Source organism: Musca vetustissima, unplaced genomic scaffold (genome assembly GCF_032173495.1).
Source record: "Musca vetustissima isolate MV318-11 ecotype Yass unplaced genomic scaffold, APGP_CSIRO_Mvet_v1 utg2557, whole genome shotgun sequence".
Taxonomy (NCBI): Eukaryota; Metazoa; Arthropoda; class Insecta; order Diptera; family Muscidae; genus Musca; species Musca vetustissima.
Genome location: NW_026889490.1, coordinates 1 through 128779, shown reverse-complemented (window position 1 = coordinate 128779; position 128779 = coordinate 1). Strand labels below are relative to the sequence as shown.

The window sequence follows — 128779 nt, the reverse complement described above, 5'->3', positions numbered from 1 at the left end:
AAAATCCAACCTTGATGGTACTACAAAAAATTATTTTTTTACAAATCCACGCCTTGATGGTAGTTATAAAAAAATTTATTTTTAAGAATCCATCCTTGATGGTACTACAAAAAATTATTTTTTAAAAATCCACGCCTTGATGGTAGTTATAAAAAATTATTTTTTAAAAATACAACCTTGATGGTACTACATTTTTTTAAATCCACGCCCTTTATGGTACAACAGTTTTTTATAAAAAACTGCCCCATGCTGCCCCTAGTTAAAATTATTCCGTAAAAAATTTTCGTTTAAAAAATCCACATTTCACGTTTGCCCTTTCAACCAATTGTTGTTGTTGGCTTTTGCAACACTTTCTTTTTATAAATTTGTTGTATTTATTTTAAAAATAAATTCTATTGTTTTATTATTTATATCAAACAATTAAGTGTGTTTTTTCATGTTGTGATTTCCTTTTTCTTTTATTTGCAAACAGTTGTCATTTTATTTGTTTTACAATTTGTCACATTCATAGGCAGTGACGTAGCTGAAAATTTATTTTTATGGGAAATCTGTTAGAACCAATTCCTAGAAAACCATATCCAGCCATTATCTTTTCCCCACGCCCCTGTCACCACCCATGTTTCTCTATCGATCTATCTCTTTAGTTATATACTCATGGCAAAAATAAAGAATTTCAGAGCAGTTTTTTTGGTTTGGTTTGTCTGCTGATTGTTTGTTTCATTTTTGGTCGTTTCTTCTTAATTGCTCTGGGCCATCATGTGCAACAAGAAGTGACATTATTTGCGCGAATGTTTTTTTTTATATCTATATGTTTGTTCGGTTCGGATGAGGCAATATGTGCAGTGTTGTTTTTTATTTTTTATTTGTAATGTGAAGAGTGGTTTACGAGGTATGGTGGACAAAGTGAAATATCTCTTAAAATAATTTTCCGAACAACTACAAGGCGTAATCATAGACGGTTGATGAGAGAGATATGATCTTCGTCTGCTCATGTTGCAGTTTTAGGGCTGCGAAATCCTTGGCTGGTGATGCCTATTCGTAAGTGTATGACCTTCATCTGCTCATATTGCAGTTCTTAGGACGATTTTCTGTCAGAATGTTCGTCCACGGTATATAACATACATCTACAAAATACACTGGCGACTCAAAGTTTACCACTGACAGTCCTATTGCTTTATTGGGGATCAACAAGATCTTCTTGTTAGTGCCCAAGTACTGCCGGCCAGTGGTTTGAGGACCTTGTTCGTACTTCTCATCTTATCACAAATAGCAGTGGATTACGCAGACAACTATAAGAGGATAACGAACGTTATATCCAATATCTTAGGCTAATTATAGGTCGGAATATGTTCTCCATTTAGCATTATATTCAGTCAGCCGTCCAAGTGTTGAACATTGTGGATGAGTGTTTGTTGGCGGATATTAACATGCTCTTCAAATGGATCTGCTATTAGACGTTTATCCACTCATCTATTTCATAAAATGTGGGGCCCGACCCCATGATCGTACAATTATCCGCATACATTACGATTTCTATGCCGTCCGGTATATTATATGCAAGGTAGAAGTTAAACAGTTCCGCAGAAATAAACCCACCTTGGGGAACTTCGATAGACTTTTCATGTTCATCCAGTTGCTTAAGTATTACCATAGATTCCGTCAGGTGACTTAGGGTTATTAAGGACGTCCTCAGTTGGATAGGCTCTTATACGATTTATAAACTGAAGGTTGGGATAACCCGCGCACCTCACATTTACGTCGTTAAAATTACGTTAACCCAATGTATTGTGGTAATTGGTATTCGGAATCTGTTCTACATCGATTATTGTTTTCAGTGGGAACTTTAGGGATATTTATACCCATATGGAAGAAACTTACAGGATCATCCTTATAGACGTTTATCCTCTCACATATGTCATCAGTAATGAAACACGAAGCCTTGATCATACAATCATCGGTATAGATTGCGATCTCTATACCGTCCTGTGTAATATCTGAAAGGTAGAGGTTGATAGATAGTTTCTGAAAAGTCTCCACATCTTAAAGAACTCCAATGGAACTGACCTCTCTGTTTATACAGTTCATTAAGCATTATCATAGAAGTACAGTACTAGAGTACTTGGTGATCTCTGCAACTTCCTCCTTCCTAAATGTTGATGTTACCTACTCTACTGGGAAGATTCTTATACTATGTGGCAAATTTCTCCTCGCCCGGCTCTATAACTGACGGCTACAATAAGACGCTCATCTCTTTATATTTGTCAAAAAAATGTCGTTAAATGTAACATCCGATCTGACACCCTTCCTTCTAGGGTTCGAGAGTGAAATAATCGCTGTGCACAATTTTTTGTTCCGATCACAATATTGTATTGCTTCATGTGCTTTAGCCAATTTTTGTTTTCATGCTTGCCTGTTGACTGCATGAGTAAGTTCTCTCACCCTTAAGTTCCATTGGAAAATATGTCCCCACGTGTGTTCATCTAGAAGGTATATAGGGGCCAGCAGTGCAGCAGATGATGTTTCGGAATTTCCTCTCAGCTACCCGAAGAGCTATAGGGATGAACAGCTCTCCGAAGTGGTGATTAGAAATTTCTTTGAAAACATCCGAATCTGCCTTCTCGTGGTTCCAGAAAATACGACATTCAGAATTTATGAAACCGGTTGTATTATCAGGTTCTGTTATTGTATTAACAGCATCTGTTAATGTGTTAACAGCATCCGTTAATGTATTATAGGGCAGCATCGGAAGAGCTATAGGGATGAACAGCTCTCTGAAGTGGTGATTAGAAAATTCTTTGAAAACATCCAAATCTGCCTTCTCGTGGTTTCAGAAAATACGACATTCAGAATTTATGAAACCTGTAGTATTATCAGCTTCTGTTAATGTATTAACAGTCTTTGTTAATGTATTAACAGCCTATGTTAATGTATTAACAGAATCTGTTAATGTATTAATACCTTCTGTTAATGCATTAACAGCCTCTGTTAATGTATTAACACCTTCTGTTAATGTATTAAGAGCATCTGTTAATGTATTGACAGCATCCGTTAATGAATGAACGACAACAGTTAACACCCTCTGTTAATGTATTAAATGTCTCGGCTAATGTATTAGCAGCATCTGTTAATGTATTAACAGCCTCTGTTAATGTATTAACAGACTCTGTTTTTGTATTAACATTTTCTGCTATTATATAAAAAGTCTCTGTTAATGCATTAACAGTCTCTGTTAATGCATTAACAGTCTCTGTTAATGCATTAACAGTCTCTGTTAATGTATTAACAGCCTCTGCTAATGGGTAAACAGCCGCTTTTATTATGTTAGTCGCCGCTGTTAACGTATTAATATCCTCTTTTAACGTATCAACAGTCTCTGTTAATGTATTAACAGCTCTTCTTCGCTCTTCAAAAATGAAAGGATGATGAACGACCGACTTTTATCGATTATAGTCTTTTTAAGGTATTCAATAGAAAGTCAAACTTTTCGATCTTATAGGGACGGAAGACCTTCAACAGGTTTTATACGGACAGAAAATCTTAGACTATCTCCTACAGGTGTAGTATACCCAGAAGACCTTCTAAAAGTATAATTTAGATAAGACTTTCTACTGGTCTTCTAGGAAGAAGCAAATAATCTACAATGCTTTGTGTTGGATAACTTTCCCTCCAATGCCTTTCTGGTAGTCCTTCTACAGGTTTTTATAGTATTATACAATTAACAACCTTTCTAAGCATAAGATATTATCTTCATGTCTTCTTCAGGGCTTTCCAGCATTTTAAAGTCTTCTATGGACAGAAACTTTTCGCCATCTTTTTTAATGACAGAAGATCTTCTATACGCCTTCTGTGTACTCGTACATATGCCATAAATTCTCCATCAGTTATTCGGTAGACGAAAGACTTCCTTTAGAAGACCATCCACAAAATGTCTATAATGTCCCTCATTTTTCCTTCCAGACACCTTTATCTTAGAATGGCGGCTAACTTCAACTCCCACCCTCACATCTCATCATCAAATGTGAAGAGGTCACGCAGCTCTCTAGCCAAGGTACGTGTGTGTCTGTCTTTATTCATATTTGGATGTATAATCACGAACACCTCTGAAACGACCAAAGAAAGACAGAAAGTTGCTGCATTAGGCGTCGGGCAAGCAAACCGACTGACTAAATGCAAAAAGTAGCAGCGTAAAGTGAACTTGCCACGAGCGGTTGTATTTTTTTTGTATTTAAAATGCATTGCATTTTATTGTTGCTATGTTTGTTTGCAATTTTCACTTACTATACTTTTCTTGTTCTTATTTTTGTTGCAGTATTGCAGAAAAAATATAATATTCAGACCATGAACGAACAGCTGAACGAACGGTTTTTTTGTCATTATGGCTGACAAAAGTCTATGTCCAATATTTTGCAAATTTCATTTTCAAGTGCAGCTGCACTCGCTGTTTTAGAATTGCACTCAGGGTGCACGATATGAAATATTGGCTTCGAAGCACGTTGTGGTGCCACTAAAATAAGAACGGTATTCACCTTACCTTTTTGTATTAAGGGAGGAGGGATGGTGTTAGTGGTGGTATTATTGTTTGAGGCCATGATGTACTTAAAGACGTTGCACTTATATGTGATCGGTAATGCGTTGCCTTTAGCTGCAGTTAAGTCCTGCGTGCGTATTTTTTTAAATATTTATATATGTACATATATGATGTACTGGGGCATTATAATTTAATTATGAACTAAGTAGAATATGGGTGCGGATGAACTTTTGCAATGGAAATATTAAGGAAACAAATGTTTCCTATAAAAAGAGGGTCATCCACAATAATTATAGAGACAGAATCTTAATATGTTATTCTGTCTGAAAAAAATTAAAGAAGTGATAATCTGTCATTAAAATAAATTGCAAGATATATCGCATTTCCAAACAAAAGAACTAAAAAAAGGCTCTAAGACATTAACAACCTCTATTAAACTTTTATCTGTGCCTGTTATTTTATTAACATCCGCTGTTAATGATTTACCAGCCTCTATTAATGTATTAAAAACTTCTGTTATTCTGTTATAACCTCTGTTGACATAAGGACGTACGCAGAAATGATTTTTTCACAGTAAATTTATGTTTGCAACAGTGAATTTTTTTATTTTGTACTACTGGGCCCCCCTCTTGATGTGTTAACAGGCTCTGTTTATTTATTATCAGGTTAATATATTAACAGGCTTTGTAAATCTATGAACGGCCTCTGTTAACGTGTTAATAGCTTCTTTTAACGTAGTAACAGTCTCTCTTATCGTATTAGCAACCACTTTTAATGTATTAACTGCCAGTCACTGTTAATATATTAATTACAGGTTATTGTTAATGCATTAACAGCCTCTGTAAATGTATTAAAAAGACTCTGTTAATGTATTAAAATACTCTGTTAATGCATTAACAATCTCTGTTAATGACTAACAGCTTCTGTTAATGTACTAACAGCTTATGTTAATGTACTAACAGCTTCTGTTAATGTACTAACAGCTTCTGTTCATTTATTAGCAGCTTCTGTTAATGTTTCAACAGAGCCTCTGTTAATGTACTAACATGCCATGTTAATGTATTAACATACTCTGTTAATTCACTATTAATCTATTAACAGCCTATGTTACTGTATTAAAAGACCTTGCTAATGTGTTAACAGCGTCTGTTAAAGTATTCCCAGCCTCTGTCAATGCGGATAACCTATGATTAACAACCTTTATACCTTAACAGTCTCTGTTAATGTGTTAACATTCACTGTTAATATATTGACAGACACTGTTAATGTATGTACAGCTGCTAATAATGTGTTAATAGCCTCTTTTAACGGTTTAACAGTTAATGTTAGTTGTTTTACAGTTACTGTTAATGTCTGGTAATGTCGTATTAGCAACCACTTTTAATGTATTAACTGCCAGTCACTGTTAATATATTAATTACAGGTTATTGTTAATGCATTAACAGCCTCTGTAAATGTATTAAAAAGACTCTGTTAATGTATTAAAATACTCTGTTAATGCATTAACAATCTCTGTTAATGACTAACAGCTTCTGTTAATGTACTAACAGCTTATGTTAATGTACTAACAGCTTCTGTTAATGTACTAACAGCTTCTGTTCATTTATTAGCAGCTTCTGTTAATGTTTCAACAGAGCCTCTGTTAATGTACTAACATGCCATGTTAATGTATTAACATACTCTGTTAATTCACTATTAATCTATTAACAGCCTATGTTACTGTATTAAAAGACCTTGCTAATGTGTTAACAGCGTCTGTTAAAGTATTCCCAGCCTCTGTTAATGCGGATAACCTATGATTAACAACCTTTATACCTTAACAGTCTCTGTTAATGTGTTAACATTCACTGTTAATATATTGACAGACACTGTTAATGTATGTACAGCTGCTAATAATGTGTTAATAGCCTCTTTTAACGGTTTAACAGTTAATGTTAGTTGTTTTACAGTTACTGTTAATGTCTGGTATATACAGGATATCTTCTTCAGGTCTACTATAAAGAAAAAGACCATAGAAGATCCTATGTGTAGAGAATACCTGTTGAAGAACATACTTCTGTAGAAGCAAATCATGTATCTTTGGAAGTCCTGAAGAAAATGCTCAGTTCATAGAAGACCAGTACAACGTATTCTGTCTATGGAAGACCTTTAAATATCTTCTGTCTTGAACTTTAGAAAGTATTCCGTCTACGATCTTCTGCATTTTGAAGGTCTATAAAAGATCTTATGTTCGTCGGTGTCCTGTGGAAGTGTCTCTGTCCTTAAGAGTCCTGTGAACGTCTTCCGTTCTTAAAAAGACTTTTGTCTATTGAAAATCTGTAGACGATCTCGATCTTTAAAAGGTCTTCTGTCATCGAAGAACTGTAAAATGACTTTTGTTTATTGAAGACCTGTAATAAGGCTTCTTTCCATAAAATAACTTTAAAATGTGTTCTGTCTGTCGAAGATCTGTAATACGCCTTCTTTCTATCGATGACCTACATAGAAAACCTGCAGAAGATATTCTGTATGCCGAAGACCTGTAGGTTTGTAGAATAACTGAAGAAGGTCTATATTGTGAAGTAAAGACCTGTAGAAGTATTTCTGCCCACATAATACCTTTTGCTTGTTGAAGACCTATTTAAGGCATTCCATTGTCTATATAAATGACCTATAGAAGGTCTTTTCCCCCTTTAGAAAATCTGTAGGAGGTCTACTATCCAAAGAAAACCTGAAGGAAGTATTCGGCATATAAAAAACCGTAGAAGTTCTTTCGTCAATAGAAGACTTGTAAAATGCCTTATTTACATAAAGGGCTATTGAAAGTCTTCTGTCTGGATTTATGTATACAGAAAACTTAATTTCTAAAAAAAACGTAATTTTTTCTGGAAAACCCATATAAAACCTGTAGATTGCATTCTGTGGAAGGTCTTCAGTTCATAGAAAAATTGTAAGTCAACTGTACACTGAAGCCCATAGACGACCTGCTGTAAGGACTCTGAAGAAATACTTCTACACAAAAATGACCTGTATAAAGTTTTTTGGAATACCTTCTATCGACAGAACATACTCTGTAAAGAATGACTACGCACAGAAGTCATTCTACAGGATTTCTATTTACAGAAGATGTTCTTTATCTTTGGGTAGAAGGATTTCTACAGATATATTATGCACCGAATACGTCCGACATGCCCTCCTGCAGGACGTTTTGTCGAACATGTTCGGTCCCTGGAATTCCCTTATAACATATTTGGTCCAAAGGACACCTTTGGTTTAGTAAAATTCACAATTACTGTCATTATTTCTGCTTTAAAACGACTCTCTCTTCCCCGGTCCATTTCCCATAATCCAATTTCCATTACAATATTATAATGATTACATAACAGAAATACGGTCTATCTGTTCGTAATTTAATTGTTATGTAACACATTGTGTTACAGTATTATCGACATCATCGTTAGCATCAGCAGCAGCAGTCATTAAATGTTTTTAATTTCAATTAAATATTTAAAATGATTAAATAATTGTTTTATTTTTTTATTGTGGTTGTATGTGTTTATCGTTCATTATATAATCGTGTTTTGCCAATTCAACTGGAAGCCCGATGAATACATTCCGCCACATATTGTTTGGCAGGATGTGTAAGGAATTTTTGTGCAGTCAGCTTAATCAGATTGGGATTTTTTTAAGGAACCACATCAATTTAAATAAAGAAAAAATAATAATGGTTAAAATAATTCAGTTGAGGTTAAATCGAAACAAATTGAGGTTTAATCGAAAATACTGAAGTTGATATTCAAAATACCTACAATGGATTGGGAATTGTTCATTGTAAATTGTTGTCGAGAGAAAACGAAAAACCCAACTGCAGACACTCCGCTATGAAAATTGCATCATCGATATGTGTCAGAAAATAGTAATAAAATTCTTTTAAATTCTTTTTATAAAAACCCTACTTCCTTATTTACATCAAAAAATTAATAAACTTTTTCTTTCCCTATTTTTCAGACTGGCTGGCTGAAAAATTTACCGGGCATTAATGTAAGTATTTGCAATTTCCATTTCCTTTTTTTTAAATATTCACATTCAATTTATTACAAAATACTCGTTATTTTTAGATTTTTTAACTCTCGCCAACAACAACAATTTTCTATTTCTAAACCAGCTGTCCGCAATACATTTTAGTTGACATTTTCAAAAAAAAAAGTAAAGTCGTTGAACAAAATGGTTTGGCGAAAAAACAGAAGAACAAACCGAAAGTGACACTTTAACCTTTAACTAATTTTTGTTGCCAACAAACATGCAATAGTAATTATTTCAACGCAATTAAAGTTTTTTTCTAGTTTGACAATTTTACACACTAGGCGTTGGGTTATTGTTTCAATGTTTTTTCGAGCTTAGGATTACGATGATATGATGAAAACCATTCCAATACTTGTAGAGTGTTTTTTCCATTCATTGAATTTTTATGAAATGACACCATTTATAACAAAGAAAAAAAAACAGTATAACTAGAAATGATTAAATATGGATATATGTAATTATGTATGTACAAGTACATATATACACATGAGTTTAGTAAAAAAAAAACTATATGAATAATGGCAATGTCATATATGAATGAACATTGGGGTGTATATGTTGCATTTTTATAGGCGAACAATTATTATTAAATTTTTGTCTGGACTTAAGGGAAAATCGCCTATTTTTGACCACCAACTAAATCAAAAAATAAGGAAGATCTTCACCGAATGGGCCAGCTATACACTCACAGAGAAACGTCCCAAAATTTTAAATTGGTTGGGTTATTAGTTTTTGAGTTATTGTGCCCGTCATTCACAAAAAAACTGTATGGAGAAAAACTCGTTTAAAGTTTGAGAAGCCCTCTTGCTGTCACTTGATGCTAACACAATAAATCTACTATATCTTCAAAAATGGTTGAGATTTTTACTTGAAAATTTATAGGGACATTCTTGAATTAGTGTAGGTTCGAAATAAATCAAAATACAAAATTATTTTTTTTTAACGTGAATGGGGGGTCATATTAATTGGGGAAAATCAAGCAAACAAATACGTTATAATGTCAGCTGGTCCCAATTTTATAAACAGATTATAATATTTGGTATATATTTCAAAATTATTAATTATCGATAACTAAGCAGAAAGTGGACCATTGGACCACGTTATTCAACCCCACTGAGTCAGACAGCGACGGTTACTTATATATTTTTACTGGTACCCGATGGCTCGTCTTTCAACCCCACTCCACAGCCAAAGGCTCGTTTTGCCACCCCTCTTGGCAGCAATCATCAACAGACTCCCCTGCACTGATTATCGCCAAAACTCATCCTTTTATACCTGTTGAGCACTACAATGCCGGCTGGAAGCCCGTCTAGGGGTCTACATATATTACGACTTGTATAACGTGGGTTGGGTAGTGCAGTGAATAATATGTCAGAATACCAACCGATGGGTCCCGGGTTCGAAAGACAGCGGAGGAGGAAACATTTGTTCAACATGTTTTTTGAATAATTGTAAGAAGAGGCTAACATTTTCACCAGATGAAGTGCATTTGAAGTCATCTGACTAACCTCGACATTAACAGCAAAAAAGAGGATAACACAAAATAAGAATGACAGAATATAGCGCCACCCAGAGGAAAATTGCGGCAACGCTAAATAAGCATGGACCCTAACCATTGCACTCCACTCAAGGAGTCAATGTTTTTAGGCAACGATAGATGAATCCTCATCATGACTAATGGAAGGAGATAGCGCCATACAAAAGAAAATAGCGGCAACACCAAAATTCAAGTACCACAACCACACATAGGACAGATTGCAGCAGACCAACCATATACTTAGCTGGAATAAAAACACCATGATTAACGAAACTTACACAAGGATTAATCGATTAAGATGCAGTTTTGAAACGGATCAACACAAATAGGAGTGACAATGATAGCCCCATCCAGAGGAAAATGGCGGAAACCCTAAATAAACAAGGACGCCAAACATTGCACAAAATTCCAGGAGTCCGTGTTTCTTTAGCAAAGATAGATGACATCGCAATCATATATAAAAATATGAGAAAGAAAAATCGAAGGAATAATGGAAATGGCGCCATTCAGAAGAAAATAGCGGCAAAACTAAATAATCTAGTACCCCAACCACTGTGCAGAATTAAAGGAGGCGTAGTTTCTAGGCAAAGATAGATGACAGCTCCATCACCTAAGACAGCCAATACCATCTACTTAGCTGGAATAAAACAACCATGATTAACGGAACTCACCCAAGAACTAATCTTTAAAGATGTTGTTTTTTCAAGCCCTAATATCCCGAGATGATAGAGTAAGAAACTAAAATATTAGGTTGGGGAAAACGAAATCCATTAGGCCGGTCGTCGAAAATGTCAATGAAATCGGAGAAATGATCGAAGTTGACCGGCATGATAGCAGTCGTAATATCGCCCAGGAGCTAAAAATCGACCATCGAAAGTAGCTCGATGTCTGGGTGCTACACCAATTAACTGAAAAAATAGGATGCATCGAAATTCCATCTAGGAAGCCTTGGCCAAACGAATGAGATAGATCCATTTCTTAACCGGGTGGTGACTGGAGATGATAAATGGATCACATACGATAATCCTGTGCGAAAACGATCGTGGTCAAAGAGCAGTGATGCACCTCAAACGTTTTCCGAACCAGGAAGGTTCTGCTATGTATTTGGTGGGACTGGAAGGGGATTATTTATTTTGAGTTGCTTCTATATGGTCAAAAACCCTAAATTCTGATTTCTACTGTCAAAATTTGGACTGTTTGTAGATAGGAATCAGTGTTGCCAATTTAGCACTTTTAGTGCCAGATTTAGCACTTTTCAAACTCATTTAGCATCAAAAAAGTGATCTAGCACCTATCACCTTTTTAGCATTTTTTTTCTGGAATTAGTTAAAATTTTGGGCATTACTTCGATTTCAAATTGACGCATTAAAATGTCCCTATGTTTCACGCTGTGATTATTCAATGTTAAAAAAGTATCAGTACATCTGTAAACAAGTAAAAAACCTCAAGGTCGGCCGGTCACAAATTTTTATACCATCGGATTCCACCACTTGGCTCGCTTTTATGTGCCTTTTGAGCTGGGTTATCTTCATCCAGTGTACAGAGTACCATTTCTGTTCACATTTGAATCTCGTATGAGCTTTTCAAGCAGGATGTTGAACAGATCACACGATACTGTCATCTTGTCTGAATCCTCGTTCGGTATTGAAAGGCTCCAAGAGGCCCTTTCCTACTTTAACTGCTCACATTGTACCAGATAAAGTTATCCTGCATAGCCGTATTAATTTTGCAGGAATGCCAAACGCAGACATGACTTTAAACACCTCTGAACGGCTTTAAATACCACTTCAGAGTACCGAAAATGGGTCAGGTTCCACTTTGTAATGGGGTTATGTCAAAATATGGACCTACATAGAAAAAGTTCGGCAAACATATTTTTAAATTACAGCCACTTCGGCAGAGAAAGGTTCTAAACCTTAAAAGAACGCAAATAAGATGGAACCTTTATATGGGGGATATGTCTAAGCATATACCTATATATATGTAGAGAATGGGTCTAAAATCTTCAAAGTAAAGAAAATAGATCAGTACTTTAATATCAGGACTATGTACAAACCTTCGCCTTGACAGTTTTCTGCATATATGCCATTCTCGAAAACCCCACAAAACTGGTATAAATACTTTTTAGTAGGGAAATTTTTTTTAACAATGCTTTGGCAACACTGATAGGAATTGACCCGAACCGATCAGAATTGACCAACAGGAGAGGTGTCGTATTCCACTAGGAGAATGCTATGCCACACACATATACAGTGACTCGTCAGAAACTTCGGGAGCATGGTATCTAGGGAGGATTGTGAAAATCGACTACTAGAGATTTTTCCAAATAGAGAGCAGGCTTCTATTATAGAGGCATTATGAAGTTACCTTTAAAATGGCAACAAATCATACAACAAAACGAGCATTCCGAAGCATGTTAAATAAAGTCCTATAGTTCATATACAAATAATGGATTTCGGTTTCCGCAACCTAATTTTTTTACATATAGAAATTCAACTGAAGGATTTATATTTATAGAATTACTTCCGTCTATTCAAATCCTATTATAAGAAGCTTATTTATTGTTTATAGTATACCTGCAGAAGGTATACATCTATAGATGCCAATAAAAGTTCAGTAGAAGACTTTATATATACACACAGCATCTGATTTATTTCAGAGTCAGAGTACTTCAATTATTCCAAATCCACTTTGAAAGAATTTTTCCTACTCTGCATGCATTTGAACCCGATGATTTCATGTATGTCTCAACAAGACCTATATAATGGGGAAGTGGATAAACCGTAGGCTGCTTTCAGTAGGGTTTCCACATTGCCATAAATTGAGCGGGACCTTTGTATATATATGCATTGAAAATGTTAAGCAAATATATTTTTCAGCATCGAAAACCGGCATTGCTTCAAAATATAACCACTTCAAAATACTTTAAAGATTCGGAACTGTTATATGGGGCTATACTATAGCGTTGAACGATATATCCCATTTGCAACATCAAACATTCCAGGAGTAGTAACAATGTATTTGAAAAATATCAAAATAAATATGTTTTATTTAGTGTCTCCTATAAAAATTTGGAGGTGTTTCAAGTGCAGTAGCAAATTTAATATTCCCAACACTTTATAGTAGAGGGGATAAAAATTGCATCCAATTTCCGTCGTTACCACCTAATGTCCATACATTATGTAGAACCTAATACATAAATCATAAAAATTTTAACACACATCAGCTATTTGAGTAAATCTGTCTCTCACGGACTATGTAAATGTTAATCTCTATGTGTTTACACATGCACACTTTTTTATCACTCACACACACACATACACATAAAACAAAAGCTTCCGTTTCCTATGATGACTTAAAACCATGTAATGACGATATAGTAATGCCATACTTGACATCGGCTTTCGATCCTTCTCTCTTTCTATTTGTCTAGGCTTTGTAGGAAATGTTTTTAAAGGTTGTAGGTAACAGCAAGAACATACATATACAAACATAAATGTTTTTAAATACACTTTGTCATTTTGTTTTTTAGGCTTCTTAGTGAATGAATGAATACATTTAATGACGGGAAGAAACGTTTGGAGGATAAGAAATTCTTCCGTAAAGATAAACATTGGGAAAATATTGCAAACGGATAACATTGAGAAAGGACAAAGTGAATGTAACTGGTGGGAAGGAAGGAAGTAAAATTGAAATAAATTCAATCACATAAGGTTACATTTGATATTCAAGGTGGAGATTAATTAAGAATCGTATATGTGGGTAGGAACTCGAAATACTTCTTTTAGATATGGATAACTATTTCGCCGGTCGTTTTCATATAACTTTATATAGGTCGTCAATGTATAGATGAACTTCTGCTACAAATAAAAATATTGAGTAAGTAAGTAGAAAGTATGTTTATTCCAGCAAGATTATAACAGGCAGAAGTTATTCTATTTATTCGTTTTCTTTGGAGCGATTAGTTCTTGTGCTACTTTTTTAATTTATGTTTTTTTTATACCAGCTAAACAGATGATTGGCTTGCTGTAGCCTATGCTAGGTGATGTGACTGCCATCTATCGCGGTTTAGAAACAACGCATGTTTGCATTACTATAGTGGTTGTGGTCTTTGCTTATTTAGTGTTGCTGTAATTTTCCTGCAATTCCTTTTTTGTGTTATATGAAAGGGGGAGGAAAATGTTTTTCTCCTCCGTTGGGATTGACAATAGATTTTACATCAATTTTATTGAGATCTATACATAAATATCCATTTATTATACCGGTAGATATACTAAAACAAACATACAATACATACTTCTAGACGTAGACGATCTATGGCCTTTGTCCTTCTGTTGGGAGAACATCGCCATAATGCTCGGTTAAGCGGTTAACATCGGCAATAATTGTTTTTTTATTCCATCTAAGTAAAAGATTTGTTTCCTGTAGCGTGTTCTAGGCGATGTGGCTGCCATCTATCGTTGCCAAGAAACAACACCCCCTCGAATGTTGGCAGTGTTCAGTGCCCCTTCTTATTTATTGTTGAAATTTCCTTCTCGGTAGTGCTATCCCCTACCATTCTTATTATTAAGGAAGGGATGTATCGTAAATTTTAGTGTTTACCTCCTATTACCCCTCTTTGGAGAGTATGGCAGTAGATGATAGGTCAGCTGTAGTCTGTCATAGGTGATGAGGCTGCCATTTATCGCTGCATAGAAACATCGCTACCTTAAATGTTTTGCAGTGGTTGGGGTCCTTGCTTATCGAGTGTTGCCGCTATTGACCTCTGGGTGGCGCTATATCCTACCTTTGCTGGATTTGGCCATATTTGTTTAACCAATCGATACGAGCCTTTTCTATATATTGTGAAATTGAGTGGCATCCGACGAGAACAAAACTTTTTAACAATGGACTGCTGGTGGAAGAAATGTCTCAGCAAGAAATGTCTCACGATTTCAAAGTTTGTCTTTGAGCGAGAATGGGCCAGGATTGAATCTATTAGACAAATTCTTATAGCATAGGATGGTGCTTCATCGCCATACAAAGATTTGAGTTAATCGATCTCATCTTGTCGTGATAATCTACATTTTTTTCAAATAATTTTTTCAAGTCGCTATATACCGTTTATTGCAAATATTTAATATACAGAAGCATTGTGGGAGTACATTTGCTATTCTAATGTACTGGCAGTAACAACAAAACACATTTTATTTAAATAATGTAGTTATTTTCGTACCTAAAAACGACCTAATTTGGAACTTTCTTTTGTTTGAATTTATTCTATTGTGTTAACGATATTTACTACACCAGATGTAGATAAATCCTGACACTAAGCGCCATAATCTGTGACAAATACCCGTGTCAATAGATAAGAATGCCACAAAAATAAACTACCAAACAAACAAAAATAATTTACTGACACGAAAATCAGGGCGATAACAACATAGCTTCGCTCAAAATAAAAAGTGTGGGTTAAAAACGACAGTTAGTTACACTTTACAAAATAGTGGAATCACTGTAGGGGTCCTGATTGCTTTCAACATTCAATTTGTATTGAATATCGATAAAGATTTTAGATGCCCATTTTTCATTTGCTACTTTTAGGAAAATATGCTATATATGTTTCTTTATATGGTCTGCAGAAATATTTATATGAGGTATTTGTGTACTTGTTCACTTATACAAATAAGTGAACAAATAAAAAACCCACAAATGGAATAAAGAAAATCGTTTACCGATATCACTACGATTTCAATCTTCGGTGTTCATGCCACATCATTTAATTTGTCAAATGCACACAGTTGGCACAGTTGAATTTATGAATCCATGATGCCACAAAACTATTTTGTTAACGGCATGGAATCCATGTTAAGGAATTTGGCGACCACCCATTTGAGTAAATAAATATACAGTAGACTCCGTGTAAATGAAAACGAATTAGGTAAGGGTTTCTATTAGAAGAACAGAATGGAATATGACAGCTCATTTAAATTAAAAATATTTAGACTCGAAATTTGAATTTTGAGTCGAAAATAAAGAACGATAGGCTCAATTTTCAAAATTGGCGTTCTCTTGGTAAAAAATATAAAATTCGAAATAAATTAAGCTTTGGAAAAAGTAATAAGACGTGCCAAGATTATGCAAAGTTGATTATATGGGTATATATAAATCGAGTTTCAATTGTTTGGAATGGATATGGTCCAAAGACTCCCGGGTCCTAAAGCTTTATTATTCTTAAGGTACAAAATCGAAAAATAATGCATAAACTATTCTACAATAAACAGCTTTTCTATGAGACCCTTAAAACATTTCAACATTAAATGGATGCAATATTTAACCATCACGATAGAACGTGCAATATTTAAGACATATATTTACATATTCGGGCATCTCCAAGGATGTTTTGCTATAGAAATCTTTATATTTTGGAACAGATATTTGTTCAAAATATTCGATATTTCTTTTATAACCAAAGTTTTGAAAGGATAAAATACTCTGGGCATTTTTCCTAATTAAGACCTAAATGAAAATAGCCTCCATATACGGGCTCAGTACAATATGGAAAATGGTGAGACCAGTTTGTATTGACACATTTTAGGATGTGAAGCAAAAGTAGTACTTGGCGGCCTTGTAGTATCAAATGAAGGTGGTGACAGTTATTATTCTTCGAAGCGATCGGTTGTTGAAAAAAATATTCGTCAAGTATTTGCCCAGTTTATTAGTGTCCAACTCCTGACATAAATATAGAATCTATACATCCAAAGTCTAGATAGCATATTTAAATATGAATCTCATGTCAGCAAGTGGAAGCTGTGTAGTCTTTCTATATATATATATATATATATATGTATATATATAAATATGTATCCTAACTAATTTATATTATTTCAGTACGTTGTGTCAATCGTCTTAGCTATGTATATTTTTACGAAACGTAGCACACATCATTCTAGACTAAATCCAGTAACCTGTACCAAAAAACATGCAAATCGAAAGATATATAGGGACTTTGATGCACCAATTACATAAAATCGGACGAAAATGTATATGGGAGCTATATCTAAATCTGAACCGATTTTCACGAAACTAAACATATTCTAGACTCAATTCAGTACGCTATGCCAAATTTCCAGCAATTCGGAAGATATATAGGGACTTTGGCGCACCATTTCCATAAAATCGGACGAAACTATATAAGGGAGCTATATCTAAATCTGGACCAATTTTCACGAAAATCAACAAACAACATTCTAGATTGAATTGAGTACGCTATGCCAAATTTCGTGCAAATCGAAACATATATAGGGACTTTGGTGCACAAATTACCTTAAATCGGATGAATATATATATGGGAGCTATATCTAAATCTGAGCCGATTTTCACGAAACATTGCACATATCATTCTAGACTTAATTCAGTACGCTATGCCAAATTTCGTGCAAATCCAAGGATATATAGGGACTTTGGTGCACCATTTACATAAAATCGGTCGAAACTATATATGGGAGCTATATCTAAATCTAAACCGATTTTCACGAAACTTGACACACATCATTCTGCACCTAATTCATGTCTCTATACCGAATTTCAAGCAAATCGAATGATATATAGGGATTTTGGTGCACCATTTACCTTAAATCGGACAAAAATATATATGGGAGCTATATCTAAATCTGAATCGATTTCCAGGAAACTTAACACACATCTTTCTAGACCTAATTCATTACGATGTGCCAAATTTCGTGCAAATCGAAAGATATATAGGGACTTTGGTGCACCATTTACATTAAATCGGATGAAAATATATGGGCAATATTGCCAATTTTTTAATATTCCATTTTCAAAAAATCAGCTTTTTTGTTTTTGTGGCACATCAATGATTTTTGGTACACATATAGAGAAAAATTTTCTGACTCCGAAACCGTTCGCGATCAAATTGTTGGTTGATGCGCGCAAAAGTTATCGAGGTTTTAATTTTGGGCATAAGAAAAAAATCTTAAAATTACGCCGTTTATTATATTGACCAAAAACGTTGATATATATCTTCCTCCGTAAAATAACAATGTGAATATATTATAATAATCGCGAAAAAGTTGCACATCTTCGCGAAATATGAGAAAAATAATAGAAATATAGGAAACTACGTCAATATTTTCATTATATTTATGACATACACATACCTAAAAATTAATTTTAAAATATCTACTTAATCTAAACACCATGATGACTCAAATGATATCAAAATCACACAAGTCCGTGTAGCGGTTTGTAAATCACAGTGACAACAAAACAAGATATTCAGGAAAAATATTTGTTTTTGGTTCGAAAAAATAATGTTATCATATTTATTTTGTAATTTTATACAAGAAATTTCAGAAATAAATGTTGGGGTTATTCTGCTATTTTATCCGAATTTCGCCGAAAAATTGACATATATAATAATAGTCACTTTTTGTGTATAAGTATACGTCTTGCGGATTATATCAATACCCTTCAGATAAATCTTAAGGTTCTAAAAATAGGAATAAATCTTAAAATAAAATAATATTATGAAATATACATTTTAAATTGCGTCTAAATCGCGTAATTCTCAAAATCATTTGATGCGCATGCGGTTTCCAGGAAGTACTGAAGTTTATCTTCCAATCCATATATATTTTGCGAAATTTCATTTGACGGCTAAGATGTGCCGCACGTTACATTGAAGTACCCAAAAAACCGTAAAACGTGAATAATTTCCGAAAACTCCATATGCCATTAACGCGCATCCGATTTCGGTGTTCACCCTAAAAAAATACATCGATCTATACCGATTTCAATGTGGTTCATTAAGAACCATAAATGTGCCAGCACAATCTATTTTTGAGATAAATTGCGTACATCTCTCTTTCGGCTGAAGTTTTTAAAGTTCTCTTTTCGAAAAAGATCAAAATCCGTATAAGGTCATTTATTGAAGCGGAAATGATACACAGAAAACGCAAATAAATCCGCGATATTTTCAAAAACATTTTTTGCCAAATTTCGTGTTTTTGGAAGGTCAGTTCCCGCCGTTCTAGTAGATGGATTTTCACGAAAAAGATTTTATATCATCCGAAACGTAAAAAACCTTATTGATCGCGGGTACCCATATCATTCAGTTGACAGATCTAAAAATTTGGCCCGAAAAATAGATTTTTTAGAAATTTGATCGCACAAAATTCGCACCTTCGGATGAGTATTACTCTGAAGCTGTGCATACTACATACTCAAAAGACATATCAAATTACGCAGATTCGCGACTACTATAATCTTATAATCGATTTTTATAAATTCCTGTTTGCGTATTAAAGCTAGAAGTAAAATTCAAAAAACACTCAAAAGCGAGCTTCAAAATTTCAGCATCATTTAAAGGTATATGTAGTTAAAATTTTGAAAAATGATACATAAGGGGCGTAGTCCCCATTTTGTTGGCTTCTAGTTTTACTTTGACACGAAGACCGTGAAATGAGTGGCTTAGTCACAAATCGATAGAGAACATAAAAAAACTGGTTCGCCTCAACCTGTTTTTACACATTTTTTTACATTAAAGCAGACACAGCTTCCACCAAAATAAAGTTTGGAGGTCAATATCATGAACAGTTTGCAACGACAGATCAACTAACCCAAAACTATTCCCTTTTATTCATATACTTAAGTAACTCCCGAGTTATAAAGGAGTGAACCAGCTATGAATCAGCTATGTTAAAAAATAGGCAATATTGCCCATATATGGGAGCTATATCTGAATCTGAACCGAATTTTTCAATAGGGTTCGTCCTTGGGCCAAATAAGTGACCTACCCCACAATTTCATCCAAATCGGATCATAAATGCGACCTGTACTTTGTTCACAAAAATACACGGGCGGACAGACGGACATGAGTAAATCGACTCAGAAAGTAATTCTATGCATATTCTCAAAAGGAACCATGGGTCTATATCAAAGGCATAATACCCTGTACAACAGTGTGGTGAAGGGTATACAAATCGCATACATGAATATGGACCTGATTCAGCGCGCTCTGCAGAGAAATATTGGGAGTTTGGTGCAGAATTTTCATAAAATCGACGAATATATTTATGAGAGCTGTATCTAAATCTGAACCGATTTTCTCTAATATCAAAAGGAACCCTGTGTCTATATCGATTCCTTTTGCCTGTTACAAGCATATGCACAGGGGCATAATACCCTGTACCATAGAGTGGAGAAGGGTATAACAAGGCCAGCTAATATTTAATGAATCCTTCGGAGAAAGACCACCTGTCGGTTGTAAATAACTCCTGACCTATTCTACATCCAATACCATTTTCAGAATTTCTTAAATAGATCGGGATTTCTATATGGTGAATTGGTTATTGTAAACTTTCTGCTAGTAGGTAGGAAATTGCAGATATGTGCAAGACGCACAAGGAACGTAAAAATACAGAAAATAGTATAACTATTCTGGGACGGGGTTTTTTTATTTTCCAGGAAAACGAATTTCCAAAAGTACAGATTAAAAAATCTTCTTCGGTATCTTTTTATGTGGTCTGTGTTAATAGATAGATGTTTTTCACCCTCCAAGAACCCAAAATGCCAAGTGCTACAGTTTATGGATATATAGAAGACAATCTACAATGGATAAGATATTAGGCCCACCAGGTCCTAATGTAGACTACATTAGTAATACCAACAATGCGATTGATTCACAGACCACCATACTCATACGATTTTTCGACAATCTTATAAAGAAATTCGACGTCTTATGTTTAGACCCTTGACACATGGTCCATCAAGGAGATGCATTTTTATTTCAGAGTAGTTATATACATTTCCAAATTCTGGAATAAAAATCCTGCACAAAGCCTTGCTAACACCTAATGAGATGTTAGGTAATATATCGGCCAGAAATGTATCCATGGAAAATAACATCTATTGACAGCTCGCTTTGTGTGGTTAAGCTCCCTACCTGCTACAAATGTTCTAATAACTTCCACTTCTTAACTGGACACTAAATTTTAATAGTGAAAGATTCGCCACTCTAATTTCGTACTTTGTCATATATCGCTTCAGATATTTATGAGCCCTAATGAGAATGGCCAATGCCTTGTGTGATGCGTTGAAATATATCGGCCTGAAACTGATATCGAATGAACCACGAGCTTTACAATTTATACGCGGGCATTGACATAGTTAGTCGTATTGAGCTGCATCGATTACGGTGGCTAGGTCATGTTGTGCAAATTAATGAGAATGCCCCAGCTCAATAGGCATATAAAAGCGAGCCTATTGATGGTTCCCGTAGAAGGGGAAGGCCACGAATTAGATGGAAAGACCAAGTAGAAAACATCTTGGAACGTGGTCTTCCAAATTGGTGGATTTGGATTTTTTTAAGCTCGGCTTATGGAACAACCGTTCTGTAACAAACCAGCTAAGTAGTAAGTAAGTAACTGATACCTGGTAAGGGCAATTCGTTGAAACCTCGGGTCAGATTCAAATATCATGGTCCTGAAATATTGGTCGATATACATATTCTAAAGGGAAACTTATAACATGATAAATTCAAATATAATTTGAAGATTTCTCTCAATAAAGAAAATTGGGGATGACTGTCAATACTACAGAAGTCCATACCTTTGATTTGACTGGGCCGACCGCGCTTGGATTTTTTTAAGCTCGGCTTATGGAACAACCGTTCTGTAACAAACCAGCTAAGTAGTAAGTAAGTAACTGATACCTGGTAAGGGCAATTCGTTGAAACCTCGGGTCAGATTCAAATATCATGGTCCTGAAATATTGGTCGATATACATATTCTAAAGGGAAACTTATAATATGATAAATTCAAATATAATTTGAAGATTTCTCTCAATAAAAAAAATTGGGGATGACTGTCAATACTACAGAAAAAGAAGCCCAGTCAAATCAAAGGTATGGACATACCTTTGATTTGACTGGGCTTCTTTTCCATACCAATAGATCGACATGTCCAATTTTTCACCACACAATTTTGGTTTCAATTTTGATACTTTTCTTAACGTTTTCTCAATTTATATACTTCTCCCGCATCAATTTCTCTCCTTTCTCAATTGCAATAATCGAGATCACACTGTTCTGCTGTTATCTATTTTCATGTTTAACAAGAGATTATCAATAAATGTATTGTATTCGTATATATGTTTGTCTATCAATATTAACTTATTATGCACATATATATCTTTGTCATTGTTCTTGTAGTTTTATACATAATTCTGTTTTTGGTCCATGTTTGTCAGATAACGACCATGACCTATCCATGCACATAAACACACTCACAGACACACCCAACAATTATTCTTATCTAGTTCAACGACAAATGAACTGAACTGAAATTGCTTCGGGGTACATAAAAGAAGATGCCCAGCATGCAGACCCCTTTTTTCTGATTCCAGTGATGGCATGATGGCCTTCTGTTGTTTCATTGACACAGATATTGTCATTATAAACAATAAAAAAAAAAAAAACTTTATCAAAATGAAATTTATTATTTTAGTTGGTTTTTGTGTTTGGTTCACAATAAGACAACGCCCTGATGCCATTGGCTTTGGTGTTGTAAATCATTAGAAGGATGGTGGATATTTAGGGTATATTTTGTTCTTAAATATCTGTAACATAATAAAGAGGATCGAATTATGAGTGCCTTCCTGGCGTGATTTTTTAGAGAATAAAGGAAATACATGAGAAGGTATTCTATCTGTAGAATGGTGTGTGGATGATGCATATCATTGAGGGATTCTAAGGTGTGCTATAGCTATGTGCTATATAGTCTGCGCCTCAAATCCAAGTCTAAAAGACCTGGCTTGGACGTGAGGGAGATTAATCAATCCTTCTGACTCCGGCTAGAAGCATAAGCATCGAGCACGATTACATCTCAAGAATAAGTTTAGCTCTGGTATAGTCTCAAATACGTGTTGATGTGTTTAATATTCTCTTAACTGTACCACTCTGTGGTACAGGGTATTATGTCTTTGTGCATATGTTTGTAACAGGCAAAAGGAAACGAGTTCCTTTTGGTTCCTTTTGAGAATATGCATAGAATCACATTCTGAGTCGATTTATGCATGTCCGTCCGTCTGTCCGTCCGTCCGTCTGTAGATGTTAAATTATAAACAGGTCGCATTTATGATCCGATTTGAATGAAATTTGGCACAGGTCACTTATTTGGCCCAAGGACGAACCCTATTGAAATTGGGAAAAATCGGTTGAGATTTAGATATAGCTCCCATATATATATTTAACCGATTTAATGTAACCGGTCCCTATATATCTTTCGATTTGCACCAAATATGGTACAGCCTAATCATTTAGGTTTATAATGATATCTGGAAATGATATCTGAAAATCGGTCCAGATTTAGATATAGCTCCCATATATAGTTTCGTCCGGTCTCATGTAGATGGTGCACCAAAGTCACTATATATCTTCCGATTTGCACGAAATTTGGCATAACGTACTGAATTGAGCCTAGAGTGATGTCTGCCTTTTTTCGGTCCAGATTTAGATATAGCTCCCATATATAGTTTCGTCCGATTTCATGTAAATGGTGCACCAAAGTCGCTAAATATCTTTCTATTTGCACGAAATTTGGCATAACGTACTGAATTGAGTCTAGAATGAATGTCTGCCAAGTTTCGAGAAAACCGGTCCAGATTTCTATATAGCTTCCATATATAGTTTCGTCCGATTTCATGTAAATGGTTTACCAAAGTCTCTATATATCTTTCGATTTGCACAAAATTTGGCATAACGTACTGAAAATCGGTCCAGATTTAGATATAGCTCCCTTTTATTATACATTGATTATAAGAAATTGACGCACCAAGGGTCCAATATATGACTGAAAGGAACAAAACGTACTGAAATTAGTATAACCTAATCTGTGACAAGTTTCGTTGAAATCGGTTCATATTTGGATATAACTTCCATATATATTTTCGCCCGATTTTAAGTAAATTCGACATCAAACCCGTCATGTTAGTCAGATTGACATCAGATTTTGAACAACGTACAAAATTGAGCATAGAATTACGTAGTTGCGTATTCTAGAAGTACAGAGATAGCCCAACGGATGACCTATTGATATTTGTTTGAAGTCGATTGATCTAAGTCGATTCACATTTAGATAAATATTTTATTTTTATTTCATCCAATTTCATGTTAATAGTCCTGTTTCATATACCCATAGTCGTGAGGGGTATCATATTTAATATACCCATAGTGGTGAAGGGTATCATATAGTCGGCCCCGTCCCACTTTACTACTTTCCTTACTGGATTTTTTATTATTTCTCTATAAATCTTACGTTGTAATGATATATTAGTAATAACGATTATATCTAAAGCCTCGAGAACATTCCTGCCCTTTATTTAGTATCGGTCCGTTGACCGACGTTATAAGCGAATCAACTATATGAGCAAAGTTAAAAGCCGTCAAAATATTTTATTTTCATATATCAGAATATTTGAATATCATACATCTTCATTGTACTGAAGACATGTAGATGGATTTTCAGTTATAGAAATCCTCATAGAAAACCTACGGAAAATCTCCTATACCTTACATAACATTACTAGGTATTGCAGTGTTAGAGGGCCTATAGAAAATATTTCATTTGCAAAATATCTCCAGAAAGTCTATCTATATAAGCTCTAATATCTCCACAGCTCATTATATTTTTATAAATTATCTATAGTATTTATTTTATTCGTGTTCCGCCTGAAGCCATCTACTATTACATAATTTTATCTTTAATATTCAATTAGTATCTATTTTTTTTTATTTTTGTTAAGCTTTGCTAACTTGTTAACAATCCTCTTTCAAATGAAAACTATCATTAATATTTTTTTTTTGTGTGTAATTACATATAGATGAATAACTAACACGCAAGCAAATTGGGTGACAGTGGAGCAAACAAAACAAAAAATAAATGATGGTGAATAAATAATAATTTACTATATAAATATAAAGACATTTTATATAATTTGAAATTTAAATATTCAAATATATTTCGGAGACATCAAGTGTATTATTTTTTATTCCCAAACACTTTACAGGGGAAGTTCTTCGCCGGTTGGATTTATCCTAGTTCATACGATAGATATATACACCCAGAGAAACGTGTCAAAATTTGTAATTGATTGGATTATCAGTTTTTGAGTTATTGTGCCCGCCATTCTTAAAAACATTGCTTCGAGAAAAATGCGTTTAACGTTTGAGAACCACTCTTGTCGTCGCTTCATGCTGACACAATAAATCGGCTATATCTTCAACAGTTCTTCAGATTTTGTATGGATATTATGGATATTCTTGAATAAGTGTAGATTCGAATTAAAACAAAAAACAAAATTAAATTTTTCTTACCCCGAGAATGGGGGGTTCCCTTAAATGACATTGCACCACTGTTTCCAAACGATTATAATAACAATAAAAAACGTGCTATGTAATTTTCATTTTAGGGCTTGGCATTTTAGTAGCTATAATTTTTTTCCTCTTTTTGTATCAACAACAAAAATATCATTCAACAATCCCTAAAGAAGTTTAAAGGAAGTTTGCCATTACCGACAACCAGAACCACTACTACTCATCTTCAAACGAAAAATATTCGGCATTTGCATACACATTTTTATGTAATATTTCTTTTTATCACTTTTATTTTTTTTTTTTGTTTTTGCACAAAACGAAAGAAATCATGCCAGAAAGGTATTATTAAAACGCCAGGAAATGAGTCAAGATTCGTAAAGGAATTTGTGTTCTACTACAGGCAAAAGGAGGAAGAAGAGCAGTTTCATTATTATTGCTTACCACTTGAACCAAAAAAAAATTGTTACAACGATTTAATTTGGTAGTGGAGAATACCATCAACGGAATTTGTAGCAATTGAATTTTGTTTTGTTAATAACGATAAAGAATTATATGTTGGAAGTACTTTATACGTCTCATGATAGCAATTGGACTTAACAACATTCCGTTGCAATAGGGGTGTGGTAGGTGATGAGGGTCAGTTCAGAAGGAGGCGTATATTGTCTATATTATATATAATATTATCTGCAAATACTATGGAATCGCATATGTTCTATGTAGAATCTATTTTCTTAAGTAGTCTATTCTAATCTTCAGGGTCCCTTATTTACAAATTAGATTATCAATCTTATATAAAGATTTCGATTTATGGCTTAAGGTTTTGATCTCAACATCATGTGCATAAAACCATAATATGCCATCAGTTATTATCCTCTGTAGATGATATGGATCATCCACTGCTGAATACAAAATCTCATGAAAAAACTCAATTCATAAATGGGACCTGAAAATAGAAATTGCAATATGTTTGAGATCTACCAACATTTATTAATTTTTAATACATCCTACCTTTCTGCTGAAGCCATTCATGCATTTTTCCAGGAACTCTTCAAACACAAATTATTTTTTTTATTTTGCATTTATAAAAAAAAAATTACAACAACTTTTCTTATTAGCACGAAAAAAAAAATCAGCTATTGTATATTTTCTTTGGTTTCATTTTCATTTTTTTACGCTTGGAATATTAATATTCATCATTGCAGCATTTTGAGGGAGAGTCGGGATACCAGTAGCAACGGGGTGAATCAAATGGTAGTCAACAATTTTGTGTGAGTTCGCTATATAATAAGGAAAAATAAAAGGAAAGTGGTAAAGTCGGACGGGGCCGACTATATGATACCCTTCACCACTATGGGTATATTAAACGAATGTATCCTAACAGAAGGAATTGTATACTCTAATATATATGACGTTTAACTAAATGTGAACCGACTTAGATCAATCCATAAACATGACATTCGTCTGTTACAATGGGACAAAATTATGTAAATGGATTTAAAGCAAATATCAAAAATATCAAAATGCTCCATTCTGCACTTTGTGCAAAATTTCATGTCAATATTACAAACATGAGGAGTTTGGTGCACCATTTACTTAAAATGGGATGAATATAGATATGGAAGCTATATCCAAATATGATCCGATTTCAACGAAACTTGTCACAGCTTAGATTGTACTAATTTCACCAGGTTTTGTTCCAAATGGCCATATTTTGGGTCCTACTTAAAAAGCTATATCTAAATCGGAACTGAATTTCAATAAATTTTACACACATCATTCTTGACTCAATCCATTACGCTATGCCAAATTTCATGGAAATCTAAAGATATTTAGGGACATTGGTGAACCATTTACATTAAATCGGTCGAAAATATATATGGGATCTATATCCAAATCTGAACCGATTTTCAATAACTTTTGCACAATTCAGTACACTATGCCAAAATTCGTGCAAATCGAATGATTTTCAGGGACTTTGGTGCACCGCTATATCTAAATCTGAACCGATTTTCAAGAAAGTTTATACACATCATTCTAGACTCAATCCAGTACGGTATGTCAAATTTCGTGCAAATCGGAAGATATATAGGGACCATTTACATAAAATCGGGCGAAATTATATATGGGAGCTATATCTAAATCTAAACCGATTTTCACAAAACTTAACACACATCATTCTAAACTCAATTCAGTACGCTATGCCAAAATTCATGCAAATCGAATGATTTTCAGGGACTTTGGTGCACCATTTAACTAAAATCGGGCGAAACTATATATGGGAGCTATATCTAAATCCGAACCGATTTTCAAGAAATTTTACACACATCATTCTAGACTCAATCCAGTACGATATGGAAAATTTCGTGCAAATCGAAGGACATATAGGGACCTTGTTACACCATTTACATTAAATCGGGCGAAACTATATATAGGAGCTATATCTAAATCTGAACCGATTTTCTGCAATTTCAATAGGGTTCGTGTGGTGAAGGGTGTAAAAATGTTAAAATGTACACAGCAAGGATGATTTTTTAAGAATTTCTTAGCACATGTCATTCTAGACTTAATTCAGTACGCTATGGCAAAATTCATGCAAATCGAATGATTTTCAGGGACTTTGGTGCACCATTTAACTAAAATCGTGCGAAACTATATATGGAATCTTTATCTAAATCTGAAACGATTTTCAAGAAATTTTACACACATTATTCTAGACTCAATCCAGTACGATATGCAAAATTTCGTGCAAATTGAAGGACATATAGAGACTTTGGTACACCATTTACATTAAATCGGGCGAAACTATATATGGAGCTATATCAAAATCTGAACCGATTTTCTCCAATTTCAATAGGGTTCGTGTGGTGAAGGGTATAAAAATGTTAAGAGCCTACACAGCAAGGATGATGTTTTTTAAGAATTTCTTTCAAGCTGATAATTTTTAAAGACTATTCAAAAAATATTATATTTTGATGGTCTACAAGAAGTAAAGGGTGTCGTAGGGGATGATAAATGCCATGCAACGGCTCTGATTGGCTTTAACATGACAAAGCCCAGGAGTATCTTGGTCCCTCTTTCTTCGCAATTGTGGATACTGACCTCCCAGCTGTGTCACCTGGGGTAACTATTTTCATCACCCGTTGTGATATGTACCGCGAGTTCACCCATAAGAACTATAAAAATGGATTGAAACGTCGTTATTTGCCCACACTCGGAAAACCCGCGTTCCTGCTACTATGAAAAAGCAACGAAAAATAACACCAAACCCCCTAATGTTGACGAACCCCACAAACGTATAACGGATCACCATCCGTGAATTTGCACTTGAAATGTGTGCACGTTGTAAAGAACAGGCGCAGTTTTCACTTTGGCAGATGTACTCAAGAAGTACAAAGACGATATTATTGTCTTACAGGAAATGCGATGGAAAGGAACAGGCGTAAGTAAATCAGACAATTACGCACTGATTATAGCTGCCATGAAACAAGACATGAATTTGGCTGCGGATTTATGGTTAACAGAAGAATAAAATACCTCGTCTCCAGATTCACTCCAGTAGAGGAACGAATCGCTAATCCGCATAAAAGCGAAGTTTTTGTACATCAGTCTCATTTGCACCCATGCTCAGACCGAAGATAAAGATGAACAGACGAAAGACAGACCGCTGCCCTGGCCGAGACATTAAAATTCTGCTGAGAGATTTTAATGCAAAAATCGCAAGGGAAAATAACTTTGGCCCCACCGTCGGAAAATTCAGTCTTCATGAAGAAACATCCGACAACGGTGTGAGGTTGATTGTCTTCGCGGCAGGAAAAAACATGGAAGCTAGCAGCACCAGATTCAAGCATCTCGATATACATAAGGCCACCAGGATTTCTCCCGATCGAACAACGAGAAATTAAATTGATCATGTTGTGATAGACGGACGGCATTCGTACAGTGTTTTTGGCGTTCGATCGATCCGAGGAGCGAATATCGATTCAGACTACTACCTTGTAGCAGCCAAGGATCGCACTCGTCTTAATGTAGCAGCAAAGGTGCGATGTAATACAACACTGAAACTTGACGTCGAAAAGAGGCAAACACAACAGGTAGCAGAAGCCTACTCCGCTCAACTTACCCACCTGCTTGATGAAAGCACTCCTTGTCCCAATAATAGTATGGAAGCACAATGGCAAAGAATTGCCCACTCCCTACAAACTGCAACAAAAGCAACCAAAAACCACCACCAAGAAACAAGTGGTACGACCAGGGTGTTGTAATGCTACTGATACGAAAAACACGGGTATAGGGCACCCAGCAGACAGTAGCAACACGTAATGCGAGAGATAATTATCGCGAGAAAAGGACAGAGAAGCAACAAAAAAAAAAAAATGAAGAAAGAAGAAAGAACACGAAAAACGTGAGCGGGAGCGAATCGAGAGGCACAGGAGTCAGAATGAAGTCTGGAAATTTTACCAACGAGTAAAAAACCAAACCGAAGAGATGAAGAAGGAAACTTGGTGACAGATACAGACAGCGTGCTGAGGATCTGAAAGGAGCATTTTGAAAAGATTCTGGTATCAAATAATGGCGGTGAAGAAGAAACTCCATTACCTATAAGAGATGACGGTATATAGTGTGTACCACCTAGCCAAGGTGAGATTAGAATAGCAATCAGCAGCAGCAGCAGTTGTTAAATGATGGTCAGGAGCATACAACAGCTGATTAGTACAATTTTGCCAGAGGAATGCATGCTCAATGATTGGAACCTCAGCATCCTGTGTCCCGTGCACAAAAAAGGAGACAAGACGATATGTGCCAACTATAGAGGAATAAGTATCCTTCCCATCGCCTATAAAGTGCTATCCAGCATGCTGTGTGAACGACTGAAGCCAATGGTCAGTGACATTATTGGACCATAACCATGTGGCTTCAGAACTGGTAAATCAACCATTGACCAGACCCACGAAAAATACATTCCACCTATTCGTCGACTATAAAGCGACAGCCCTATTCGTTTAGAGGTATTTAATGCCATGTCTGCTTTCGGCATTCCTGCAAAATTAATACGGCTATGCAGGATAACTTTTATTGGCACAATATCAGCAGTTAAAGTCGAAAAGGACCTCTCGGATCCCTTTAATACCGAACAAGGACTCATACTAGGTGACAATTTGTCGTGTGACCTGTTTAACATCCTCCTGCAATAGGTCATACGAGAAGCAGCTGTGAATAGAAATGACACTCTGTACACCAAACAACGCATGTTATTCGCCTACGCCAACGACATCGATATAATGGGTCGAACATTGAGAATGATAACAGCCACCTTTGAATAAATTGAGAAGCGGTCTGAAAAAATGGGTCTGGCAGTAAACGGCGAGAAGACCAAGCTGATGGTATCAAAGCGAAAGACGTCCAGTAGACTCGAACCAACTGTGGAATTTGAGAATTTCAGCTTCGAGGTACCGCCATAAATAAAACTAATGACATCAGTTTTGAAATTCGGAGAATGGATAGTTTTGGCCAACAGATGTTACTATGGCCTAAGTAAGCAGTTTAGAAACAAGGCCTCCGCCAGACCAAACTCACACTCTATAAGACCTTGATACTACCCGTGCTGTTATATGGATCTGGGTACTTACGCAAGTAGATGAGACAGATCTTAGAGTGTTACAGAGAAAAATTCTCCAAAAGATCTGCGGGCCGATCTGTGTTGACGGTGAATATCGCCGTCGAATGAACCATGAGTTGTACCATCTATTTTCGGACATCGGCATTGTCAGACGTATTGAGCTGCAGCGACTACGTTGGCTAGGTCATGTTGTGAGAATGGATGAAGGTGGCCCAACTCCAAAGGCATATAAAACGAGCCTACCGTAGGCTCACGCAGATGGGGAAGTTCACGAATTAGATGGAAACATCAAGTGGAAGTCAACATTGCAAATCATTGTCTTTCAAATTAGAAAAAAACTGCGCAAAAGACCGACGCGCCTGCGATTCTTCTCGGTTTTTGTGACGAAAGTTCTGTCACACGCCAGTTAAAAATATTTTAACGTATAAGTTTTTGAAGACGACCAGATGCCTGAATTAAAAAAATAAAGAATATTTTTCTAATTCCAACAGAGACGTAGATTTTTAAAGAGCACTTTTCCAGGTCATCAGTGGCGTGTATTTTTTAAAGAATATATATTTTTTGTAAATATTTGTAAAGAATATTTTTAAGGTCTATCTTTTTCAAAGGCCAAAAGAGGCGTGGATTTATTAAAGAATATTTTATCAACGGCCAATAGAGGCGTGATTTATTAAATATATTTTTTAAAGACTGTTAGAAGCGCGGATTTGTTAAAGAATATTTGTCAAGGACTAGTAGAAGCGTTGATTTATTAAACCTTTCAGTGTCAAAAAATTTTTGTCGGAATAAAAATCTAAAATGTTGTATTTAAAATTACATAAAGGCACAGAGTTTAGAAAAAAAGCAATTTTATTTTAACCCTCGGACAGTTTTGTCTGTCGTTCAGCAAAAACAAAAACATTCATTGTAACGGTACATAGGATAACCGAAAAATCGCAAAGAAAGAGAGTAATTCCAAATGTCGAATATATTCGACAAAAACACTGAAAGGGTTAAAGAATATTTTTTCAAGGACTATTAGAAGCGTCGATTTATTAAAGAATATTCCTTCAAGGATTATTGGAAGCGTGGATTTATAAAGAATATTTTTTCAAGTATTAATTCCCACATTTTACATTTTTTAGACACCGAAAAATCCTTTCTCTTGTTTCATGTTATGTATTTTACAATCTATTTGATTAATTGAAAACATCCCTTTTTATAATTTTTAATCCAATATCATCAATATAATTTAATCATGTTACAATATTCCAATAAAAAATGGCTTCCTATTGAGTACAACAAATATCAAATTTAAATCCTTTTGAACAGTTTAACATAAAACTTTGACATCACAAAATGATCCTCTTCTAAACATTTTACATAGCTGTATAAAAGTTTCTTTGAACTTTAACATACAAATCCAATATCATTGCTAACCCACTCATACTCATAGAAATGCATAGAACAATTTTCAAATCTCGAAAACTTTTTTTTACAAAAGTAAAATTGACTATGACATTTGTTTAATATTGAGTGTAGAGTAATCTCAATAAAAGCCTGGTAGAATAGATTCAATGGATTATGATGTAAGGCTGCTGCTACTACTGTTGGGTGGTGGTTATATTTGTTTCACTACAACTTTTAACCTTTTTTGTTGATTGTTTGCAAAAAATAATCTCTTATCTATGATGCCGCAGATATTATGTAATTAAATTTATGGAAAGGAAACCTTTGATACAATTTTAATTTTAATTAAATGTTGGTAACTTGGGATAATTTATTTTCCATAGGAAATTGAATGAGATACTACATAGGAGATTTTTAGAGAATATTTTTTTCAATGGCCTACAGATGCGTCGATTTTTTAAAGAATATTTTTTCAAGGTCCATCAATGGCGTGGATTTTTTAAAGAATATTTTTTCAAAGTCCATCAAAGGCGTGGATTTTTTAATGAATATTTTTTCAAGGTCCATCAAAGGCGTGGATTTTTTAATGAATATTTGTTCAAGGTCCATCAAAGGCGTGGATTTTTTAAGTAATATTTTTGCAAGTTCCATCAAATGCGAGGATTTTTTAAAGAATATTTTTTCAAGGTTCATCAAAGGCGTGGATTTTTTAAAGAATATTTTTTCAAGGTTCATCAAAGGCGTGGATTTTTTAAAGAATATTTTTTCAAGGTTCATCAAAGGCGTGGATTTTTTAAAGAATATTTTTTTCAAGGTTCATCAAAGGCGTGGATTTTTTAAAGAATATTTTTTCAAGGTTCATCAAAGGCTTGGATTTTTTAAAGAATATTTTTTTCAAGGTTCATCAAAGGCGTGGATTTTTTAAAGAATATTTTTTCAAGGTTCATCAAAGGCGTGGATTTTTTAAAGAATATTTTTTCAAGGTTCATCAAAGACGTGGATTTTTTAAAGAATATTTTTTCAAGGTTCATCAAAGGCGTGTAGTTTTAAGATTTTTTGAAGAATATTCTTTGAAGTCCTACACGTCCTACACGAGAAGACCAAGCTGTTGATATCACGGCGCAAGACTTCCAGTAGACTCGGACCAACAGTGGAACTTGAGAACTACAGCTTCGAGGTAGTCAAAGATGTTATATACCTTGGTACCGCCATAAACAAAACGGATGACATCAGTTTTGAATTTCAAAGGCGTGTATTTTTAAGATTTTTTGAAGAATATTCTTTGAAGTCCTACACGTCTCTTTATTTTTTCTGAGTTATTCTGCTATAAACCACCCTCCTATGTTATTTAATTTTCCATTTAAATAAAACAGAACAAAAACCACAACAAAGTAATAAAATTCCATCTATTAAGACATGTGTCTAGCCCAGACATTTTCATTTTCTGTTATTGTTATTGTTGTTTTCAATTGAAGTTTGCAACTTTCTTTAACACATTAAATTGCTTTATGGCTTATCATTATTGAGAATGATGAAGCCTTTCACAGGAATATGTTTGCGTAAATCCATTAGGATTTGGTTTCTTTTTGACGAATGTTGGTGTCATGGACCGGGTTATTTTCTTATTAGAATTATTTTTTTATTTTTGGAAAAATTATTTCTTTGAAAAATATAATCTGCGTTATTTTCTTAGAAGTTTCATGACAGCAGGAGTATAATCTATTGTGGGTTTTTTAATTCATTTATATCGAAGTCATATAAGTTGCTGACAAAATGTATCGGGATTGGTATTGTACAATGAAATTGAATTTATTTTGTTATATAAAAAAGTAATTATTGGTTTCTATTTTAGAAAAACATTAGGTGGGAGAATGAAAGGGTAAAAAATATATTCAGACCAAATATCTTTTCCAATGGAATTGGAATTATTTATGTGGATTAAAGCTCATGGCGAGGATGAAGCTCTTGACAGAACAAATTCTCCATAGCTTAAGATTTATCAGAACATGGACCAATACTTCTCAAACCAATTTATATCCTAGTCTTCTCCATTCACAACCCCTTGTCATTTAGATCTGGTGGTGGAGGTTATAAAAATATGTTCTGGTATGTGTCGAAATATTTGCCTTAAAAATTATGACTGATACTAGTAAGGTGGGAACTCTTTGACCAATTCATTGCCCTCTTAGCTGCGAGTTTGCGTTATGACCTTTCAGTATATTAAGAGATTCATCCACACATAGCATCCTGCTTTGTTTTTGTTTAAAAAATTTCAAAATTTAAATAACAACTTTGCCCTTTTATCAGCCTTCTTATCCTCTACTTGATGGTAAATTAGCCTCTAAATGCGAAAGAACGAATGTTTACTGATTTTTTGCAAAGTGTTTACTTTAGTTCCGCTATTTTGATTCTTAGTACTGCTACTGCTATAATCCTTTCAGTGTTCACACACACATACTATACATGTCAACAAACATCATAAAATAACTTTTCACAGTTGTCTAATGTCCCGCCCAGCCCCACACAACAAATGTCACTCACACATGTCGTGGGGTGATTGTGGTTTTTGTCACAGTGTGATTAAAACTATCATACCCCCGACTACTGCTACAACTACAAGTGGTACAAAATGAAATATGAGTGGGAAATTTACGATGGGTTATGGGTAGTTACGCAAGGTACAGGGTTTATATGATTTAAAAAGATGATTCTCAAACGCAAAAAAGCATCCAGGCCCACTAAAACCTAGAAAATATTCTTAAAATAAGTCTCGAAAAAAATCATCCAGGCCCACCTAAACCTAGAAAATATTCTTAAAATCTGTCTCGAAAAAATATTCCTTAAAAAATTCACCCTAATCTACGCATTATTAGGACTAAGAAAAATAATTCACGTCTTACTGGTCCTAAGAAAAATATTCCTAAAATAATGCAGGGCTTATTATGCCTAGGAAAGATATTCCTTAATTAATCCACGCTTTATTAGGTCTAGGAAAATTTTTCCACGCCTTACTTACTTAGCTGGCTTGTGACAGAACTTTCGTTCCATAAACCGAGCTTTAAAAAGATTTCCTTAATTAATCCACGCTTTATTAGGTCTGGGAAAAATATTCCACGCCTTACTTACTTACTTAGCTGGCTTGTGACAATGCTTTCGTTCCATTAGCCGAGCTTAAAAAAGATTTCCAGGCGCGTCGGTCTTTTGCGCAGTTTTTCCAATTTGAAAGCCCATATTCGACAATGTTGTCTTCCACTTGGTCTTTCCATCTTATTCGTGGCCTTCCCCTTCTGCGTGAACCATCAGCTGGTTCGCTTTTATATGCCTTCTGGGCTGGGGCATCTTTATCCATTCTCACAACATGACCTAGGCAACGTAGTCGCTGCAGCTCAATACGTCTGACAATGTCGATGTCTGAGAATAGCTGGTAGAACTCATGGTTCATTCGACGGCGATATTCACCTTAAACGCGGATCGGCCAAAGATTTTTTGGAGAAATTTTCTCTCAAACATTCCAAGAACTGCCTCATCTGCTTGCGCAAGTATCCGTGCTTTAGATCCATATAACAGTACGGGTAGTATCAGCTCTTGTAGAGTGTGAGTTTGGTCTGGTGGGAGGTGGCCATGCTTTTGAGTTGTTTGCTCAGACCATAGTAGCATCACTATCCTTCTCCAAATTTCAAAACTGATGTCATTCGTTTTGTGTATGGCGGTACCAAGGTATATAACATCTTTGACTACCTCGAAGCTGTAGTTCTCAAGTTCCACTGTTAGTCCGAGTCTACTGGAAGTCTTGCGCGTTGATACCATCAGCTTGGTGTTCTCGCCGTTTACTACCAGACCCACTTTGGCGGACTCCTTCTCAATTTGTTCAAAGGTGGCTGTTACCGCTCCTAGTGTTCGACCCATTATGTCGATGTCATCGGCGAGTAACATGTGTTGTTTGGTGTACAGAGTGCCATTTCTGTTCACTTTTGCCTCTCGTATGACCTTTTCCAGCAGGATGTTAAAAAGGTCACACGAAAAAATGTCACCTTGTCTGAATCCTCGTTTGGTATTAAAGGGCTCCGAGAGGTCCTTTCCGACTTTTTGGTTGATTGTTGATTTTGTGCCAGTTAAAGTTATCCAGCATAGCCGTATTAATTTTGCAGGAATGCCAAACGCAGACATGGCTTTATACACCTCTGAACGGATGCTGTCGAATGCGGCTTTATAGTCGACGAATAGATGGAATGTGTCGATGTGTTTTTCGTGGGTTTTTTCTAGGATTTGGCGCAGAGTGAAAATGTGGACCACGCCTTACTAGGTCTAGGAAAAATATTCCACGCCTTACTAGGTCTACGAAAATATATCTTAAATAATCACGGCTTATTAAGCCTAGGAAAAATATTCCACGTCTTATTAGGCCTAGGAAAAATATTCCTTAAATAATTCATGCCTTATTATGTCGAAGAAAAATATTCTTTAAAATAAGTTACGCCTTATTAGATCTAGGAAAAATATTCTTAAAATAATACATGCCTTATTAGACCTAGGAAGAATATTCTTAAAATAATCCACGCATTATTAGACCCAGGAAAAATATTCTTAAAATGATCCACGTCTTATTAATGCTAGAAAAATATTCATAAAATAATCCACGCCTTATTAGGCCTAGGAAAGTAATTCTTAAAATAATTCACGCCCTATTAATGGTAGGAAATATATTCTTAAAATAACCCAAACCATATTAGACCAAGAAAAATAATATTTTGTTCCTTTAAACTTTGTTTTTGGTACTACATTTAACCAGCTTGCTTTATGGAATCAACCATATTTCTGAATATATATATATATATATATATAAACCACATAATAACCCTTAAATGTGTTTTTGTATTTTGTGGCATGATTTTTTGGTGTTCCCATTCTGTCTTTGGCCACAATGTGTGTGTTTCAGTGTGTGTGTGAGTGTTTTTGTGTGATTATTCTTTATAGTTTGTTTTTCCCTCTCTTGGCTGGTTTTGCTGTGGATGGTGCATTAACGTTTTACTTTTGAGGCCATTTCGTTTCTACTTGCTTACAACGGTTACAATTTTGCCAAATTGCAAAATTACTGTGATTCGGCCGAATACGGGAAATATTCGGCCATATAGTTTTAATATTGATTTTCCAATTTTAGAGAAAATAAGTAAGAAGGAAATTATGTTCGGGTGGACCAAAATGTTTATACCATGAAGTACACATTCAAAACAGATCGGTCATTCATTAGGGATCATAGCCAGGAAATTTTTATTTTCTGAGGAAACGAAAGAGCAGATTACTTACACTAACTTTGGAAAATTCGGCTAAGACCTTCCGCATGCCGAAAATGGAAAGTTATCTATATATCGGGGCCGAATTACGAGGCTGTAAATAACTAATATGGGTCGAAAATTGACCTATATTTGAAATGTCCTAAGAAGGCGATTTTAAGGACAAAGAGCTGTGAGCTTTCAGCGCCTCGGTTGGAAAATTTATCTAGAATCATGAAAATACTTAAAATGGTAGAATACCACGTTTTTTAGTGGCTACACCAAAACCAAGGGCCAATATTGAAAATTGTCTGCGAATAAGTTGTTTACCCCTAAGCACTGGAAATGCCTATAACGTAGACTTCAACATTATTCTAGAACCATTAAAATGACAAAAACGGGTGAAACCTTAATAAGAGGATGCTACACCAAAACCGAGTCCTATATTTAAAATTTACTGTGGAACATCAAATAAATTCAGGAATGCTAAATTACTGCCCCATATATAGACAAATGGAGCTAAAACCTTAAAAATACCAATAATGGAGCTCTATCGTTATATGAAATAATACTATGCTAAAACGGATAAATATATTTTTTTTCGTTGACAAAATTAAATTATACAGATAGAAGCCCCTGTGTATGACTTCTATACGTCGAAAGACTTTAATAAGTCTTCTATAAACTGAAGGCCTCTAATATATCTTTTATGTCTAAATATATATAATACGACTTTAGACGCATTCATGAATGGTCTGCTATACATTTAACACGTCTCTGTAGACCGAAGATTGCTAAACAGACCTTCTATAAATATATTTACCCTAACTTATTGACGACGCATATCTACCAGACATTGACAAAATTTTAACGTGACTCCTTTAGAGAATAGTCATTTACCAAGTATTCCAGGACAAATGTTCGAAGTCTTTCAAGAGGTCATCTGTAGGTATTAATCTTTACCAGGTCTTCAATGGACAAAGTTTTCCAACACGTCTTAAAGTGACTACTATTTAAATTGAAATTACATCGACAGAAGAATTTAAACAGGTGTTCGAAAAGCCGAAGGACTTTAATAGGTACTCGTAGATGGACGACTATTGTCAGATCTTCTATATATAAATTCGACCTTCAATAAGTCTACTATAAATAGAGTAATATTTGATATTTATTATTACACACTCGGCCTTATGGCTCACTGAGTTTTATTATGCCAAAACCTGACGGGATGGACCATATGATACCCTACACAACTACCACTGCGCTCTAAGCGGATCTATTTTCAGAGCCTGGTTAATATTTCAACATATTAGCATTCTCTTGATCGATTAGAGGGCATTCTTTCCGAATCATGTTTCCGGGAGTAAAATTTTACTCCATAAGAATAAAATTTTCGCATTTTACACAAAAAAGTTTTAGTTCATTTGACCTGCTAAATATTGGCTTTCAATATCAAGACAGACATTAGAATTAGTTTGTCAAATCATCTTCCCCATGGAAACATTGTGATCTTCGGCCTACAATTGTGGCGTTTTAAAATCAAGTTTTTGGTCTATTCATGCCCTAAATATTAACCGATCATGTCGAAAAAAAAACAAAAGCGCCTTCTTTGTCCAGAGCCCGTCCAAAATGTAATTTCGTGACGTTTGGTCCATAACTGTAGCCTGTATCTTGTTTACAAATTATAATATTTAGACCGACTCAGCAAGACGAAATATATCCGTATACTATAAAGTGGGTCTAGGACCAATATTACAACATATTTTTGTAGGGTATAAATAAGTTTTCTCGTCTGGTCGTGGTCCGCATGACATCTTTGGATAGGCGTTTTTATTTGTCAGCAACGCCGATTGATGCATTTTTGCTTATTCTCCTTTTTTAATTGGGCGCCATTACCGAACATCTGCTACAAAATATTCCTCCTGTTTGTATTCGGTTGTCTATTCGTTGGGACACTGGAAATTAAACAACTTGGCATGCCAACGAAAAACTATAAATATTTCAACACTAACCTCCGTAGAAGAACTAAACACACATGCATACATACTTGTGTATGTACGGGTATATCCTTATTGTTGCATGTTACATTTACTTTTGACAAATAGTTGATTTAAAACTTAAAGAATAAAAACAGTTATTTCTGGCAGCGTTTTTGTTTTTCGACATTTGTTTTTTCTTAAAAAAGTCAACTTTTACCTAAAAATATAAACGACAGAAAGGATAACACCCCATCAGAAAAAATCTTTAAACAGAACTTTGCTATAAAGTTAGGTTCTAGTTCAACTATGGTGTGGAGGTAAAAAGTACTAAAAACATGAGTCTCAAATGAAGTTCTATCCATCTATTAAAAAAAGTAATTTTATACCCTCAACTATGCACATTCAGAAGACCTATAATCGATCAAGTATTACATAGGGAATCTATGATTAATTACTGCCAGAAAATACTAAACTACAACCATAAGATCCCAGAAAGCCAAATTGCAGACACTGGTGGGAAAATACACCTAGAATCAACAAAATAATTCCAAGCGACTTGACCAGACACGTACAAAGACTTAATACCCTGAACCACAGTGTGGTGAAGGGTATAAATATAATAGAGAAATGTGCCTAAAATCTTCATAATATGGAATATTTGGAGGTTTCGTTTACGAAAACATTGATCGATATATCCCATTTTCACTAACAAATAAAACGATATGAGTAGTAGCAATGTATGTGCAACATTTCAAGATTCTATTTGAGAAAGTCATGATAAAATTGACTTAGAATTTTATTCAGATCAAGAATATGTATACCTGGTGAGATCGGGATCCGGTGAATATTTCGATGTGTTGCAAACGAAATGACCTATGAGGATAATATAAAAACCAGTGAGCGGAGCAGTATAGTCGGTCGGGTCCGACCATATAATTCTTATTCCCATTGGAGCCTATAGATCGACTCGAAAAACACACAAAAAATTAAGTTTTCGGTCCACTTCATCACAATATAATTATCTGATCGTCACCGAAAATTATAGGCGTTATCCTTGACCATAACTGGAACTTCATGGAACATTTTAAAGCGATCAGCGCTATATTTCCGCTCTCTAGTGTGGTAAATAATATCTGAATACATAAGCATCGTAAATGTTTAAGTGTAACTCCCACATCTGAGTACTTACGACCATATAATTGGTATCAATTTAAAGGCCAACCACTGCCCTTGGATATACCAACAACTTTTCGGGTCTATGTCCTTGAGGTGTGAATCTAAACGCTATAGAATACAATTTTTTGTAATTTTTCACACAAAAGTCAGGGTTCATTTGACCCGCTAAATATTGGCCGATCTTTATCAAAATAGGCATGTTTATTCTTTGGCCCAATACCCTTCTCTATTTAAAAATTCGCGATGTTTGGGTAATAATTGCGGCATCTAGAACGACCAGAAAAAACGATAAAAATTAAGTATTTGGTCCATTTCATCCCCTAGATATTAACCGATCTTTACCAAAGACAATAGGGGTCTTCATTGGGCAGAACCCATCCTACACCCAAAATTTCGTGAAGATTATCGTGTTTACAAAATATAATGGACAGACGGACGGACGGACACACATGTCTAGATCGACTCAGCTAGTCGAGATATGACGATCGGTATACTTAAAGGTGGGTCTAGGACCAATATTTCGCGGCGTTACAAACTCTTGGGGCTGCACAAAGCTATAATACCCTGACAACATAGTTGTGTAGGGTATAATCATTTTCAATTTTATTAATTCTCAAACTTTCTCCTAAATAAGTATTCTAATTAATACCTATCCTTAACACTGTATTACTGCTTTCATAAAGTTCCCCTCAAAATAATTACTTTCAAAAATATGGTCTTTCCATGTTCTTAGTTGGTTTCCAACTAAACCATCTGCTACAATTATCAGTCATGATTCAGCAAATATTTAAGTGAAGGGGTTTCCAGTGAACACATATGACTCATATAACTTTGCAGTAAAACTCAAAGGGAAAACTTTATTTTTTCCAATTCTTGAGCTGGGAAAAGTGTGCAAACTTAATATTTTCCCACACAGGATTTCTATTAAAGATGTGGATGTTGAAAAAGGATACAGATAAAACCAGTAAGGAAAGTAGTAAAGTCGGACGGGGCCGACTATATGATACCCTTCACCACTATGGGTACATTAAACAGGACTATTAACATGAAATTGGATGAAATAAAATATGTGATATTTATCTAAATGTGAGTCTACCTAGATCTATCCATTAAGTATGTAAATCGATTTCAAACAAATATAAATAGGTCATCCGTTAGGCATTATATGGGAGCTATATATAAATCAGGACCGATTTTCATAAAACTTGGCAATAACGTACTTCTAGGCTCAATTACGTACGTCATGCCAAATTTCCTGCAAATCGAAGGATATATAGGGACTTTGGGGCAACATTTACATGAAATCGGACGAAACTTTATATTGGAGCTATATCTAAATCGGAACCGATTTTCACGAAACTTGGCAGACATCATTCTAGACCTAAATGATTAGGCTGCACCAAATTTCGTGCAAATCGAAGGATATCTAGGGACTTTGGGGCACCATTTACATGAAATCGGACGAAACTATATATGGGAGTTATATCTAAATCAGGACCGATTTTCATGAAACTTGGCAGGTATCATTCTAGGCTCAATTCAGTACGTTATGCCAAATTTCGTGCAAATCGAAAGATATATAGCGACTTTGGGGCACCATTTACATGAAATCGGACGAAACTATATATGGGAGCTATATCTAAATCTGGACCGATTTTCTCGAAACTTGGCAGACATCATTCTTGACCTAAATGATTAGGCTGTACCAAATTTCGTGCAAATCGAAAGATATATAGGGACCGTTTACATTAAATCGGTTAAATATATATATGCGAGCTATATTTAAATCTGAACCGATTTTTCCCAATTTCAATAGGTTCGTCCTTGGGCCGAATAAGTGACCTATGCCAAATTTCATCCAATTCGGATCATAAATGCGACCTGTACTTTGTTTACAATTTAACATGGACAGACAGATGGACAGACGGACAGACGGACGGACATGCATAAATCGACTTAGAAAGTGATTCTATGCATGTTCTCAAAAGGAACCATGTGTCTATCTCGTTTCCTTTTGCCTGTTACAAACATATGCACAAAGACATAATACCCTGTACCACAGTGTGGTGAAGGGTATAAAAACACCTGCTTAGATAAATGGTTGCTGTTAAGCGTTAAGATTAAAAATATATTTTTATGCATGAACTATAAAGTTGAAGAAGTAAATTTTTACTATTTCGTTTATTTTTAGATTTCTATATTCTTTATGAACGCTGCAGTAAGTTTTTATATTTAAAATTTGCAGTTATTCATGACTAATATTTCATTGACGTACAACGATTGTACTTGAACAGGTGAATGCAAAATAAGCAGAATTTAGGTAAACAGAACACAGAACACACAGTATTATTTTTTGCTTCGAACACTTTGAATATGACATAATAATTACTCCATAAAAAATAAAAAAAATTATTGACACACAAGTATTATGTGATATCATTAAAAATGCTGTTAAGGTTTTATTGGGATAGGTAATGGTGCTGACAACTAATTTCAATGCAATAAAGAAGAATTGCATTAATTTTTAAGCGGATTTGCATTTTGTTGTTTTTACACTACTGTGGTCATTTCAGTATGAGGAAAATATTACTACGAATTGGAAGCATGTTTAAAAACATATATTCGTGGAAATTACTACAAATCTTTCAATAAAATATTTAGGGAAAATAGATCCACTGCAGACAGAACAAATCAATATGTGTTTGACTACATCAAATTTTACCTGAAAATGTTGTTGCCTTTATACAAAAGGGGTTATTTTTGATATGACGTATCTGTTGTCATATCAAATGAGGAATATATTTGTAAAATATCATCAGACGAGATTTTTTTATCTTCAAATTCTCTCCAAAATGTCGCTCATATTATTTTACATAGGGACCTCAAAGGCAAGAAATCGATATTCGTATGTATTTATCGTCCTTTTTCACTTTTATATAATCTGCTGCTGTGTTATATTAGCTGCTGCTATTTAATGCTTTCTTAACTGTATCAAGTGAATAAAAATCAGACCGATGGTTTCTAGTTACGCTATTTTGTACATTTAGACCTCTCTCTCTCTAGAACGCGTAGATCTTAGATTACGTCTGTGTGGTACTATTTCTATTGATTGCATCGACATCTTTATACCCTTCACCACACTGTGGTACAGGGTATTATGTCTTTGTGCATATGTTTGTAACAGGCAAAAGGAAACGAGATAGACACATGGTTCCTTTTGAGAATATGCATAGAATCACTTTTTAAGCCGATTTATGCATGTCCGTCCGTCCGTCTGTCCGTTTGTCTGTCCATGTTAAATTGTAAACAAAGTACAGGTCGCATTTATGATCCGAATTGGATAAAATTTGGCATAGGCCACTTATTCGGCCCAAGGACGAACCCTATTGAAAGTGGGAAAAATCGGTTCAGATTTAGATATAGCTCCCATATATATATTTAACCGATTTAATGTAAACGGCCCAAAGCCCCTATATATCTTTCGATTTGCACGAAATTTGGTACAGCCTAATCATTTAGGCCTAGAATGATGTCTGCCAAGTTTCGTGAAAATCGGTCCAGATTTAGATATAGCTCCCATATATAGTTTTGTCCGATTTCATGTAAATGGTGCCCCAAATTCCCTATATATCTTTTGATTTGCACGAAATTTGGCATAACGTACTGAATAAAGCCAAGAGTGATGTCTGCCAAGTTTCGAGAAAGTCGGCTCAGATTTAGATATAGCTCCCATATATAGCTTCGTCCGATTTCATGTAAATGGTGCACCAAAGTCCCTATATATCCTTCGATTTGCACGAAATTTGGCATAACGTACTGAATTGAGCCTAGATTGATGTCTGCCAAGTTTCGAGAAAATCGGTCCAGATTTAGATATAGCTCCCATATATAATTTCGTCCGATTTAATGTAAATGGTGTATCAATGTCCCTATATATCTTTGGATTTGCACGAAATTTGGCATAACGTACTGAATTGAGCCTAGAATGATGTCTGCCAAGCTTCGAGAAAATCGGTCCAGATTTAGATATAGCTCCCATATATAGTTTCGTCCGATTTCATGTAAATGGTGCACCAAAGTCCCTATATATCTTTCGATTTGCACGAAATTTGGCAGAACGTACTGAATTGAGCCTAGAGTGATGTCTGCCAAGTTTCGAGAAAATCGGTCCAGATTTAGATATAGCTCCCATATATAGTTTCGTCCGATTTCATGTAAATGGTGCCCCAAAGTCCCTATATATCTTTCGATTGGCACGAATTTTGGCATAACGTACTGAATTAAGCCTAGAGTGATGTCTGCCAAGTTTCGAGAAAATCGGTCCAGATTTAGATATAGCTCCCATATATAATTTCGTCCGATTTAATGTAAATGGTGTATCAAAGTCCCTATATATCTTTGGATTTGCACGAAATTTGGCATAACGTACTGAATTGAGCCTAGAATGATGTCTGCCAAGTTTCGATCGGTCCAGATTTAGATATAGCTCCCATATATAGTTTCGTCCGATTTCATGTAAATGGTGCACCAAAGTCCCTATATATCTTTCGATTTGTACGAAATTTGGCAGAACGTACTGAATTGAGCCTAGAGTGATGTTTGCCAAGTTTCGAGAAAATCGGTCCAGATTTAGATATAGCTCCCATATATAATTTCGTCCGATTTCATGTAAATGGTGCATTAAAGTCCCTATATATCTTTCGATTTGCACGAAATTTGGCATAACGTACTAAATTGAGCCTAGAGTGATGTCTGCCTTGTTTCGTGAAAATCGGTCTAGATTTAGATGTAGCTCCCTTTTATTATAGATTGATTTTAAGTAATTGACGCACCAAGGAACCAATAGGAACAAAACATTCTGAGATTAGTATAACCTAACCTGTGACAAGTTTGTTTGAAATCGCTTAATATTTGGATAGAGCTTCCATATATATTTTCGCCCGATTGATGTCAGATTGACATCAAATTTTGCACAACGTACAAAATTGCGTAGTTGCGTTTTCTAGAAGCACAGACATAGCCCAACGGATGACCTATTTATATTTGTTTGAAGTCGAATTACATACTTTATGGATAGATATAGGTAGATGCACACTTATATAAATACCACATATTTTATTTCATCCAATTTCATGTTAATAGCCCTGTTTAATATACCCATAGTGGTGAAGGGTATCATATAGTCGGCCCCGTCCGACTTTACTTCTTTCCTTACTGGTTTTTTATTAACAAACAATAATAATCGTCGTTTCCGCATGTAAGTGGCCTATCGAAGCAATATTTTGCAAGTATTGAATACATATACACTGTTGTCACATATCTCACCACAAACCGGCCCACTATGTCGCGAGTTCATATAAACGGCGGCCAAAAATAGAAAGAGTTATCGTAACTTAATGAAATTTGGTACATGTGCTTATTATTGGCCTAAAGAGCAACTGACTAAAAATTGGATATATTGGACCGTCATTTGGTATACCTGCCATATAATGGGTCTTGAGAATGTCACACTTTTTGGCCTATACAATCTTTAATATTCAACCAAATGAAAATTGACAATTTACATTTACTTAGGCCTACTGCAACTGACCAAAAACTGAAAAAATCGGACCAAGATTTGATATACCTCCCATAAAAAGGGTCTTGAGAATTTTATTATTTTGGGCTATATAATCTTTAATATTCAACCAAGCTCAATGAACATTGGCAATTTATATTAACTTATGCCTATAAAGCATAGGACCAAAAACTGGATAGATCGAACCAAGATTTGATATCATTCCCATACAAAGGGTCTTGAAAAAATCCGATTTTTATTGTTTAAATTAATACAAATTCCATGAAACTGTTCATGTCTTCGTCCAAATTACTTCAAATTTGGACGTTGCAATTTAGTTGTTGGTCCATGTTACAGGAACCTACCAGGACTTTTGTCCCTAAAAAGTACTTGGTTTTGACCATTTTTGGCCGCGGTCGTGATACTGTGCGGCCTATCCATTCAATAAGGTTTTATGTCTGCTCCAACATACTGTTGGCAAATGATTTTATAACCCTGTCTCTGCTCCTGACCAAATCGCAGATAGCTGTGGCATTATTGATAGGAATTATAGACCCATCGACTTGCACATTCCGTAAAGTCGCATCTCCGATATACATGTGGTCAAGAGTATTACCGTTGACTCTGTGACGAATTAAGGTATTCAAGCAAGTTGTATGTTAATATTTATTAAAAAACAAATGCTTATAGGCCATGAAGTGGTTTAAAATATCAATTTAAAAAAATCCAGCCCAGGCAATGGTTGAAAATATTTATAAAAAAATTCACGGCGATGACCCATGAAGGGTGTGGTTAGAAATATTTATTTAAAAATCCACGACTGTGTCTCATCAAATGGTTGAAAACATTTATTAAACCAGTAAGGAAAGTTGAAAAGTCGGACTGGGCCGACTATATGATACCCTTCACCACTTTCATTCGGGCAGATTTAGAATCGTCTACATACCAAGGGACAAATTTATGGAAAACGATTTATAGCAAAATTGATATACGCTATTCGCACTGTTAAAAATTTAATTTCTATCAGACATCCGTTCTAAATACATACGGAAGCTATGGCTGCATCTGCACCAATTTCAACAAAACGCAATAACGTCATTCTAGTCTCAATTTGATACGTTGTGAAAAATTTCGTATTAACCGGACAAACATTAGGAGTTTGGTGCACCATTTATTTAAAATCGGACGAAAATATATATGGGAGCTATATCTTAATCTGAACCGATTTTCACGAAATTAAACACACATCGTTCTAGACTTAATTCAGGACGCTATGCCAAATTTCGTGTAAATCGAAGGATATATAGGGACCTTTGGTGCACCATTTACATGAATTCGGACGAAAATACATATGGGAGCAATATCTGAAACTGAACCGATTTTCACGAAATTGAACACACATCGTTCTAGACTTAATTTAGTACGATGTGCCAAATTCCAAATATATATATATATATGGTCTTTGGTGCCCCCTTTACCTTAAATCGGACAAAAATATGTATAGGAGCTATATCTAAATCTGAACCGATTTTTCCCAATTTCAACCGGGTTCGTCCTTGGGCCAAATAAATGAGCTGTGCCCAATTTTATTCGATTCGAATCAAAAATGTAACCTGTACTTTGTTTACATTTTAACATGGATAGACGGACATGCATAAATCGACTTAAAAAGTGATTCTATGCATATTCTCAAAAGGAACCATGTGTCTATCTCATTTCCTTTTGCCTGTTACAAACATATGCACAAAGACATAATACCCTGTACCACAATGTGGTGAACGGTATAAAAATCAATCAAATCATATTTTCAAAATCCACTGCCTGTGATAGTCTTAAAAAAATTCATGCTAGTCCTTTAAAACTATTTTGAAAAATCCATTTTTCTGTTAGTGCGTATAATTTGTTTAAATCAGCACTTTATATACCTTATAAAAATATTTATTGTCAAGAGAATAGTCAATATCTTTCTAAACTTTAACATTTCACATAACCTAGAAAAATATGTCAAAATTTGAGCATCAACTCTTTGTTAATTCTTCTTTTAACTTTTTATTTTTAGACAGATAAATCTGAAATCTCCACTATAGAATGTAAAACAAATAAGAAAATATTTACACTTAAAATAAACCACAATAATGTATCTTTTGATTATTTATTTCTTTCTTTGTATCTTTGCAGATATCACAAACATTGATTGTTCTTCAGAGTCGTCTAACAAGAGCTGCTCTTAAATAACACAAATAAATAGAACAAAAACGAAGTGGGACAGAAGAAGAAAAAATACTATCAACAAAATAAGAAATAAAAATAATAAAAGTCACAAACACACACACAGAAAGCCATTCAATCACAGATACATAAGTCCGAATCATCATCTTTACGTCTTCATCCGACGATGCCGATGATGATGATAGGAACTCCATGAGAGTCAGAATAGTAGCGGACAAAGAAAAATCCTTATGACCAAACCATCATCACTAGCCGTCACTTAAAATGACAATGAATTAAGAGTATTGTGTGCTTTTCGGTTTTCCATTGTGACAACAATACAAGAAATAGTCGGGAAAATACCAGATTCAAATAAAGCGAAGAAAGCACAAGAGTAAATCCATAATAAGACCCGTGATTAATAGTCCCAGAGTGAAAGAATGCAAAGAATGTTGTTGCTGTTGTCCTGATGACATAAATACCAGGAATAACCATTATCAACATCAGCTAGCATTGACAACCGCAACAATAACAATAAACAGTATATCTTAACAGGAACTTCATTAGTGGAGAATACTTCAGCAAAGAAGAGACGAGAGTGGAAAAAATATCACTGCGCCACATAAAGCTCAATTTTTTGGTCCTTAGAAACTAAGCCATACAAAATACCCACACACACATAAAAAGTACTCCTTGCAAGGAAACCTTAAAAGGAAAAAATAACAAAAATGCATTAAATTATCATTACTACCCCAAAAAATCAAATTATAGCCAACAATTTAGCCACATTGTTGTTGTAGTCATCATTCTAAAAAAAGAAAGAAATCGCCAAACGAAAATATTTTTTTATTATTATTTTTCTAATAAAAACCAGCCTTGGTAACGGTCTTCATCTTAGCACCGTTGCCAACGCGCTTCACGTACACGCCCATTATGGATGACTCTACCATTAGCATGCCCCTTGTGGCAAAGGAAGATTGCATGAAAGCCCTTATCAAGCCAACAAATGATAATACCACAGTGGTCAGTTTTCAAAAGAATCCAATTATAACGACTACCAATTCCACGCCAACCAATGTCAATTCAAATGCGAATATCGCCACCGCCGCCGCCGCTGCTGCTGCCGCCAACGTGCAACAGTATCATCACAACCAACAGCAGCAACAACAACACAACAATCAGTTACCATTACAGCCAACAAATTTTGTGGGGAACAATCTGAAGAATGGTTCTTTGAGTTATGGGTAAGTGTTTGTAAAAAATCTTTTTTTATTTGAAATATTTAATTAGTTATTTTATGGGTTATAATAAAAATAAAATTAAAAATAATCCTTATTATGGGAAATCTTTGGCAGTTATGTTAAATGAATTAATTGAAATCAGACGTTTTTATGAATTATATTCAATTCTTTCTGGAAGAATTTTTTTATTCACCAGGAATCTGGAATGCCAAATTTCAGCCACTTCGTTGTGAAAATTTTACTAAAACCTTCCACTTTGGAGGAGAAATTTAAAATACTGATCTGAAAATACTGAGGAATTCTTCCATACCATACTCCAAGGTCCCAGATTGCCAAATTGCAGCCACTTTGGTGAGCGAAATTCGGAAACAAAAAAATGCATCTCAACCCCCAAGAACCAGGAACACCAAGCCACTAAAACACCCAAAAGACCGAAAATGAGGAGATCCTTTATTTATTTGTTTGCAATGACTCAATAACCCGAATGCAAACGTATAACTTATTTTTGTAATAATGCCTAAACCTACTAAGGCTGCGAAGAATTCGTCGAATATTATATTCTTGACTAGAATAAAATTCTATGTATATTTTGATATGTCCGGCCGTCTGAGAATTTGGGAAACGGAAATGCCTCTAATTTAATGATTTGTGTAATATTAATATCCTACACAACCATGTTGTAACGCCGCGAGATATTGGTCCTAGACCCACCATTTATTATACCGATCGTTATATCTCGACTAGCTGGAATATGCCTAACTGTTTTGGTGAATATCGGTTAATATTTAGCGGGTCGAATGGACCCAGAATTTTGTGTAAAAAATTCTAAAATTTGTATTCGATGATGCATATAAAGAGTGATTTGTTAAGAGCTTGATAACTTTTTTTTAAAAAAACGCATAAAATTTGCAAAATCTCATGTGGTCGAATAACACAAACCCAATTGCTGCGAACGGCGACGAATCGACATTTCACGGTCTTCAGCAACACTCTCAGAAACATACGCAATATTCTCTTCTGTACGCACTGTACGCATTCGTGTGGTTGGTTTAATGTCCAATAAAGTAAACTGAGTGCGAATCTTGGTCACAATCGCATTAATTGTTTGCTCACTTGGTCGATTATGTAGACCATAAATCGGACGTAAAGCGCGAAGCACATTTCGAACCGAACACTGATTTTGGTAATAAAATTCAATGATTTGCAAGCGTTGCTCGTTAGTAAGTCTATTCATGATGAAATGTCAAAGCATACTGAGCATCTTTCTCTTTGACACCATGTCTGAAATCCCACGTGATCTGTCAAATACTAATGCATGAAAATCCTAACCTCAAAAAAATCACCCTTTATTTACTCCAGAAGGACGCCCCAAATAGAATGACCCTTGTGCCAAATGATTTGAGGATGTTAAACACGTTTTTCCAACCGAATTAGCTGTAATTAGATATTTTTGTTTCTCATTGGATAGCAACTCTCCCTACCAAAACTTATTACTATCCACCAACTTTTGGTAAAGCCCCCACATAACCGCAATCTCCAAATGTTGGTATTTTGAATATTTTGGACTCGCTTTTCTACCAATTAGACTGTAATATAATACTATGGATAACCACCAGGTGGGAAATTTTCCTACAAAATGTTTTTTAGGGTAGTCTTCATATAAAGGCACCTCACAAATTTCAGTATTTTGGGAAAATTTTATACGTTATAAACATAAAGTATCAATAGTGGCCCAAGTTATGGGGTATTTTTGGCACCGAACTTTGCTCCAATTTATTTTGAGTTTTCATTAGGTAGCACGTTTTGTTGTGGGCCCCACACAACCGTACCCTCAAATATTCAGTATATTGGGGAGTTCAACTGAATTGACTCTAGTTTACTATTTAGAATTATTATTTACTCCGATAAAATTGTTTCAATATTTGCCAAACTAAAAGGTCGGCTCATTTCAAAATATCTGTTGCAATCCTGACCTTGTAGTTTTCCAACCAACGATGTATAAACTGCAGACAACATTCCATAAGTATCAGGGATAAAAGTAGGGCTAGTCGCACCGCAGTAAGGAATTCTATCATCACGCCTGTGCGTTGCCACTATCAATAGTCTCTTAAGGGGACTTCCACCATTCTCGATTTTAAATGTTCAAGATTTTATTGGTTTGTAACTTTGCACATATATAATTGAAGATTTAAAAGAGAAGAAATATAATTTGCAAAATGTGGTTGTTGTTGTTATTGCCTTCGCTCAAAAGTGAACAAAATTGCGGACATTTGTTTTTTTTTTGGAATGTCGCCTATTTTTGTTCGATGTGCTTTATCCTAGTTCATACGATAGCTGTACACTCCAGGAGAATCGTGTCAAATTCTGGAACCGATTGGATTATTAGTTTTTGAGTTACCGTGCCCGCCATTCGTAAACACACAATTTAGAGAAAAATGCGTTTAAAGTTTGAGAATCACTTCTGCCGTCACTTGATGCTGACACAATAAATCGGCTATATTTTCAAGAGTTCTTGGGATTTTTACTTGAAATTTTGTGAATATCTGGAGTCATCCTAGACAGAAAACATAAATGCAAAGACATACATGTACAACAACTGGTCACAAAGGTCACACATCCTGGTCCTTCTGCAGAAGAGCCGAAGGATCTACATGGTGTTTCAATCCAAAGATGATACACTGGATACGTATGAGACATATGCATCGGTAGTCTGGTGGAGAGTAATGAACAAAAATGTAATGTAAACTCGTTACTGAAAGTCCAGAGAACATGCAAGGTATATGAGAGACAATGAGAACAACATCAACTAGAGCTTTGGAGACTATATTTTATATACATCCAATTAAAATCTAAATAAAGTTTGAAGCGGACATCGCAGGTTTAATACTTCAAGCTATGCTAGCCGGGAGCCATCTGTGTAATTACAGGAAAGTCGGCTAGCAGGAAATTCTGAATATTCTGGTGTAATTTCTTACTTTTCCACCAATTGTACTTATTATGGTACCATTTGAAACTTATCGTACAGTTATACACATATAACGTTGTCATAATTTCTGGCAAGATACTAGCTCCCCAACTCCCCAAATATCTACTGTATTAATTACATAAAATTTCATAAATTTTATAACTAATTTAAACAACCACCTTCAACTCTACACATCAAACGCATTTTAGAGTTTATGTTTCAAAGCTATATGCTATGCGTTAAATTCGGCTGTTGTACATTTATTCAGTTCTTTTGATATAAATAGATCATTCATTTAGTTTATAGTTCATTCGAAATAAACTACCTTAAAGCAACTATTCCGCAAACGGAACGATCGGTTCCAATCTTTAATTTTTTTCTCTCGTTCACCTAGTTCTTTTTGATTCAATCGTTCATCTAGATCTTGCCGTTCATTGACCGAATTAACTGCATATACCAACGAACGATTAAACAAAATGAATGACCTGGAACCTTTTGTGGAACGAACCGAAACTCTGCACTATTTAGTTCATTGATCAATCGGTCGTCATTTACATATGCCGTTTATAGTTCACTAACTAATTCGGTAATCGATCAAAGGCAATGAAACTTTTTCTTTTCGAATTTTTGGTGAGTGAATCATCATTCTATTTCGTTTTCATTCATCTTTCTATTTGTAAAAAATATGACTTCATACTTTTACTAAAACCAAACAAAAACTATGACACATTTTTGTTGACCTCACAAAAACATTCATTCATTCAAATTTATTTACAATGATTCCTTCCTTTTTCAATAAAATTATCTCCAAAAGGATTCATTGCTTTCGAATGAAGGACGACGATTCAGTTGTTTTGTTCCACCACACTATTTTTCTAATTTGTATTACTCTTAATGCTCGTATAACCAACACAAGGCCACAAAAGATTGGCAAAGATTTGACATGTCGTAAAATATGAAGTCAGTCAGTAAGAAAAGTAAAATAAATAAACAAAAAACGTCTCCCCCTTGACGTTTCAAACCCCTAACGAGATTACTTCTAAACCACCAGCATCATCATCTATGGGTCAACGGGAAAGTAAAGATGGCAAAGTGTTAAGTTTCACACAAGGCCACTTAATAATGCTCTTGGGAGGATGATGATGATGGTTTGAAGAGCATACTTTTAGGATGAAAAGGTAAAACAGTTCTAAAGGGGGAATTTGTAGCATATGTTTTGTATTCAAATATTGGAGTATACATTTAGGGGGAATAAAATTATTTTTTATTTAATTTTTTTAATCCTTGTGGCTTTCTTTCTTATCTTTAAAAAATTATAACTGGTTATTTATTTTAATTACTTTTTTCCTCAATTGGTTTCCAGCCACTGTTTACATCTTTTGATCCCTAATGTTATTAATTATCAAAATTAAGCCACGACCTAAGACACAGACTCCGTAATTATTTAGGGGCAGAATGGTTGTTTATCAAATACAAAGATTTAATAGAATTTTGACAAGTAATGTCAGAGGTCGGGGATAAAAATGATAAATGAATGACATTGTACATGCCTTCTTCTGATGACATTTGTGTTAACATTAAGACACAAAAACATGGAGAATATCTCAAAATCTCTGAGGATTAGCACGTTTAACATCAATCTTGGTCGACTTAGGTTTTGATAATTGTGGATTCTTATTTAGAAAGGGTGTGCTATGTAAACAACATCTATTGGCGTGTTATTTTTGTTGTTTGTAAATTATAGGCTAATTTTAGGTGTTTGTATATAATTTCGATGCATTTTCTAACGCCTATTGTAAGGGTCTATTTTTCACACTTTTAACCCGCACGGAGTGAAGAAAAATATATTCATGATAAGATTTTAAGATTCTCAAATTAAAAACTATTGAATTTCGAAGTTCAGAGTATATAAATTCTTCTCTAATTAAAGCCTCCCATGTATCGAATTATGTCCGCTACATGGAATTGTACATATTGTAATTATTACGGGATAGTTATGATTATATTTGCCGTTGCGTTCCTGTTATCGAATACCAGATGGTGGAGGAAAAATTCTTTCCAAGTACTATTCGAATATTTGTAAAAAAGAAACGCTTACATCCCCATTCAAATGAAATGAATCCGAAGCATCCAGACATTCTAAGAACTAATTTCAGCATGAAACACTACACATGCGAGTAACACTGGTGTTGTAATGATCTGAGATGGTGCCACCTAGAGGAAAATGGCAACACTAAATAAGCAAGGACGTCAACAACTGCACAACATTCGAAAAGGCGTTGTTTCTAGGCGACCATAGATGGCAGCCCCACTATCTGGTACAGACTTCAATCGACCATCTACTTAACAGTAATATAATAGGAAATTATTAACCAAAACAAGCGGGAGATGGGAGATGACGCCAATTAGAAGAAGAAAATAAGCAAAGACCCTAACCACTGCACAAAATTCAAGTATGTGTTGTTTCTATACAACGATAGATGGCAGCTCCATCACGTAGGACATTCTATATCAGAGCTATCATTTACTTGGCTGGAATTAAACCAATGAAATTTTCAAAGACACTAACAAAAAAAGGACTAATCGAATGAGATGCCTATACTTTAAAATGAGAAAAAACAAAAATCGCCATTAGAAAACCCTGCATAATTCTAAGAAACGAGTCCACAAGTTGCGATTATTGGGAATTCCAATATAATTGTTGGGTAGCTGCGAATTAAATAATCAGTAACGGATAGTCGGTGGTTGAAAACACAGTGTACCAAAGATTTTTAGACTATCCTTCATTATATTAGAATGTAGCCTGTTGGATACCTTAGTTTTAAGCTAGGTACCAGGTCCTTGCCATGGAAAGGAAGATATGGTCGTCATCATAGATTGCAGTTTTGGTTCACTTTCGGAGGAAATGTTTCAGTCCCAATGACCTTGACTTTCGAGGCGAATATTGGCGCCCCTAGACTATCCAATATTAATGGATGATTGGTTCTGCAGAAGAAATTGTATATAGGACAATATTTTGTAATAGTCTTTATAAATTTAGAAAAATGCCTAGTGGACTTAAATAAAAGTTGCCTGTGAAGTAAATATAATCATAGGTTTAACACAAAATAGGAATGACTGTAGATGGCGCCAAACAGAAAAATATGATGACTGCACTAAATAAGCAAATACCCTAACCACTGCACCAAATTCATGTACGTGGTTTATCTACACAATGATAGATGGCAGCCTCATCACTTAGGATAAGCTACATCAGAGCAAACAGTTACTTAGCTGAAATTAAACAAATGAAGAAACTAACACAAATGACTAATCGAGTGAGATAGCTATACTTTGAAAAGGAGAAACAATTTCAGCTGTGGAAAACATAAAATAATTCTACGGGACGCTTCAACAGATTGCAGTTGTGGGGAACCCAATATTTTTATTGGGCAGCTGCGAATTAAATAAGCCGTGGAAATCACCTGGTCTTAGGCACATTTTATAACTAAAGTCGCTGTTTATATAGGACCATGTTTTGCAATAGACCCCATATTGGTCGCAATAATTATATAGGCCCATGTTTTGTCATTGTCTCCATATAGAGATCCCGACACATTTGAGGTATTTCGTGGTCCTAAAAAACATATAAAGTTCAAGTCCAATTTGTTCATATTTCCATTGTCCTAGGTGCATTTTCTAACCTATAAGTATGGAATTTAGCAATTCGTGATATTGATTTTCAATATGGGTTCAAGTATTAGTATAGCGCCCATATAGAGGTCACGACATTTTAGGTATTTTGGTGATCCGCATTATCCAATCGAAGTGGCAGAAGTTTGTGGCAAAAATTACTTAGCAGAAATAGGTCCACATATTTTTATTTCCATTTAGAGATTCAGAGGTCCATTTTGAGCATTTCGATGATCCAACCGATGTGGCTATAATTCCCGAACTATTGATGGGTAAAAAATTCTTGACTGAAAATCAGTAATATTGGTCCATGTTTGCCCTCATACCGGCTTGATTTTCGGTATGATGAAGAATCAAGACAAGCATAAACGAATCGTAAATGTTTATGGTTCTGATAACCTCAAATATATAGTAGAATTCGAGTTTTTGATATTATTATTGTTAATGTTACTTGTAGCCTAATTTTAGGTGTTTATGTCCGTATTTGTATTCATTTATATTGAGGGCTCTTTTATCTCGATCCACTAACTATTTTTTCCTTATATACAAAAAATTAACTTTTTATTTTCATATACCAGGAAAATTTCAACACATAAATTTCCAAACCCAAATTATTTCCATAAATTCTGTCCATCATTCTGATGTTATTTACATATACCAGTGCATACTTTTTGGGGCATTGTGTGTTATTCCATTAAAATGTTTGAGGAATTAATATAATTTCCTCGATAAAATAAAACAATGGAATTTGTCTGTCAGAATGAAATGTTTTACAGGTAAACTTATAATTAATATTTGAAGTGATTGCAGTTTAGTAGGAAAAACAATTTAACTTGTGTGTGTTTTTTTAGAAGAGGAAAAGTTTCCATTTCTAATTTAAATTGAGTTAGAGCCGAGAATGTGTTGAAATTGTTATAATTATAAACATGTTTTTGGCTTTATAATTTGTTGAAGTAGGAAGAATAAAGATAGTTAATAGAATTATTGTTTTTATATTTTCACAGATATGGGAGAAAGGGATTTTTGGTAATTCACATGAAAACCAAACTTTCATTTTCGATGGAAGTCCAATAGGACTAGCATTTCTATAAAAATTTTAAGAAACAATCACATTTTGTTTCTTTCCTAGACCATGAGGTCGTCTTCATTCTAAGCCTAGATATCTTCTGAAGAAGATCATAAGGTTTTCTTTAAAATACCAAGAGGACTATAAAATATGAATATGTATTTTTCTATAGGCCTTATTCTGTAGAATACCAAGAAGATTTCTTCTGTAGAAGGCTAAGTGATCTTCATGTGGATACTTTCTTTTAAACAAAGGCAAGAAGTTTTCGTCTATAGAAAATTATAGACTTTTTATATTATTTATTGAAAACCTCCGACTATTCTATAAAAGAGGGCCTCCTGCTTGTTTATCGAAGTAGACGAATCTCTTTGTTACTGGAATTTTCGTGGGAGAGATTGTGAAAATGCGGATTAAGTAGAAGTTCAAGAGGCTTTATTTTAAAGGAACCCATGAGGTCGTATTCTTTAGAAGAACTAGTAGCCTTCCGTAGAATGGACAAAGTGTCTTCTTACATAAACACCAAGAGATTCCATTCTGTTGAAAGATTTTTTTGTAGAATATATATTACATTCTTCCAATTCACGTCTTCTTAAATTTTCCCACGAAAATCCCAAAATTAGTTATGTTACCCACACATACCCACCGCCCGCCCTAAACGCCTGATAATCCCAGTGAACAATTAACTAGAATTTGTAATTAGCATTTGATGCTCATTTTACGCAATAATCCGCAGCAATTCCACATAAATATTTTTTATGTCATCCCCCTTGTGACAATCACCAAAAAAAAAAAAATGCTGATGAGACTGAATCAAAAATGTCGCAGGAGAATTAAAAGTAGTATCCCCCCGAAAACATGAATGTAACTAAATGTGTCCAAGGTCGTCGTCTGTATGGGTGGGAGGATATATTTCTGTGTGTGGGATTAATATTCAAGTTGTGTGTGCGTGTGTGGTTTTGGTGGGAGTATATGTGGTGGGTGACAAAACATCTAAGGTCCCTGTGTTAGTTAGTTTCACTCGTTTTTTTTTTTTGTTTTCCTTGTATTATTTTCGTGTTTCTCCCACTTTTTGAAAGGAGGAATTTTCTTTTTTTTCAAGTTCAAGCGGATATCTATTAAAAGCAAACGTAGCAATAACACGCTCATTTTAGCCAAGGGGAGTGGTAGAATTTGTTGTGCGTAACATGGCGACAAGGTCGTGGAAAAAATGACTGTTGATTTCATCCCACTTAAGGACGAAAATTTCTATAGATTAAAAATACGACTACACATATAAAACACCTTGTTTATTGCGAGCTTTAAAATGGGCTTTACAATAGGGAAAGAAATTATATGAACACATAATTATAATTGTTAAAAAATTATTAAATTAAAACCAGTGAGCGGAGCAGTATAGTCGGACGCGGCCGACCATATGATACCCTACACAACTTCCATGAAAATCTAACTTTCTGGGGTTCTATATTCTGATATTGGGAATTTTTCGCGATATTTTCACCCTCTTGACCGACTAGAGGTCAACAAATATTACTAATATTCAGTACAGATTGCCTTCACGGTGGGTTGTGTTCTGATGACCAGCTTTCAATTGTGGTCTATAGATCAACTCGAAAAAGCACACAAAATTAAGTTTTCGGTCTAATTCATCTCAAAATTATTCTCTGATCATCACCGAAAATTATAGCCGTTGTAGTTGACCATACCTGGATCCTCATGGAAAATTTAAAAGCGATCAGCGCTATATTTCTGCTCTCTAGTGTGGTAATGGGTAACTTGATATAGTAATAACAATAAGTAAGCACCTGTAAATATTAAGGAGTATCTCCCATATCCGATTACATACGACAATATAATTGGTATCAATTTAAAGATATGTATCAACTTCTTGGGTCTATGCCCTTCAGGTGTAAACATATACGCCATAGAATACAAATTTTGTAATTTTTCACACAAAAGTCGGGGTCCATTTAACCAGCTAAATATTGACCGATTCTTATGAAAACATGTATGTTTATTCTTTGACCCGATTCCCTTCTCCATGACAATCGGTACACTTAAAGGTGGGACTAGGATCAATATTTCTCGGCGTTACAAAACTTTTGGGGCTATAATACCCTGACAACATAGTTGTGAAGGGTATAATTATTAAATATTTATTAAACAGACTAATAAAGGTTTTAACACCTAACAGTAGGTTATAACTAATAAAAATAATAAAATATATAATATATTTGAAAAATCTTCTTTCATAGGAAGTGATATCGTTCCAGCATTTTCCTCGATATATTGCTTTAATGTTTCTGTCCTTTTGATTTTCGTCTAAATCAAAACGTCATTAAGTTCGGCCCGACCGAACTTTTTATACCCTCACTATTTGGTGTGCATTCAAAATTCTTTAAATATATGTTTTTTATGCACTGAGAAAATAAAATGCCAAATTTCAGACACTCAGGTTGGAAAAATTAAATTCTTATCAACATACCGAATACAAATCGGGATCCTTGCCTTTTTTGGTTACAAGGTTATTAATCGCCAGGAACCCACAATGCCAAACTTGCCAAACACCAATTAAGGGGAACTTTATATAAGAAGCTACGTCAAAACATGAATCTCCATCGCAATTGATCTCCAAAGCATCAAAACATGGATCTCCACCATAATACTCCTAAAAAAGGGGATCTCATTCATAAAACTCGAAATGCTAAATTGCAGCCACTTCTGTGGAAAAGTGTGGCTAAGATTTAATAATACTGAAAATTGGGTAAGCCCATTAGATAGGCATGGACCTATATTAAACAATTTCTTCCGTGACGTTATATGAGACCAAGGTCCAAAACATGGACCAATGTATATAATTTTCAATGACAAACATTCTTGTAATATTAGCAATGTATGTGGAAAGTTTCAAAGCATTATCTTCAATATTTCGAGCTATATTTCGTTTTTCACAGATAGACGACAAAAAAAAACGTCGTTCTGTTCCCTTGGACCGAATAAGCTATGCCATGGTAAATATTATAAAATTGGGCTAGGGTCTTCAATATACCTTAAGGGAACCCCCCCATTCTCGATTTTATTTTTTCAAGATTTTCAATGGGCTGGTAAATCAATACCAATGCTTCTTAAGGTTTGTAACTTTGCACATATATATTTGAAGATTTAAAAAAGAAGTAAAATAATTTACAAAAAATGTTTGTTGTTGTTTTTTGTAATTAAAGAGAAGTCCTTATTTTTGATGGCGGGCATGATAACTCCTCACTGGAACATCGGAATCCGAAAATTCCAACGGTGTTAGAAAGAGTACATGTCTGGCTCTCGTATGAACTAGGATTATTGACTTCGCTCTAAAATTAACAAAATGGCGGACCATTGAAAAAATATTTTTGAAAAATCGCCGATTTTTGACCAAAAACCAAGTTAAAAAATAAGGAAGTTCTTCACGGATTGGCTTTATCATAGTATCGTATGAACTAGCAGTACACTCACTGAGAAACGTGTAAAAATTTGAAATCGATTGGGTTATTAGTTTTTGAGTTATCGTGCCCGCCATTCGCAAAAGAGAAAAACGCGTTTAAAATTTGAGAAGCCCTTTAGCCGTAACTTGATGCTGACACAATAAATCGGCTATATCTTCAAGAGTTCTTGAGATTTTCTCTTGAAATTTTGTAGAGGCATTCTTGAATTAGGTCAGATTCGAATTAAATCAAAAAAATTTTTGACCCCGAGAATGGGGGGTTCCCTTAAATGATGCATGACCTCCGTATGGAGGCTATATGTAATCACAATCCCGGAATTCCAAATTCAAACCACTTCGTACTAAATACTACAAAGATAGAAATACATCAATAGATGTGGAAGTGTATATTAGAAGATGAGTCTACAACCATTAAAATACCTATAAAGAGTTTGGTTGCGATATTTCTACCCAATAAGAATCCCAAAGTATTAGTGAAGCCTATGAGAACCTGAGTACCAAATTATCAATTTTCAACCAAGTTGTTTGAAAAAGAGCCCAAAATATGGGAAGAATCGATATATAGGGGCTCTACCAAAGCGTGGACATTTCATTTCATTATGATTCCCTTCACCAATTTGGGTATACAGATACAACAGACATCGCATTTTTAAAATTGGACGAACTGAAATATGTGATATTTATCTATATGTGAACCGCAGCCTATGCTAAACTTCATTCCCATTTTTACATGTAAATCGGCCCAGATTTATATATAGCTCCCATATATATTTTCGTCCGATATAATCTAAATGGTGTACCAAAGTCCCTATATATATTTCGATTTGCACGAAATTTGGCACACCGCACTGAATTAGGTCTGGAATGATGTGTGTCAAGTTTCCTTAAAATCGGCCCAGATTTAGATATAGCTCCCATATATATTTTCGTCCGATTTAATGTAAATGGTGACCCAAAGTCCTTATATATCATTCGATTTGAACGAAAATTGGTACAGCGTACTGAATTTGTTCTAGAATGATGTGTGTTAACCTTCTTTAAAATCGGTCCAGATTTAGATATAGCTCACATATATATATTTTTGTCCGATTTAATGTAAATGGTGTATCAAAGTCCCTTTATATATTTCGATTTGCACGAAATTTGGCATAGCGGAATGATTTAGATATAGCTTCCATATATATTTTCCTCCGATTTAATGTAAATGGTGCACCAAAGTCAATATATTTCTTTCGATTTGCACGGCATAGCGTAATGAATTAGGTCTAGAATGGTGTGTGTTAAGTGTCGTGAAAATCGGTTCAGATTTAGATATAGCTCCTATATATTTTTTCCGATTTTATGTAAATTGTGCACTAAAGACCCAAATTTTGTGCGATTGTCACACAATTTTGTACAATGAACTGTAGTTAATCTCTGGCAAGTCTCATTGAAATCTATTCGCTTTATATATATATACACCTATGTCTGTTTTTTCACGGTCTTTTTGTACACGGTTTTGATATACCACGGTTTGAAAATTTAATATTTTTAATTTTTTTACACGATTTTATTCCATTTAGCACGATTTGAAATTTTATGTACTTAAATTTGTTTGTCAAATTTAATTTTTGCGAAGTATGTTCATATCACAAAAAAGTATTTATGAAAGAAAAAAGTCTGAAACCATCGAGTGAATTCCTTTTAGCGCATAAAAACAATTTTTACTGGTCAAAGCAAATGTGAATAGCACTAAATTAGGGGAATTCCCTTTTTACACGTTTTTTTTTACACGGCTTCTTCTGGAACCAATCTACCGTGTAAAAACAGACTTAGGTGTATATATATTATATCTATAGAAACTCTATATCTGACCAAATGAAAAATTTGGTATAGGTTGCAGAATGACATGTTTATGGATCCATTTTCGTGTTTATGGTCCTTCAACGTCTGTTAGGATTCATCTGTTGAAAATACCCAAAGTGGTGAAGGGTATCATAAAGTCGGCCCCGTCCGACTTTACTACTTTCCTTACTGGTTAATATATTGTTATGAATACTCGAACAGATATTTGACTATGTCATATCCTCGAAAAAACAAATTTCTCCCCGTTTCTGTGGTGAATATTCTTTACCTCAAATATGACTATCTAGCATGATCAAACAAATTTCTAGAGGTTGATTTCTAAAAGGTTTAAGTAAATTAGCTTGTAGTACAAAGTATAACGCAGGCGGCCCCTTTTTAACAGTATTCTCTATGAATTCTCCCCTAAAGAGCATTTTCATTTATTTTTCTATATATTTAAGGTTCCCTCAATTGTTTTCTGTTTGTGGCAAATATTTAAAGACCAAAAAAATGCAAAAAGAAAATCAATATTGTTTCTTTTTTGTATTTATAAAAGCGTCTTTGTATTTTCTTTTTCTTTTTTGCCTTTTATGTTTGGCGAAATCGCGTGACTGCCAATAATTTTCTTTGCGATGAGAATGCAAAATAAAAATAAATTGGTAGACTATGAGGTACCCTGTAAGAGAACAAACCAAAAAAAAAATACAAATTTATTTAGTTAATGTTATTAACAAATAGGGGGTGGAAATTAATATCTGTCTGAATGATAACTAATGGGACGTAATGTATTTTTTGTTTAGATTGCGTTCATTGTTGACTGATTACAAAAAAGTTAGTTGTAATAACTTTTTTCTGTGAAATCGAGGAATATTGGGGTCTTATTAGAAATAAAGTGAAGGGAGTGGAAAAGAAATAAATTAATAAAAATATTAAATAAAAAATATATATTATAAAAATAAATGCTTTTCCGAGAGCATATGGGATTTTTTAAGAGGAATAACCAATAGTTACTTTACTTTGGTTTAAGTTTCCTGTTAAAGTTTTCAATCCACAATCTTTAAAAAAATCCACTTCACGAAATCCACTTTGATTTTTTGTAACTGACAGACACCCCCCACTAGTCGTTTGTTTTCTTCCGTTCGCTCGCTCCCATTTCTGGGTCATTCAAATTTTGCAATAAATTTTTTATATATATGGGTTCCAGTTAAAAATAAAAACGCCCTGTCACTTCCACATCCATTTGATTCATGATTTCCTTTTTCGTAGAATTCTATCCTTTATCAGAAAAACGACAACAACACAAAAAAGCGCAAATGTCATTCAACCAACACAATACAGACAGCCCACTTGTGAATGACAACTTATTTTCGCCTTAATTTAAATAGTGAAAAAAAGTGAAAAACAAAAATAACAAGTCACAATAGAAGTCATTTTTTGATCGATGGCTTTCCATAATTACAAGTCAATTATATTTCAACAGCTGGAATATTGTGATGGTGGTGGCGTGAAAGCAATAAACACTACCCACGCACAAAAAATGAGACAAGTAATAGCTGCCACAAGTGAGGGAGGATGGACTTTTTAAAAACTACACAAAGAAGAAAATTAAAAATGTTTCATTTATCCTTCCTTTTTTTCTTCCTCCTATATTATAGGTGTTCTTTCTGTAGAAAACCATTATAAAAGACCCCATATGAAAGACCCCAGATATTTATAGAATATAAGATCAATAAAGCTTCTTCCTAATGTAGGTCTTGCTACTTGCTACTTCTTTAGAAATCCTCAACTAGAGTTTTAATAATAATATCCATGCCAAAAGATTCTCCTTCGTTAGTCCATGAAAATTTTTTTTTAATATCCAAGCCTCCGATGGTCATCGAAAAAATATTTTCAAATATCCAAGCCTCCGATAGTCCTTAAAAAAAATATTTTTGAATGCCCAAACCTCCGATAGTCCTTGAAAAAACTTTTTCAGCTGTCCAAGCCTCCGATAGTCACTAAAAACATATTTTTAAAATATCTACGCCTCTGATAGTCCCAAAAAAATAATTTTTAAATATCCAAGCCTCCGATAGTCCTTGAAAAAATATCTTTAAAAATCGTTTGGTATTTGGAGGATCAGCTGGTGCATGTAAAAATATTTTTAAAAATTTACGATATATAGAGACTTTGAGGCACCATTTACATTAAATCGGACGAAAATATATATGGGAGCTATATCTAAATCTGAACCGATTTTCAGGAAACTTAACGCACATCATTCTAGGCCTAATTCATTACGCTGTGCCAAATTTCGTGAAAATCGAAGGATGTATAGGGACTTTGGTGCACCATTTACCTAAAATCGGACGAAAATATATATGGGAGCTATATCTAAATCTGAACCGATTTTCACGAAACTTAGCACACATAATTCTAGGCCTAATTCATTACGCTGTGCCAAATTTCGTGCAAATCGAAGGATGTATAGGGACTTTGGTGCACCATTTACATTAAATCGGACGAAAATATATATGGGAGCTATATCTAAATCTGAACCGATTTTCACGAAACTTAGCACACATCGTTCTACGCTTAATTCAGTACACTATGCCAAATTTCGAGCAAATCTAAGGATATACAGTGACTTTGGTGCACTATTTACCTAAAATCGGACGAAAATATATATGGGAGCTATATCTAAATCTGAACCGATTTTCCCCAATTTCAATAGTGTTCGTCCTTGGGCCAAATAAGTGACCTATGCCATATTTCATCAGAAAAATACATGGACGGACGGAAAGACGGGCATGCGTAAATCGGCTCAGAAAGTGATTCTATGAATATTCTCAAAAGGAACCATGTGTCTATCTCGTTTCCTTTTCCCTGTTACAAACATATGCACAAAGACATAATACCCTGTACCACAGTGTGGTGAAGGGTATAAAAATCCATACCATATTCGTTGCCTTTAAAATGTACTTTTTAAAAAATTCCACGCTTTATTAGAGAACATCAAAAAATGTGTTTTAAAAATCACACTTTATTAGAGACCTCCAGAAAATAATTTTTCAAAACAGACGTCTTTTGTTGATACTTTAAAAAATATTTTTAAATTTTTAAATACCCCATGGCTGCTGACCCCACGACTCAGGTGGTCCTTGACACATTAGTTTTGAAAAATCCGCTTCTTTACTGGCCATGCAAAAATATTTTTAAAAAATACTCTGCTTGACTTTGAAAAAATATTCATTAGAAAACCTATATAAATTACAAACTGTGTGGGTACCTGAAAAATCTTTTAAAACGTCTAAAATCCCACGCAGGGAGATTTGACGGGACTTCGTTCACAATGTTGCATCTCTCCTATTGTGTAGCGTGCACAGAAAAGTTAACCCGATTAAGGAAACGGAAACTAGGACTCCTCTATGTCTAGTTTAGAAAAATAATTTATATTTCTCTTTGATTTCTAGCTAAGATAAGCAACAAAGGCAATAACAATAATAATAACAACAAAACACATATGTACACAAATACACACATGTATAAGCAACATGCAAATGATGACCCTTGCAGTGACGATAGCTGTGGTGATGGTCGTGTGTTGTTGCTGCTACTGATGATGATTGTGGCGATGATATTTTGTCGATGACCTAAAACATTTCATGCAACAACAAAATCACAGTCATGCAACAACAGCACACATTCACAAGACCGGATTTGTTACTTGTTAGCCGTTACGACCAAACGGCCGGCCAAACACGGCTGTTTAACTTATCGCTTCCATAGAATTCCATTCGTCCCCAGATCCATTTTGGGCCATTTATTTTCCCCATCGACCAAAAAGACATACGAAAATGAGGTCGAACAGAAAAACGAAACGAACTGCCACCACCAACACTGCTAACCAAATATCACCCGTTATAATAGCCGAACACGAAGCCAATGGCTTGGTGCTGCTGCAATGATTTTTGAATGAATATGAATTCCCAACAGCATGAATGTATTTTTGTGTTCGTTTCCTTCCGCCGCATGCCACCAGCACCACTACTACACCATCGCCATACAAACAAAAGATATTAGCAAAAAATGAAAAAAAGAAGAAACTTGCACATGTTTGCCACATGGCTTCCATTGCGCAGATACCAGATTCTGGCAACAAAAATAATAACAACTATGGCAAAACTACTTACTGGGTGAAGTGGTTTGAGGATAATGTGTGCAGCACCAGCACCATCGTCATCTACCATATGCCATCAGTAGTAGTTTAACACTATGGCAAAAAATTGCATAGCTAAATACCAATACGTAGGCGCACTCAAATGTGTAGTGGTGGTAGTTGTGTTATTTCACGTACATATATGTAATGTGATGTGCAACAAATAAAAGTTAAGGGTCATATGAGGCTATTGGGATTACCCTACTCTTCGTACACTTTGAAAAAATATTCTCTAAAAATCGATTGCCATCTGAAAGTCTTCGAAAAAAAAAATTCCAATAGAAAATCCAGGCCAATAACACGCCTCTGAAATTCCTCGGACAAATGTCTAATAAAAATTTAGGCCTAGTATAGTCTTTAAAAAAATGTTTGTTAAAAAATGCGCGCCTCTTTTAGTATTTGAAAAAATTTTCTTTGAAAATCTAGACCATTTTTGTCCTTGAAAATTTTTTCTTTGAAAATCTAGACCATTTTAGTCCTTGAAAATGTTTTCTTTCAAAATTCACGCCTCTATTAGTCCTTGAAAAATTATTCTTTAAAAAATCCGCGCCCCTTTTAGTCCTTGAAAAATTATTCATTAATAAATCCACTCCTCTGTCAGTCTTTAAAAAAGTATTCCTATGAATAATTATTCTTACAAATCCACGACTATTTTAGTCCTTGAAAAAAATATTCTTAAAAATTCTAGTCATATCTTAGTCCTTGCAAAAATATTCTTTAAAAATCTAGCCTGATTATAGCCTTAAAAAATATGCTTTAAAAAATCCTCGCCTCTTTTATGACCTGAAAAATATTCTTTAAAAAATCCTCGCCTCTTTTTGGACTTAAAAAAATATTCCTATTTTAGTCCTTAACAAATTATTCTTTAAAATAAAATATTCCTATTAAAATATTCCCTGTAAAATTCCTTAATAAATAAACCTGGAAACATATTGTTAATAAATCCACGGCTCTATTGAACCCGGAAAAAATTATTTATACCCTTCACCACACTGTGGTACAGGGTATTATGTCCTTGTGCATATGTTTGTAACAGGCAAAAGGAAACGACATCGGCACATGGTTCCTTTTGAGAATATGCACAGAAACACTTTCTGAGTCGATTTACGCATGTCCGTCCGTCCATGTATTTTTGTGAACAAAGTACAGGTCGCATTTATGATCCGTTTGATCCGATGAAATTTAGCATAGGTCACTTATTTGGCGCAAGGACGAACCCTATTGAAATTGGAAAAAATGGTTTCATATTTAGATATAGCCCCCATATATATTTTCGTCCGATTTAAGGTAAATGGTGCACCAAAGTCCCTATATATCATTCGATTTGCACGAAATTTGGCACAGCGTAATGAATTAGGTCTAGAATGATGTGTGTTAAGTTTCCTGCAAATCGGTTCAGATTTAGATATAGCTCTCATCGGTTCAGATTTAGATATAGCTCCATATATATTTTCGTCCGATTTAATGTAAATGGTGCACCAAAGTCCCTATATATCTCTCGATTTGCACGAAATTTGGCACAGCGTAATAAATTAGGTCTAGAATGGTGTGTGTTAAGTTTCCTGAAAATCGGTTCAGATTTAGATATAGCTCCCATATATATTTTTGTCCGATTTAATGTAAATGGTGCACCAAAGTCCCTTAAAATCTTTCGATTAGCACGAAATTTGGCACAGCGTAATGAGTTAGGTCTAGAATGATGTGTGTTAAGTTTCGTGAAAATCGGTTCAGATTTAGATATAGCTCCCATATATATTTTTGTCCGATTTAATGTAAATGGTGCACCAAGGTCCCTTAAAATCTTTCGATTAGCACGAAATTTGGCACAGCGTAATTCGATAGGTCTAGAATGGTGTGAGTTAAGTTTCCTGAAAATCGGTTCAGATTTAGATATAGCTCCCGTATATATTTTCGTCCGATTTAATGTAAATTGTCCACCAAAGTCCCTATATACCCTTCGATTAGCACGAAATTTGGCACAACGTAATCAATTAGGCCTAGAATGATGTGTGTTAAGTTTCCTGAAAATCGATTCGGATTTAGATATAGCTCCCATATATATTTTCGTCCGATTTAATGTAAATGGTGCACCAAAGTCCCTATATATCTCTCGATTATCACGAAATTTGGCACAGCGTAATGAGTTAAGTCTAGAATGATGTGTGTTAAGTTTCCTGAAAATCGATTCAGATTTAGATATAGCTCCCATATATATTTTCGTCCGATTTAATGTAAATGGTGCACCAAAGTCCCCATAAATCTTCCGATTAGCACGAAATTTGGCACAGCGTAATTCGATAGGTCTAGAATGATGTGTGTTAAGTTTCGTGAAAATCGGTTCAGATTTAGATATAGCTCCATATATATTTTCGTCCGATTTAATGTAAATAAATCTTCCGATTAGCACGAAATTTGGCACAGCGTAATTCGATAGGTCTAGAATGATGTGTGTTAAGTTTCGTGAAAATCGGTTCAGATTTAGATATAGCTCCATATATATTTTCGTCCGATTTAATGTAAATGGTGCACCAAAGTCCCTATATATCTCTCGATTTGCACGAAATTTGGCACAGCGTAATAAATTAGGTCTAGAATGGTGTGTGTTAAGTTTCCTGAAAATCGGTTTAGATTTAGATATAGCTCCCATATATATTTTCGTCCGATTTAATGTAAATGGTGCACCAAAGTCCCTTAAAATCTTTCGATTAGCACGAAATTTGGCACAGCGTAATTAGTTAGGTCTGGAATGATGTATGTTAAGTTTCGTTAAAATCGGTTCAGATTTAGATATATATATATAGTCGGCTCCGTCAGACTTTACTACTTTTCTTACTGGTTTTAATAAATCCACGCCTCTGTTGAACCTTGAAAAAATATTCGTTAACGCCTCTATTGAACCTGGAAAAATATTTTCAATTAATTTACGCATTTATTGATTTGATAGACCCACTATCAAGTCCTAGAAAAATATTCTACAAATTGTAAGACATGCTGTAGGGTATCTGAACCCCTTTACCAAAAAAATGAACATCCAAATTTTCCTTAAACAATATGACCTGCAGAAATCAAAATGTTCGCCTAGAAACCCCTCATCTTAGCAGCAGAGAAGAAAAACACATGTTTCAAAACCAAATAAATTCTAGGCTCGTGGTGGAAGAAAATTTGAAGAACTTTAATAAGCCATGAAAAGGCTAAACTAAGTCCTGAATAGAGGTAATCAACCTTACTGCAGTATACCAAGACCACCTCTATCCATGGCGAGGTGGTGGGGAATGACAGGAAAATGAATAAAATAAACTAAACAAGGATTGTTTGCAAGCAGGACGAGAAGGAGGAGGTGCAGAGGCTGAAATAAAAATATGTTATAATGCGTTGATGAGTGTGTGTAAGGGGGGCCATAATGTCTGCCCAACAATCAGTGGCACACTTACACATTAAAAACATTCAATTTTACTCAACAACTACATTCAAAAGCTGTCTTAATGAAATATGGAACAACAGTGAAGGGGCGTGTGGTGGAGGGAGGTGCTGAACATAATAATAACGATTATCACATGCACACAAACGCACACTAATACAACTCGAGTCATAGATAAATGTAATCACACACACACACACTCGAACACACACACTTGTACACATATATATTCTGGGCTAAGTATTCTATGGCATGCCTGGAATATAGGCAACAAAACCCTTCCTTCCTGCTCTGCTGGCTGCCCGCCTGCCCTACTGCCTTCATACCGTCGTCATCATCCCAATGCATAGTTGTAGTGGCCAAAACCTGTGCACCAAACCAAACCCCCAATAACTACGTCGAAACACCAACCAACCATCCTATCCATGGTTTGTTGACGTAGCGCACCATGAAAGAGGAAAAAGAAAGGAACAAACAACATTTTCAGAGAACATTTGTCAGTCTTCGTTCATACGGACAACCTTAAACAACATCGAATCGTTGAAGTATAGAATTCATAGAACACAACACAGAAATGCCGAAAAAATAGTAGAAAAAGAAAAATAAAAAACACAAAAAGAACAACAATAATAACACACGCAATGCAGAAATGAAGGAAAATTCAAATCGAAAATCCGAGTGTGAATGAAAGACACAATAGTGAGCCCAAAGAGAAAATAATAAATTACGAAAATTTGGTTTCATTTTAAGCAAAGAAAATACCGGTCGATATTTTTGTGGCCATCATTAAGGAAGACATCAAAACGCAACGAAGCTCAAAGGGAAAAGAAAATTGCCGAAGAAACCCCACCAAAAAAATTGTGCTTTTTCGTTTTCCCCCCAATCAATGTAAAAAATACGAAATACCAGAAATGGCCTTAATTTTTGTGTTCGGTCGTTGAGTGTGTGTGAATAGTGAATAGAAAATGTGTTCAAAAGAAAAGTGAAGAAAATCGAAAAAATTAAATAAAAGTAGAAGAAAAAAATGGGAAATAAAATATAAAAAAATAATATTTTTTCCACGACATAAAGCTGGAGTTTTTCTTATATAATAAAATAGTAACAAATAAAAATTACACCATTAAATTGTGTAAAGTATATAATTATATATGTACCTGTGTGTATAAACAATAATAGCAAACCTACTCTATATGTGTGTGTGTGTGTGAGCGTATTATTTTTAAAAGTGACCTATTTGCTTTGTAATTTCTATTCGTAATTACTTGTAATGAAATAGTAAATAAATTATTTATACACACACACACTCACTAATATATTATTTACATATATGTGTGTGTGTTGTTTATAATTCTATTTTCCGGTTCCTTTGACTTCGTTTAAAAATCAAGTGTTTAGTTATGTGTTTGAGCGTATGTGTATGGGTGTTAGGGTTTATATTTCAATTGGAGATGATTTCAAGCATGGAAACCCGTTTAAGTGGACCTGAAGAAAAGTTTTACAGGGAAATTGTAGATACAGTGAACACTTGATAATGTGAACACTCAAACTGACATTAAAATATCAAAAAAAAAAAACAGGTATTTAGCGGTAAATAAGCTGGTCAAATCGAAAATGTGGACAAATTCGAAAATATGAACTACCCCGACATTAACTAGTTCACATTATCGAGAGTTCACTGTATTGGATGTTCTTATTATCGTGAAAAAAATAAGTTGGGGAAAAAGAAATCCATTTTTATATGAATTATAAGACTTTATTTAACATGCTTTGGAATGTGCGATTTGGGCCAAAATGCACCGTGTTGTTGTATGATTTGTTGCTACTATAAAGGCAACTTCATAATGTCTCTCTTATAGAAGCCCTGCTCTCTATTTGCAAACAACTCTAGTAGTCGATTTTCACAATCCTCCCTAGATACCAATTTTTATCATTAAAGATATTTTGCAATGCAAGAAATAGATGATTATCGTTTGGTGCCAAGTTCGAACTGTATGTCAGATGCATTAAAGCTTCCCAACCAAGATTCCGAAGCTTCATGATGTGTGTGGCCTAGCGTTGTTGAGGCCTCTCCTGGTATCTTAAAACGGTCCAGTTGTTGACAGTAGACATCTGAATTTAGCGTTTGGTCATATGGAAGTAACTCATAATAACTAATCCCCCTCCAGTCCCACCAAATGCATAGCAGAACCATCCTGGTCGTTAGTCCTGGTTTGACCACCATTTGAGATGCTTCGCCGCTCTTGAACTTCGATCATTTCTCCGATTTTATCGATCGACATTTTCGACGAAAAACTAATGGATTTCTTTTTCTCCCAACCTAATATATATCAAATTATACTTAAAATTCGTTTACACTGTTGAAGTGGTGAGCCGATATCCGGTAGCTCACAGTAACGTTCAAAATAAACAGTGGTATTAGTAAAACTATAAAATTGTCCATTTGCTTTTGAGCCTTTAGGTTAGGCGGCCATACTCTTTCATTTTGTCTTTAATCAACAAAGTAATAGATTATCCCGCATTTGTTCGTTGTATAACCTCTCAAGATGTTCAAAATAGGAATACTACACCTGTTATCTGATACAATTTCAAATTACTACAATTAATACTAATAATTCGATAAATCAAATTTTAGTTCATCGCCTGAGCCAGACATGTACTCTTTTGAATACCATTGAAATTTTTGGAATCAGACGTTGCAGTGATCGGAACACATGCACGTCGTCGAAATTACAAAAAAAAACCAACAACAAAATTATGTCAATTAATTATACCCTACACAACTATGTTGTCAGGGTATTATAGCTTTGTGCAGCCCTAAAAGTTTGTAACGCCGCGAAATATTGGTCCTAGACCCACCTTTAAGTATACCGATCGTCATATCTCGGCTAGTTGAGTTGATCAAGCCATGTGTGTCCGTCCGTCCGTCTGTCCATTATAATTTGTAAACACGATCAGGCCGCAGTTATTGACCAATTTTCATGAAATTTTGCATGTAGGATGGGTTCTGGCCAATGAAGACCCCTATTGTTTTTGGTAAAAATCGGTTAATATTTAGGGGATGAAATGGACCAAATACTAAATTTTTGTTGGTTTTTCTGGTCGCTCCAGAGGCCGCAATTATGGCTCAAACATCGTGAAATTTTACACGGAGAAGGGGATCGGACCAAAGAATAAGCATGCATGTTTTGATAAAGATAGGTCAATTTTTAGCGGGTCAAATGGACTGACTTTTGTGTGAAAAATGACAAAATTTGGATTCTATGGCGTATATATTTACTTCTAAAGGACATTGGACCGATACCAATTATATTGTCGCATGTTCTCGGATGTGGGAGTTACACTTAAATATTTACAGGTGCTTACGTATTCCGATATTATTTAGTAACCCATTACCACACTAGAGGGCGGAAATATAGCCCCGATCGATGTGAAATGTTCCATAAGGTTCCAGTTACGGTCAAGAACAACACCTAGAATTTTCGGTGATGATCAGATAATAATTTTGGGATGAAGTTGACCGAAAACTTAGTTTTTTGTATTTTATCTGGTCGATCATAGCCTACAATTATAAGCCGAACATCATAACACAACCCGGGGGGGAATGGAATCTGGACAAGTAATTAGAAGGACTGTAGTGAATATTAGAAATATGCGGAAAATATGTCAGTGTAAGGAAGAGGTGCTGTTTACCTCTAATCGGGCAAGAGTGTGCATCTATCACGGAATATCGCCAGGTTCGGAATAAAAATCCGCGGAATGTTTGATTTCCGTGGTAGTTGTGTAGGGTATCGTATGGTCGGCCCCGTCCGACTATACTGCTCCGCTCACTGGTTTTATTATCCTTTAAGTCTCCAAGTGTTTGTATACAAATGCATGTCCATTTGCCAGCCTCTTGAAAATCATAAAAAATTAAAATCGAGATGTGGGATTCCCTTAAGCTCCCCATATATATATTGAGCTTTGGAATTTACTACCTATCGTTACTACTCCTGCATATTGAACATTGGATATATCGCTCCACGTTTTGGTATAACCTCCATATAACGTTAACCCCATTATTCGGTATTTTGGAGGTTTTTTGCATATCATTCAATTTTGTTCCATTTTTTTTTTTTGGGGTTCTGAGTGGACATGAAATATTTGTAATAAAAATTATCAATATCGGTCCCCCGTTTGGCATTCCGCACAACTTTTGGTATTTGAAGATTTACAAAAAGCCCGGGCTTAGGGAACTTAAAGACATTTTAAAATGTTGTGTTTCCAGACGTAGGCTAATAACGACCCCTTATGTAGGAGTTGCCAAAACACCATCGATCAGTATATTAACAGACATTTTTATTGCCGTTTTATGTGGTGAACCCTGTGGTCGGACTATACCAGAACATCATCGATCAGTATATTAAGAGGCATATTTATTGTCGTTTTATGTGGTGAACCCTGTGGTTGGACTGTACCGTTTGCGACATAATTGTACTTTTGAATGCTACACCCCATATTTTAGGATTTAGTTCGAAATGGTCAGCGGGTCCAAGTCACTGACAAACAGTGTGGTTGTGGAAGCGATGGTGGATATTTTTATAGTAACCAACCCGCATAGATAAAGATTATTATGTTGCCATTAGTGTGAGATATGATCAAGGTAGAGGTTAAACATAAGCTCTCCTACGGACGGTCATAGTTCACTTTACGGATGTGCGACTTCTTGTATCTGACCTCAAGAAATTGCGGGTACCAACATAAAATTCTTTGATAAGTCAATACCTCAAACTTGAAATAACGAGGCCTTCCCTTTGCCCTTAAACAGTGTATATTGATATGCAGTATCGAATAAATCAAGGTCAAGATCAACAAAAATCCGAGTTGTTTATTCTAGTTTGGTTGCATATTACGAAATCTCTGCTAAAGTTGCATAAATGGAAACCTACTCATCATGTATTTGCCTCTTATGCACATGTAAAATTGGCAGAGTTTTATCATCAGGTTGTTGTAAAGTACTCAACTAACCTATCGTAAATTTTGATGCGTGTGTATATATTTATCTCAGGGGGTGAACATTGTCAATTAAGTTTTTTATTCAAAATTGATGCCTACGAAGTTATACTATTAACAGCAATCGACCACTTTTATCGGATTCTATTCAACAATTGTATGACAGTCGTAAGCATGGTAAAATACGTACGAAATTATTCATTCGTTCTGATGGAATATTCAATTTTTCTTTTTTGTGATTATTGTCCATCTACAGACTTATTATCCAGTCCCTGTTGACAGTGACGTACGCAGGGGGTCCAGGCTGTCCCATCAATACAATAAATGTTTATACGGATATAATTAAGGGCGAAGAGCACCTCGCCCTCGCAATATATTTTTTCGTCACCTTGCCTAGCCAATAAAAATATGATATTTCATAAATAGAAAAATATTCAATAATTACCGGAAATCAGTACGGAAATGATTTTTTATTTAATCGAATTGATTTAACACTAACCACCAACTGTTGTGGTAAGTAAATGTAATTCTCGTCTATTTGTGTGATGATTTCAACTACCTAGAAATTGTATTTATTTTCGTAAGCTCGTTACAATTTGTTGCTATTTGACTGCGGAGGAGAACAAGGAACAGAAATACAAGTTAAAAATAACCTTCAACTATGACGTAAAACCATAAAGTTCTGGGTTGTTATTTTTTATATAACAGCCTGATTGTCAGAATGAAAGTCGTTACAGTATTGATAAAACAAAAATTCTGGCCACAAAGTCAGTATGCCGTAAGCCGGAATGTAATTACAGGTGTGGGAAGGCGTGAAGATGGAATTTACTTGATTTCGAAGAAGAAGAAAAAATAAACATTGTGGTTGACATTTTATTTACTTCAAAGATATGTACATATGTGAATATTTGCATATATATATTGCGATAATTTACTTTATACAATTAATAACTTCAGATTTCTACACGAAGTCCTTCTGGTCCGATTTTCTAGATGTTCTTGACCTTCTGGTATTATATCAGAAGACCTTCTGACCTGCTATAAGAATATAATTTTTGGAAGGGTTCCCATCAGAAGATCTTCATGCCTTTATAAGAAGGTTGTTTTGGTCTTATAAAATAAGACCTACAGATATTCTATTGGAAGACCTTCTGGTTTTCTGGTATAAGAATACCTGCTGCTTTTCTATAAGAAGGACTGCTGCTCTAGTATATGAAGGCCTCCTGCTCTTATAAAGGACGTTTTGCTGCTCTTCTGTAAGAAGACATTCTGTTCTTCCATAAGAAATCCTACTGCTCTTCTGGTTCACTATCAAAAGCCTAATGGTCTTTTTTATGGTGGCCATCTATAAGAATACCCTTTTGCCTTCTGTAAGAAAAACCACTTGTCTTTTTTTTTAAAAAAAGACCTACCTATCTTCTATAAGAAGATAGATAGGTCTTCAATAAGAACGCCTTTCGGTCGTTTAAAAAAGACATTTCTAACTTCTAAAAGAAGACATATCGATATACTAAAAGAAGATTTTCCGGTCTGCAAACCCTAGAAAACCAACTGGTCGGCTATCAGAATACCTCCTGATCTTCTATTAGAGGCGACAAAAAACTAAAAGAAGTCGACTGTAAGAATTCTTAGAAGAATATATTCTGCTCACAGACCGATTGGTCTTACATAAGAAGATCTTTTGATAATTTTTGCTAGGACCTGTTGATATCCTATTAGAATAATCGCTGACCTTCCATATGTATATATCTTCTGGTTCTCTGTAAGAATACATGTTGGTCTAAAAGGAGACCTACTGTTCATCTATGAGAGGATTTGCTGGTCTTCTAAAAGAAGGCCTACTAGTTTGAGAATGTCAACGGGTTTCCTATAGGAAACCTTACCGATTTTCTGTGAGAAGACCTATCTGAAGATATTAATTGTAGAAAGTAAATTATCGCAATATATATGCAAATATTCACATATGTACATATTTCGAAGTAAATAAAATGTCAACCGCAATGTTTTTTTTTTCTTTTTTGTGATTTGAAATCAAGTAAATTCCATCTTCACGCCTTCCCACACCTGTAATTACATTCTTCTGGTTCTCTTTAAGAATACATGTTGGTCTAAAAGGAGACCTACTGTTCATCTATGAGAGGATTTGCTAGTCTTCTACAAGAAGGCCTACTAGTCTGAGAATGTCAACGGGTTGCCTATAAGAAACCTTATTGATTTTCTGTGAGAAGACCTATTGGTCTTCTATGAGAAGGGAACTTTGTTGTCGTCATTTTTTATCCTCCACTCACCTTTGTTTATTTGCTAGAAATTGAACTCCTTCTAAAAGCCAATCAATTCCATGTAAACAATAGAAAATTGTTAACTGATTTCCAGCAAAAATAAAATATTGAGCCGCAGTAACTTAAAAGTTCGCAAAGCTAACTTTTTCTTTGCATCAGGCGGAAAATTCCTTACGCCTGAGTAGCTGGCGAACTCGTGTACACGTGGAGTGTACTGTCAATACACAAATAAAGGATATGAAATCATTTTTAAACAAACGGCAATGGAAATAAACAAAAGTTGTGGAAAGACAACAAAACAATAGAAAATTGACTCTACATGACATGGCTAACAAAATAGAGTTACACAGACACACTCACACGTACACGCGAACAATAACAACAAACATAAATTAGGATATACACAAAAGGAAAAACAAAACACAAATCCAAAATAAAAGAAGGAACCTCTCGTAGAAAAAAAAAATAGTAAAACAAAACGTAACGAAGAGAAAAAAAGTTCATGGTCATGCTAATATCAACATTTCCCAAACTGAGAAAGCTAAGCAAGTTTTAATGTCCCAAAAACAAAAATTTTGGCAACACTATGAGTTCAGAGTTTTGTGTACTTTGAGAGGACAGGGTATAACTGTGAAGTGTGGCCCACTAAAAATGTCATGTTTGCTAACACATTTTTTGGTAATATTAATCTGTTGTGCTTCCTTTTTGAATAAATATTTTTCCATCGGACAAGGAAGTCAAATTGGCAGTGGCCAAGAAGAACAGAGCACCTCAACAAAGTTTAACATTTTTTTCTCTCCTCTCCATCCCTCCCTCTTCCTCATTGTTAATATTTATGCCCGGAACATGTTACTTTGGCGTTGTGTAGGTGTCAGTCGGTAATCTGTAATCTAAAGATATTAATAAACATGTCATAAATAACTTTGACCAGACATAAAGGTTATCTGCCGGTAGTTTGAAAAGTTCATTCTTTATAAAAAAATAAACATTTTATGGAAGCTAAACGGATAATGGCGCAGTTGGCAGAAATGTATGTTCTTGGCCATTGTGTTAACTGTTTTATTAAAATGTGTTATAATAGAATAACACTTACCTAGGTTAATGTTTGCTTTAGTACATTTTTCCAATTATGGATGTGCTAGTGTTCCATGGGGGCGTATTATAACACGTATACGCTACTAAGGCTTATGTAAAGCTTGTAAGTAAAGTCGGATGGGGACGACCATGTTATACCATATCTACAAATAACATTGGTCTCAAATTTTCAAAAGATCTTAATCTCGATTTTGTAGGCCCTTTCTATTACGACTTATTTGAATAATATTTTTGAGTTATCGTGCCCGCCATTCGCAAAAACACTGTTTGGAGAAAAACGCTTTTAAAGTTTGAGAAGTACTCTTGCCGTCGCTTACTGACACAATAAATCGGCTATATCTTCAAGAGTTGTTGAAATTTTCACTTGAAATTTTGTAGGAACATTCTTGAGTTATTTTTTTGAAACCTATAAAGGGGGACCCTTAAGGGACAATAGATTTTCTTTTATATGTTGGCAACTAGACCACACCTTCTTGGTTTTGATATGGAATTACATTAGACCGATAATCCTTAACACAGTCATGATTATTCGTTGGCCAGATATCTTTCATCGCGTAGAATTGGTTGTGTTCTTTGGGTCATAAGAGCGAGCCTCTAGAGCGAAAAAAGAATGGTAAAACTAGCCAATCATTACTATACCTTGCAGTATTTTACTACAACCGAGCCTTTATTCAGAATTACGTTATATTTGGTCCATAAATGCGGCCTATAATTTGATTACAAATCATAATAGAGAGGCTTCCGGACGAAAAAAATCAATCATTCTTATTCTTATCAATTAATATTCACTATGGGTCATGTTTTTCAGTTATGGATACAAAAACAAAAAAAAAACGTATTTTTATTTCACGAAAATAGATTTGTTACATTTCCCCATACGAATACAAATTAGTTTATACTAAATGCCTAGAGATGGTATTTACGGGTAAATACCCAAGGTGTGGGTAAATACCGCGTAAATACCCATTTGCGGGTATTTATTTGGGTATTTACTATATTGACTCGGTAATACAACATCTTACACCCTATTTCCGGGTTTCTGTTATCAAATCGATTTAGAATGGATAGTTTTACTATACTTTAAAAGGTGGGTAAATACTTGGTTAAATACCCGAGTTTTTACCCAAAAATTGGGTATAAACTCATTAACTGCCGAACCACTTGACATAGGCGGCCAAAATTTTGCACACATGTTTCTAATGTCAAAGCAAATATAGAAATTCAAAATGGAGTCCCTGGGTCCAAGTTTTGATATAGCCCCCATATAACCGTGGAAGTAAAAAAACAAGGAATATAATTGTGACTAAAATTTCGATTTCACTTATTTTGTCAATATTTATTGAGTTATTAGCTTTTCAATTTTTGCAGCAACAGAATTGCGTCCGTCTGTCCATTATAATTTGTAAAAAATACAGGCCACGGTTATGGACCAATCTTCAAGAAATTTTGCATATAGGATGGATTCTGGCCAATGAAGACACCTATTGTTTTTGGCTATTATTTAGGGGATAAAATGGATCAAACACTTAACTTTTGTCGGACGCTGCAGAGGCCGCAAATATGGCCCGGACAACGTATGCCTGTTTTGATAAAAATCGGTGAAAATGAACCGTGATTAAAGAAAAAATTGTAATTTATGGCGTATATTTTTACTTCTGAAGGACATAGACCCGAGAAGTTGATAGCATATCCAAGAGGTATGATTGGCCTTTAAATTGATACCAATTATACTGCTGTATGTACTTGGATGTGGGAGTTAAATATTTACAGATGCTTACTTATTCAGAAGTTATTTAGTAACCCATTACCACACTTGGGGCGGAAATATAGCTCTGATAGTTTTGAAATTTTCCATGGCGTTCCAATTATGGTCAAGGACAACGGCTATAATTTTCAGTGATGATGAGAAAATAATTTTGGGATGAAGTGGTCCGAAAACTTATTTTTTTTAATTCTAAGCCGAATATCGCAACACAGCTCACTGTGAACGAAATATGGACATTCGAAAAATATGTCAGTGTAAGGAAAAGGTCTGTTGACCTCTAATGGGGCAAGAGGTTACAACTATCACGAAATATTGCCCAGGCTCCGAATATAAATCCGTAGATATTTAGAGTTCCGTGGTAGTTGTGTAGGTAATCTTATGGTAGGCCCCATCCGACTATACCGTTCTACTCACTTGTTAATTCTACTCTCATAAGAAGTTTTGGTAGCATCGCACTAGGAATGTAAAAAAAATGAAAAATCTTTACATTCGACCTGGCTTTGGGTAATGCGGCAGCTTCCATTGATATGATTTGTTGTCAATTATAGCTCTATGAAGTAGACCTAAGTCGTCACGTACTGAATCCCACATATTTTGAACATTGTTTATTTCCATTTTTGGAAATTGGTTATTTTGGGTAAGAAAAAAATATTTAGGTAATTTTGAATTTTATTGAGTCCACAATCCAGAGAGACTACAGTACGTTCGATTATGTCTTTAATAAGGCACTATATGTAGCCTAAATTAAGCTCAGTATGGTCCGTAAAGAGATACTTATCCGACAGACCCAGCTTAACATTTTCTACAAACGCATATCTCCATAACTCTATCCGCAAAAATTGTTCTCTCTGTTATATATGTATACCCTCCTGCATAATAAATTTGATTTTTTGTTTGTAACTTCTGGCGTCCTTTTTGGTAACCCTGGCATCTAAACCTTTTCAGAAAGAATGCCAACATTGTCCATAGAGTGGTCCTTTTTCGTACAAGTTGTACTATATCGGTCCATTTTAGAAATATTGCGAAATGACATCTACGAATTAAATTCAGGAAACCTTTTTCAGAGCCGACTTTTGTTGTAGTGACTGGCTTGTTTATGTTATTGTGCAACCTTTGACATTTTTAATTTTCTATAACCAGTCTACGAAAATGGACATTTTAGAAATCTTAAAGCTCATACATTTAAAGTGAGTCCGCGATTTGGTTCAATTTACATCTATTGTGTTGGAATATCCTAACTCGAAATGGGTCTCCGATTTTATTTAAACGCTTCGCATGATTCTTGTATTTTTAGGATTTTAAACCCATCTCAAGTTGCAGCAAAAAAAAATTATTTGTTGTAACTCCTATATAAAGATCGCTGCTGTTTTGCATTACATCGGAAGTTTTAGTCAAATTTTCGAAAAATATTCACTGCCTGTATACCTACAAAGGGTACAAAAAGTTCGTAGAAATGAGCCAAATAAATATGAATTCATACCAGCATAATTTAGCCACAAAATCGCATCATGCTTTTATTTCTTATATAACAATATGTAAAGTTGCATACGGTTATTTCACAAATACATAGGTTTTCGCAATTTCTAGCAGGACATTTTTACAGACTTTGGTTTTTACCTTCTCTTTAACTGGTGGCACCAACAGGCTACATTGGCCAATAGCTTAATTTCACACTTAGAGTTCTCTAAGAGTAAATGGTGCTGTTCATAAAAATTGTCATTATAGGTCCGTGTTTTGATATAGCACCCATATAGCGGTACTGTTCTATATTCGGCATTTGTAGGTCATAGTCGAATTTGAAATTTCAATTTTTTTCTTAAGTCAGGAGACAAAAATATCATTAAGACCACCTAACCTATTAGGCAATTTTGTTATATTAATCATTTTATATCCACTGTGCAATCTTAGATTATTAAAAAAAAACTCAACAACTTAAACAAAACAAAATAGCCACCAATGACAACTAAAAAAAAATTAAATGCAAAAGAAGAATAGGGACGGGGAATAGACATTAATTTTCTTGATTTAAGGCTGAAAGACACGCATGGGTAGCTGAAAGCCAACAATACTGTAATGTAGCAAGTATTTTATATATTTGTTTTTTATCCCTTTACACCCACACAAATATTTATGGTCAATTAATGGCCCTGTAGAAAAAGAAAAAAGAGTTCAATATTGCACCACACTACCACGTAGTCCTAGCCCTGCTAATAGTATCTTATGTGTATATCAATAATTTTATAACGTATGTGTGCGAGAGTGTACGTACGTAACAATGACGTCGGACCTTATAATAGTGTCTTGTTAAGAATTTCAAAGTTTATTTGCTTTTTTTTATTTCCTTGAAAAAGGCAACTTATTTTGTATAAATAAATCATGGAAAAGACATAGTTCAAAGCTATAACAACAAACTTGCAAGCTATGCAAACAAGAACTAGATATTGGAAAAATAAGAACTGTGATCGGAAGTGGTAATAAGTTATGTGAGAACTCGATGTTATTGTAATATTAGCATTTATTGGTTATTTGAAAATCGTTGTGGGATGACGTCGATGACGGGAGAGAATGACAATATTTTTTAATAGCAGTTTAGAGGGAGATGTGGATTTTTAAGGAATATATTTATCAGATATCAGAGTTATTAAAAGCGTGGATTGTGTGTTGTGTTAAAGAATATTATTTCAAGGTGCCACAGAAACTGAGATTATTCAATAAATACTTTTTCAAGAGGTTATCAGAAGTCTGAACATTTTAAAGAATATTTGTTTAAGGTCCAACAGAAGAGTGGATTTTTAAAGAATATAATATATTTATCAGATATCAGAGTTACTAGAAGCGTGGATTGTGTGTTGTCTTAAAGAATATTATTTCAAGGTGCCACAGAAACTGAGATTATTCATTAAATACTTTTTCAAGAGGTTATCAGAAGCCTGAACATTTTAAAGAAAGAGTGTATTTATTGTAGGTCTATTAGAGGCATGGGTTTAAAAGAAATATTTTTTCATGGTTATCAAAAGCGTAGATTGGATCTTTTAAATATTTTTGAGGAATGCTTAAAACATTTTTGAAGGTCCAAAAAAGTGCATTTTTAAAATATTTTTTTAAGGACCAAAGGCGTTAATTCTTTTTTTTTTTGAATATTTTTTTAAGGACAAAATCGTGGATTTTAAAAAAATTTTTTTTTTGTTTTGATATTTTTGAAGGACAAAAGTCGTAGATTTTTCAAATATTTTTTGAAGGACCAAAGGCGTGGATTTTTTATTTTTTTATTTTTTTGGGAGAGCTAATGTGTGTTTTTTGAAGATATTTCTTTGAACTTTGAACTTTTATTTATTTATTATTTTTTTTTTTTTTTTGAGGGCCAATTGAATTTTTTATATTTTGTTATATTTTTTACAGAAACTAAATAATTTTTTTAATATTTTTAAAAGAAAGTAAGTAGTGATGTTTATACCCTACACAACTATGTTGTCATTGTATTATACGTATTAAGAGTTTGTAACGCCGCGATCGTCATATCTAGACTATACATGTGTGTCCGACCGTCTTTCCTTTATAATTTGTAACCGCGATACAGGCCACAGTTATGGACCATGTAGGAGCTGTTCTGGCTAATGAAGACCCCTTTTTTTGGTAATTTTCCGTTAATACAATTTTAGTCTAATTTTCTACACACTCTAGAGACCACAATTTTGACCCGAACACCATGAAATTTCACACCAGGAAGTGAATCTGACCAAAGAAAAGGCATGGCAGTTTTGATGGAGATCGGTCAATATTTAGCGAGTCAAATGGACCCAGACTTTTGTGTGAAAAATTACACATTCTGGGGGGGATATAAGAAGGACATAGATCCTTGATAGTTTATAACATATCCCAGAGGAGTTGTTGATCTTTAAATTAATACTGATTATATTTTTGTATGTACTCGCATATAGGTGTTATACGTACATATTTAAAGGTGTCTATATGTTATGATATTGTTCAATGTCGGAAAGGTCGCGCTGATAGCTTTGGCTATGGTCAAGGACGAAACGTATATTTCGGTGATGTTCAGATCATATTTAGGGGGTGCAATAAACAGAAAACTTTATTTTTGTCAGATTTTCTAGTCGCTCTAAAGGCTATTATTATATGCAGAACACCACATATTTTACATGGTGAAGGGTATATGACCAAATACTTAAACCGGTTAATGATCGGTCAATACTCCGAGGGTCAAATCAACCAAAACCTAAAGTAACCAAATTTTTATTTTATGGCGTAAATATTCACATCGGGGAAACAAGATTTGGAAAATATGCAGGGTTAGAAAGTGGAGCTGTTGACCTATAATCGGTCCATAGGGTGCACATATCGCGAAATATTGCCCAGGCTCTGATTATAGAACCACAGAACGTTAGATTTTCGTGGTAGTTTCGTAGGGTATCATTCGGTCGGCCCCGTCCGACTATACTGCACCGCTCACTGGTTTAAATATTTTTAAGAACCTGATTAATGTATTTTATAAATTTTTGTTGAGGAACCTAAAGAGTGGATTTGTCAATATTTGTTGGAAGATGTAAAGGAATTTGGAAGTAGGGATTACAAACAGGACTTCTAAATATTTTTTGAACGATTTCATACTGAATTTTATAATAGATTTTATTTAGAAAATAGGGATTTTAATCTAGATTTTTATACCCTACACAACTATGTTGTCAGGGTATTATACCTCTGTGCAGCCCCAAAAGTTTGTAACGCCGCGAAATATTGGTCCCAGACCCACCTTTAAGTATACCGATCGTCATATCTCGACTAGCTGAGTCGATCTAGACATGTGTGTCCGTCCGTCCGTCTGTCCATTATAATTTGTAAACACGATACAGACCACATTTATGGACCAATCTTCACGAAATTTTGCATGTAGGATGGGTTCTGGCCAATGAAGACCCCTTTTGTTTTTGGGAAAGATCGGTTAATATTTAGGGGATGAAATGGACCAAATACTAAATTTTTGTTGGTTTTTCTGGTCTCTCCAGAGGCCGCAATAATGGCCCGAACATCGTGAAATTTTGCATGGAGAAGGGGATCGGGCCAAAGAATAAGCATGCCTTTTTTGATAAAGATTGGTCAATATTTAGCGGGTCAAATGGACCCTGACTTTTGTGTGAAAAATGACAAAATTTGTATTCTATAGTGTATATATTTACCCCTGAATGACATTGACCCGAGAAGTTGATATTATATCCAAGAGGAGTGGTTGACCTTTAAATTATTACCAATTATATTGTTGTATGTGCTCGGATGTGGGAGTTACACCTAAATATTTACAGGTATCTCCGTATCCGTATATGATTTAGTAACCCATTATCACTCTAGAGCGCGGAAATATAGCGCTGATCGCTTTGAAATGTTCCATAAGGTTCCAGTTATGGTAAAGGACAGTTATGGTATCTGGACAATAGCTGTACTGAATACTCGTTATATTCGGAAAATATGTCAGTGTGAGGAAGAGGTGCTGTCTACCTCTAATCGGCCAAGAGGATGCCAACATCACGAAACATTGCCTAGGCTCGGAATAAACATCGTCAGAAAATTTGAGTTCCGTGGTAATTGTGTAGGGTATCGTATGGTCGGCCCCGTCCGACTATACTGTTCCGCTCACTGGTTTAAAATATTTTTGAGGGAATACAGGAGTTTTATTTAAGGACTAAAATTGATGCATGGACATTTTTTATTGTTTTTAAAGGAGATATCTATATCTATGATATTTTTGAAGAAGTCCCTAAGTCATTTAAGTTCCATATGGTAGGATTTTTAATGGATTAAATGTAAGTCCGAGAAAGTCATAAGTTTTCAATTCTATGAAAAATATTCTTTCAAAATTTCACGGTTCAATCTCGGTATTTCAGTTACCTTTTTCCCTCCCAATACCCATTTTTCTTTTTACAAAGAAACCAAAAAAATAACTGTTACCAGAATAACTTCTCAATATGCCTGTATTGCTAGACTACCTAACGCAATTTAAAGTTTTCCAAAAAATATGTTTTGCCGCACAAACCACACTTGAATAATGCAATGCAATGTTCATGTATCCGCATTGCATTATTCTCCACCAACAAAACAAAAGAAACAAATTCCGTTTGAAGCCACTAGTGTGTGTGTTACCAAAAACAGACTAACACAATAATCTGCCAATTGTTGTTGTTGCTGTTCTCCAAGTTTTGTTATTTCATTTGTTTTGTTTGGGTACATCTGCACTTAGCCCCAGTGTCTTAGCCGCAAAACACAGTCAAACAAAACAACCGACAACTAGTTGGTGGGTACACATGCACCGAAAGCCATCACAAACAAAAACAAGAAACAAAAACGAAAGTCATAACAGCGAACTGCACTGAGGCAGTCAGGCAACTGGCAAAGACAGTCGGGCATGAAGTCAAACGACCTCATCCCAATAGCAAATATCAACGACGACAAACACGGCAACACAATAATGGCTAAAATACGACTAACACACACACAAAGCGAGTTGCGATGAATCAAGTGAACGAACTTCATGAAACAACAGAAATAATGTTGCCAAAGACAGCTGTTTTATTCTCTGCGATGTTAGCCGGCGCAGTTTTTGTTCACGTTCGTCATCGCCAACGTCGACATTGCGTGGTCGTCTTTGTTGTCATCTTAGCCATATTGGTACGTCAAATTCAGTCAACTGCAGTCGTAGTCAGCCAACCAACCAGCCAGTCAAACAAGTAACATGCCTGCCTGTGGGGCAATGTACGTTTTAATCAGTTTTGTTATTTTCGTTGTTGTTTTTGGTGGAACGCTCTTTTCTTCTGAATCATTTATTGCTGGCTTCTATTGTTGCTGTAGGCAGAGACCCAGATCAGTATTAATGTATTTTGGAAATTTTCCGGCCAAAATTGTAGGGTCGATTTTATCATGGAAGATATCTACAAAACGCATTGTTAATTCATCGACGATTTCTAAATATAGAGGGCCATTCAAAGGTCTTCTTTTTAAATAAGGCATACAGAAGAGGTTCTGCCATCTCAAAACCCCAAACTATTAATAAGTTATACAAATATTTTTGAAGAAATATGCGATATATAAGCGTGTTTTTTTTTAATAATTGTCGCAACATTTTTAAGAATTTTCGTAGCCATAAGTGGGAATTTTTTAAATCTTGTTCGAGTTCCCATATAAAGGCCCGCCTAATATTCGGTATTTTGAGGCTTTAGCCTCATTTTCCGACATCTTGCAGCTTGAAAAACATTTTTTAACAAAATTTACCATATAGGGCATTACATTGCTAACAAATTAAACTCAAGCCACATGTTTGGTATACAGCACTGCCTCTTTAATTTTGTTTTCCGGGTTTTTGGAGGATGTAAAACATATTTGCAGAAAATTGTCTATGCAAGTCCATGCTTTGACATGGCTTTCATATACAGGCCCCGCTCAGTTTTACGTATTTCGATGCTCCAAAACGCTTTGGCAACGATAATGTTCCACTTTTTAAAATGTCTTTAGAAGATGTTCTATATATATGGAGAATGTATAGGTGTAAGTTGAACGAAAAGGTCCACCATCTACATTTGACCTATAGATGATTTTCTATTTGCAGAAGGCCCCTAGAAAATGTATTCTGTTAACAAAAGACCTTGAGAAGATTTATTTTCTATAGATTAGCTCTGGGGGATATTCTGTCCATAGAAGGGATCTGGATTTTTTTCTGTCAATAAAATAACCCGAGAAGGTAATAGGTATCTAACCCCTCCAGGTCTTATATTTATATAAGTGTTCTTAAAAGCCCTCACTCTGTAAAACCTATAGAAAGTCTTCCTCTGTAGAATAGTTCTAGATGGTCAGCTCTCAACAGAAGGTATCTTGAAGATTTGCTAAGGAGGCGTATAGAAATTTTGAAAAAAAGTCCCGATTCGATGTATTTGTTCAAAATAAGACTTCAGAACACGCTCCATTTCCCTTAGAAAGCGGCCCTGTTTTTAAGACATCTAAAGATTACCTTAGAGATCGTCGTATAGATCTTCTATTTATACAGAGAGTATTTGGGGGTATTCTGTCTAGATTCTGTAGGGTATATCCACCACTATATTGTCAGTGTATTATAGCTTTGTGTGACCCGAAGTGTTTGTAACGCCGTGAAATATTGGTCCAAGACCCACCTTTTAGTATACCGATTATCATATCTCGACGGACTGACTGACTGAGTATTCTGTCTAAATTCTGTAGGGTATACCCACCACTATGTTGTCAGTGTATTATAGATTTGTGTGACCCGAAGTGTTTGTAACGCCGTGAAATATTGGTCCAAGACCCACCTTTTAGTATACCGATTATCATATCTCGACTGACTGACTGAGTCGATCAAGACATGTGTTTCCGTCCGTCCGTCTGTCCATTTTAATTTGTAAACACGATGTAGGCTACAGTTATGGGCCAGTCTCCACGAAATTTTGCATGCAGGTTGGGTTCTAGCCAAAGAAAATCCCTAATATTTTTGATAATGATGCGTTAATATTTAGGGGATCAAATGAAACAAAGCTATATTTTTGTCAGCTTTTCTTTAATTATGACCGGAACATCACAAAATTGTACATGGGGAAGGCATTCTGGCCAAAGAATAGACATGACGCTCTTCATGATAATCAGCCAATATTTAGCGGACCAAATGGGCCATGACTTTATTGTGAAAATTTGCAAATTTTGAATTCTATGGTGTATATTTTTACTCCAGAGGGACATAGATAGAATATGTTGACAGTATATCCAAAATGAGTCGTTCACCTTTATATATCTGTATATAGAAGATTTGTAGAACGACTCCTGTCTATAGAAGGGCTCGATAAGCTATTTCGGTTGTACAACCTGAAGACTAGTTTGATCAAATTATCATATCTATAGCGGACCACTTGCATGTTTCTGTCAACAGGAGACCTCTAGAAGACTTCTAAAGGTATATTTTTCTAAAGGTTATTCTGTCTGAACAACATCTAAACCTTTAATTATCTCTGTAAGGCATTCTATTTATAGTAAATGTTATCAAATCTTTCTCTTTGCAGAAGACCTGTATGGGACATGCACTCTATAGAGTCTCTTGAGGGTTGCCTATGTATAGGAGATATATAGAAGTCTTCAAATAACTCCCTTTTCATATAGATATCGTCAAAAAGTATTCACTCTAATGAAGACTACATGAAGGAACTCTTTCTTCCTATTGAAAAATTGGACAATCTCTACAAAGGTGTCTATCTGTATGAAATCTCTAGATGCTAGTACAGCACTTCTGAATGATATTCTGTTCATATAGCGAGTCGTTTGAGGGTCATGAGCCTAGGGGCTACTTCTATGGAATACAAGTGGAAGGTTTGCTGTCTCTAATGAGCCATTGGGAGGTTAAATGCAAGGTATTTCCTGTACATTAGACATATAGATTACTTTTCAATTGTAATCGTCCCCTATAATGATTTCCGTCTACAGAAAGCCTATAATAGATGTCATGCCTCTCTTTGGACGATCTGTAGAATGTTAGAATTGAATACCTTTAGACTATAAATACCTTTAGAAGGTATTTTATATTGTGGAACGATTTCTTCCTACAGAATCAATCGATAAGGTATTTTGATTCTACAATCTATAGGCCTCATATTTATAGAAGGCTTCAAAAAAATCTGTGAGTTGTGTGAGTCAGAGGTTTTTCAATTGTTTCAATTGAATGTGCGTGTGAGAGTACGGAGATATTTATATTCGCGGAGAGCACACGTGCGGTAAAATGCCGGTGTCTAATGTAGAACCTCATCACCCTCCGCACCCGCGCTCTCTTTGAGAGTAATTAGTGAAAAAGAAAAATGTCTCTCTGCCTGACCCAGCTTTACAAGGTCCTCATTAACACAAGACCATTTACAAAATCTATTGTATGTAGACGGTTTGGAATATATTCCCTCTATCAAAGACTTTTGCTATAGTCCCTAGCTCCATAAGTCGTTTGTGAATATTTTATAGAATTTTTAGTTTGTATACCAGTTGAGATGTTAAACCGGCTATTGCATGTAGTATTGTTTTTATTTTTCGCTATATTGACAGAGAACCTCTAGAAGTTTATCCGTTCATTTAGAAGGATGTTCTGCCTACTGAAGATCAATTGTTATTATCTCTATCGAAGTCTCTGCCTTTAGTTGTCTTCTAAACTTTGAGATTATTTTAAGAGATTTTTTTTTTATATAATTCGAGATGGCAACCCTGTTATTGACTCTATTTTGTTTTTATTTTATCGCTATACCAGTCTGTTTTTGGAATATACTATTGACTTGTTTCGGCATTGCGTGCTTTGCATGACTGCTACCATGAATAGGAAGTTCGCGTACCATGAGTATAACAAACACAAAACGTGATGTAATTTTATTTTGACTCTCATCTCTCTCTCCCCCGGTAAACGGTGTTCCATAGAACTACAATTCAAAGTGCAAATAGTCACAAACACAGAAGTAAAATATTGAAATTATACCGATGTATTACTGAGACTAGAAAATAGAATTATAAATATTTGTATCTAGAAAATAATACCATAGCCGAGTTATAAATACACCCTCCACTGGAGGGCGTATTAAATAAGTCTTTCTGTTTGTGACATCTCGAAATACTCACTGGAGAAAGAAGACTCCGAATATTCTTGACAGGAATAAAATTCTATGTCGATTGGATCATCATTTATTCCATTTTCGGGGTAGAGCTCATATAACAGTACCTCCCCTCTCCCAATTATTCGGTAGTTTGGGGATTGGGTACACATATATTGGATTCACATTTGGTACAAGGCCTAGCAAGGCATATATTTAAAAAAAAAAAATATTTTTTTATAAAAAATATTTTTGCAAGGCCCAGCAAGGCGTAGATTTTTATAAAAAATATTTTTGCAAGGCCCAGCAAGGCGTAGATTTTTATAAAAAATATTTTTGCAAGGACCAGCAAGGCGTAGATTTTTATAAGGGATATTTTTGCAAGGCACAGCAAGGCGTAGATTTTTATAAGGAATATTTTTGCAAGGCCCAGCAAGGCGTAGATTTTTATAAGGAATATTTTTGCAAGGACCAGCAAGGCGTACATTTTTATAAGGAATATTTTTGCAAGGCCCAGCTAGGCGTAGATTTTTATAAGGAATATTTTTGCAAGGCCCAGCAAGGCGTAGATTTTTATAAGGAATATTTTTGCAAGGCCCAGCAAGGCGTAGATTTTTATAAGGAATATTTTTGCAAGGCCCAGCAAGGCGTAGATTTTTATAAGGAATATTTTTGCAAGGACCAGCAAGGCGTACATTTTTATAAGGAATATTTTTGCAAGGACTAGCAAGGCGTAGATTTTTATAAAAAATATTTATGCAAGGCCCAGCAAGGCGTAGATTTTTATAAAAAATATTTTTGCAAGGCCCAGCAAGGCGTAGATTTTTATAAAAAATATTTTTGCAAGGCCCAGCAAGGCGTAGATTTTTATAAAAAATATTTTTGCAAGGCCCAGCAAGGCGTAGATTTTTATAAGGAATATTTTTGCAAGGCCCAGCAAGGCGTAGATTTTTATAAGGAATATTTTTGCAAGGCCCAGCAAGGCGTAGATTTTTATAAGGAATATTTTTGCAAGGACCAGCAAGGCGTACATTTTTATAAGGAATATTTTTGCAAGGACCAGCAAGGCGTAGATTTTTATAAAAAATATTTTTGCAAGGCCCAGTAGATTTTTATAAAAAATATTTTTGCAAGGACCAGCAAGGCGTAGATTTTTATAAGGGATATTTTTGCAAGGCACAGCAAGGCGTAGATTTTTATAAAAAATATTTTTGCAAGGCCCAGCAAGGCGTAGATTTTTATAAAAAATATTTTTGCAAGGCCCAGCAAGGCGTAGATTTTTATAAGGAATATTTTTGCAAGGCCCAGCAAGGCGTAGATTTTTATAAGGAATATTTTTGCAAGGCCCAGCAAGGCGTAGATTTTTATAAGAAATATTTTGCAAGGCGTGGATTTTTATAAGGAATATTTTTGCAAGGCCCAGCAAGGCGTAGATTTTTATAAGGAATATTTTTGCAAGGCCCAGCAAGGCGTAGATTTTTATAAGGAATATTTTTGCAAGGCCCAGCAAGGCCATTTTAAATTGAATACCATCGCCTATCATTCAGATCGAACACAATGTACTAAGATTAATATTCTGAATAAATGAATAAATGTAGTTTGTTGGAATCTAGTTAAAGTGTCTTCTTTGTCTGCAGCAATTTGACCTGTATGTTCTCCTCTCTCCATATTTCCTTTCACGTCGTGAGCATACAATTTTCCATACTGGTCATTGCCTGTTTCTTTTTTCCGAACTTCTTGCAAAACTTCACAAACATCCATTCCAAATATCTGCAATATACATTTCTTTTGTTTTTTTTTTAGTTTCAAATTGAATTTTTATTTTCAAGTGTCTGGGACATAAGGTTTGAGTCATTGTATTTTTTTCTTTCCCCGAAATGCGTCATAGCAGCAATCTTCAGTTACACACTAAAACAAGATTGGCTGGCTAGGCAGACAAATGCTAATGGCCGACACAAGCAAAGCACCAAAGAAAAAATAAAATAACAAAATATTGCACTGCAGGGCAAAGTCCAAATCCCTAGCAAAAAAATATGTTTTTGTATTTTTTGGGAGACATAAAAAACTATAATAGCGATTATAAACTTCTTTTCGAAGTTGTCTTTGTCTTTGCCTCCAGACTTGATGTGTGTGGTTGTTGGGTACTTGAATGATGATGTCTTCGGAATGATTTCTGCCACCAACTTGTTCTCTTTGTTTTCGAAACATATCCAGAGGCGTTGGTTTGTAAATGTTCTTTTTTTCTTTAAATCAAAATAATAAATGGGGGTCAGCACCCCACAGTAGTAACAACATTATTACCATCATCCACTCGTTCCTCTTCTTTTTCTTTCGGGCGTAGAATTGTAAATAACGGGAATGGAATGATTTTATTTAAATGTCGGCATTTTGTAAATGAGTTGATAGTTGTGTGGCTTTTTTCTTTGTAGTTTTGAAAAGTCGTATTTTTTTATTTTATTCTTTATCGTTATTGTGGAAATTTCAAAAATGAAAAATTATAATAATTTTTGCAGACTCCATAAAGAGAATGTCAAACAATATGAGTTGTTTGTATGTTTGTTGGTTTCGGACACATGTCATGTCAAAATTGTTCGAGCATTGGACTTTGTTTCAATTGATTTTAATTAACACATCCATTGATCGCTGGATGTGATGTTATGTCTTGTTAAGTTGATAATATCTTTTACACGTTAATGTGAATTTGTTGTTTTTGTTGCTTCTTCAATACCCTACACACAGCTACATACTAAATTATATTTGATGTGACGTTAATCAATATTTAGCTGAATCGATACAGCTGTGTGTTGATACAGCTGATAATTATAAATTATTTGAACCAATATTATAATTAAAGTTGGTGTTGACACAAACTCGTTTAATCTGGCTCTTGAAAAATATTCTCAAAAACTATTTCTCCTGTTGATATTTTTTTAAATAAGATTTTAAAATCTCTGTAGAAGGACCTATATAAGTCTCTCTTAAGAAAACTTTTTAAAACTCCACTACTATTTCTAACCCTTGAACATTTTCTCAAAGTAATAACAAAATTATTTAATTCGGGCCGGGTCTAACTTTTTATACACACCACTATGAGTTGCGCATTCAAAATAACAAAAATTATTTAGAACTATGTAAAAATCTAACCATTGCAAATTATCTGTCAAGTAGGTGTTATCATTATATAATACCAAATTACAAACGCTTAGGTTGGGCTGGGAACTTCAAGATACCGAAAATGGTGCGGTATGGTACCCATACAGAAATCTATGAAAAATAGCATGTCAATCGGGTAGTCTTCGTTTCTGTGATATACCATTTGTGAGGTCCAGATTTACATATAAGTGAACTATATGTAAATCTGGACCGTCTTGAGCAAACGTGTGCAGCATACCATTTCCGCCCAAAAATTAATCTCGATCAGTGCACAATTTGCATGAGCTCAGACGAAAATATATAATCTGCATCTGACCATATTTCACAAAATCCAATACACAGTATTATGAACCGATTTCAATAAAACTTAAGACAAGTTATTCTAGGCTTAATACATTACAATCTCCAAATTTCGTGTATATGAAAGAAAAATTGTCTCTGTGGGAGCTTTATCTAAATCTCTACCGATTAAAAAAATTAACACACACATTATTTTAGACTCACTTTAATATGTTATGCAAAATTTCGTCACGATCAGATAAATAATGGGAGTGTCATTGCATCATTTACCTAACATCGGATAGGAATATATATGGGAGCTATATGTAAATCTTAGCCGATTTTAACGAAATTTAGCACAAATATTTCTATACTAACTTTGATACTATTGTCTCAATTTCGTGTAAATCGATAGGTGCTTTGGTGTGCAATTTACATAAAATCGAATGAACACATATATAAGAGCTATATCTAAATCTGAACCGATTTTATTGAAACTTAACACACGCCATTCTACTCCTAAGTCAGTAGGCTTGTAAGTTGATGTACCATTTACATAAAATCGGACGAAAATATATATATGTGGGAGCTGTATTTAAATTTGAACCGATTTTCTCACTTTAGACTTGATACAGTACGGTATTCCAAATTTCGGCTGAATCGGACAAAATATGTGCGTTGGGTGATCCATTTACATAAAATCGACCGAAAAAATATATAGGAGCTATATTTAAATCTGAACCAATTTCAACAAAACTTAGCATTCGTCAATGTGTAGTTATTTCAGTACGTTTTGTAAAAGTAAGCTCAATCGGTCATATATTGTGACTGTGGTAAAGTATTGTGGAATCGGACAACCCTGTCTATGGGAGTAGTATCGAAATCTGAATCAAATTTTATAGGGTTCGTATTTGGGCCAAATAAGTGGTCTGTGCGAAATTTCATCCCAATAGGATCATAAATGCGATCTCTACATTGCTCACAAAAATACATGGGCAGACGGACCTGCATAAATCGACTCAGAAAATGATTCTATATATTTTTTTCAAAAGGAACCATGAGTCTATTTCGTTTCCTTTCGCCTGGTGTAAATATATGCACAAAGGCATAATACCCTGTACCACAGATTGGTGAATAGTATAAAAATATGTACCCTGTAGAAATCAATTGACCAAATTACATCCACTTCAGTGGGAAATTGCAGCTAAAATCTTCAAAATAACGAACAGAGACAAAAACCTTCAAAATACCGCAAATAGGTCGGGTTCATCATCTTTTTAGGGGCTTTTTTTAATATGAACCTTCATCATAAAACATCTGTAACGTATTTTTCTGTCTACAAGAAACTTTCAAAAAAGCGAAAATGAGACCGTGACCTTTATATGGCTGTTATGTCAAAACATAGGCCTAAATCGAAATTTCTCAACCTTAAAAAATCCGTTAATCCAAAATACAGTCATACATTTGGAAAAGGCGGTTAAAACCTTTAAAATAGGATAAAATAAGAGTGGATCCTTTATATGGGAGATGTATTAAAAATTGACCCTATACAAAAAATCTTCTGCAAATTTGAGTTCTGAATGCCAGATTTCCCCATTATCTATACCTAGAAGTAATAACAGTGTGTGTGACAAATTCCAAAAATTCCAAAGCTATATGGAATATGGAGGCTATAGTCCTATATGGAAACAGTTTTGTTTAACACTAAGAATCAAAAATTCCAAACTATGTCAACTTCGGTTAGAAAATGGGGTACTGAATTTAAATCCCGAATTTTGTGTGCTAAAGTTAGACTACATAGAAAATATCCCTGTTGGATAGTAAAAAATATATATATTTTTTTTTTATTTTTTTGACAATTAAAAAGGGTCGAAACTTTTTCTTTCCTTCTTCATATGGTGGACTTTCAAAATACCTGAAATGGATCGGGACATTTATATGGGATCGTTACAATTTATATGGGTTACAATACTAAAGTGCAGACATTCAGGTTGGAAATTTGGCCTAGGACCTTGAACATACCGAAACCGTAGACATTCAGGTTGGAAATTTGGGCTTGGACATTAAACATACCGAAACCGTAGTCACTACGTTTGGAAAATTTACCTCAGATCGGCAAAATACCTATACCAATATTTATAATTTTAGGTAAAAAGATTTTTCATCGAATGAGAACAAAAAAAAAATTGAATTGGAGGAAATTAGTTTGCTCCCAGTACCGAATAATGTTTGGTGTTTATAATTTATAGTATGAAGATTTTCTACGCAATGAGAATACAATATATAAAATTACAGCCAATATGTATGAAATCCGCCACCAAAAATACCGAAATTTGGGATTTTTCACAGTATGAAGGTTAATTTAATGTAGACCCATATTTATAAATATTTAAAATTTGCTAACAATAAATACCTTAAATATCACGTACCCTCCAATGAGACTCCAAAATATAAAATTACAGTCATTTTGGTTGTAAAAAATAACCAGTTCCCCAAATATTCCGAAAATGGGGAGGTGCCGGCTAAATAGGTATATAATTTTATTCTGATTCACCTACGAAACTTTTAAAGTATTATAAACGGAATGAAAAATTTAATATATTTTTGGTATTTAAAAAATATTCTATATAGATCAAATCTATTAAAGTTATAGTCATGAAAATGTATTCTAATATAGCTTGATATAGGAAAAGTCCTTATAAAGTTAATAGTGCTTGGAAAAAATACTTCTTCTCTGAGAACACCTTCTAAATACATTTTGATAATCTATAAGAAAATACCCTTGCTATTCTTAAAAATCCTATATAATTCTTTAAAAATTATTTCTCAATAAAAAAATATTCTTAAAAGAACGTTAATAGTCTCGGAGAAAATATTTGTAAATGTCCACAACTATTGTTATGGCAATCCTTAAAAAGTTTTTATAAAACCATGCTTATAGAAATTATAGTACTTGAGAAAATATTCTTTAAGAATCCACACTCATGGAACGAATAGTCCTTAAAAAATATTCTTTACAAAACCACGCTCATGGAACTGATACGCTAATGGAACTTATAGTCTCTCCGAAAATATATATATTTTTTTTAAATCCTTAAAAATCCACACTTATGGAACCGATAGTCTTTGAGAAAATATTATTTAAAAATCCATGCTAATAGAATAAAATCCAATTCTGGGGGATACGCCTTGAAAAGATATTCTTTAAAAATCTACACCTATGGAACTGATGGTCCCTGAACTTATTCTTCAAAAATCCTGTGATAAACTCTGTTAAAATTCCACCCTAATTAAATTTACACTTTTTAACAAATTATTCTTCCAAAAGAAATCACTCTATGAAACCTTTAGTAAAACATCCATTTGTGTAGCATTTCAAATTGCCGACGCTACCCATTAAACCCTAGCATTAATGTTTCGTTTTGTGGTTTTCAATTCCACAGACAATTATATTTTATAATTATATATTTGGATTCTGTTTAGTCATGGCTATTTTGCATTATATCATTTTAGACATTGTTGTCGTCAATTGGAGATGAATGTCGACATTTATGAATACTAAATGGGATATGAATAAATATTGGATTGATTACATCTAACACAAAAAAAAGTAATAATTACTCATATCACATTTATTTTGGAATTAGAGATTAAGGAAGTATTGCGTCAGAAATGTATTTGTTTATAATTGGAGAAAATAAACGGATATGATGATGGCGTTAAGCTCAGATTGAAATTTGTATAAATCATCTGAAAATGTATCTGAAGAACAGTTTTTACAAAGAGGGCTTCCACTGAATCGAATTAGACCCAACTTGTTTGAGATATTAAAAATAAATTTGGCGTTATCATTACTTCTGGTATGGACTTCGAACGGTATTATTATTCCATTATTTTCTCCATTATATGATGTAGATATCTGCCCCTTTGGCAACATGTTGTCAACTGAAATCCATAATCGAATTATCTTCGTACGTGTCTACCCAACATTGTTTAGCAACCTCAGCTGACAGCTACGTTTCGGGTTCACATCATACACTAGGTCAGTAACATTTCGATAATGGTTTGAGTACACCAAGTGTGGTCATTGGCACCCATTGGTGTCAATTTGGGGTTCAGTGTTTTATCAGTATGAGTGTGTGCCTATGTTTGTATGTGTCCAACTAAATCATAAACGGAAACCTAATTTGGTTTTCATTTTACATGATAAATACGATCGCTCTATGCTGTACAAGCTCTGACGGCACCCCATTACCCAGTCACTATAACCCACATTATAATCGCATAAATCTAAAATACGCAGAGTTTTATAATTCAAGCGAATGAAGAAAACAACAACAACGAAGACCCCCATCAAACAAAGAACTCTGGACATTGTAATTAGCTTTGAAATGCGCTTTTTGTTTTTGTTTTGTAATTTAAAATTTTTAAAATGTTCAAAGTCCAGTGATTAGAAAAAAAAAATCATGGACACTCGCTCTGTTATATATGGTGCGGAAAGAAAACATATGTTTTTTTGAGTATGCAAATTATGGGTTTGGTGGCACCCAATTCAAATCAATGTTATACATGTAAAAACATGTCGTGATAACAAGAGAACAGAGAAGTCCAAAGTTCGTTGTAATAGTTTTTAAATTTAGAAATTCAACAAGCGATGAGGCCCATATGATTTTTAAGAATAATTTTCTCACGAACTTTCTCCTAACCACCTACTCATAGGCGTGGATTTTTAAAGAATATTTTTCTCGAACACTATCAGCTTCACAGGCGTGGATTTTTAAAGAATATTTTCTCAAAGACTATCAACTTCATAGTCGTGGATTTTTAAAGAAGATTTTCTCAAAGACTAACAGCTTCATAGACGTGGATTTTTAAAGAATATTTTCTAATTTTTTTCTATATTTTTTAATAAATGCACGCATATATGGATCCTAAAAAAAATAAAAAGTTTGAGACTTCATTGCGTCCCTAAAAATTGTTGTTTAAAAAATTGGAAGCTTCTTTGGGTCCTTGATTTTTTTTCTTTAAAAAATTTGAGGCTTCATTGCGTCCTTACAAATTTTTGTTTAAAAAATTGGAGATTCTTTGGGCCCTTAAATTTTTTCTTTTAAAAAATTGAAGCTTCTTTGGGCCATTAATTTTTTTCCTTTAAACAATTGAAGCTTCTTTGGGTGCTTAATTTTTTTTCTTTAAAAAATTGAAGCTTCTTTGGGTGCTTAATTTTTTTTCTTTAAAAAATTGAAGCTTCTTTGGGTCCTTGAAAAATATTCTTTAACAAATTGGAGGAGGCTTCTTTGTGTCCTTGAAAACGTTTCTTTAAAAAATCGAAGGAGGCTTCTTTGGGTCCTTGAAAACGTTTCTTAAAAAAATCGAAGGAGGCTTCTTTGGGTCCTTGAAAACGTTTCTTTAAAAAATCGAAGGAGGCTTCTTTGGGCCCTTGAAAACGTTTCTTTAAAAAATCGAAGGAGGCTTCCTTGGTTTCTTTAAAAAATATTCTTTATAAAATCTACGCCTTGGTGGACATTGAAAAATATTCCTTGTAAAATCCACGTCTCTAAAGGCCCTTGAAAAATATTCTTTAAAAATCCACGCCTTGGTGAACCTTGGAAAAAAATTTTTATTATAAAAAATAAGGTCCATGTGTCCCTGTTTGCCCTCCCCTGCCTTTAGCATTCACGTCTCATTCTTACTCACTATGTGTGAGTCTTCTTCATTGACTCGCTCGCTTTGTTTTATGTTTTCTTTTCGTAATAATCTTCTTTGTTGTGTTTGCTTTATTGTTTTTATTGTCATGGTGTTGATGAAGGGGGTGGGTGGAGGAGGTCAAATAGACGTGTTGTGTGTGTGTGCTTTTTACATGAATGTACTTATGTACATAGTACACGATGACGACGACGTCGAATGTTACATGTTAAACCACTTAACAATGACCATGAAAATCCAAAGACGACTCAAAACTTATTTCATTGTAAAGCTGTTTGGATATGAGCATTTGACTGTTTTTGTTGTTATTCTCTGTGCGTTTTTGTTGTAAACTGAAAATAAATTGAAATGTATCGGTTTGAAAATGTCGACACAAAGTTTTGATGTCTCTGTTTGGACAGGGTCTTCAGTTGTTAGCTGACAAGCAGAAATGGAAATGGCCATTGAATAAATCGGGGTCATTTGATTCGGTTGTACATTTCTCTCAAATTCATTGAGAGAGATTAAAGGGGTGAAGGCAAGGAAAGTGTAGTAATAGTGGGGACTAAGTACACAAGGGATTATATGATCCCTCTGAGGGCTCAATGTCATCGCCATAGATTTCAAATATTTTAGATTCGTCATATTCCATTGTATATTCCAACGGTTATTTTTGGAAATTGGTATCCTGGGCCCTAAATTATACATATGTTTGCTCCTATGTTTGGAAATGATACACCCCCTTCCCGCACTAATGGTTTCCATTTAATGGTTTCCCTTAATGTCTACAAGGATATTTGGACAGTTCTCTTACTTTACTCTCTTCGTTGTTTCCTTGTTGCTCTTTCCAATTCCTTCTTTGTTTTTTCCTTTTTTTTATTCTACCTCAACACTAAATAACATATCCTATATCATCTGATTGCTGCCACGAAATACTGCGCATGTCCTTGTTCTTTTTCCCACCATGAATGACAACTGCCAGAAAAACTGACACTGTTTGGGTGTATACTCCGCATATACTTGCATACATTTATACATATGGATAATTACATTTGACTTACAAAATAAAAAAAAAACGACAACTACAACAACCGACTCTTGTGTATTTTAATTAATATTAAAAGTATTTTTTAATTGAATAATAATTATTATGAATGACGAACGAAACTAGAAACATGATTGGACTTAACACACCTGTGCCAATTGTAAACAGGGCGACCGAGGGACCCACCACAACCACTAGTGTAAATTATATTTCAGGAAATGTTTTGTCAATTTTCCATGGAAATTGTAAACGGATTGCAATAACGACTCCAAAAACGACTTTTGGCCAGGACGGTCATAAATTAAAGTAGAAGGTCCGTAAAGGAACTTTTCGTCAGATTAATTTTTAAAGAAGAAGGGTTATAAGAAACATAATCATATATTTATTTTTAAAAATATTTGTTAGGGTTATTAGAGCCATAAGCATGGATTTTTATACCCTACACAACTATGTTGTCAGGGTATTATAGCTTTGTGCAGCCCCAAAAGTTTGTAATGCCGCGAAATATTGGTCCTAGACCCACCTTTAAGTATACCGATCTTCATATGTCGACTAGCTGAGTCGATCTAGACATGTGTGTCCGTCCGTCCGCCCGTCTGTCCACAGGCAACAGTTATGGACCAATCTTCACGAAATTTTGCATGTAGGATGGGTTCTGACCAATGAAGACCCCTATTGTTTTTGGAAAAGATCGGTTAATATTTAGGGGATGAAATGGACCAAAAACTTTATTTTTTTTCGGTTTTTCCGGTCGCTCCAGAGGCCGCAATTATAGCCCAAACACTGCGAATTTTTGCATGGAAAAGGGGATCGGGCCAAAGAATAAGCATGCCTGTTTTGATAAAGATCGGTCAATATTTAGCGGGTCAAATGGGCCCTAACTTTTGTGTGAAAAATGGCAAAATTTGTATTGTATAGCGTATATATTTACGATTGAAGGACATAGACCCGAGAAGTTGATAGTATATTCAAGAGGAGTGGTTGACCTTTAAATTGATACCAATTATATTGTCGTAGGTACTCGGATGCGCGAGTTACACTTAAATATTTACAGGTGCTTGCGTATTCATATATTATTTAGTAACCTATTACCATACTGGAGGGCGGACATATAACGCTGATCGCTTTGAAATGTTCCATGAGGTTCCAGTTATGGTCAAGGACAACGCCTAAAATGTTAGATGATGATCAGATAATATTTTTCGGATGAAGTGGACCGAGAACTTAATTATTTGTTTTGGGTTCTATTAAGCTTATAGACCTAAGTTTTGTAAATAAAAATTCCTCTTTATTTCATTTTTCCCGACGTTTCGTCAATGTTTGTTGACATCTTCAGGGGATACGTCTATTTAAATAAACATTACATTAGATCAAGTCTTCATGAATATATAAATAACTTACAATAAAATTGGATTAAGTTTACATGAAGTATTTCGTCAAGTTCAACAACACAAAACCTTAATAACTAATATTACAGATTACTATATTGCAATGCGATAGCTAACACTTATGTTGTTTGTGTCCTCTTTGAGGTTCATCGTCCTTTCTATTTTCTGTTGTATTCGTAAACTTTCTATCGTGTATCTTTTATTGTCTTTGCTTTCTTTGTCTAATATTTTGACATTTTCAAAATTTGCTTTGTGTCCCGTTTTCGAAATATGTTGCGCCAATGCTGTTTTTTGTGTTCCCTTTTCAATGTCAGTTTTATGTTCCCCCATTCTCGTTTGCAGTGTTCGTTTCGTTGTACCAATGTAAACAAGATCACAGCTTTGTTCGTCATTTCCATTGCATTCTATTTCATATACTATGTTATGTTGTTGTTGCTTGTCGATTGGTGTTTTGACGTTGGAAAATATCTGACTTATTGTTTTGTTTGCTTTGTAAGCATAACATATGTTTTGTGTTTTGTTTATTATCATTTTCATGTTTCTATTGTCTGTTAGGCCAGGGATGTATTTTAAGCTGCAATATTTATGGGTTTCTTCACGATTGTTAGGGCTGCCATCCTTAAGTTTTCGTATTGTGTCTTGGATGAGTTGTGTGATTACTTTTTCCGGAAAACTATTGTTGATTAATATCTTTGTGATTTCGTTTATGTTACTTTTGTGGAATTCTTGGTCACTTATGCGTAGTACTCTTATGATACAAAAATTCCTTAATATTTTAACTTTCTGTCTCAAAGACAATAATTATTTCAATTATGAAAATGAAATATATAATCAAATATTTGGGATGCCTATGGGAAACCCACTTTCACCAACAGTAGCAGATATTGTTTTGGACGACCTTCTTGATAATACTATTCAAGAACTAAATAATAAAGGCATCCTAATAAATTTCATAACCAAATATGTAGACGACACACTTTTAATCATCAATAAGAAAGATATCAATGAAATTCAAAACACATTCAATAAATACCACCAAAAAATACAATTCACATTTGAAACTGAAACTAACAATTCTATTTCGTATTTGGATGCAAAATTAATAAGGAATGGGAGTTCTATTAAATTTGACTGGTATCATAAAAGCATGGCATCGGGCAGAATTATGAATTATCATACTACACAGCCAAAATCCCAAATAATCAACACAGCTAAAAGTTTCATCATAAGAGTACTACGCATAAGTGACCAAGAATTCCACAAAAGTAACATAAACGAAATCACAAAAATATTAATCAACAATAGTTTTCCGGAAAAAGTAATCACACAACTCATCCAAGACACAATACGAAAACTTAAGGATGGCAGCCCTAACAATCGTGAAGAAACCCATAAATATTGCAGCTTAAAATACATCCCTGGCCTAACAGACAATAGAAACATGAAAATGATAATAAACAAAACACAAAACATATGTTATGCTTACAAAGCAAACAAAACAATAAGTCAGATATTTTCCAACGTCAAAACACCAATCGACAAGCAACAACAACATAACATAGTATATGAAATAGAATGCAATGGAAATGACGAACAAAGCTGTGATCTTGTTTACATTGGTACAACGAAACGAACACTGCAAACGAGAATGGGGGAACATAAAACTGACATTGAAAAGGGAACACAAAAAACAGCATTGGCGCAACATATTTCGAAAACGGGACACAAAGCAAATTTTGAAAATGTCAAAATATTAGACAAAGAAAGCAAAGACAATAAAAGATACACGATAGAAAGTTTACGAATACAACAGAAAATAGAAAGGACGATGAACCTCAAAGAGGACACAAACAACATAAGTGTTAGCTATCGCATTGCAATATAGTAATCTGTAATATTAGTTATTAAGGTTTTGTGTTGTTGAACTTGACGAAATACTTCATGTAAACTTAATCCAATTTTATTGTAAGTTATTTATATATTCATGAAGACTTGATCTAATGTAATGTTTATTTAAATAGACGTATCCCCTGAAGATGTCAACAAACATTGACGAAACGTCGGGAAAAATGAAATAAAGAGGAATTTTTATTTACAAAACTTAGGTCTATAAGCTTAATAGAACCCAAATCAATAAACCTACCTGGACCAAGAAAATTAATAATCAATTAATTATTTGTACTTTTCGAGTCGAAAGCCGAACATCACAACACAACCCACGGTGAAGGGAATCTGCACAAGTAATTAGAGGTGCTGTACTGATATTAGTAACATTTGCTGACCTCTAGCCATTCAAAAGAGTACAACTATCGCAAAATATTGCCCAATCTCAGAATATAGAACCACAGAAAGTTAGATTTTCATGAAAGTTGTGTAGGGTATCGTATGGTCGGCCCCGTCCGACTATACTGCTCCGCTCACTGGTTTTAAAAATAATTTTGCAAGCGTTATCATAGGCGTGGATTTTTGAAATAAAAATTGCCAAGGCTTATTGGAGCCATAAGCATTGAATTAAAAAAATATATTTTTTAAGTCCTATCAGAGCCATAAGCATGGATTTTCAAAGATATTTTTAAGGCCTATCAGAGCTATAAGATTTTTTCAAGGGCTATCAAGGCCATAATCGTGAATTTTATAAAGAAGCTAATTTCATGGCCCGCCTTAATTATAATCGTGGATTTATAGTCGCCATTGGTGATGGATATCCTCAATACCTAAAATCCATCAGAACTGTAATATGGAGGCCTTTCCATGGCAAATTTCTACCAGCAGAATACGAAACCCCAAACTACTACCGCTCAAATTTGAAAATATGGCTAGTACCTTGAACATATAGAAAATGGCGTGTAATTTTTGAGAACCCAAACCCGTCAGAATACGAAAAAATTGAGGTACAGTTATATGAAGGATACCCCGAAACTCGGGACAATATTTACAATTTTTGGCAGGGAGATTTTTTCATACAATGATAAAAATATAAAAAATAAATATAAAATATAAAATTACAACCAATTTGGTAAAATTTAAAGGTTTGCTACCAAATGAGAACCTTAAATACAAAATTACAGCCAATGCGTTTGAAAATATGCCCAAAATAGCAAATATTGAGGAGTACCTTTAAATGTTGGGGTTCCATCAAAATACCTATAAAGAGGACCCATACATATGGGGGTTATCCCCAGAGATCAGCCGATATTTACATATGTTAATAGAATGAATTACCACTAAATAATAATTGAAAATATATAATTAAGCCAATTCGGTTGAGAAGCGTGTCTAAAATTCTCTTGTAGAAATTGAAAAAACTATTTCTGTAAATCCTTGAAAAATTATTCTTTTAAAAATCGACGCATCTTGTAGAAATTGAAAAAAATATTTCTGTAAATCCTTGAAAAATTATTCTTTTAAAAATCGACGCATCTTGTAGAAATTGAAAAAAATATTTCTGTAAATCCTTGAAAAATTATTCTTTCAAAAATGCGTGACTTGTTAATCATTGCAAAAATTATTCTTTCAAAAATGCTAGCCTTTTTAAGCCCTGAAAAAATTATTCTTTTAAAAATCCACGCCTTATATGGACCTTGAAAAAATATTCTTTTGAAAATCCACGCTTCTGTGAATCCTTGAAAAATATTCCTTTAAAAATCCACGCTTCTGTGCATCCTTGAAAAGTATTCTTTTGAAAATCCACGCTTCTTGAATCCTTGAAAAATATTCCTTTGAAAATCCACGCTTCTGTGAGTCCTTGGAAATTATTCTATTGAAAATCCTGTGAATCCTTGAAAAATATTCTTTTCAAAATCCACGCTTCTGTAAATCCTTGAAAAATATTCCTTTGAAAATCCACGCTTCTGTGAATCCTTGAAAAATATTCCTTTGAAAATCCACGCTTCTTTGAATCCTTGAAAAATATTCTTTTGAAAATCCACGCTTCTGTAAATCCTTGAAAAATATTCCTTTGAATATCCACGCTTCTTGAATCCTTGAAAAATATTCCTTTGAAAATCCACGCTTCAATTAAATCCTTGAAAAATATTCCTTTGAAAATCCACGCTTCATTGAATCCTTGAAAAATATTCTTTTGAAAATCCACGCTTCTGTAAATCCTTGAAAAATATTCCATTGAAAATCCACGCTTTTGTGAGTCCTTGGAAATTATTCTGTTGAAAATCCACGCTTCTGTGAATCCTTGGAAATTATTCTGTTGAAAATCCACGCTTCTGTGAAATATTCTTTTGAAAAATATTCCTTTCCTTGAAAAATCCACGCTTCTGTAAATCCTTGAAAAATATTCTTTTGAAAATCCACGCTTCTGTGAATCCTTGAAAAATATTCCTTTGAAAATCCACACTTCTTTGAATCCTTAAAAAATATTCGTTTGAAAATCCACGCTTCTGTGAATCCTTAAAAAATATTCCTTTGAAAATCCACGCTTCTATGAATCCTTGAAAAATATTCCTTTGAAAATCCACGCTTCTGTGAATCCTTGAAATCCACGCTTCTGTAAATCCTTAAAAAATATTCTTTTGAAAATCCACGCTTCTGTGCATCCTTGAAAAATATTCCTTTGAAAATCCACGCTTCTGTGAATCCTTGAAAAATATTCTTTTGAAAATCCACGCTTCTTGAATCCTTGAAAAATATTCCTTTGAAAATCCACGCCTCAATTGGTCCTTGAAAAATATTCCTTTGAAAATCCACGCCTCAATTGGTCCTTGAAAAATATTCCTTTGAAAATCCACGCTTCTGTGAATCCTTAAAAAATATTCGTTTGAAAATCCACGCTTCTGTGAATCCTTAAAAAATATTCTTTTGAAAATACACGCTTCTGTGAATCCTTGAAAAATAGTCTTTTGAAAATCCACGAATCTGTGAATCCTTGAAAAATATTCTTTTGAAAATCCACGCTTCTGTGAATTCATGCAAAAATATTCGTTAAAAAATTCTTGGAAAAAAATATTCTTTAAAAAATTTACGCTTATATAGGTCCCTGAAAAAATATTCTTTAAAAAATTTACGCTTTTGTGAATCCTTAAAAAAGTATTCTTTGAAACATCCACGCGTTTGTTAATACTTGAAAAAATATTCTTTAAACAATCCACGCTTTTGTGAATCATCGAAAAAAATATTCTTAAAAAACCCAATCATTTGTAATCCATGACAAAATAATAAAATAAAATATTAAAAATCTACACCTATGTTGGCCTATTTAAAAAATTCCCGCTCCTTGAAAATATATTCTTAAATAATGGAATAAATTGGTATCAAATAAAAACACCAAAAAATTAAGGACATTCTACTACTTCTACCACTTATCTTCTTCTCTATAGAAAAACTGTCTACGAAACTTTTTGGGGAAATAAATTGCGTTGTATTTTATCTCTTAAGGGATGAATTGTTTAACTTCTCGTTTGATAATGTGAAACGTAATATATCATTGGCAGCTATTTGACTATCCTTTGAAAATGGGATATTTGGGTGGGTGTATGAATGTGTGTGTCTGTGCCAAATTCATATATCTTTTAACATACATTTTAAATACAATTTATTTCGTTCTATTTATTTGTATTCATGCACACACAGTTAAACACATCTACATATTACATTTGTTAAACGGGTGGTTGAATTCCACCCCCTTTTTGTATTTCTAACGAATTCTTTTATTGCGCATTTAGTTGCACTTAACCATCGATAGCAATCTCCTAGAAATTGGCGATTATTTGGTATGGGTTCCCAGGTTACTATGTGATGCTTCATAATACGAAGACATTTCAATATCTTTTCCTTTTTGTCATTGTCACAACTTAATAAGTAATTATGTGGATATATTGTGGAAAATTCCAAAGAAAAAGTCTTTTAGATGAAAATTTCCATGAAAAAGTGTTAGTTGGAATTTTGTAGTAATTTATTTTACAATTTTCGATTTGTATGTGAGATGATAATTTGTGTGCAAAACTAATTAAGTTTTACACGTGTCTTCGTAGTTTTCCAAAGTAAAATCTGATTAGAAAATTGTGAAACGCACACACATAATTAACTAGTATTTGAAATAAAGTTGGAGAGTAACTAATGCAGTATAAAGAAAGATTTGAGGGAATATCGTAGACGCAGACAGTATGGATTTATTTAAAGATTATTTTTAGAGGCGTGTATTTTTTAACGAATATTTTTTCAAGGGCTATTAGAATCGTGGATATTTTAAAGAATATTTCTCCAAGGACAATTAGATGAGTTTATATTTTAAAGAATGTTTCTCCAAGGACAATTAGAATTACATTAGAAAGAGTATTTGTTCACGGGTTAACCAAAGCGTGGAAATTTCAAAAATTATTTTTTCAAGTGTTAACCGCAACGGAGATATATTAAGAATATTTCTTTAAGGGAACCCTGGATATTTTAAAGAATAAAGGAAAAAGAATCTTCTTAAAGAATATTTTTGTTAAATGACCAGGTAAAGTACTAATTTTTTTAAATATTTTTTTTTTTCGTGGACCCACAGAAGCGTGGATTATTTAAAAAAACATTTTTTTAAGGACCATGGATTTTTTAAATAATATTTTTAGGGGTTAGTAGAAGTGTGGATTTTGTAAAGAATATATTTTCAAGGTGCAATCGAAGCGTGCATTTTTAAAGAATATTTTTTCAAGAAGCATTAGCAATTGAATTTTTTAAATATTTGTTCTCCATTTTTATTTTTTCCTGAACCTTTGGAAGCATGGATTTTCAAAAGAATATTTTTCCTGAACCTTTAGATGAGTGAATTTTTAAAGAATATTTTTCAAGGAACATTACAGGAGTGAATTGTTGAAATATTATTTGTCCATTTGTAATCTATTGACTGTCATACATCTTTCATGCCGATCTCTAACCCCTTTTTGTTGCTGACATATCGATTAACCCTTTCCCCTCCTCTATTGCCATTTCCAAAATGTCAACTACAGTTTATAGTTCGTTGTTACTGCGAGTGATGAATATCCTTTACAAATAGTCAACCTCTTCCTTGTGAACTGTACATTGCAGATATTCAAAGGAGATTCATTATTTATTGAGGATGTGTGTTAAGATTGATGTACAGTTATTATTCGCAGGAGGTCATTGTAATTTACCCTTTGCTTCAGGACACAGTAATGCTGTAAGTCATTGATAAATATTTTCGGAAATGGACATTTTCGAAATGCACTATGTGTGGGAATTGCACTATGTGCCCAAAAGAGAAACAAATGGAGACTAGTATGTATAGAAATGACGATGACGAATAGAAGCTGGTATATGCATCATTCGATAAGTTAGGCTTTGAAAAAATATTAATGAAATCCACGTCCATATATAGACCCTGGAAAAAATTAGTTAACAAAATATTGACCATAGAGAAAATTATTTAAAAGAATTCTGACATATATTGATTCTTGGACAGAAATATTTAAAAATATTCACCCCTATATTGATCCTTGCAAAACTTCTTAAAAAATATCGACGCCTATATTAGACCTTAAAAAATATTTAAAATAAATAAAATACACGACCATAATGACCCTTGAAAAAATCTTTAAAAAATACACGCCCATATTGACCCTTGAAAAAATTATTTGAAACCGGTAAGGAAAGTAGTAAAGTCGAACGGGGCCGACTGTATGATACCCTTCACCACTTTGGGTATATTCAACAGGTGAATCCTAACAGTCATACATTAAATCGGAGGAAAATGTATATGGGAGCTATATTTAAAGCTGAACCGATTTTCAGGAAACTTAACACACATCATTCTATACCTTATTCATTACGCTATGCCAAATTTAATGCAAATCGAGAGATATATAGATACTTTGGTACATTATTTACATTAAATAAAAATGGGAGGTATATCTAAAAATATATATTAATTCAGTAAGGGAAATTTCGCTATATATACTAAATCTTAAATCGGATCCAAATTATGTGCAAATCTAAATATATATAGGGTCTCAACACACATATATGGGATTCTAGATTTTCCTAACACACATTCAGTCAGTACGCTGTGCCAAATTTCGTGCAAATCGAAAGATATATACGGACGGATTAAATCGGATGAAATATATATGGGAGCTATATCTAAATCTGAACAGATTTTTCCCAATTTCAATAGGGTTCGATCTTGGGCCAAATAAGTGACATATGCAAAATTTCATCCAAATCGGATCATAAATGCGACCTGTACTTTGTTAACAAAAATACATGGACGGACGGACATGCGTAAATCGGCTTAAAAAGTGATTCTATGCATATTCTTAAAAGGAACCATGTGTCTACCTCATTTCCTTTTGCCTGTTACAAACATATGCACCTAGACATAATACCCTGTACCACAGTGTGGTGAAGGGTATAAAAATCCACGCCATAAAAAATCCACGTCTATATGGACCCTTGAAAAAAATACACGCCTATATGCACCATTAAAAATAATGTTTAAAAAATACACACATATATGGACCCTTGTTGGACAAATTAAAATAGGGCGCCTATTTGGGCCAGTGAAAAAATGTATAAAAAATGAAGCCTATATTCATTTTCGAAAAAAATTATTAAAAAACTATAGCTGTGCAAGACTATATATTATTTGGAAAATCTACTTTTCTTAATTCAGACTATATAAAAATTATTTTAAAAATCGTACAGACACTTTTACATTTTGTTTTTGATTCATTGACGCCCCATATATTAACTACACACATTTTTAAATAGTCCGTCTCTTAACCTGATTAGTTTTACAAAATTTTTGCCAATAAATTAAAATTCTAAATTGCCATAAATTCCTCAATTGGCAAATGCCAATTCATTGATTCCATACGGAGGTCATTGGATTAGTAGTGTTGTTTTTTTTATCACAATTTATACAATTGTTTTTACAAAGTATCCTTTGTTGGGAAAAATTAAATTTCAAACGATAAGTTTATTAAGACAATTGCTATGAATGGCATTGTGGATGGGTGGGAGGAGAAAAGGAATGGGATCGCAATAGTAACATTGATTTGCATAGTTTATCTAATTTAGTAGTAGTAATATTTTTTATTTCATTCTATCGTCGTACACCAATGCTGCTGAGAAACAATTTATAGTAAATTGAAAAATAGTTTTTAAATTATTAATCAGCAAATTGAATAAATTTTGAAAAACAATTCTATTCTCATTGAATTGTAGATGGATGAAGGCAAATATGTGTGTGTATGCATATCAGATGATATATTGCAATTGTTAATAACAGGTCGTATATTTTTTGGGGGTACTACAAGGACTGAAGAATATTATTTGACAATAGAAGATCGGAATTTTTTTAAGAAAATAAAGAAGCGTGGATTTTTTCGTATATAATAATATTTTTTCGAGTACCCACAGAAGCGTGGATTTTTCACCGAATATTTTTTAAGGGATTTTCTAAAGAATATTTTTTAGGCCTCACAGAAGCGTGTTTTTTCAAAGGATATTTTTTCCACGACGCAAAAGAAAAGTGGAATTTTTTGAAATTAATCTTTTTACAAGGACCACGGGAGTATATTTTTAAGAAATTATTTTCAAGAACCCACGGAAGCTTGGATTTTTAAAAAATTGTTTTTGCAAGACCCCAAAAGTAAATTTTTTAAAGAATATTTTTTTCATGAACTCAGAGAAGCGTGTATTTTCAAAGACCATCAAAAGCGTAAATTTCAAATAGGTCCATATTGTTAAAGAATATTTTTCAAAGGCTACACAGTCGTGGATTTTTATGCCCTACACAACGACGGCAGTTCGGAAAGTTCTTAGCCAGGCACAAAAAGCGCGATATAAACAGAAAAAAGTTAAGTGTTGTGGAAACTTCCATCTCTTTTATGAACACATGTTCGCATTTTTTTACAATGGAAAAATTAGAAATTCGAGTTTTCATTGTAAAAGAATGTTGAATGTGTCTTTTTAAGCACCTGTTTCTATATGAAGGAGTTACCAGATCGAAACAAAATTTAACATGTATACCGATCGTCATATCTCGACCAGCTGAGTCGTCTTTTTTGAACACCTGTTTCTATATGAAGGAGTTACCAGTTCGAAACAAAATTTAACATGTATACCGATCATCATATCTCGACTAGCTGAGTCGATTTAGACATGTGAGTCCGTCCGTCTGTCCATTACAATTTGTAAGCACGATACAAGCCACAGTTATGGACCAATCTTCACGACATTTTGCATGTTGGATGGGTTCTGGTCAATGTTATAGTTAAATATCGGTTAATATTTGGGGAATGAAATGTGCAAACAGCTTTTTTTCTGTGGGACTTACACTTAAATATTTACGGGTGCTTATGTATTCATATATTATTAAAGTAACGCTGATCGCTTTGAAATTTTCCATGAGGATCCATGTAGGGTCAAGGACAACGCCTATAATTTTCGGTGGTTATCAGATAATAATATTGGGATGAAGTGGACGGAAAACTTATTATTTTTTTTTTATTTTTTTGTTTATTCGAGTCTATTTATAGACCACAACTGAATGCCGAACATCACAACACAACACACGGTGAAGGGAATCTGAACAAGTAATTAGAAGGGCTGTACCGAATATTAGTAATATTTGTTGACCTCTAGTCGGTCAAGAGGGTGCAAATATCGCGAAATATTGCCCAAGCTAAGAATATAGAACCAATCAAAGTTTGATTTTCGTGGAAGTTGTGTAGGGTACCATAGGGTCGGCCCCGTCCGACTATACGGTTCAGCTCACTGGTTATAAATAATAACATAACAGTCGTGGATTTTTTAAAAAATATTCATCATTGATATTAAGCGTGGATTTTTAAAAAATATTTTCTCATGGACTATTAGAAGCGTGGATTTTTAAGAAATATTTTTTTTCGTGGACTATTAGAAGCGTGGATTTCTAAACAATACTAAAAACTATCAGCTTGGATTAAAAACCATTAGAAGACTATCGGTGGAGAGAATAAAAACAATTTTTTTTGATTTTCAGAATCGTGGATTTTTTTAAAAAATGTGTTATGAAGGCAAGCGAAGGACGTATTTAACACTAGAACGCCGAAGGAGGTCATTTTGACCACTTTCCAATTCCAAGTACAAAAGCTACTGTGCATTTAATGACACTTTTTTTAAATTTGGTGAATTTTTATACCCTACACAACTATGTTGTCAGGGTATTATAGCTTTGTGCAGCACCAAGAGTTTGTAACGCCGCGAAATATTGGTCCTAGACCCACCTTTAAGTATACCGATCGTCATATCTCGACTAGCTGAGTCGATCTAGACATGTGTGTCCGTCCGTCTGTCCATTATAATTTGTAAACACGATACAGGCCACAGTTATGGACCAATCTTCACGAAATTTTGCATGTAGGATGGGTTCTGGCCAATGAAGACCCCTATTGTTTTTGGAAAAGATCGGTTAATATTTAGGGGATGAAATGGACCAAAAACATTATTTTTGTCGGTTTTTCGGGTCGCTCCAGAGGCCGCAATTATGGCCCAAACACTGCGAATTTTTGCATGGAGAAGGGGATCGGGCCATAGAATAAGCATGCATGTTTTGATAAAGATCGGTCAATATTTAGCGGGTCAAATGGACCCTGACTTTTGTGTGAAAAATGATAAAATTTGTATTCTATGGCATATATATTTACTCCTGGAGGATATAGACCCCAGGAGTTGATAGCATATCCAAGAGGAGTGGTTGGCCTTTAAATTGATACCAAATATAGTGATGTATCTACTCAGATGTGGGAGTTACAGTCAAATATTTACTGGTGCTTACGTATTCAGATATTATTTAGTAACCCATTATCACATTAGAGGGAGAAATATCGCGCTGATGGCTTTGAAATTTTTCATGAAGTTCCAGTTATGGTCAAGAACAACGCCTACAATTTTCGGTGATGATCAGATTAAAATTTTGGGATAAAATGGACCGAAAACATAATTTTCTGTGTGTTTTCGAGTAGAGTATAATCCGAAAATCACAACACAACCCACCGTGAAGGTAATCTGGACAAGTAATTAGAAGGACTGTACTGAATATTCGAAAAAAGTAAGGAAGATGTGTTGTTGACCTCTAATCGGACAAGAGGGGGCAAATATCACGAAATATTACTCAGACTCGGAATAAACATCCTCAGAAAGTTAGAGTTCGTGGTAGTTGTGTAGGGTATCGTATGGTCGGCCCCGTCCGACTATACTGCTCCGCTCACTGGTTTATAATAAAGTCACCATATTTTAAAAAAAGTGTCATTAAATGCACAGTTGCTTTTGTACTTGAAATTGGAAAGCGGTCAAAATGACCGCCTTCGGCGTTCTAGTGTTAAAACCAGTAAGAAAAGTAATAAAGTCGGACGGGACCGACTATATGATACCCTTCAACACTTTGGGTTTATTCAACAGATGAATCCTAACAGACGTCGAATTTTTGAAGGACCATTACCATGAAAATGGATCCATAAACATGTCATTCTGCAACCTACACAAAATTTTTCATTTGGTCAGATATAGGGTTGCTTCTTACAATGGGACAAAATTATATAAAGCAATGTAAAGGAAATATATATCTATATATATATAAGCTATATCGAAATCTACACCGATTTCATTGAAACTTGTCTCTGGTTAAGTTATACGCATTATGTACTTAAAATCGGGAGAAAATATATATAGGAGCTCTGTCCAAATCTGAACCGATTTTCACGGAAATTTAACACACTTTCTTTCTAGACCTAATTCAGTTCGCTGTGCCAAATTTCAAGCAAATCTAAAGATATATAGGGACTTTGTTGCACCATTTACCTTAAATCGGACGAAACTATATATGGGAGCTATATCTAAATCTGAACCGATTTTTTCCAATTTCAATAGGGTTCTTCCTTGGGCCAAATAAGTGAGCTGTGCCTTTTGCCTGTTACAAACATATGCACAAACATAAAACACTGTATCACAGTGTGGCGTGCATTAAAAAATAGAAAAATCTCAGAACCGTGAGTTTTTTGAAAAACATATTTTTTGGATATTTTAAAAAATATTTGTTGAAGTCTATCAGTCTAAGTCTATTCTTGGAGACAATTATAAAACATTTTTGTAAGATTATCGGAAGGGAAGATTTTTTTAAAAATATATTTAGACAATTTTCGGTATCATTGATTTTTTGAAGAATATGTTTAGAAGAAAATTGAAGACAAGCGAAGGGTAGATAGATAAATAGAACACTCTTGAGAGCGTGAGTTTAATATATATATATATATATATATAGTTGATAAAATTAAAAAATATTTTTAGAAGACTATCAGAAGCATGGATTTTTGGAAGTTGACATATATCATAAAATTGTCAATATAGGTCCATATTTTGGCAAAGCTCACTACGCATAGGTCAATCCACATGTTCGACATTTTAAAGTTTTGGCCACAACGGCATTGGTTGCAATTTGACGTTCAGGATTCTAGGATTTTTAAAAACATCTTCGCAAATAATTGGCGATTCAAATTGTGCTTAAATTAGGAATTCAAGGCACTGGGAGGGATAAGAAATATCATTCGTGAAAATCCCCTAATATAACCAATTTTGGGTATTTGGAAAATTGAAGCCGTACATATCCGAAACTTTCTTAGACGTTTATGTATTTTTGTTGAAATATTTCAAAGTAGATAATTTTTTGTGATAGCCGTCACGATCCATTTAAGGTAGTTTGAAATAGTTGACTGAATTTCCTCACCGATGCATTTGCAATTGGCTATGTGGGTACTTGTAGGATGAAAGGTTTATTTGCAGAAAATTTTCGATGGAGGTTCATGTATTTATATAACTCTCATATAAAGATGAACTCTATTTATTTTCTTTATTTTGAAGATTTTTGCTGCACAAACATGACTGTTCATTTGAAAGCCCAGATTGTTGAATAAAAAACTTCCTCTAGGAAAATTTTCAATAGATGCCCTAGCCCTCATACCACGGTGCAGATAAATTTTCCATGAGTTAAATTCCTTGCCCAATTTCCCAACCCGAGTATTTGGAATTTAATTTTTTTCAGAGATTCAAAGACGTTCTATTAGATAGTTTAGATTGGCATATTCTCCGGATGAACATCCAAAAAGTTTCGTTTTTAAATTTTGAATGTGAAGGAAGAAAACTTTGGCAGGGTACGAATTTATCGACGTTTTTACATGGTTTCAAATATTGAATATTTTTAATGAACGATAATGTTTTTAAACATTATTTCGAGGCCAGGATTTGTAAGAACATATTTTCAAAAAATCCTCCTTCACCCTAGTTCTTAAATAAATCCCAGCTTAGATTATTTCTTTAAGAGCATTAAAAAACGTCTCCGTTCTCACAGTACTTAAAAAGGTTACTACGATTTAATAAATGACCCACAAGTGACATCTTAACAATTTCCACATAATTTTTTATTTTGTTAATAAGATATGGGTCAACACGAAATTTGGTCATAATTTCAAATATCCTGATGACATTTTATTTCGTTTTCAATTCGAAACATATTTTCAACATTATTTTATATCCTTACGACCGCATATACTACTACGTTATAGGAATAAATTTACATTTTTATTGTGTTCACCATATATTTCACAACCCTGTAGTGCATGGAACTAATTGGATGCTTAAAATACATTTATAGGATCGATAAAGAGATTCCTCCTTTTGAAATACCAAGGCTCTCATTGTAAAATATGTTATGCTAAGAACCGACTAGTATTAAATTTTTCGATAAGCTGGTTTTTTTCCTTAATGACCTTGCCATGGATTTCTAAGAAAAAGTCGCTGTACTTTCAATACTAGTTCTTTATTCTACCAGGTCATTATTTCCTATCGAAGTCTCCTAAAATCCCATCTATGATCTGCCATTAACAACAACATTAATTATATTAACTGTTAACCTTTTTTAATTAGTAAATGTTACCAATTGGCCACTTTTCTACATCGATGGAAAAGAAAATATTTTCTCTCACTCGCTCTTCTTTATTTGATATTCATTCACAATTCATTTCTTCTATACTTTTGGTGTAAAACAATTCCAACCAACAAGGTTACCAAATACATACATATAAACTCATCCAAACATACATACATATGTGACTCAATGCCTACAAAAAAAGCCAAACTACATAATCTAACCGGGGCAACAGGCTCACTCACTCACTTTGGTAATTCAGCACGGATAATAGCTTTTTATGTGTGAAAGGTTATGGACAACAATAGCTGAGCTGAGCCGAGCAGATGCGATGAGATGAGATTGAAAAAAGCCTCTAGAAATTGGCCATATGTGGTGAAGGTACAATTTTCACATTCATTGGCAACATTTGAATGTCATTGTTATTGCCGACACTCGGCCTTACCTTTTTTTCTTGTATAAATTGCCCAGTTAAAATTGGGACTGAGTTTGTTTTAAGCAATCACATGTATGAATACATTGACCTTACATATCACATCCTTTAATAAATGTATGTGGCCAAGAATTTTTTTTATAGATTTTTACATTGCCTTTGTTCTAATTTTTCTGTGTGTCTTTTTAATTCTTTTTGGCATGACCAATTATTGTCTTGGGAAAATATTTGTTTTTATGGATTGAGAGGACAATTGTTGTGGCAAGGTTATCTTTATGTTGTGGGGAATTACGTCAAAATTATTCAAAATGGGGAAGAGGCCCCCTCAGTCGGCAGGGGCGAGTAAGAGTGGCGTGGGAACGATCGAAAAAAAACACATGCATTTTAAAATGATTTTTTTTTTTCATCGTAGTCGCTGCAGCTCAATACGACTTACTATGTCGATGTCCGCGTATAAATTGTAGAGCTCGTGGTTCATTCGACGCCGATATTCACCGTCGACGCAGATCGGCCCGTAGATCATTCGGAGAATGCTTCTTTCAAACACCCCAAGAACTGCCTCATCTGCTTGTGCAAGTACCCATGCTTCTGATCCATATAATAGCACGAGTAGTATCAGCATCTTGTATAGTGTGAGTTTGGTCTGGCGGAAGGTGGCCTTGCTTTTGAGTTGTTTGCTCAGACCATAGTAGCATCGGTTGGCCATCACAATCCTGATGTCATTCGTTTTATTTATGGCGGTACCAAGGTATATAAAGTCTTTAACTACCTCGAAGCTGTAGTTTTCAAGTTCCACAGTTGGTCCGAGTCTACTGGACGTCTTGCGCGTTGATACCATCAGTTTGGTCTTCTCGCCGTTTACTGCCAGACCCACTTTGGCAGATTCCTTTTCAATTTGTTCAAAGGTGGCTGTTACCGCTCGCAAGAAGCTACTATGGGCAGGAAAAAAGTGGCTGTTACCGCTCGCAAGAAACTACTATGGGCCGGAAAAATTAATTTTGGAATAGCTATTGTTCCAAAGTTGGTCCGAGTATACTGGACGTCTTGTGCGTTGATACCATTAGCTTGGTCTTCTCGCCGTTTTCTGCCAGACCCACTTTGGCAGACTCCTTTTTAATTTGTTCAAAGGTGGCTGTTACCGCTCGCAAAAAGCTACTATGGGTAGGAAAAATTAATTTTGGAATAACTATTGATTGAGTACTTTTAGAACTACAATGCTAGATTTCCAATATTATAATTTTGAGGGTTTTCTGAATTTTTATTCGATTTATTTTATTTCTAAATACTATTTTTTTCAAAAACAATCAGGGCCAGAGGCGAGGATTTTTTAAAAGCCTAAAAGAGTGGCTTTTTTAAAAATTGTTTATTAAGTTTCCCATTTCGTTTGGAATAAATAACAATGAATTTCTATTTCGACATAGAAATCGATCCACATTCTATATGACGGTAGCGCCCCATGACGGCATTTTGAAGGTTTAAGTCGCATATTTTATCCAAAAGACCTGCAATTTGGCATTCCGATCTCCATGCTGGAAAAGTGATGAATATTGTATCAGGCTTAGGAATATACCCCATATTTGGGTATTTTGAAGGTTTAAGTCACATTTTTCCACTTTTGGTATTGGTATGCTGGATTCTTGGAGGGGGACAAACATTTTTGCAGAAAATTTCCTACATCGGTCCATATTTTGACATATCCCCATATAAAGGATCGCCTCAATTTAAATATCGGTATATTCAAGGTTTTAAATGTGTTTTCCAACCGAAAGATCTGTAATATCTGCGCAAAAAAATATACGTTCATATAAAGCTGTCTACAAATTATACTTTCAGGACTTTAATAGCAATTATTTACCCCTGAAAAATAACTTTGGGATATTCAAGGCTTTAATAGCCCCTGCCTACAATAGATCCACAAAAAATATTCTTAAACCACTGAGCGGAGCAGTATAGTCGAACGGCGCCGACGATATGATACCCTACACAACTTCCACGAAAATCTAACTTCCTGTGGTTCTATATTCTGAGCTTGGGCAATATTTCGCGATATTTGAATCCTCTTGACCGACTAGATGTCAACAAATATTTGACATATATGTCCAGATTCTCTTTACGGCTAAAAAAAAGAAAAAAACATAAAAAATTAAGTTTTCGGTCCACTTCATTCCAAAATTATTATCTGATCTTCATCCAGGTCCTGGACCTGGAACTTCACAGAAAATTTCAAAGCAATCAGCGTTATATTTCCGCCTTCTAGTGTGGTAATGGGTTACTAAATAATATCTGAGTGCATAAGCACCTGTTTTTAAGTGTAACTCCCACATCCTTGAGGGGTAAATATATACGCCAAAGAATAAAAATTTTGTAATTTAAATATTGTCCGATCTTTATCAAAACAGACATACTTATTCTTTGGCCCGGTCCCCATCTCCATGTAAAAATTTCGCGATGTTCGGGCCATAATTGATACCCGTGGATCGACCAGAAAATCAGTCAAAATTAAAGTTTTTGGTCCATTTCATCCCCTATGTAATAACCGATCTTTACCAATAACAATATGGGTCCTCATTGGCCAGAACCGATCCTACATGCAAAATTTCGTGAAGATTTGTCCATAACTGTGGCCTGTATCGTGTTTAAAAATTATAATGGACAGACGGACGGACACACATGTCTAGATCGATTCAGCTAGTCGATATATGACGGTGGGTCTGGGACTAATATTTCGTGGCGTTACAAACTCTTGGGGCTGCACAACATAGTTGTGCATCTGATAACCCAAGATCTAGAGGTATCACTCTTCCTTTACTAGTAGTAGAGGTATTTTATTGTTCTAAATAACCTAAAGATTTTCTACTGACTTCAGAATATATAGTGGTCTTCTGTTGAGTGTATAAGACAAGGAGGTCATTTATGTTTACGGGTGTGCCAGAGGTGTTCAAGTGTGTACAGAAATTCTAGAGACCTGCTTTTGAATATAGAAGATCAAGAAGTAGTATTTGGGCTATTGTCTACAAAATACCTAGAGTTCTTATATTGACATATAAGACCATTGATGTCTTATTTTGTCTATGGAAGTCTTTCAATTATTATACATTCTGTAGGAGACCGTTAGAGTTGTTCTATTGGCTATTGAAGGCCTACAGGTCTCTATTGTGTATAGAAAACTTAGAGATTTTCTATTGTCTGCAGAAGATTTCAAAGTTCTCTATGTGCATTTATATACTTTAGGTCTTCACGTTTCGATAGAAGTCCTTAAGGTCATTGTTTGATCTATAGATGTCCATAAAAGAAGTCATGAGGTCTTTCTATGGCCTATATAAAACCTAGAAGAGATGGTCTTCTATTGTCTATAGAAGATCTAATGATTTTATTATATATTTTCGGTAGAAGAACTTAAGGTATTTTGAAGACCGTGACTTTTTCAATTTTTCCCCCCAGAAGTCCAGATGTTCTATATTGTCCATAGAAGACATACAGGATTTATATAATACCGGGAAGACTTAGATGTCTTATTTGTCAATTGAAGACCCAGAGGTATTTCTAAAGCAAAACTAAAGGCTTCTATTTTCTCAAGGTCTTCTGGAAGCTGTTGTGGCCGTCTTTGGTCTAAAGAAATGCTTGAAGTCTTTGATTGTCTCTAGAACTACCAAAAATTATTCTATGTTACTTTAGCTGTTCTTAAATCACTTCTGAGCCGAATTCTTTATATCCTTCTATTTATATCTAAAATCAGAATTTTAAGAATATAATTTACTTAATTATTTTGTATTTTTAATGCGAACTTTCCACTTTTGTTTGTTTGTTATTTTTGTGTGTACCAAAGTCCATACTAATGCCATAAATCTCCAAATGGGTTTTCTAGGGTTTAATAATGCGCATACACACCCAAACACACGTGCTAACAATTAACGGATAATCATAACTTAAAAATCTCAAAAATAAAATTAAAATAACCAGACATCTATTAAACTATAAAATAATAAAAAAAGTTAGACAAACATTTAATAAAAATTACAAAATCAAAAAAAGGGAAATAAAAATGTCAAATAATTACACACACACATATGTAGTACCCGCGAAAGAGAATGTTGAAATTAAAATTGAAATTTTGTTTTTAATAGGGGGACAGATTTTTCTTAAGAAATTGTCTGTGTGTCTGTGTCTGATGCTAACGACCGGCTAGAACATTAGCGTCGATTTTTTTTCGTTGAGTTTATTTGAAAATTACGATGCTATAGTAAACAGAAGTACACAACTGGTCATAAACTAACTACAATAAGAACAACAACACCATTATTGCCAATGTGTTGCAAATGGTACTGAAAGCCATTACGCTCGAAACAAAACAAAAAAAAAACAATATTTCAAAAATCAAAAGTGACATTAAACGTTTTACCATAAGTTGTGTTTTAATGCTGATAAGCAGAACCCCCAAAGCGTCCGTCATTGACGAACAGTCGCTACTGGAGCACGTCTCTCGTCTCCAATTACTTCTTGGGTTCTTAAACAAAAACAAGCTGTAATTAAGTTTTGAAGTTTTGGAAATTAGTTTCACACATCGCGGCCTTTGATAGAAAACAAAAATTACTGCAATTCTCATTCCGAATAATAAGTTCGAAGTGTAAACACTGGAAATCAAAACAAAAAAACCCACACAAATAAAAACCACGAATCTTAAATTTCGAAGTCTCCCAACAGTGAAGTGTGACACAAATCATGTAAATCGGGAAAATTCAGAAAAAAATAATAATTGAAGAAAATACCATGGCATCTATACAAAAAAATTCCTCCGAGGAATCCCAAGAGTCCAGCTGTAATCAGGACAAATCGGAACCCAATTCCCTATCACGTTGCAATAGTGCCGACAGCAATGCCTACCTGGTGGCAAATGTCTGCAGAACGGCTCAGGTGAAATCAAGTTCAGTGCCTGCCTCCCGGATACAGAGTGCCAGCAGTGCCAGTACCACCAACACAAATGCTGGAGGTCAAGAGGGCACCTATACCACCTCTGCAATAACGGGAAATCATCACACTGCGGTGTTGCGCATACATCTCGATTGTGAGGGTGGTATTTTAAATACCGCCTTTATTGATAATAAAGATGTGAAAGGTGAAAGTGAGCTCCCGAAGAGGTCACAAAGGAAACACAGTGAGGACAGCAGTCGCATGAATTTGCATAAAAATTGCCCGGCTAAAAATATCAACTCCTTACCTGCCTTCAATGCAAATGTCAACAGCAACCAAGAACAACAACAGAAAAATTCTCCACCTCCAAACAGCGAAGTTAAATTAAGACGCCATTCTGCCTATGCCCAAGTCTATCGGGATTTGGTTAACGATAGTAAATGCAATTTAAATCAATGCAATATAACACCAACACAAACAACAACAACAGCCGTCGCATCATCTCAACCACAAGCACGTCCTGCATCCTACATACAAACAATTGTAACCAAGAATGGTGACTACGTGACCACCTCAGTGCCGCATAAGTCAGCAGCAGCAGTGGCTGCCTATATTGACCATCAGTTAAGCACGCAACAGGACATACAAAATGGACCACAGAAACGTGCCTGGTTCAAGGCACAAAAGTAAGTTCAGGGTCTCAATTACATATAATATAGTGTTCAGAGAGAGTGTGACACGGGAAATATCCTTCCAAGGAACTTCTTGACAATTGAACAAACAACAAACAAAAAAGTTTGAAGTGAATAGGAAAACCTTTTAAGCAGCGTCATATAGGTTCTTCCCTATATATGTAGAGGAGAACCTCTATATGTAAAAGAGGACCTCTATATGTGGAGAAGAATTTCTATATGTAGAAAAGAACCTCTATTTGTAAAGGAGAACCTCTATATGTGGAGGAGAACCTCTATATGTAGAGGAGAACCTCTATATGTAGAGGATAACCTCTATATGTGTAGAGGAGAACCTCTATATGTGGATGAAAACTTCTATTTGTAGAGCAGAGCCTCTATATGTGGAGGAGAACCTCTATTATTAGAAAAGAATCTCTATATGTAGAAAAGAACCCCTATATGTAAAGAAGAAACTCTATATGTGTAGGAGAACCTCTTTATGTAGAGGAGAATCTCTGTATGTGTAGAAGAGAACCTCTATATGTATAGAGGAGAACCTCTATATGTAGAGGAGAACCTCTATAAGTAGAGCAGAACCTCTATATGTAGAGGTAAACCTCTATATGTAGAGGATAACCTCTATATGTAGAGGTTAACCTCTATATGTAGAGGAGAACCTCTGTATGTAGAGGAGAACCTCTGTACGTAGACGAGAACCTCCGTATATTCAGAGGAGAGCCTCTATATCTAGGGGAGGTCCTCTATACATAGAAGAAAACCTCTACATATAGAGTAGAAACTCTATATATAGCGGAAACCCTCTATATATATAGAAGAGCCTCTGTACATAGAAGAGGTCCTCCATACATAGAGGAGGTCCTCCATACATAGAGGATGTCCTCTATACATAGAGGAGGTCCTCTATACATAGAGGAGGTCCTCTATACATAGAGGAGGTCCTCTATACATAGAGGAGGTCCTCTATACATAGAGGAGGTCCTCTATACATAGAGGAGGTCCTCTATACATAGAGGAGGTCCTCTATACATAGAGGAGGTCCTCTATACATAGAGGAGGTCCTCTATACATAGAGGAGGTCCTCTATACATAGAGGAGGTCCTCTATACATAGAGGAGGTCCTCTATACATAGAGGAGGTCCTCTATACATAGAGGAGGTCCTCTATACATAGAGGAGGTCCTCTATACATAGAGGAGGTCCTCTATACATAGAGGAGGTCCTCTATACATAGAGGAGGTCCTCTATACATAGAGGAGGTCCTCTATACATAGAGGAGGTCCTCTATACATAGAGGAGGTCCTCTATACATAGAGGAGGTCCTCTATACATAGAGGAGGTCCTCTATACATAGAGGAGGTCCTCTATACATAGAGGAGGTCCTCTATATATAGAGGAGGTCCTCTATACATAGAGGAGGTCCTCTATACATAGAGGAGGTCCTCTATACATAGAGGAGGTCCTCTATACATAGAGGAGGTCCTCTATACATAGAGGAGGTCCTCTATACATAGAGGAGGTCCTCTATACATAGAGGAGGTCCTCTATACATAGAGGAGGTCCTCTATACATAGAGGAGGTCCTCTATACATAGAGGAGGTCCTCTATACATAGAGGAGGTCCTCTATACATAGAGAAGGTCCTCTATACATAGAGGAGATCCTCTACACATAGAGGAGGTCCTCTATACATAGAGGAGGTCCTCTACACATAAAGGAGGTCCTCTATACATAGAGGAGGTCCTCTACACATAAAGGAGGTCCTCTATACATAGACGAGGTCCTCTATACATAGACGAGATCCTCTACATATAGAGAGGATCCTATATACCTAAAGGAGGACTTCTATATATAGAGGAGGAGAGCCTCTATACATAGAGGAGACCAGCATCCTCGATATACAGAGGAAGTCCCCTATACATCGAGGAAGTTTTCTATACATAGGGGAGGTCCCCTATAAATAGAGAAGGTCCTCTTTAAATAAAGGACGTCCTCCATACGTATAGAAGGGGTCCTCTATGTGTAGAGGAGGTCTCCTATGTATATGAGAGCCTCTATACATGGAGGAGGTCAGCTATACATTGATGAAGACTTCTATACACATATATGAGGTCCTCTATATATTGAGGAGGACCACTATGCATGAAGAAGTTTTCTTAGTTATTTTGTCGAAACATTTATGTTGAATAAAAATTACTATTTAAATTAATGCAACCTTCGAATTGGAAACACATTCACCCTTCTCCAAACTTCGCGTATACTTACATATTTGTCTCTGCCCCCTCGGTAATTTAAAATAAAATAATATCTTTTATTATTTATCATCGTATTATTCGTTCATCACTTAGTCTTAAGCACACTTCTCTTATTTAACTTTACTAAACTCACCCTTCCCCTACTTCTCCTTTTCTTTACAGCTCACAAAATAATCTCTGCAATGGCGTTATATCCGGCAATCATATATTGGCGCCAAAAATCCAAAACAGTTGCAGCCCTAATGGCCAGAAAAAGGGTACCGTTTCGCTAACCCATCTGCCCCAGCGGCCACCGGTCGATATTGAATTTACGGAAATTTCCTATTCAGTGTCAGAGGGACGACGGCGTGGCTTTAAGACAATATTAAAAGGTGTTTCGGGTAAATTTCGCAATGGTGAGCTGACGGCAATAATGGGTCCATCGGGTGCTGGCAAAAGTACGCTGATGAATATTTTAGCAGGATATAAGTAAGTGGCAAATAAATAAAATGTAATAATAATGAATATATAAAAGGAAAAAAGAAACAAAAAAGAGACAAAGGAGGACAAGTATCCTTAGTGGAAGGAAATTTTAGATGGAGTCATGCACACACACAGATAAACTAATGAGGAAATGTTATATCATGACAATGTTAATTAAAAAGTAGGGGGTAAATCGCTGGAGGACAAAAAAGAGCTTTGTCGCTGGATGTGACAATTTTGTTAATCACTTTTGTTTTTGTTTTTTTACTTAAAGTTGATATTTATGTTCATTGCAATTGGGGGAGATTTTTTGCCGAGGGGCTTACAACTGAAACGAATCAAGTTAATCAAATTTAAAAATTATATTTAAATTTAATATTGTATAAAACAAGTGAAAATGGAATTAGGTTAGTTCGGGCCAAACATTTTTATACCCTTCACCCTTACGATACTACAGCGAATGGTTTTGGGATGTATTGGTAAAACTTCCGATGTAATAGGAAAACGGGCGAGGTGTTTATAAAAATGACAAATGAAATAATCGTGTAACCCGTTAATCATCACATGTACCAAATTTCAGCCACATTTGATGACATATATTCCGTACTAAGACGAAGTTTCCAAACCCACTGAAAATAATAATATTGTGCTGTGACTTCCAAGGATATCCTTTTTCCATGAACATTATTCTTGATTTTTTTTAATATGAACACTCTAAAAACCCCAAAAGGGTGTATCAATTTGAATACTTTTTGGAGAGATGGTCTTCGATGATGATCTTCGTAAGTTTGCCTGATAAGAAAGACTGATATTAAACATAATACCCTTTTAACATTAAAAGGGTATTATATATGAACCTTTACACGCGACGTCTTTTGATCTTAAAGTCCCTAGGAATATCATTCGGATAATATTTTTTGTATAAACAAAATTCAAGGATGTATAAACAAACAATAACTCCATTAAAAAATTGAGGAAATATTTTAGCAAATGTTTATTTTCGTTTTAACAAAAACAAATGTAAGAGAACGCATTAACGCTGGTATGCAAGGCTGTCCATCTTTGCTCTCAAATGTCCTTACATAATTTTCCCAGACGCAATCGGGCTACACAAATTTGTATCCTCTGTTGGAGACTTAATTAGAGACTCCTTTACGTCACAATTACTTCGATCAAGAAACCTCTCGCAATATTTTTTGGATAGTTCCACGGTAACATCCAAATATATTTAGGATCCTCTTGATCTGAAGGAATTTCCTTTCGGTAACGAATTCGCATAACTACGCAGCGTCGTAATTATTTCTATAAAGAAGTAACTTGCAATATCATTCGGATAGTTCAGTGAGAATTTTCGAATGCTTAGCTGGTCTCCGGTAAATATTCTTGTTGGAGATTTCCTAGGCATTGAAACATTTGGTAGTTACTGTCAATGGAAAGATCATCAACAGCAGCATCTACTATTGCCTCGAAAGTATCGATTTACCATTGACCACTATGCAAATACCGATATCCTCTTCCACCACGTTTAATGATTTTTTGATTTCCGTTGTGTTGAACACAATGGTATCCGTGGCATCTTACTCGTCCATCAAAGGCGAATAATCCCAGAGATTGGTCAAGATACTTTCTTGGATGATACGGAAGCAGTCGATTTCCTCAATTAGGTCTGGGAGATTGTCTGTATGTCCAAAACTAGCGTTAATGCCATCAAGAGTAACGAGGTTGGGATGGTTTAATGAAAAGTCCACGATACGTTGGCATTGGTCGATGACATTGAAAAACCCAGTGATACCCTACACAACTACCACGAAAATCTAACTTTCTGCGGTTCTATATTCTGAGCCTGGGAAATATTTCGCCATATTTGCCCCCTCTTGGCCGATTTTATGTCAACAACTCCGCTTTCTAATCTTGGCATATTTATACCCTACACAACTATGTTGTCAGGGCATTACAGCTTTGTACAGCTCCAAAAGTTTGTAACGCCGCGAAATATTGGTCCTAAACCCAGCTTTAAGTATACCGAACGTCTCGACTAGCTGAGTCGATCTAGACATGTGTTTCCGTCCGTCCGTCTGTCCATTAAAATTTGTAAACACGATACAGGCCACAGTTATGGACCAATCTTCACGAAATTTTGCATGTAGGATGGGTTCTGGCCCATGAAGACCCCTATTGTTTTTGTAAAAGATCGGTTAATATTTAGGGGATGAAATGGACCAAATACTAAATTTTTGTCGGTTATTCTGGTCGCTCCTGAGGCCGCAA

The 128779-nt window shown here is 34.6% G+C and overlaps 1 protein-coding gene across 1 annotated transcript; it reads left to right on the top strand.

The window, feature by feature from the left end:
* Positions 1-49629: 49629 nt before the first annotated feature.
* On the top strand, positions 49630-126521 carry LOC133337193 (ABC transporter G family member 1-like). Its single transcript, XM_061545447.1, has 2 exons — positions 49630-49940; positions 126212-126521. The coding sequence occupies exons 1-2, from the start codon at positions 49630-49632 to the stop codon at positions 126519-126521; spliced, it is 621 nt and encodes a 206-aa protein (XP_061401431.1).
* Positions 126522-128779: the final 2258 nt, after the last annotated feature.

Coding starts and splice junctions, on each gene's coding strand:
- LOC133337193 (XM_061545447.1), top strand. CDS start 49,630: ATGGATGACTCTACCATTAGCATGCCCCTTGTGGCAAAGGAAGATTGC. Junction 49,941..126,211: donor AATGGTTCTTTGAGTTATGG/GTAAGTGTTTGT, acceptor TTTTCTTTACAG/CTCACAAAATAATCTCTGCA.